The sequence below is a fragment of the Callospermophilus lateralis genome, chromosome 6 (genome assembly GCF_048772815.1).
Source record: "Callospermophilus lateralis isolate mCalLat2 chromosome 6, mCalLat2.hap1, whole genome shotgun sequence".
Taxonomy (NCBI): Eukaryota; Metazoa; Chordata; class Mammalia; order Rodentia; family Sciuridae; genus Callospermophilus; species Callospermophilus lateralis.
Genome location: NC_135310.1, coordinates 42,480,526 through 42,624,704, shown reverse-complemented (window position 1 = coordinate 42,624,704; position 144,179 = coordinate 42,480,526). Strand labels below are relative to the sequence as shown.

General features: G+C 34.4%; 1 protein-coding gene across 1 annotated transcript; it reads left to right on the top strand.

The window, feature by feature from the left end:
- The first annotated feature begins 74,098 nt into the window (after positions 1 to 74,098).
- Positions 74,099 to 135,358, top strand: Clvs2 (clavesin 2). Its single transcript, XM_076859772.1, has 5 exons — positions 74,099 to 74,487; positions 87,866 to 88,040; positions 119,614 to 119,724; positions 128,430 to 128,650; positions 135,271 to 135,358. Exons 1-5 carry the CDS (start codon positions 74,099 to 74,101, stop codon positions 135,356 to 135,358), a joined length of 984 nt encoding a protein of 327 aa, XP_076715887.1.
- The last annotated feature ends 8,821 nt before the right edge of the window (positions 135,359 to 144,179 follow it).

Genomic DNA, 144,179 nt, shown 5'->3' with positions numbered 1-144,179 from the left:
TGTGAAGCCTATCAAAGTTTAGACTTCTTACCCTAAAAGTGGAAATTTGGAAAGGCCCCTGAGACCCAAACATCTAACAGATATCAGCATCTCCTCAGCAACAGCGGGTATGGATCAAATAAATCTCAAATACCTACCATTAGAGTTCCAAGGGTCAGTCAAAACCATACTTTAGCTACTAGAATTTTCAATTTAGAATCCTGTACCCTCCCCTCAGTACCAGAGGTCCATACTCTCCAATTTAATCTCATCCTATACTGGGAGATGGGAAGCTGAGAGATGCTACTACTAGTTTTGGCTCCTGCATAATGGTGGGCAGCTTAAGGAGAAACACAAAGCTGTGGTGTTAACAACTCCCAGCCCTTGGCTCAAAGGTTACAGAGAATCCCCGAAATAAATATAAAGAATAGCACAACATCAGTCCTTGCTAACAGTTTTAACCACATGAGTGGAAACAAGTCCAGTTTTTCTCATTAAGAATTTCCCCCCATATTTCTGCACCATTTTCCTTTAAAAAATATTTTTTTTTTAAAATGCAAACTGCTCTCATAAATTCATCAAGAAGATAGAACACTATAATTAAGTGATTTTTATCCAGAGATGCAATGTTGGTTCAACATATGCCAGTGAATAAATGTAATTTACCACAAAAATAGAATTAAGGACAAAAATCATATGATTTATCTCAGTAGATGCAGAATGACCTTTGGTAAAATGTACACTAATTCATGTTAAATATGTTGGACAGTCACTTTGAAAGCCATTCAGAGCTCCTGCAGAGGCTGGTAACTTCTAGTTGAAGAATAGAGTTGAGTGCTCTAGGCTTCCCCTGCAGTTATCTCTAGGGTACAGAGTCAACTGTAACTTCATAGGTTACTTGAGAGCAGAGAAGGAACAGGGCCTGGGCACCAGAAGAAGGAAAGATTAGCTGATGAGAGGCCTTCAGGAAGTGGATCATGGCAGTAGATCCACCTTGATCTTGGCACAGTAAGACTTCCAACAATTAAGGCAATTGAGAAGATGGTGGAAGAGAAGAGATCACTTTTCTGGTTTCTCTGTGGAGAAAAACCAAGAAAGCAGATAGGCAGCTTCTCAGCAAGTGAGGTACTGGAAATCTTCAGGGACACTATAAGTTCATAGGGTAGAAATTCTACTGCCTCAGATCCATACTGTTAGATGGGTAGACACACAAACAACAAGAAATAACAAGGGAACAAACTGCCCTAAACAAACCAAGATACTCCAATAACAGAATTCATTGATACACAGTGGAAGAAATGGCAAAGAAGGAGTTTAAAATGTACATAATTAAACTGATCTGCCAAGTAAAGGACAGTGTAAAGTGTGAAATCAGAGAGAAAATACAGGAAGTAAAAGATCCCTTCAATAAAGAGAGAAGTTTTTAAGGGGAAAAAGACAAGCAGAAATAATTGAAATAAAGGAATCAATAAATCAAATTAAAAATTCAATTGAAAGCATTACCAACAGACCAGATCATTTGGAATACCAAACCTTAGGCAATGAAGACAAAATATATTATATTGAAAACAAAGTTGACTATGGAGGAAACATATTAGGAGGCCATGAAAAGGAGTACCATTAATATGGGATAACATGAATAGGCCAAATTTAAGATTTATTAGGATAGATGAAGGCTTGAAGATACAAACCAAAGAATACACAGTCTTTTCAATGAAATAATATAGAAAAATTTCCAAAATCTAAAAGAATGAAATATCAAATCCTGGGGGCACCCAAGACCTCAAATATACAAAATTAAAACAGACCCACATTAAGGCACATTATAATGAAAATGACTAACATACAGAATAAGGATAGAATTATAAAACTTCCAGAGAAAAACAACAGATCTCATTTGGAGGATACCAATTCAAGTTTGAGCTGAACTCTCAACCTAGACCCTCAAAGCTAGGAGGTCTTGGAACAATATATAACCAAACTCTAGACTAAAATGGATTCCAGCCCAGAATACTTTACCCAGCAAAATTAAGCTTCAGAATTTATGATAAAATAAAAACCTTCCTTGAAAAACAAAAGTGAAAATAATTTACAACTAGAAAGCCTGCACTACAAAACATACTCAATAAGATATTGCATCAATAAGAAATAAAAAATAAATGTAAAAACCAGCAAAGGGAGTAAGTATACTAAAGGAAACGTGAATCAATGATGAAACCAATTCAAATTAAAAACCAAAAATAAATCAAAATGATGGAATAAAAATCAAATTGCAACAATAAGATTGAAAGTAAATGGCCTAAACTCATCAATCAAAAGATATAAACTGGCAGATTGGATTAAACAAAAAGACCCCAAAATATACTGTCTCCCAGAGACTCACCTCTTAAGCAAAGATATCCACAGATTGAAGGTGAAAAAAATGGGAAAAAAATGTATCAGTCTAGCAGATGTCATAAACAAGCAAGGGATTCTATCCTTATATCAGATAAAGTGAACTTCAAGCCAAAGTTAATTATAAGGGAAAAAGAAGGACCTTTCATATGGCTTAAGGAAATCATACAAGAACAAGACATAACAATTGTAAATATGTATGCCCAAACAATATAACATCTATGTACATTAAATAAACTCTTCTCAATTTGATGAATCAAAGAGACCACAACACAATAATATTGAGTGAGTATAACACACCTCTCTCACCATTGGATAGATCCTGAAAATAAAAACTAAATAAAAAGTTTTAGAACTAAAAAATACAATTAATAATTTAGACTTAACAGACATATATAGAATAATTCCTTTTTGTGTGTGTGTTGTGTTACTGGGAATTGAACTAGGACCTTGTGCATACAAGGCAAGCACTCTACCAACTGAGCTATATCCCCAGACCTTAGAATAATTCATCCATAAATTACTGAATACACTTTCTTCTCAGCAGCACATGGATTCTTTTTTAAAATAGACTCTATTATAGGCCACAAGGCAAGTCTTAGCAAATACAATAGAAAAAAATAGAGATAATACCTTGCATTCTATCAGATCATAATAGAATAAAATAAGAAATCAATGACAAAGTAAAAATAGAATTTACTATAATATTTTGAGACTAAATAATAAGCTATTGAATAATGAATGGATAACAGAAGAAATCAGAGATGAAATAAAATTACTTAGAGGTAATGAGAATAGTGATACAACATATCAAAATCATTGGGTTACCATGAATGTAGTCCTAAGAGGAAAGTTCATTGCCTTGAAGCTCATTTATTAAAAGAATAGAAAGTCAATGAATAAATAATCTAACAATACATCTCAAAGCCATAGAAAAAAGAAGAAATCAACATAAAAAGCAGTAGAAGGCAGGAAATAATTAAAACCAGAGCTGAAATCAATGAAATTGAAATAAAAGAAACAATCCAAAAAATTGACAGAACAAAATATTGGTTTTTTGAAAAAATTAATAAAATTGATAAATCCTTATCCCAACTAACAAAAAGAGAAAATTTAAAACTAAAATTTGCAATGAAAAAAGAAATATCACTGGACACTACTATACAGATGATTATCAAAAATTATTTGAAAATTTATACTCTAATAAAATAGAAATGCTGAAGACACTGGCAAATTTCTAGAGACATATGATCTGCCCATACTGAATCAGAAGGACATAGAAAATTTAAACAGATTAATTTCAAGCAATGAAATTGAAGATGACATCAGAAGCCTACTGAGAAAGAAAAGCCCAGGACCAGACAGATTCTCAGCAGAGTTTTAGTGGACCTGCAAAGATGCACTAACACAAGCCTTCTCAAATTATTCCATGGAAAAGAAGAGGAGGGAACACTTCCAAACTCATTCTATGAAGATAGTATCACCCTGATACCAAAACCATACTAAGACACATCAAGGAAAGAAAACTTCAATATCCTTTATGAACATAGATGCAAAAATTCTTTAAAAATACTGTCAAATTGATTACAAAACATATTAAAAAGATAGTCAAGTGAGGTTCATTCCAGGGATGTAAGGTTGGGTCAACATATGAAAATTAATAAATATAATTCACCATATCAATAGGCTTAAAGAAAAAAATTACATGATTACCTCAATTGATGCAGAAAAAGCATTTGAAAAATTCAGCATCCACTCATGCTCAAAACATAGAAAAACTAGGGATAGAAGAAACATACCTAGATATGCTAAAATTAAGGCCAGTACCATTCTAAATAGAGAAAAATTTAAAGCATTCCTTCTAAAAATTGGAACAAGAGAGGGATGCCATCTTTTACCACTTCTGTTTAACATAGTCCTAGAAATTCTAGTCAGAGCAAAAGAAAGAAATTAAAGGGTACAAGTAGGAAAAGAAGAATTCAAACTATTCCTATCTGCTAATGAAATAATTCCATATTTAGAAAACCCCAAAAGCTCCACAAGAAAACTTCTACAACTCGTAAATGAATTCAGCAAATTAACAGGATATAAAATTAACACCCATAAATCATTCCACTGACGGAGAAATAAGGAAAACTATCCCATTCACAATAGCCACAAAGAAAATTAAATATCTGGGAATCAGTCTAACAAAAAAGGTGAAAGACCTCTACAATGACAACTACAGAACACTAAAGAAAAATATAGAAGACCTTAGAGGATGGAAAGATCTCTCATGCTTTTAGATAGGCAGAATTAATACTGTCAAAATGACCATACTACCAAAAGCACTATACAGATTTAATGCAATTCCTATTAAAATGCCAATGACATTCTTCACAGAAATAGAAGAAACAATCATGAAATTCATTTGGAAAAATAAGAGACCCAGAATAGCCAAAGCAATTCTTAGCAAGAAGAGTGAAGCAGGAGGCATCATAATACCAGAATTTAAATTATATTCCAGAGTTATAGTAACAAAACTTGCATGGTATTGGCACCAAAACAGACATGAAGACCAATGGTACAGAATAGAAGACACAAAGAAAACCCCACATAAATACAGTTATTTCTTACTAGACAAAGTTGCCATAAGCATACATTCAACAAATGGTGCTGGGAAAACTGGAAGTCCATATGTAGCAAAATGATATTAAACCCGTCTTTCTCACCCTGAACAAATCTCAAGCCTACATTGATCAAGGACCTAAGCATTAGACCAGAGACCCTACACCTAACAGAAGAAAAAGCAGGCCCAAATCTCCATGATGTCAGTTTAGGAATCAGTTTCCTCAACAAGACTCTGAAAGTGCAAGAAGTAAAATCAAGTATTAATAAATGGTATTGTATCAAACTAAAAATATTCTTCACAACAAAAGAAACAATCAAGAACATAGAGAGCCTATAGAATGTGAGAAAATGTTTGCCACCTGTACCTCAGATAGAACATTAATCTCCATGATGTATAAACAACTCAAAAAACTTAACACCAAAAAAAAAAAAACAAATAACCCAATCAATAAATGGGGTAAGGAACTGAACAGACATTTCACAGAAGAAAAAAAATATGAATGGTCAACAAATAAATGAAAGAAATATTCAACATCACTAGCAATTAGAGAAATGCAAATCAAAACTACACTGAGATTTCATCTCACTCCAGTCAGAATGGCAATTATCGAAACTAAAGTAACAATATATGTTGGCAAGGATATGGAGTAAAAAGTACACTGATACATTGCTGGTAGGACTGCAAATTGGTGCAACCACTATGTAAAGCAGTAAGGAGATTCCTCAGAAAACTTGGAGTGGAACCCCCATTTGACCCAGTTATCCCACTTCTCGGTTTATACCCAAAAGACTTAAAATTAGTATACTATAGTAACGTGGCCACATCACTGTTCGTAGTAGCTCAATTAAAAATAGTTAAGCTATGGAATCAACCCAGGTGTTCTTCAACAGATGAATAAATAAAGAACATGTGTTACTGTTAGGGCTTAGGCCTGAGTTTAAGCAACTCCATTTTTAAAAACTCCAGTTTAAAATCTGCAGTCTCACTAGGCACACCCACAGATCCCTCCAGTATGGGCTCAAACAAGTTACTTCCCCCTCACTCTGATAAACAGAGTGAAGACCCTGGCAGGCTATGCTCCCCTGATAAGAGGGAAAGACAGAAGATCCGGGTGGAGACCACCAGACCAGATGTTTCTGACCCCAGGGTAAATGATGTCACTGAGAAACCCGGTGGTAGCTGATAAGGATTGAAAGACAGGGTCAAAACCCACCCCCCCAAATTTAGTATAAATAATAGAGCAAATGAACAGAAATTTAGCCAGCTAAAACAAGGACCCACTCAAGCTGGAGAGCCTAATGAGGACCTAACATCCCATCACTTGTCATCACTTGCCTCTGCATGATCCTCACTGCTCTCAAACTCTACCGCCTCCTCTGGACCTTGGTGAGAGCCACAACTCCTCCCTACCACCCCCTCCTCAACGGGTCGTCCACTCCACACCAGGAAGAGCCTGCCTTGGTTCAGGACCTAGTCACCTTGGTCTGTGAGTGTGCATCTGCTGGACTTAAAGCCTAAGGCTTAAGACTTTTGAATTTAGCATGCAGAAGGAATGTCTGTCATTAGCCTATCATGATTAAATGAGTTTTGCAGTGCTAAGAATTAATCTAGAATAGTTTGCTGTAAACTGATTATGACTATTGCAGTGCCTAGCATTAAGGATTGTCATTTTCTTGATTAAGAACCTATAGAGGGCTGGGGATGCGGCTCAAGTGGTAGTGCGCTCGCCTGGCATGCGTGCGGCCAGGGTTCGATCCTCAGCACCACATACAAAGATGTTGTATCCGCCAAAAACTAAAAAAATATTTTAAAAAATTCTCTCTCTCTCTCTCTCTCTCTCTCTCTCTCTCTCTCTCTCTCAGGTTCTTTAAAAAAAAAGAACCTATAGAGTGAAATTATATTGAGTAATTTGAGTGAATAAAGCATTGAAAGGGGGCAGAAGCGCATGAATATTCTTTATTTCTCCCCTTGACTGCATATGTCGAAAATTTTCCCCCTCATATAACATATAAACAATGTACTATTCTTCAATCATTAAGAAGAATGAAATTATGGCATTTGTCAGTAAATGGATGGAACTAGAAGATAGCATGCTAATTGATATAAGCCAATCCCCCAAAACTTAAGGCCAAATGTTCTGTCTTATATGTGGATGCTGACTCCCAGTGGGCAGGGTGGAGTGAGGATCAGAGGTTCACTGGATGGGTGGTGGGAGGAATGGGGGCAAAGAAGGTTGGGAATGAGGAAGATAGTAGAATGAATTGGTCATAACTTTCCTATGTTCATATATGAATACATGACCAGCATAATTTCACACCACATATAACCACAAGAATGGGAAATTATACTCCATGTATGTATGGTATATTAAGATACATTCTACTGTCGTGTACAACTAAAAAGAAGAAATAAATTTAAAAAAATGACGGTAAAAAATGTTGGACAAACTAGGGATAGAAGTAACTTACCTCAATATTTTAAAGGCTATATATGACAAACCCAAGATCAACATTGTACTGAAAAAAACGTAATAGGTGTTCAGTATATGTTCTATTAATTTAAGTTATTCCTATAAATCCAGGGTAAGAGCATTTGTTTCAATATCAGACATTTTCAGGGTGATGAGAGAGAAAGGAAGGCTAGGGAAGTTATGCTTAACCAAGCAATATTACATATAACTAAATTGTTTCAGTACAAGGTCTGTTTGTTGCAAGGATGAGAAATACCACTCACATTTATCCAGAAAATGAATTTTTGAGGGGCATCACAGACACTGTAGCATTTGAAAAATAATTAAGAACAATGGAGCCAGGCATCAGCCAAGACTGAGCTGAACACACACCTTAAATGAGTCCTTCAAAGATGATGCTGTTGCTTACACTTACCACCATGGTTCACATGGCAGCCCCTTAACACACCAGACATCAATCACCAGCCTGTTAGGTTGACCCAAACATTTTTGGAAATCGAATGTGTTTGCTAGTGTTGCTATTCCCTGCCACCAGAATAGACATTTCATGAATCCTGTATCCTTGAATAATTGATATCTGTTCATGGGCTCTGTTGGGTAAATGGATGGGCAGGCCTGGATTACATGTTGGACAAAGGAAGCTGGGAAAAGAGAGAGGTTGCTTTGTTTCTCACTAGGATGAATAAAATATGAATTTCTGCAATATAGAAAAGAATTTGAAGTGATGAGTGGCTTAAAAATGTGCAAGTGCTGACATTCTAAATGTTAAGATAAACTGGCATAAAAAGTATTGATAACACAAGCAGAAAATGAACCTAAGAATATAGTATGATACACAACAATTAACAGGATATGTTGAGAGCTGTGGAGAGAGAGCTCAGAAGTTAACAAAACAAATATAAATGGAAAAGTTCACTGTTCAAAAGAAATAATAGTAATATTTAACATTAACTTAGTTCTTATTATACTTCAAGCACTGTTCTCAATATTTAACTTATGTTAATTGTATTAAATGTTGTAGCAAAGCATCATTATACTCATTTTTAGGTAAATAAATGAAGACATCACATGTTTAGATAAGATACCCAAAGTCACAATTCTAAAAGTATCCTTTGCCTTTTTGTGTGAAGTCACTGTAGGGTCTCCTGACTTTCTTACTTCTCTAGGTCCTTCAGGATGTGACTTCTCCCTACCTATCAGCCACATTTCTTAAAGCCATGGAAAAAAGTAGTATTATCCTAGGATCATTCTTGGGAAATTTTTTATCTGGTTGATCCACAATTAAAACTAAGGTATATTTGAATGTTAAAACATGTTAAAATTTCTGGTAAGCATTCACGCTATGATTCTATTTAGTCCCAGTTAGGAGAGCCTGGTTGTATAGAATAAAAACCCATTAGAAGTAAACTAAAAGAAGGAAACAGTTGGAAGGCTTCAGAGTTGCCTGAGAGACTCACCAGCTGGAAGCACAGGTGAACTTCAGGAGAGCCTGCAGCCCAGAGCTGGACAGTCTGTCTACCCTCTCCACCTCTCTGGGCCACAGGGCCTCTCTTGGCAACTTCTCAAACAGGTCAGCTTCGACTCTATAATTGCTTTCTGTGGACTGTGTTTTTCAGCTTCTCTGGTGCACATAACCAGATGAATCAGGTTTTATATTTCCTTCAACACAACACACAACACTAGAGATATTTCTCAAATAATTTTTTTGGTCACTGAGAAGCAAGGCTGTTTTCTATTTGAGTCCTCAGGTTCATTCTTTAATTTTAGTTAAAAATCATTTTCAATCACAAGAGCTTTGAAATCAATGATTTGCTTGTATTTTACTCTGTATATAAGCACCTTACTGGCTTAGCCCATTTTTTTTTTCCTGCTCTAAGATTCTTATGCCATATTCTGGCTGATGAATGCATTGTGACCTGGAACAAGTTATCTTACCTCTTTTCCAGTCTGTTCATTCTTTCTCTCTCTGTTTCTCTTTCTTCTTCACATATTTTTCCTCTCTTATTTTGAAAACAATTTTTCCTCTCTTATTTTGAAGATAATTTATTTTGAAAACAATTTTCAAATCATTTTCCCTAAGACTTTCCTATAATCCCCTTATCGAGATTTGCAAGGTCTTATCTTAACCATAGCTTTTAAAAGCAAAACTATTGCTTCCATAGTCAAGGAACACTGCATGCATGCCCTGTATTGTGTGTGTGAGGACAAATTTAATTTTGGCCCTTCACTTTCTGTAGTGGTTTCACTATCACCTCAGAGATGAGAAATTTAAACTTTAAGAGTTTAAGTCATACTGGACCAAGGTCTGAGGATTATAAAAATTGATTCCAAAGTACTTGTCTCAGAATCTGTGTCAAATTCTTGTAGATACCTTCAGTGGTGGCACATCTCCATCCTTTTGTTGTTGTTGTTGTTGCAGAATTAGGCTTAATGGAGGTTTCATGAAGTTTTTCCTCACCCCCTAAATGAGAAGATGGAGAGATATTTGATTAGATTGGTATATTATTAATCAAAATATGGACATAAAATTATGAGTTTTGGTCTCAGAATTTGTGAAGACAATGGCAAAAGAATGTTAAAATTATTTTGACTATTGTCAGCCTCCCCACTAGAATCAGGATATATTGTGATCTTCCAAGCTGAAGGACACTCTGAAGGAGAGTTTTTTAATTATATGGAGAAGTTCTTGGTTTGGTTAAAAAAAAAAAAAGATATCACATTATTTCACCATTAGTTCCTGGAGGCTTTTAAGAAGAAATATCTTATTTCAAGATTCATCATTACCATCAGGCCAATTAGTTCATCACATTATTTTCTGTTACTTAGGTAACCCACGAAAAATGAGATAGCACAGTGTACTCATGTAGCAAAAAGTGCATTTAGAACAAAAATAGGGTCGGCTATAATTTTGATGAATGTGTCAAAAAATGTATAAAATATAAAATTAAGATTAAAATATAAGAATAAATATGATATATACATATATATGTATCTCACATCTCTCTTTTTTTTCTCTCTCTCTATATATATAAAGAGAGAGAGAGTGGGGGGGGATGAATCTCAAAACATGTATTTCCTCTACCTTTATTTAGGCTTTGAGTCAATTTCCTATAAATTGCAGTGTTTCTAACAGGGAGAAAAATACATTTTTTCCAGTCATTGCATATAAAATTCACTTATCTCACTGATCAGTTTGCCATTCTTCAGGTGATTTTTTATTTTTACATATTTTTCTGGACTATCAATTCAAATAAAATAAATTAACATTCTCTTCATTCTTGTTCAAAAACACACATACCATCTGTATCTTGAACTGTTCCAGGTACAGTGACCACCTATTGCTCTCCATCTGTCAGATGTATACCATCCATGTCGTCTTGCTACAGATGATTCTATACTTTGAGATAGTGGCAGTATTTTTCTAAATTCCATTTCTGTTAAGTAAAATGTGGAATTTTTATTTTTAAAGAAAACATAAAACTACAAAGCGGGGAAGATTTTTCTAATTTGACTTGGAAGAACATTTTAAAGGAGCATTTCCATTTTTTTTCCTCAGCATCAATGGCATATGCCTTTCCAGGTGAAATGTTTGGACAATGGCATACTCTTGGATGTTTGCTTTTCAGTAAGTTAAACTTCCTATCTGATTGAATCAACTCATGATATTAGTCAATATTATTATAAGAACTATATCTTATAAACCTAGAAAAAGATATTTAAGTAACAAACATTAGCCTTGTTTTTCAAAATTTTAAGAAGCTTTTATCATAACTTTGAGATATAAGTAGAATATGATATTCAGTGATTAGTATTCTGGCAATACATTTTAAAACTCCAAGGCAAAAATTACTAATACTGTTCTGTCATTTTATTGACTCAACTCTTTTATGATTTAATTTTAAAGCATTCCTATTATTTATTGCAAGTTTTATTTGTTCTGAGATTTTTTTGAAGCCAAAAATCTTGCCAAACTCTCTAATTTTCTATAATAATTTTTCTAAAACAATTTTGTTATTTTTCTAAAATCATGGTACTTTTAAACAATAATATATGTTCTTCTTCCAGTCATCACATACTACATTTTTTCTTTGCACTATGTATTGTAAAGGTCTTCAATATGATACTTTACTTGTGTTATGATTTTAATATTTCACCATTAATATATTTGCCAAATGTATTTTGTAGATATACTTTGCTAGGTTAAGTATTTTCCCTTCATGCCTAGTTTACAAGTAGATCTATTTCTTTATTCACTGATAATTTTATAATAAATCTTTATTTCCTGCACATATTAAGAAAATCATATGAATATTCTCATTGCATTTGTAAATATGACATATTACATTGATTTTTCTAATATTAAATGAACCTTGCAATACTAAATTTAATCCAACATAGTCATGATATAGTATCTATTAACAATCTATTATCTATTTATATCTATTCATATTTCATTTTTGTTGAGATTTGCTAATGTTTGTTTTAAGACTTTTGTATCTAACTTCATGAATAAAATTGACATGCAGTTTTATTTCTCAAGTTGTCATTGTGTGCTTTAATTTTGGAGTATTATTATTGTTATTATTATTATTATTCACACCAGGTTTTTCACTCTGGGTCTTGTACATGTTGGGCAAATGCTGTACCACATCCTCACCCCATTTTATTCTAAGTTGCCCAGACTAACTTCAAACTTGTTCTCCTCCTGCCTAATCTTCCTGAGTAGCTGGGAATACAATTGTGTATAATCGTGCCTGACTATAGGCTTTAATATAAAGGTTATGCTAACCTCTAAAAGATGGCTCTTTTTCTGAAAGTGTAACATTTTAATTATATGTTTTCATAGCTATAGTATAAGTATTTTACTTTGGAAGTTTGGGAAAATACTTAAATATTGTTTACATATATTTGAATGTCTACGGCAAGGTTCTTCAATCTTCTTGTGTTAATTTTGGCAATGTTTTTCCCTAAAATGTTGTCCCTTTTGACTAAGTACATTAGTCAACTTTCTATTGCTGTGACAAAAGTACCTGACAAGACCAAATTAGAGTAAGAAAAGTTTATTTTGACTCATAGTTTTAGATATTCACTCCATGGTGGGCTGGGTTCATTGGTCTGGGTCTGAGATGAGCAGAACATCATAGCCAAAGGGCACAGCAGAGGAAAACTGCTAACCTCCTGGGAGCTGGGAAGCAAAAAGACAAAGATGAATGGGTTACAGGGAAGATGAACTTATCCGTGGCAGGTGCCCTCTGACCCACTTCCTCCAGTCACGCCCCATCTCCCTTCAGTTTATCCATTCAATCTAGGATCATTTCATCTCTGAATGTTTCTGAATTAACAGAGGAGTTGTTCAGGGACACCTCATATCCAAACCGTAGCATTAAGTTTTAAAATTTATTGTAAAATATTACTCATAATTGTCTCTTTTTGTCGTTTAAATATGTGTAGAACCTGTTTACCTGTAGATCTCTTTTTTTCTATTGCTAATGTTTAAATTGTGCTTTCAAACTTTTAAAAATCAAATTCACCAGAGTGTTGTCTATAAATTGACATTTGGAATTGTTGATTTCCCCCTACTTTATATTTTTTCTTTTATAATCTATTTTTATTTATCACTTCTTTCCTGTTTTCTTTGATTATATTTTATTGATATATTTTTTAATAACTTGTAAAGTTATCCACTGGCCCACCAGTTACTGGGAGAATGGTTAACATATCCTATTATGACGAAAGTCACTTTTCCTTATATCTTTTTCAATTTATCTTTTATTAATTGTAATTACATTATTGGGAATCAAAGTGTTGAATTATATATATACATATTATTGTTGATTTGCAGTTATTATCATTAGGTATCAGCTCCTTTATTCCTCTAGTAATGCTTTTTGCTAAAAGACCTATGTGTCTAATGATATTTTAGTTATGGTAGGCTTCTTTGGTTAGTAATAGATTTAATCATACACAATGACCAGTTTTGTAGTCTGAAAATTTTGGAATATTGTAAATTATTATGAGTTAGCCTAATATTTGTCTGATATATAATTTTTCATTTTGTATTTTTAATTTTTCTATAACTAAATATTAGTTGTAACTGGTTTTTACTTGTTCTATAACCAGATTGACAATCTTTGTCTTGTGTCTGGAACATTTAATTTGTTTTCATGTGATATCATTAGTGCATTCGTATTCTATCTGGTATATTTATATGGTTATATTTATTTTATATTATTCTGTTTTTCTATTTGTTCCATTTTTTCCTATTATCTTTTCTCTTCTTTCTTACGTTAATTTAATTAATTAGTTCTATTTCTGTATTTTTTCCCTTACATTTTTTTTAAATGCTTAACATTTTAGAAATTATGCTAGATATGTTAATATAAACCCCTAATTTATTAAAATCTAAAGTTAACCAATGTTTAAACCCTTTATAGAAACATACAACAGCTTACATATTTTCATTCATTCATCTCACTGATTTTTATAACATTAATTTTAGGTATTTAAATACTTGATATAAAAAAGTTAATTGTAGATGGATACAATACCTTTTTAAAAATTTATTTATGTGGTGCTGAGGATCGAACCCAGTGCCCCATGCATGTAAGACAAGTACGCTACCGCTGAGCCACAATCCCAGCCCCTAAATACTTGACTTTTAATGTCAGAATTTTTCAATAAAAATTATAAAATAGTTTTTAATAACAGAATTTTATATATAATTTTTAATAACAGAATATTTTATTGTTATTCCATAAATCAATGTTTGAGTAGCTAGACATAGCTATTCAACACATCTTATGATTTTCAATTTCTCTAGCATCGCAAAAATTTATATTTGTATAATATATATATATATATATATATATATATATATATATATATACACTTTATATCAATCTGAAATATATTTTCAGAAATTTCTGTAGTTGATATGTGTTGGCAGGTTTCTTACTTTTGGTTTGATAATGTCTATTTTTTCTTGAAAGATATATTCACTGACTGTAAAACTCCTTGGTTGTATCATTATATTTTTTGTAGATATAATTCCTTTGTTTTCTGATTTGCAAATTTTTGCTTCAAGAAGATGCTATAATTGTTACCATCATTCACTGAAGGTAATTGGCAATCTTACTTCCTTTTAAAAATGTATTTTTTTGTCTTGAATTTTAACAGTCTGGTCATTATGTATTTATATAATGACATATCTACATGTATTTAACTTTACTATGATGGAATTCATTGAGCCTTTTGAATATGAGATTTGACCTGTTTCTACATCCCTACAAAATATCAATCACCCATTCTAATACACACATTCTTACTCTGTCATCACCGTCTCTAAATTTTCCTTCAATATTTTAAATTTTTGTTCTTATTTTTAGGTGATTTGAGTAATTGCTTCAGTTTTTAAAAATTCACTCATTTTTCTTTAGTTTTTTTTCTTTTAAATTTTTAATATATTACAGCAGAATGCATTACAATTCATATTACATATATACAGCACAATTTTTCATATCTCTGGTTGTATACAAAGCATATTCACACCAATTTGTATCTTCATACATGTACTTTGGATAATGATGTCCATCACATTCCACCATCATTTCTAATCCCCTGCCCCTCCCTTCCCATCCTTCTGCCCTATCTAGAGTTCATCTATTCCTTCTGTGCTCCCCCCCACCCCCCACTTTTGTTTGTTAAGCCAGTGAACTAAATTTTCAAATATATTCTCGTATTTATTCTAGAAATTGTTTTCATCTTTCACTTTCCAAATCTGCATGCTCTGTAGTAATTACAATAAAAATCTCCTAAAGATGTCCATATCCTAATTCTTAGAACCTATAAATGTGTTGTTATATGGAAAAAAATGTGTTTGTGGGTGGAAATCAGATTGCTTATCAATAACCATAGTACAGGGAAATCATCCTAGATGACTTGGATGGATGACTTGTAATAAATCAGAAGAATCAGTATCAGTTTGATATCAAAAAACTTCAGGTGGGCATTGCTGGATATGAAGACAGAAGGGGACCACAACCTAAGGAATTCAGCAGTGTCTAGAAGCTGGGTCCCCACATTTAGCCTCTAAAAGAAACATAGTCTGCCAACAGCTGAACTTTACAGCAGTGAGATCATGTCAGCCTTCCTATCTCCAGAACTGTAATGACTTTGTATTTTTTAAATTTCTAAGTTTGTGGGGTTTTTTTTATAGCAGCAAAAATAAATAAATACAATATACTTAGAGTTTTTTTAAATTAATTTGTGTAAATTTTTATTATTGCAGTCTGATGTTCATTGTTTCTGTTGGTATGATATGAATCAAAACTTTTCATAAGTAGTCCAGTTTCTTCTCCTTCTGGGACATTATGATTTGATTTTTCTTTTTTTTATTAGTTTTATTTTATTTTAATTGGTGAACAATAATTGTACAAATTTATAAAGTGTAAGTGATGTTTAGGTATATGTATATATTGTATAATGATCATTGCATAATAATCTGTGTGGTTAAACATTCAAAAAACTCTCTTTTAGCTCTTGCAGAGTGTGCAATACATTTTTTTTTTTTTTGCTATAATTACCTTACTGTGTAAAAGTCCAGGATTTATTCCTCCTAACTGTAATTTTGCACACATTGACCAATGTCTTCCCTGGCTTCTGATAAACCATTGCTCTATCCTCAACTTCTATGAGAAAAATGTTTTTAGAATCCACAGGAGTGAGATTATGTGCTATTCGTTTTTCTGTGCGTGTTATTTCATTTAATAAAATGTCTTCCATGATTATCTATAGTCACAAACAATTCTATCCCTTTGAAAGTCTGATGTGGTCTATTGACATCACCACTGGTAAGATATAAAGAGAAATGATATGTGCTCCTTTTCTGCCTCAAGCTTTAAGAATTGTGCAGTCTGCAATATTCTCTTCCACTTCTGTGGTGGTTGTGGATACATCTGATAGAGTCTGCATCAGTCTGAATTCCTGAGTAATGATAATGGACAAGGTATTACTGCTCATTAATATTAGACATGAAGCATAAATGTAAAATAAACCTTTGTTGTATTAATTATCTGAAATTTCTGTTTTTGCTATGACAACATAAGCTACGTTACTATTATTTAAATAGAAATTACAGGAAGTAAATTCTGTTACACATTTTGAAAAGAAACTTAAAATGTGTGGCACTGGCTTAATGATTATTAGCCAACAGTGAATATGAGAGCCAAGAAGAATGGTAATCCATGTAACCATATAGCTATGGATGTATTGTGAAATTGCTGCCTGAAATATATAAACATATATATTTATATATACATACATATATATATTCTTCTATATATTATTGGACATATATACACATATACATTATAAATATATAATATATATATATAAATTACATAAAATTTTACTTTATATATATTTTATACTGTCATAATAATGAATTATAAACATAATTTTAAGAAATTATGTATATAATTATATATATATAAAATTATAACAAGTTTTTAAAAATTATATATATAAATTATATATATGTATATGATTAGTTATATATGCCAGTAGAATATGTTTTGACATATTCTACATAAATGGAGTAAAATTTCTTATTCTTTGGAGTGTACATGATGTAGAATTACACTGGTGGTATAATCATTTATGCACATATGTGTTGATGTCCAATTCATTCCATTGTTCTTCCCACCTTTGTACACCTTCCCCTTCATTCACTTCCCTCTAACTACACCAAATTACCTCTATTCTTCCCTAACCTCCACCTCCTTATTCTGAATTAGTATCTGCATATCACAGAGAACATTCAGCCTTTGGTTCTTAGGGATTGGATTATTTCACTTAACATGATATACTCCAGCTCAACCCATTTACCAACAAATGACATAACTTTATTTTTCTTTAAGGCTGAGTAATATTCTACCACATTTTCTTTATCCATTCATCTGTTGAACCAACCGCCTAGGTTGGTTCCATTGTTTAGCTATTGTGAATTGAGCTGCTATAAACATTGATGTTCTTGCATCACTTTAGTTTACTGATTTTAAATCCTTTGGATATCAACCATGAGTGGGATAACTGGGTCGAATTGTGGATCCATTCAAAGTTTTCTGAGGAAAATACTGCTTTTTATACTGGTTGCACCAATTTGCAGTCTCACCAACAATGTATGAGTGTACCTTTTCCCCCATATTCTTGGAAACATTTGTTGTTGCTTATATTCTTGATAATTACCAGTCTGACTGGAGTGAGATGAAAACTCAGTATAGTTTTTATTTGTATTCCTCTAATTGCTAGTGATGTTGAACATTTTTTTCATATATTTGTTGATCATTCGTATTTCTTTTTCTGTAAATTGTCTGTTCAGTCTCTTAGCCAATTTGTTGATTGGGTTATTGTTATTATTTTTTTGCTATTATTTTTTAGTTCTTTATATACCCTGGAGATTAATGCTATATCTGAGGTACATGTGGTAAAGATTTTCTCCCATTCTATAGGCTCTCTCTTCATGTTTTTGATTGTTTCCTTTGCTGTGAAGAAGCTTTTTAGTTTGAACCATTCCATTTGTTGATTCCTAATTTTACTTCTTGTGCTTTAGGAGTCTTGTTAAAGAAGTCAGATCCTAGGCCAACATGGTGAAGATTTTGGCCTAATTTTTCTTCTATGAGGCACAGAGTCTCTGTCCTAGCGCATAAGTCCTTGAATTGAGGGGAAAAAAATCACTTTCAATTGAGTTTTGTGTAGGGTGAGAGATACAGGTTTAATTTCATTTTGTTACATATGGAGTTTCAGTTTTCCCAGCACCATTTGTTGAAAAGGCTATCTTTTCTCCAATGATATTTTAGGCACCTTTGTCTAGTATGAGATAACTACATTTATGTGGGTTTGTCTCTGTGTCTTCTATTCTGAACCATTGGTCTATGTGTCTGCTTTGGTGCCAATATCATGCTGTTTGTGTTACTATGGTTCCATAGTATAATTTAAGGTCTGGTATTGTAATTCCTCCTGCTTCACTTTTCTTGCTAAGGATTGCTTTGGCTATTCTGGATCTCTTATTTTACAAAATAAATTTCATGATTGCTTTCTCTATTTCTATAAAAAATGTTGGGATTTAATAGGATTTGCACTACATCTGTATAACACTTTTGTTAGTATGGCCATTTTGACAATGCTAATTCTGACTATCTAAGAGCATTGGAAATCTCCTAAGGTCATCTTCTATTTCTTTCTTTAGTGTTTTGTAGTTTTTATTTTAAAGGTCTTTCACCTCTTTTGTTAAAGGTAATTTGATTTTCAAATATTTAATTTTCTTTGAGGCTATTTTGAAGGGATAATTTTCCTAAATTCTCTTTCAAAGGATTTATCATGATATAAAAGAATGAATTTGTTTTGTGGTTGTTAATTTTATATCCTGCTTTTGCTGAATTGATTTTTGAGTTATGGAAATTTTCTGGTGGAGTTTTTTGAATCTTCTAAATATAAGACCATATCATCAGCAAATAGGGATAGTTTGAGTTCTTCTCTTTCTATTCATATCCTTATAATTTCTTTCATCTGTCTAATTGCTCTGCTAGAGTTTCTAGAACTATGTTGAATAGAAATGGTGAAGGAGGGCATCCTTGACTTGTTCCAGTTTTTAGAGGCAATGTTGTCAATTTTTCTCCATTTAGTATGATGTAGATTTTATAATGTTGAGGTAAGTTTCTCTATCCATGGTTTTACTAGTGTTTTGAGCATTAATGGATGTTGAATTTTGTCAAATGCTTTTTCTGCCTCTATTGAGATGATCATATTATTCTTGTCTTTAAGTCTATTGATGTGATGAATTATGTTTATTGATATCTGTATGTTGAACCCACCTTGCATCCCTGGGATGAATCCCACTTGATCACAGTGCACTATCTTTTAATATGTTTTTGTATGCCATTTGTCAGAATTTTATTAAGAATTTTTGCATTTATGTTCATCAGGGATATTGGTCTGAAGTTTTCTTTCCTTAATGTGTGTTTGTTGGGTTTTGTTATCAGGGTTTTATTAGCTTCATAGAATGAGTTTGGAATGGTTCCCTCCTTTTCTATTTAATGGAATAATTTGAGGAATATTGGTGTTAATTCTACTTTGAAGGTCTTATACAATTCAGCTGAGAATTCATATGGTCTTGGGCTTTTCTTCATTGGTAGGTTTTTGATGGCATCTTCTATTTCAGTGTTTGAAATTTATCTGCTTATATCATATATGTCCTCCTGATTCAGTTTGGGTCGGTCAAGTCTCTAAAACTTTGTTGATACCTTCAAGATTTTCTATTTTATTGCAGATTAAGTGTTCAAAATAGTTTCTGATCATGTTCTGTATTCCAGTAGTGTCTGTCATGATAGTACTTTTTTCATCATGGATTTTTGTAATTTCAGTTTTCTTTCTCTTCATTAGCATGGCTAAAGTTCTATTAATTTTATTTATTTTTTCAAATAACCAACTTTTTGTCTTGTCAATTTTTAAAATTGTTTCTTTTGTTTCAATTTCATTGATTTCAGCTCTGATTTTAGTTATTTCCTGTTTTCTCCTGCTTTTGGTCTTGATTTCTTCTTCTTAGTCTAGGGCTCTGTGATGGAATGCTATGTCATTTATTCATTGAATTGACTTTTTATTCTTTTAATGACAGGGCTGACTGCAATGAACTTTCCTCTTAGCACTGCCTTCATAGTGTCCCAGAGATTTTTGATATATTATATTGCTATTCTCACTTACCTCATCCCTTATTTCTTCCACTATCCATTCATCATTCGATAGCATATTATTTAGTTTCCAGGTGTTAAAGTAGTTTCTATTTTTTATTTTACTGTTGATTTCTAATTTCATCCCATTATAATATGATAGAATGCAGGATATTATATCTATTTTTTTTGTATTTGCTAAGTGTTGCTTTGTGGCACAAGATATGGTCTATTTTAGACAAGGATCCATGTGCTCTTGAGAAGAAAGTGTTTTTGCTTCTTGATGATGAAATATTCTATATATGTCTGTTAAGTATAAATTATTGATTATTTTATTTAGTCCAATATTTTCTTTGTTTAGTTTTTATTCAGAGGATCTATCTAGTAGTGAGAAAGGTGTCTTAAAGGCACCCAATATTATTATTGTGTTGTGATCTATTTGAGTCTTGAAATTGAGAAGGGTTTGATGTATGTAGATGACTCATTGTTTGGGGCATAAATATTTATGATTATGATGCCTTATTGATGTATAACTTCTTAATCAGTATGAAATGTCCTTTGTCACTTCTGATTAATTTTGGCTTGAAGTCCATTTTATCTGATAAATAGATGGAAACCCCTACTTGTTTACATGATCTATGTGAGTGATATGTTTTTTTCCCCATTCTTCTACCTTCAGTCTATAGATGTCTTTGCCTATGAGGTGAGTGTCTTTGAGACAGCATATTGTTGGGTCTTTTTGTTGAATCCAATCTGTCAGCTTATGTCTTTTGATTGATGCATTTAGGCCATTAATTTTCAAGTTTATTATTGAGATATGATTGGTATTCTTGGTCACTTTGGTTCATTTATGGATTTTAATTTGAATTAGACTCTTTGATAAACCATTCCTTTAGTGTAGTTCCTCCCTTTGCTGGTTTTCACGTTTTAAAAATTTCATCTTCATGGAATTTCTTGTTGAGAATGTTCTATGGTGCAGGCAACCTAGTTCCAAACTCTTTTAACTTTAGTTTGTCATAGAAGGTTTTTATTTCATCTTCAAATCTGAAGCTTAATTTTTCTGGGTATATTATTCTTGGCTGGCATCCACTTGCTTTCAGAGTTGATATATATTATCGTAAGACCTCCTAGCTTTAAGGGTCTGGGTTGAGAGATCAGCAGTGATCTGAATTTGTTTCCCGCTAAATGTGACCTGCTGTTTTCCTCTGGCAGCCTTTAAAATTGTTTCCTTATTTTGTATGTTAAGCATTATAATGTGTCTTGGTGTGGATCTGTTGTAATTTTGTATATTTGGGTCCTGTAATCCTCCTGTATTTGAATTTTTCATTTTATTCTGTAGATTTTGGAGATTTTTCTATATTATTTTTTTGAAAAGATTGTGTATTCCTTTGGTTTGTGCATTCCTTTGGTTTGTATCTCCAAGCCTTCCTCTATCCCAATAAATCTTAAATTTGGTTGTTTCATGTTATCCAATAATTCTTGGAATTCATGGTCTCTTAACATGTTTTCTCCATAGTCAACTTTGTTTTCAAGATTATATATTTTATCTTCTTTGCCTGAGGTTCTATCTTCCATGTGATTACTCTGGTGGTGATGTTTCCATTGATTTTTTAATTTGGTTTATTGATTCCTTCACTTCAAGGATTTGTACATGATTTCTTCTCAGAATCTCTCTTTATTGAAGTTATCTTTAACTCCTGAATTTTATCTCTGATTTTACTTCTTACATTGTCCTTTACCTCATGGATCAGTTAAAGTATGTACATTCTATAACCTTTTCTGACATTTCTTCCACTGTGGTGTCATTATATTATATTGTTGAAGCATCTGGGTTTATTTGGGGTGATTTTTCCCTTGTTTTTTAATTAATTAATTATTATTATTTATTTATTTATTTGTGTGTGTGTGTGTGTGTGTGTGTGTGTGTGTGTGTCTACATCTAGCAGTGTGGATCTGAACCAGTACAGTTTCTACCTTATAGACTTATAATGTCCCTGAAGGTTTCCAGTACCTTGCCTTTGAAGGAGACATAGATAATAACAGCAATCAATGAAACAATATACAGGCTTAAACCAAATAGCCCCTACTATAACATCTGTAGTTTGGTGCAATAAGCAGAAATGACATGTTCAGTTATTGCCTACAAGAAAAATAGTAAGTTTGTAAAAGGGTTTACTTTTTTACATGGTAGACAAATAGAGAACAGGAGAGGTGCATCATGTAATTTTATGAGGAAGGAAGAGAGAAGATAGAAGTAAAAATTGTAGGAGCAATGAAGAAGAAATAATTGAGGTTGATTTTTAAGAGAAGAAAAGAAAGAAAATGAATCAAAGGATACATATAAGTGAGAGAAAAACATATATATAGAATATAATTTCTAAAAATTATAAAAAAATAGAATGAAAATGATATAAATAAAAGATTGTCAAACAAAACTGAAATGTAGTATTCAGGCACCCCAGTCCTCAATACACTGATGCATGAAAAATAGTTGGTTTCAAAAATGATAGAAATGTGAGAACAAAAGGAAAAGAAAAGATAAGGGTAAAAAAAAAAAGATCTCTGTAAAAAAATTGAACATTTTTCACCATTGGAGTTCAAAAGTTTCTCAGCTTTTCTTTTCAGTAGTTAGGTGGGGTTGTCAGGGCATAGGGCATATAAAGGTAGGGAGCTGAAGGCTGCAGGAAAGCTGCACACTGAACTGGGGGTATTCTGTAGCTAAGCAGTGTGTGGTACAAGTTGAGGCTCAGCTACATTGGAGTTACAACTTCTCTGCATGGGCCAGATCAAGGCTAGGGACAGAATCTGCAGGCAGGTGTTGCAGGAGCCTGCAAAACTGTTAGTGACGGGCCAGGTCAAGGGCCAGGAAAGCATTGGGAGCCTGGGGATTGGGGAGTCAGAGGGTCCTTTTGGTTGTGGGACTAATGCCAGGACCTGAAAGGACCAGGTGAATGGTAGATAACAGACTGGGGAGAGAGGAAGTTCGGGATCAGGCTAGTGCTGGGACCTGTGAGTGCCAGATGAGGTGGGCTCCAAGAACTGGTGGATGTCAGACCTGCTAGCTGGGTGAGCTGAGGGCAAAATAAATGCCTTGAAATACTTTTAAAGGAAGAAAATGTACCTAATGATCAGAAAATTCTAAGAGATTTAAAAAAAAAAAACAAATATAAGTAGTATCTATGTTTGTTCTTAGGTTATGTTTAATATTGTAATAAATAGATAAGCTTAAAAATAGAATTAACCTGTAGAACAAATTCTTCCGTCTTGTTCTAAGTGTATGTTTCCATTGCTGTTTTTGTTTTAGTTTTTAATATCCCTTTGCTCTCTTAAATTTCAATACAAGTTTTAGGACGATACTTGCATTACTGAGATTCAGAGAGACTTACATTTAGTTAATCATTTTATAGTGGCTAGAGTCCCTTAAGTTTCCCATTTTATGAGGGAAATAGACTTTCTGTCCTGAATATGCCCTTGACTTTGTCCTCTGTTTTCTATTTTCATTGAAGAAAGAAAACTGATGTATAAATTAGCTATAACATAAAAACTCATGAATATACTTGAAAGATTTTAGTTATAAGAAGGGTAAACTAGGTAGTCATTCCAGCATGTTGCTAGAAATGAAAGTCCCTAAACCTAGTTTTAAAAAGAATGAACTATACTGTTTAGATTTTGTTGCCAATTTAAATAAGCTTGAAATGATATCATTTTTGCTTGCCTTTTGATTATTTTCATATTTTATACCCTTCTCCATCCATTCTATTTTAGTATTACATGGAAAAGTTGTTTTCACTGGTGAGTATAATGTGCATTATTATTATTAAGCATATAAAATTGGTGTCTACACAGTGCATCAAGGATTTTTGTCTCATAAGTCATTTATTCTGATGAGGGTCAAGCCGGAAAATTCATGTGAAACATTTCAATGTTAAGGCACAATTCCAATTTGATAGAAAATTCTAGTGTTTAATAAGAGCAAGGTTTGCAATATGAGACATTAGAAAAAATTGATAGTAAATGGCATTCTGAAAAAAGTCTTAAATCTGCCTAAATTATGGGATTAAAGGAACATTCTTTCTGCAATATTTCATTTAGGCCTAGGATGAAATTAAAACCCAAAGCTAATTTAACTTAATTTTATTATCACTAAAAGTATTTTTCAATAAAAAAAGTATGTCTTGTCCCCCTGGGTGTGGTGATGCACACCTGTAATCCCAGCTACTCAGAAGTCTAGGCAGAAGGATCTCAAGCTCAACATCCTTCTCAGTGACTAGACCTCATGTCAAAACAAAATTTAAAAGATGTCTGGGGATGTGGTAGTGTCCTTGCCTACCCTGTATGAGGCCCTGATTTTGATTCCCAGTCCCCCCCAAAAGTTGGTATTTTTCTTCACTCCTTATTTTTAAACTCTAAGTAAATCTTTGTTACTTTTCCCAGGAACCATAAAACTCAAGTCAAAATGTTATCTTTTCATGACCTCTGCAAAATTAATTTTTTTCTCTGCAGATAGGTAAGGAACACCAGTGTGCTTATCAATAAACTTTTTCTTTAAATTTCCTGTTCTCTACATTAAATTTAAAGTGGAGATTAAGCTCTTAGTTAGAAGTTAAGACTAGGTCAACATTCCATTAGGTCAGTCAGTTTCAGACCTCAGTTAAAGAAATAAAATACCAGTGATGGCCATGCCTGCAGGGTAATGATTTATCCAAAGACTATATTCACTCATATGCAATGAAGTTGTTGTGTTATGTTCCTTGATTTGTGATCTTCAGCCTCAGTGTGGGGGGACAAGGAAAATAAGAGTAAATGGTTAAAAAATAGATTGAGGATATTAAATGTCAATGCAGAGAAAACAGAAAAAAATGATCATCAATACAGTCTGAAACACTGTAGAAAATCTATATTTGAATGCTAATACTGTCTCCAAGAGATAAATTAAGCACTTTTAAAACTCTTAACTATTTATTTTCTGGTTGTCTTTATAATCTCTAAATAATATGCCCATATTGATAGTTTTTACTATCTCAGGTTTATGCCTTATATTTGGATTTCTCCCTTTGCTGGCTTATATATACCATTGCATCCATCCTTCCTTATTTATTCATTAAAGAAAAATTCACTGAGGGCATAGAATAAGCCAGGTCATGGGAATACAAGAAATTAATGAGACAGATAAGGTCCCTGTTCTCAACGAACATATGGTCCATTGAGGAGAGAGATCAGCATGTAAAAGAATTAATGTGAAAATTTCAAATGTTAATGAGTGAAATGAAGACAATAAAGCATGATAATGTTAATAAAGAAAAGGAGTTTACAGCAAGGATGTAATTACTTTCTGCTCTGCTGTCCTCTGCATATTCTCTGCCCAATTGTCTTTCAGCTCTCGGTGTGAAAATATGTTGCCCCAATTCTGGGCTCACATCCCAGCAGGAAAATATCCAGTCTCTTTCTTAGTTCTCTGTATTAGGAATAGCAACATCTTCTCTAGAAGCCATTCTTCAGATTACTGTTCTTTTCTCATTCCTCAACTGAATATCGTCAAGGGCAATGAAAATGAAATTACTGGGATTGGCTTAAATAATCAAAATTTGCCCACAAATCAGGAGTTAGGACTGCTATTTCCAGATCACCTGGGGAACAGGTAAGAACCAGAAAACAAACAGGAATAAGGGAAAGAGTGAATTTTGAAAAAGTATCTGCTCCACTTTTTCTTGACTAAGACCAGCAAACTGTCTTCAATAGTGTCTTAAGGAAAATTGTGTGGAGGTAAATTATCTTGGGCCCTGTATGTGTGAAAAGGTCTCATTTTTGCCTTTCAATTATGAATAATTGGTACAGTTATGGACTCATAGAATGAAAAAGTGTTTCCTCAGAACTTAGAAGGGACTGCTGTATGTCTCCCAGGTTTTAATGATGAGAAACTTTGTGTAGAATTTTTGAGTGATAGCATTTCTTAATGTGGCCTTTGTTTTCTGTTCAATGCCATTGAGTCTAGGGTTTTGTGACCTTCTTCCACTCTGGGGTATGTTATTTTATTGCTTAAGTTATTTCCTCCCTTTCTTTTCATTCTCTTCTTTAGAATTTTTATTAATTATAAGTTTGATAGCCTGAATAGTTCTTCTCAGGTTTTCATGCTTTCTTTCTCTTCTCACTTACATTTTCATTTTTTTTTACAATTGTCCAATTTATCATCCAATTCTCAATTTATTTTATAAGTATATAAGCATATATTTAATATGCATTATTTCCTTTATTTACTCTCATTGATCTTTTTTTTTTGTTGTTGTTGTTGTTGTTGCAGCTCATTCTGTTCCAGTTTGGACACAAAATCTCCCCTAGCCAGAACTACATTTTCACTAAAGTCAGCTACTCTTATCATTGACTGTCCATAGATAATGTATTTTCTGCATTTTTGAACTACAATGGGAATTAAGGGAAAGTTTTAATGGCTTTGTTTCTATGCATAGATATTAACTTTCATTAACTAGAATGAAAAGATAAATTTAGGTGGAGTGAAGAAGGATGTCAGAAAGAGACAACACCACTGGATGGTCGAGATGCTGATTCACTGGTGAGAAGCCTGGAGGCCACCATCATGTCTCCCCTTTGCCAAAGGGTTAAGAAGCTCCATTCAGGCTGGACATTTTTCCAGATCCCTTTATCTTTCTTATTCTTATGGCCATTTTACTAATTTTTAATATCTCCAATTGATTCTTGTTCTCTTCTTGCTCAATCTGAGATCTTATGGACTTTCTTTACCCCCCTAAATATTTCTAGTTTATATATACCATTCTTTTCTGACACATCTGCTTATCAGAGTAAAAAAATCATGAAAATTAGTTGATGAATTCATGATGAGGTGTGAATGATTGATAGTCCAAAGAGAGGTCTTGAAAACTCCTTAATCTTTAATTGGCCTAACTGAGAGAGGAGAATGTTTTTGAGAGCCTTTCCAGAGCCTCTTATTTCCTCTAGGCAGACTCTCATTAACTCTGTCCCAGCCACATTAAAACAGTAATCAGCAACTTAACATCTTAATTTCTAAAGAGCCTTATTATAATAAAAGTGATATGTAAATATATTCACTTGCTATAAATCTACATATGCATTATATGGGTAATCATAACTACCCACTGTTTTCTATCAGAAGAGTGAGTTTATCTTACTGTGTTTTTCGATATCTTGGTAAAAATTACAGACAATCTTTACACAGTAAATTTGGTCAGAGAGAAAGAGTTAACAGGGAATCCTATATCTAATATATTCTTCTTCAAAAACATCTGATACCAGCTTGACTCCAAGTTGAAGTCCTTGATAATATTGACTAAAGGAATTTATTAGCTAGAAGATAAATGAAGGTCTTGCATGTGTTGTTAAATTCTAATGACCTAAGAATGCCTTTAGAATCATAAATAAATTGTTCAGTCTATTTATGTAAACAAACTTGTAATACATGTTCATCTGTAGATGCACTGAACAATGTAGGTCAGTCATACAGCTATAATGGAGTTAGGAAACCAGCAAGATATATAAAGTCCACAGACAGTACCATCCAAATAATCTTTTAAAATTGCATTGGCTTCCAGCTGACTCATGATCATAGAAATAAAATATATATCAATGCAAGAAAGAGCTTTAGAAATTGTGTCTCACAATTCAAGGACCTTGCTATGTTGAGTTTAGACAAGCTGCTGAACTTGTCATATCTTTTGCTAACCATTGGTAAAGTCTGGTGCTGGGTAAGACTTGTGTTTTTGAGAGTCTATTTGATGATTTCAGTGTTTGTGATCATGTAATTTATCTACATGTAAACATCTACTTTTTAAAATATCTATTTTTGATGTTTTACTAGTGCATTATAGTTATGCATAATAGAGGAGTTCATTTTGTCATAAGCATACATACATGGAATATAATTAGTTCAATTTTAGTCCCTAGTACTTCATTTTTCCCTTTTCTTCTCCTTCTCCTTCAGTTCCTTTCCTCTACTCCACTGATAACCCTTCATTTTCATTACAATATCTTTAAAAGAAAAAATTTGTTCAGCACACACATTCCATAGTGTATTTGAATGCAAGCACAAAACCGAAATTATTGTACAATTGAAGGAATAAGGATTTGTTTTTGGACTTAGACTTAAATCCCATTTTTTAAATTATCTAATATGTACACTTTTCAATTTACCTCTCTGAATTTCATTTTCTTCATTAGCAAAAACAGAACATGTAAGTAATCTTAATGGGCTATGGCAATTAAATGAGACAATTTATTGATTATAACTTTAGTCTTGTCAAATAGAAGATTCTTAAAAATATGCCATTTCCTCCTTTTCTATTTTCACAGGTTACACTTGTAAATTAATGTTTTCTATAAAACAGTTACACTGTTGTACATGCATGTGTACAAAAATGTACTTAATTATGCAAATTCTGACATGAATATATGACGTGAGTTATTGCGGGTGATTTGGTAACAAAATAGACAGGAAGAGGAGAAAATATACATATATTTAAAATACAAAAATCACTGCTAAGCAATAAAACCAAATATCAAAATTTGAATGTTAAACGAAAATTCAAGTTTTTCTGTTGTAATACAGATGTCACCAAAAATGTATCTTTTTTACCATACTGGGTAATAACTTAGAGGTTCTTGACCACCAAATACACCCCAACCCATTTTGTTTTTTTATTTTGAGTCAGAGTCTCACTAAGTTGACCAGGCCCCTATAACTTGCAACATTCCCTCCTTCAACCTGTGAGTAGCTGGTTTTACAGGTGTGTGCCACTGTGCCTGGCTGAACATGTACTTTGAAAGCGTAGATCTAGGTTTTCATTTTGGAATTATTTTTAACCATATACTCTATCCATTTCCAAACATAACCAATTTATAGTTTCATGCTAATCTCTCCTGGGCAGAGCATTAGCATGAAACTATAAATTACCACACCATGCAGGTTCCTGGGGCACATCATATACACTTATAATATCGCTCATTTTGTGTTCTTTCATTGAATTCAAGAGATTACTCAAGAGTAGTTAACACCTCAATGTTAATCAGTTGTAATATTTGTTGAAAGTACAAAGTTTGAGGAAAAAATGGACATTTTCCTTTGTGGATAGATATCTGACATTATAAATTATTTTAATGCACTGCAAAGCAGGTGTGTTAAAATAATACTTGTATGATTTTCTGAAATGTAGGATTATCTTTTATTTAGGAAAATAATCTTAATTTTCTTCTATAAGTATGTTTAATTTCATTAATCTTGCTAATTGTATGTGTGGGAAGCTTCTAAGCTCTGTATTTCAAAATTCATTTTTTTCTGAAGTCAGGTAACTGTTAGGCATTCCTACAGGATGCCTAGTTGCCAGAATAAGCTAATTGGCAATTTTCATGCATCAGCATTGTACATTCACTCTTCACATTTTTTTTTCTTTTTGTATAAAAACACTGAGTTGACTTTCCCTTAGCAGACCTGTCTCAATTTCTTCTCAGGAACCATTATAACTGCTTACCTGCTGGCAACAACTCTGGTTTTTCACACTGAACATTGCTATTAGCCATTGTTCTTTTCTATTCTGGAATGTTGGCTTACTCTAACAAACTATACCCAAGCCGCTCTTAACTGATTTGCTTCTGTCCCTAAATTTGAGATTTACCTTTGAGATTGTCTGTCCTCCAATTCTATAAGATTTTTCACTGTTCTCAATATACTCTAAATTTCCTTGTCCTGAAAATTCACCAGCCACAGTAGCAATAAAAGCTGTGAGTGGAGATTGAACAGATTTTGAAGTTTCAGAGTAACCCAGGAAAACCAGGACAAGGAAAGCTGGTGTGGTTTGGGCATTTTAAACAAACTTAGGTTGAAAATTTAAAGTCTCAAAAAAATGTAAAGTGCTTAAATACTTAGTGAGTAAATGGTAGATCTGGACAGCACGCCCATGAGAGTGCTCTGTAGTCTCCTCTTGACTTGTCTGTGTTTCTTTTGGACTCTAGATCAGTAAAGGAAAAGAATAACATCACCTGGTTTTATCCCAGGTCCCATGTTATGTTAGCAACAGGCTAAGACTTGATAAACATTGATAAATACATTATTGAATAAAGAATAAAATAATGACATTAAAATCCTTGAACTTGGTCATGTCCTTAGAAGTCAAACAAAGAAAATATGCATCCCCTGTTTGCTAAAAGTGGTGGTATGGAAGTTCTAAGGCAGGGCATATATGACAGGGAACTGTGTGTACATACAAGATGGAAAAACAAGTGGCTTACTTCTGAGTTCAAAGCAGTACTTAACAGATGTAATTTAAGTGCTTATAACTTAGGAGCTTCCTCCTTGCATGAGGCCAAGATGGGACTTCACCTTTAGGGCTAATGATTCCTGTCTACTGGGAAAATGACCCCAGGTGATGCATGTGGAGCAAAGACATGTTTGTGTAGAGAAGGTTGAGGTTTTGATGGATTGTAGACACTAAGCTGCTTCCTGCAATAATGAGAAAGCTTCTCCAGAGTGCAGAGCTGATTCTTGGGGATTTATGTCCCATCAAGAAAAGGTCCTTTCAAAGGCTAGATTTAGACTGCCTTGTTTTGTACAGAATTATGGATTGCACTTGTCTCCTGTGGGTTTTTGAATCACTGATTACAGACGATTTGGATTAGATACTTTAAGACAACAGGGAAGTCCTACAGAACTCATGTCCATGTGGAAGCACAGTGCGGCTGAGACCTCATGGGACACAGTGAGCACGGCCTTGATGGGGCTGCTGATGGACAATTCAGACTTCAGAAGTGATTCCTCCCCCCATTCCCCACTGGTAAGGACTGAACTCTAGAGCTTCATACATGCTCAGCATGCACTCTACTACTGAGGGATACTTCTAGCGCCTCAGAGTGCATTTCAATTGGTTCTTAACAAGACTGAACTCAGTAGGGTACAAGGATAAAATATTGCTATTCACTCTCTAAGATCCATCTCTCCTACTTTTTGTCAGTATTTTGGAGAGAATTAATTCATAGCTTTTTAGTTATTTTCAGATATTGAAATAAAATATAGCCTAAATTAACATTTGAATTTTATCTCCAGTTTTAGAGACTTTTTTTTCCTTTCTTGAGTACAAGTGTAACTCAAGGTTTGAGAACAGAAGTGAGAAAGAGAGAGAGAGAGTGAGAGAGAGAGAGAAAAAAGTGAATCAGGGAGACAGAAAAAGACAGCAATAGAGAAACAGTGACACAGAACTGAAAAGAAGATTCTAGATAAACATGCGAGGTAACTATTTGAAGTTATCACTTACGGGGGTAGAAAATCTCTCTTTTGTATGACAATGGAGTGACATTTATGATATAGCTTAAAAAAATCATCCAGACATTTTTTGTTTAAATCTTAAAAAGATAAGAACTAAAATCCGTCCCTGAGAAGGGATGTCTTGTGGCACAAAATATTTTCACAAGTGAAAATGAGAGTAGGGGGTCTTCATGCTATTCCAAATGTGTGAAATATATGTGTGAAGAAATAAATGACACGCCTTCATCATCTTGAGGAACAACTCAAGAGCTGACAGCCTGAAGTGGGTGGGTAATAGTATGGACTAAGGTTTCCCTGGAGGAAAAGCAGACATGAGAATGAATACTAACATAAGTACATAAAAAATCTGTGTGTATATGGCTAAAATTGGTGTATTGAACTAAATTTAGAGGCCTCCTCAAGAAATAGAAACATCTAAATGTGACCAAAATTTTATTGGTGGTAGTAGTTAAAAAAAAGAAAAAGAAAAAACACTAATATTATGAAACATATCTATTTATTTCTCATCTTGTGATTTTTAAAATAGGAAAGAATGTCTTTTTGCTATTTGCACTAAGGTCTTAGGTACTTTCAAGTTCATCATTGTATTTTTAATGGAATTATACTTTTGTTTTTATTATTTCTCTATATTCTTTAATGGATTTTGCCTTAACTTATATATTGTCTAAAGTTGATGTTCTGCCTCAACTTTCTTTTGGTTAGTTTGTGCAGGATTTGTCCTCTTCCATCATTTTACCTTTGATCTGTGTTGTGCTTTGTGTGTGTGTGTGTGTGTGTGTATACACATACAAAAAGTATCATCTCTCATTAGTAGCATCGAGCCAAATTTCTTTTAAAATTCTAACACAGTAATCTGATTTTTAAAAGATGGATTTAATTTATTTTCATATATTGGAGTTAATGATTATGATTAATGATATGTAATTATTTCAACAACTTACTCTGTGCTTTCTGTTTTTCACATTTTTATTCTTTTATTTTTCTGCTTACCTGCCTTCTCCTAGATTGTTTATTTTTCATTCCTCACTATTTCAGAAATTTCACTCCACTCAATCTTAATTTGGCTCCTTCTATGTGACAGTCACTACTCTGATAAGGCAAGAATGACCAAAGAAGACACATAACCCTCCTTTGTGGAGCTTATATTCTCTGATAGGGAGAAATTTACTAAGTACTGTTACTATAACTAGTACACAAGTTAGTAATAATAGTAGCTACCAATCCTATGAGACTCTTTAATCTCTGGTAATCTCCTTAAGCGTTTTATACTTGAGACCAGCCCCTAGGCATACACTATTAGTACACTCATTTTATCAGTAAAGGGAAATGAGCCACAGAGAGATTAAATAATTTGTCTAACATCATGTAACCAGCAAATAAAAGAATCAGAATGAAACCCAGATTTTTTTTTTGCTCCAGAATCTATGTTCTTCTTAACCACTGGGCTTCATCAGTGCCAGGAGGTAGGGTGTCAGGGAGTCTCAGAGTCACCTACCATGATATTAAAAAATATGGTAATATGGTAAGACAGACCTCACTCAGAAGGTGATGTTTGAGTAACAAATTGAAGGCAGCAAAGAAAAAAGTCATGAAGATAACTGAGGGAAAAAAAATTCCAAGTAGAAATAAATCCTAAACCCAATCGTGGCTGCCATAAATAAGGAGTCGCTGTGCTTGTGGGCAGCAAGGGTTTGATGATGACAGTAATCAAACAAGAAGCTATGTCCTGCAGAGCCTTGAGGTTACAGGAAGAGCTTCTGTTTTATTAGAAACACAGCCACTTTCATTCATTTTCACATTATACACCTGCAGAGTAGAATTTTTCCAAAGACTATATGACCCACAAAACCTAAATGTGCACAGGGAAAGTTTGCCAACCTCTGTTCTACTCCAAAAATGTTTGTTGAGCAAATGAATAAGACTACTCAATATTGGCACTTTATTGTACTTAGTTTTATTATTATATACAATGTAAAGTAAATATAAAGTATATTACATAATATATGTTGTACTATGTATTTCATGTATAGAAAACATGTTATATGTACAAAATGGTCATATATAGATAGAATACATATTATGTGTATATTAAATATATATTAAAAGTATGTAATATGCTATGAATGTAAAATTGTATAACTATTATAATATATAACTAATATAGCTATATGTAACTACAGCTCTATGTAATGGATACTCTGTGTGTGTGTGTATGTGTGTGTGCATCCACTACTTTTAGTCTCTTTTCTAATTACTGAATCCTAAAACAGAAACTTTACCTTATAGTTTTACTCTTTTCTCAATTTAGCCTGGTGCTGAAGTACTCAATTAATACTTGGAATTGACATAAAATTGTTTAATCTACATTAATTCCTCTTTCCTTTTAAATTTTTTTTATTTGCTCTTTTTAGTTATACATGACAGTAGAATCCATTTGGACATAATTATTCAAGCATGAAATATATCTTGTTCTAATTCAGACCCAGTTCCTCTCCTTCCCCTTCCCTCTCAAGCTCCATTCTCCCTATTGGTCTGTCTGCCATTTACCTGCGATTATTTTCTTAATCAATTTCTTGTGGATGTGTACGATGGTGAGTCTGTGAAATTTTCCAGACTGTTTTTATTTCTTCATTTATTTTTTATTGGTTCTCTTTAGTTGCACATGACAATTGACAGTAGTTAGTCAGTAGTCTTTACCTAAAAATAAAGGACAAAATGGACAATGGTGATAGGTATAAGACTAAACCACTAGGTTCATGTCAGTCAAAAATGTATTAATTCATATAAACTGGATGGAGTTGGAGATTGTCATGTTAAGTGAGAAAAGCCAGGCTCAGAGAGTCAAGCACTGCCTGTTTTCTACAATAAGGGTGTGGAATGTAGGGAAAACAACATGAAAGTACATGAAAGACTATTAGTGGAAAGGAAAGGAGCAGGGTAGTGGGGAAGGACTGGGAAAGGGAGATAAATGGGGGGTGCGAATGGTCCAAGTGCTATATGCATATATGAATATGCCATGATGAAATCCATTATTTTGTTTAATTAATATGCACTAATTTAAAAGAAGTAGCAGAATTCTTGCAGATCACCATTTGTGAGAGTGATATATTTAGTAACTACCACCCTGCAAATTGTGGTTTAAGCGTCCATCTTTTTTCATAGACTTGGAGTATCAGTCAGATGGACACTAGGTCATCCAATAAACCAGAACAGATTTAAGGTGATACAATAAAAGCTGAATGTTTCATGTCCCCTGGTGGAGGACTTTTGTGAATTTATGAGCCGATTCATTTATACGACTTGTGAAGTCACTGGATAAATGACACTGATACAAATAGTGTCTTCTGTGTGATATTGGAGATTTAAAAATTCTGTTTGTTGTCAGATAGTGTTTATAGTACTTTAAAATTTCCACAGAGCCAGTGACAAATTGCAATTGAAGAGATAGCTAGCCCTAATATAAGTGGACTATAGGTTTTTGCTTTCAGAACACATCATTGAAGCCATTTTTTCCATCTAAATACACATTACTGCCCTTCACTTGTAGATTTAGCTTCCTCCAAGTAATTTTTACTTTCCTACCTACATTTTCTTCTTAAACAAGAGTTACACTACTTTAAGCAGCATCAATAAAAGCAGTTTAGGACTGAAGTGTTTCAAGCTATATTGGCCTTATTACCTTTTAATCCATCAATGTTCATAGCTTTTAGAATTGACCCAAACTCCTATGAAAAGAAGTACACAAATCTAAAACAAAACGTTCTGATTCAATAGTATATTGAGGTGGCTATGCCCTTTCTGTAACTATTGGTTCCTAATAAGTCACTTGAAGAAATTTATTAGCCATTTGGACATAGTGGCACATGCCTGTAATCCCAGTGGCTCAGGAGGCTGAGGCAGGAGGATTTCAAGTTCAAAGCCTGCCTTAGCAATTTAGCAAAGACCTAAGTAACTTAGCAAGACCCTGTCTCAAAATAAAATATAAAAAGGGCTGGGTATGTGGCTCAGGCTCAGTGGTTAAGTGCCCGTGGGTTCAATCCCCAGTACATATACAAAAAAGTTTATTAACCTGTGAGACTGCTTAATCAGAATTCACAGAGGACCATGTACTTATCTTGCATGAAAATAGGTATTCCTACAATACACTACTTACTTATATTTGCATCACTTATTTTATTCCATAGCATATATACCTGTTTTATAGATTTCTATATAAGTATCCAATTCAGGAGCCCAAGGTTATAATAGGTTGATGAGTTAAGAATTAATGTAGATTACACTTTGTCTACTAGACTGAACTTCTATTGCCCCATCTCTTATTGTGAGTTAGCTTCTACATATCAGAGAAAACATTTGACCTTTATTTTGTTTTGGCATTGGCTTATTTCACTTAGCTTGATAGGCTCCATATTCATTTATTTACTGGCAAATGTCATAAAGTCTTTCCTCTTTATTGCTGAGTAATATTCCATTATGTATACAAGCTGTGTTTTCTTTATCCATTTTTTTTCTGTTGAAGGGCACCTAGGTTGACTCCATAACTTAGTTATTTTGAATTGTGATGCTATGAACATTGATATGGCAGTGTCCCTGTAGTATGTTGATTTAAAATCCTTTGCATATGTACCAGGGATAGGATAACTGAGTTAAATGGTAGAAAAGAGCTTAGTTTTTTGAGGAATCCTCATACTATTTTCCAGAGTAGTTGACAAATTTGTAGCTTCACGAACAATATGTGTTTTTAGCCTTTTCCCCATATCTTTGCCAACATTTAGTGTTAACTATACTCTTGATAAGTTCCATTCTGACAGGAGTGAGATGAAATGTCTATATAGTTTTAATTTGCATTTCTTTAATTGCTAAATATGTTGAACATTTTTTTCATATATTTGTTGAATATTTGTATACCTTCTTTTGAGAAGGGTCTGTTTAGCTCCTTTGCCGATTTATTGATTTTTTTTTTTTTTTTTTTTTTTAGTGTTAAGTTTTTTGAGTTCTTTGTAGATCCTGGATTTTAATGCCCTATCTGAGATGCAGATGGCAAAGATGTTCTACCATTCTGTAGGCTCTCTCTTCATGCTCTTGATTGTTTTCTTTGCTGTGAAAAAAAATTTTCTAATTTGATGCCATCCCATTTATTAATGAGAAAAGGAAAGACAGTGGAATGAAGCAGACATAACTTGACTCAATTTTTACAACATCAAGAACAATATTTTTCTCAGGCATCAAATTTTAAAATTGTAGAAAAATTGGGGATGAAGTAAAGGGGTGGAAATTGAAAAGGGATTTGAACTAATCTCATTACTGGAAATAAGAAAATATATATATATATTTTTTCTGGGAAAGGAGTTGTATTCTTTCCTTCTGGGATCAAGGTGAGATTTATTTGTTTTTGTCTTAGAAAATGAGAAACAAAAATTACTTCCCTTGTTAAGTCTAAGGATAGGTGAAGAAAGAAATTCTGAGTTTCTACACTGAAAGAAGGAGAGGAAATGGATACTTACTGAGAACTGAGTGTGTGTGATGCTCTTAAAGAAGTTTTATACACATCATCACATTTCATCATAAAAATAATCCTGCAGATCAGAGAACTGAGCACCAGAGACATTAACATTTTTTAGTTTATCCCACAGGCTTTGATTTACAGGTATTAGAATATGTGATTCAAACTTGTACCAAAAGGATTCACATAGTAAAAATTCAAAAACTGAAGGTGGACTGCATCATCAATTCAATGAATCATATATGTTGTTTAAAACTCATTTTCTGGGCTGGGGATGTGGCTCAAGTGGTAGCATGCTCGCCTAGCATGAGTGAGGCACTGGGTTCGATTCTCAGCACCACATAAAAATAAAAAAATAAAAGATATTGTGTCCACCTAAAACTAAAAAATAAATATAAAAACTCAATTTCTTTTTAATGAATTTTTCAGACTTTTCTAGAATCCCCTAATAATAAAATTTTCCTTAATTTTATCTTACAGCTGATTAAAAGGATGGGTTAACCTTTAGAGCAGTCTGACAGCATCCTTGAGCAAGTAGTCAAGTCACTTCCCTTCAGAGTCACAGACTGAATGGAGTAGGGTGAATAAATGAGAAAAATTGAGATGGTAAAATAGGAAATTCCAGAAGCTTCTTCACTCCAAGTTGACACTGACTCAACATTCAGACACCTTATGTGAGAGATTCGGAAACCAGTTTTATTCGTCACCCTTTCATTGCTGTAAGTAAACACAATACCTGACAAGGACAACTTACAGGAGGCTCACAGTTCCTGAGGTTTGGTCCATTGTGGGTCAACTCTGTTGCTGTGGACACAGGTGAGACAGAACATCATGGCAGAAGAGCTTAGTAGAAGAGTGCTGCTCCATCCAGGATGGCTTAGAAAGCAGAGAGAAAGGGAAAGGGGCCGCAGAGAAGATGAATCTTTCCAGGGCATGTGTCCAATGACATATATTCTCTAGCCCCACCCCACCTGTCTGCAGTTACCACCCAATCAGTCCATTCAAGCTATGATGGATCGAACAAATCACAGTTTTCATAATCCAATCATTTGACCTCCAAACATTCATGCATTAACATGGGGACTTTTGGGGGATACCTCATACACAAACCATAATGCCAGTTAAAAGACTCCTGCACTCCAGGTAACTATAGAAACATTTATACTGAAACATGTAGAAACAGCATGCTACTCCTTCACGGTAGTTTCTCAAATCCTAGCACAGTGTAGTGCAATTGGGAGGAAACACTAACCCCATTTTCAATGAAGAGGAAAACTCTGGAGTATATTTCTAAAGTTCAGACTTTTGTGGAGACTCTCTGAGGTGGCAATCTGCGAGACTGTTTCTGTCTTGTCTGTATCTCAGAACTCACAAGAAACAGAACTAGGTTTAAGGCTGCTGAGAGCAAAGGTAATAACTTGAACTGGTGTGTATTAACTTATTATAGCCTGTATTAGTCAGATTTCTGTTACTGCGATAAAATACCTAAAAAAATAAACTTAGAGGCTAAAATATTTATTTTGGCTTATGGTTCCAGAGGTTCAGTCCATAGTTACTGGTGCAATTATTTCTGTGACTGATGAGGCAGGACATCATGGTAGCAGGCATCTAATGGCATAGAAGCAGGGATGGGGGGAGAGTCTGAAGTCCCAATATACACCCAAAGGCATGTTATCATTGACCTACTTTCTCCAACTAGGCCCCACCTTGTAAAGGTTTTTCCACCCCCCAAAAGCACCACCAGCTGGGACCCCAAACCTCCAACACATGAGACTTTCGGGATATTCCAGATCCAAATTATAACATTTCACTCTTGGTCTCCAAGTATTCATGCTAATCTTGCAATGAAAAATCCATCAGTCCACTAGCAAGAGTTTCCATAGTCTTCACAGTTCCACCATTGCTAAAAAGTCCAAGTCCAAAGTCTCCTCTGAGACTCAAGGAACCTCAGCAGTGAGCCCTTGTAAAACTGAAAAAGAAAGCTATATACTCCCAACACACAATGGTAATACAGGCACAGAATAGACATTCCCATTCCAAAGGGAAGAGTGGGGGCATAGAAAGGAAATATGGGACCAAAGAAATACTGAAACCTAGCAGAACAAACATTAAATATTGTAGCTTTGCACCACACAATAGCATGATGTAAGCTCCAAAGGTCTTTAGCAACTCTGACCAGCTTCAGCCCACATACTCACCCTCTTGGGCTGACTCAGCTCACTGTTTTGTTTTGTTTGTTTGTTTGTTGTTATAGACAAGTTCCTGGCATCTCTGAGTTAATGGGGTCTCCATTGCAATTGTTTCTTCTCTTTCACAGCTTCATTTATTGTTCTCTCAGGGGCTAATCATAGGGATTCTGACCCTGTTACACACTGCTTGGCCTCCAAGGCCTTTATTTGAAGTCTGGGTGGAAGCCTTTGTGATTCCACAACTTCTCATTCTGCATGCCTACAAAACGAGGGACAATGTCAAGGTCTACTTACTCCTAATTCTCTCAGTGTCCATACCTACTTGGAACAAAACTGCAGCAGCCTTTGAGTGCCTGGGCAGCTGAACATAGTAAAACCACTACTGGGGAAACAATTTCCTCAGCAGCACTATGCAAACAAGGCACTCAGGGACTGTCATCTCAAGATAAATCTTTTAAATAAGTTTGTACTTTCATATCCTTGAGACTAATGTGTATGTGGTCTGTTAATTCCTGAGATGCCCTTAAGGTAACTTTTCTATTGTCCCATTCCAATGTACTTGGCTCTTTTTCAATGGTACTAATCTCTTCAGCAATATACTTTCTTTCTTTTTTTTCTTTTCTTTTTTTTTCAGCAATCCACTTTCCTTACTCCAACTTTTACATGTGCTTATTTTATGGCAAACAGCAAAATTTTCAAGTTTTTATGTTTTGCTTTCCACTTGTGACTCTTACTATAAATTTGCATAGCAGAAGCCACTAATACCCATGCCACTGCCTGAATGCTAGGCTGCATTGAAACTTCCTCTGCCAGGTTTATTATCCCAGCACCTTTAAATTCAACTTCACATAAAGTCTCAGGGCATGCATAAAATGTAGATAAATCCTTTGCTGTAATGTCATATGTGACCTCTAGTCCAATTTCTAGTTCTCATTTTCATCTGAATCCTCATGAGCACAGCCTGTACTGTCTACGTTCCTATCAACATTCTAGTTTTCTGATGTCATAACAGAATGAGTTTAGTTCTGCATATAGTATTCTAGAGATTACTGGACTGCTTCTCTAAAAATTTTCTAATTCATCTTGCAATCCAGTTTCAAAGGTTTCTGAACCACATTGTCATGTATAATCTCAGCAATGACCCCACTTCTTGGTAATATTATGTGGTTAGTCCGTTTTCCATTGCTGTGGACAAAATACCAGATGAATTAAACTTAAAGGGGGAAAGATTTATTTTGACTCACTGTTTCAGAGATTCCATTTCTTGTTTGGCTGGCACCATTGTTTCTGGGCTTGTGGTGATACTGACCATGTTGGTATCAGGAGCTTGGGTCAGAAGTATTTTACCTACCTAAGAGCACTGAGAGGACTCCACACACTCAGGTTACCTGAAGGCCACAGTAGAGATATCTAGGACATAATAAGAAAAATAGAATGACCTGCTGCTCCTCCAAAGGACCCGTGATTTAGCAGACAGAAAGTAATATAGCTTGGTTACCATTCTTTTGAAAGGAAGTGGGAGAGTAAAGTATTCATCCAAAGTTCTAGCTTTACAAGTGGCTTCCAAAGAACTGATAAATATCCCAACTATTAAGAGCACTGATGGGACCTGGAATACTTTATAAGGCTGACAGCTGCTGAGAGATAAAAAGATAAGCAGTTTAGCTTATGGCAGCTACAAAGAAACTGCAATACAATTGACAGACACCAGAAAGAGCAAGGTTTTATGAACTCCTGAAAAAAGAACTGAGTAAACCCTCCTATTTTTCAAGAAGTATTAAAAGAAAAGATTTGAGAGGCATCTAGACTGTGTTGGCCAGTTAATTTATGAAGTTTCTTTCTTTCTTTTTTCTTTTTTTTCACAAATGCATGGATTCCAATGCAAATTTACAAGATGCATGAAAAAAGGGACATGTGGAAATCAGGGAACAAAATGAATGTCCAGAAACTTACCCTAAAGAAACTGAGGGATATAAGTTACCTGGAAAATATTCAAAACAACTGTCTTGGTGTTTAACAATTTCAGGAACATGATGCAAAAACAAAATGAGAAAATAAAGAGATAAACAATATTGAAAAGAGTCACAATTTTGAGAAATATAATAATAGAATTTAAAGATTTACTACAGGGTTTAGCAGCTGACTCGATTATGCAGAAGAAAAAAAAGATCATAAAACTCAAAGACATGTCATTGAGAAGCAGTCAGAGAAGCAAAATGAAAAGAAATAATAATAATAATAATAAAAAAAACTAGAAAGGACTTATATAATACCAGGAAGCAGACCAATATATGCATTATGGGAGTGAAAGAAAGAAAGAAAGGCTCAGATAGATTCTTTAAAGAACTAATGACCAAAGACTTCCCAACTATGAGAAAAGAAATGGATATCTAGATCAAAGACTCTAACTAAGATAAATCCAAAGAACTTTGCCCCAAAATGCATTAAAATAAATTTGTCCAAAGTCAAAAAGAATTTTAAAAGCAGCAAGAGAAAAACACACCATTTGTAAATAAACCTCCATAAGACTATCAGTAGCCTTCTTGCCAGAAAATATGCAGGGCAAAAAGGAGCAGGATGACATATTCAAGGTGCTGAACAAGAACAAAAATATTGTCAACCAAGGAGACTATATCTGGCAAAACTGTCCTTCAAAAATAAAGTAGAAGTGACACCAGCAATATGGCCAACTATCATTCATCCTCCCTACGAAATTAGGCAAAAGCAATGGCAAACAATACATTGACAGAGTGATTACAGGACAGTGTGGAAATACAAAGTGTCAGCAACCCTGTGAAGCACAGAAACTTAGGTGACTGCAAGAGATGGGAATAAAGCACCTTGCCTCTGTTATCCTGTTGCTTCAGTTCAAATGGATTATTTAGAACAAGGAGGGATCTACCCTGAAGGGGAAAGGTAAGAAGGAGACCCCTAGAAAATCTTTATTAGTGCCAAAATAACTGCAGTCTTCACTTTTGGAGAATCCTGAAGCACTTTTCAGGTTCTGAGACCAGTCTAGAGAGCTGCTTGGAAATCACATGCACTACTCAAGAGAAGAGCCTGTGTTGTACTCCATACTCCTATGATTCCAAACTGATACTATGCTACACCAAAACAAAATCAGAGTCACTTATAGAATTGGTCCTGAGATGGGTACCAGTAGTCACTACTTCTCTCCATTCTGCTGTCCCTCTCTGCCATGATAACACCATATTCATACACAATAGTGCCCCATCCTCCAACTGAGCCGCTGCTGTGTAGTGGCCTTGGAGACACTCCATCTCCTCTACTATAAATGCTACTAAACCACTCACCCTGGCTGAGTGGAATAGCCATGACCTCAGAACTTGAGCCCACTCAGCACCCTGCCCCACTGAGTAACAAGAAGTTCTGTCTGAAGCTATACCAGATCCAGTGGGCGGAAATGTACCTTCAAAGAACCTGAATCAGGTAGAGTGACCCACATGGAGAGAAATGGAGGTATAGCTAGGGGAGTAGCTGCAAGAAACATTCCCAGTCTCTTTGAGACCAGGTGCTCCCAAACAGCAAGTAAGACTTGCTGCTTCAGTGCCTCAAACAACCCAGGGACTCAGCCTAGAGGAATTGAAACTTTGGTATAGGGGAGCAGCCTCAACCTCTGCGGCACCTGGTCTCCCAGGACAGCATAGCCTAAACTAATCTCTATCACCCTGTTCTCTGGGTTAAATAGCTGCACTGCCTCACCTTCCTGGATCTAGAAAAGCTCTCCTGAGTTTGAGGTGGTGAAGTACCCTAAAATTCTGGGAAGTGAAGCCAACATTGTACTGCTCCTCATTTATTGGATCCCTAGCCACAATTGTACCGCACTATTCCCAAGTCCTTGCTGCCACTGCACCCCTCTCTGCTCAGAGAGCCTGGGCCTACCACACTAGGGTTTGGAGTCACCACTACAGTAACCTCTCTTCTGATAGCTGAATTGCCACTCTGTTGGGTTGGCTCTGAAACCCAGAGAGATACTATGCTCTGATCCTCAGAGCCTGATTTTTTTAATACTCATTTTTCCTTGGAGCTGTGTTAGTAGTGCAGCCTGATCTCCAAGATCAGAGTCGTGTCCCTCCTCCTATAGCCAGATCTAATGGGCAGTGCCTCAGAGTCATATGATCTTTAGGTTTGAGGGAGAGCTACATCCAGTCCAGCCTAAGGAAGTCCATCTGTGTTCACATCACAGGTTTCACAGTCATTTAACAAGACATTGAACTCCAGCTCCATAGACACTCTGAGTACCTCTGTGTTGGAACAGTGCTGCCCATCTCAGACCCCAAATGAGCATGGATCCCTCATCTAAATCCTCCCACTGTGGGAAAATGAAAACAGAAGGACTCCTCAAGCTCCCTCTACCAAGAACCTGAACTATCTACCTGCTACTGCTGTGTCCCCAAACCCCTGCCATTCAGGTGGTGTAGGTGACTGAGACCTCTGCAGTCACCACTGATGTGGATTACAGCTGAAGAAGATGTGTGGGGACTTTAATTAAATCCATCACATTCAAAGTAATTATTAACTGGTCAGTACTTATTAATGCCATTTTGTTTACAATTTTCTGGTTGTTTTTATATCATTTATTCTGTTCTTCCTTTCTTGTTGTTTACTTTTGTAGTTTGGTGATTTTCTATAGTGATGAGCTTTGATGCCTTTATATCATTTGGTTTTTCTGCTTCAGGTTTTTGCTTTGTGGCTTCTATGGAGGCTTACACAAAACTTCCTATACTTATAAAAGACCATTTTAAACTTATAACAATTTGCCTTCAGTTGCACACAACTACTTCAGACTTTTACCCTCCCTGCAAAATGAATATTTTTGTTGCCACAGTTTTTATCTCTTATATTGTGTATTCTTAAACAACTTGTAGCTATGGTTATTTCTATTTTAATTATAGTATAGATTTGAAAAAAAATGTATACATCACTATTATTGTAATGGTATACTCTGAATTTGATTATAATTTTACCTCTGTCAATGTGTTTTATACTCATGTGTTTCTTTAATAGCAATTATTTCCATTTTGTTTTTAGTTGAAGCAGTTCACTCTTCTAAGCATTTCTTGTCTAGCAATAATGAATTTTTTTAGCTTTTGCTTGTTTGGGAAAGACTTACTTCTCCTTCATTTTTAAGGACAGCTTTTTTTGGTATATTATTTTTGGGTAACAAGATTTTTTTTTCCTGTATTACTTGGATGGAATGTATCATTCCATCATCTCCTGGCCTGCAGATTATTGCTAAGAAATATGTTGATAGTTTTTAGTAAAGATTTCCTTTTCTTTTCTTCCTTCTTTTCCAATTTTTTCTTTGTCCTTGACTTTAACATTTTGATTATAATATCCACTGGTGAGGGATTCCTTGGATTGAGCCTATTTGGTGACCTTTGAGCTTTATAGATCTGGATGTTTACATATCTTCCAAAACTTGAGAAATTTTCCACAATTCATGAAATAGCAAAATAGTTGTAAAAAGGCAACCTGAGTAATGGGAAAAAATATTTGCAAATTATATGTTCTATCAGGGGTTAATATATATGGAATTCCTACAACTCAATATCAAAACAAACTAACAAAGAAAAATAAACAAAAACCTCAAAATAGTAATTCAATTGAAAAATGAGCAAAAGACTTTTGCCAAAGAAGACATACAAATGTCCAACAGGTACATGAAAAGATGCTCAATAGTGATCATCTGGAAATGCAAATTGAAACACAATAAGATATTGCCTCATACTTCTTCATATTGACATTGTTCAAATACAAGAACAATAACATCCTCAACAACAATAAAAACAAAAAAATAATAAGTGTTGATAATTGTCTTAATCAGCTTTTTTTTTAAATCATTGTGACCAAAGGACCTGATAAGAACAATTAGAGGAGTAGAAGTTTATTTGGTGCTCATGATTTCAGAGATCTCAGTTCGTAGACAGTGAACACCAAAGCTGTGGGCTTGAGGTAAGACAGAACAGCATGGTGGAAGAATGTGGCCGAGGAAAGCAACTCAGAACATGGCACCAGGACGCCGTGAGAGAGATCTCTGCTCACCAGGGACAAAACATAAACCCATAAAGCATGCCCCTAGAGGCCCACTTGCTTCAGCCAGAAGCTACCTGCCTACAATTACTACCTAGTTAATCCATTCAAGTGGATCAATACACTGATTAGGTTAAGGCTCTCATAATTCTAATCATTTAACCTTTAAGTTTCCTTGTATTCCATAAGAACTTTTTTGGAGGGGAGTCCTCATAACTAAGTCATAATCATAATGAGGTGAAAATATTGGATTTCCACTATTTGTGGGAATGTAAAATGGCACAGCCACTAGGGAAACAGTATGGAGTTTCCTCAAAATGTTAAAAATAGAACTACTATATGATACAGCAATCCCACTTCTGGACATTTATGCAAAATAATTGAAAATAGGTTCTTGAAGAATATTTGTACTCTCAACATTATTCACAATGACTAAGAGGTAGAAACAATCTAAATGTTAATCAGTGGATGAAAGACATTATGCTAAGGGAAATGAGACAATCAATAGAAGATAATGCTCTGTGATTCTGCTCATATAAGGTCTCTGAAGTAGTCAAGTTCACAGAAACATAAGGAAGGATGATGCACCACTATCCCAAGGAGATATCTATATTCCCATGTTCATTGCAGCACTACTCACAATATCAAATCTGTGGAAACACCCTAATGTCCATCAGTAAATGAATGGATAAAGAAAACATGGTAAACATATATACAATGCAATATTGTTCAGTCATCTAAAAGAAGGAAATGCTATTATTTGTGAAACATGAATGAGCCTAGAAGACAATGATAAGTGAAATAAGCCAGATGCAGTAAGAGAAATACTGCATGTCCTAACTTACACATGGAATCTAAAAATGTCAGATTCATAGAAACAAGAGTAGAAGGGTGGTTACTAGTATTTGGAGGTTGGAAATGAGGGAAATGGAAAGATAATGGTTAAAGGGTACATGTTTTCTGTTATCACATTATCACATTAGTAAGCTATAGACCCCTAATATACAGCCTAGGGATAATAGTTAAATAATAATATTAATACACAAGGTTAAGTATGTGAGGTGATGCATATGTTAATTTTCTTGATTGTAGAAATCAATCATCATGTTTTACACATTACATATAAACAATTTTGATTTGCTAATTATAATGCAATAGAGCTGAATGGTGACTTCCAGGGACTGAGAGGAGCAGAAAGGGAGAGTTGTTGAATGGGTGTAGTTTCCGTCACACAGATGAAAACATTCTAGAGAGTTGATGAATGACCATGTGCATACACTTAACAATACTGAACTATATACATAAAAATTAAGTGAGTAGATTTTATGTTATGTGCTGTTAATTACAATTTAAAATTTTTGAAACTGAGTTCTTTCAGGAATGAAGAAGGGAGGTCGGATGGATTCTCAGTGAGTAAACAACAATGGTATTACACTTTATTTGAATAGGATTTTTGCCTCTCAGGGAATCAAGATTGAATTTCAGTATCAGAAGCTTAAAGTGTTGGTCTTTGATCAACCTGTTTTAATTTAAAGTAGGAAGAGAAATTACTTTATAATGGGAATGTATGTTATATTGGACATGATATCAGAAACTGCTACTTTGTGGGTGCATACTATATATCAAATATTTTGTTAAAAAATATTTAAATTTGTAACTTCATTTAACCTTTGAAGAAATCTTTTTAAAGTAGGTAGAATTATCTCCATTTACCAATATGAAAATAAAGGTTCAGATAATTTAGGAAGTTTATTCAAACTAAGTGAGGGATGGAAGAAGAATTCTAACCCAAGCAGTATAATTGTATAATCTACTCCCTTAAAACATTCAAAAAAAGGCCAGAGCTTTCTAACATAAGAAAACCTGCTTTAGAGTTAGCTTGCTTTAAAATATTGACAAAATCATTTGCAACATCTTGTGTAATATCTTGTAGGTAAAGAGAAGAATAAGAATCATCAGTAAGGATAATATATTGTCCCGCCTCATGTGGTTCCAAATTGTATTCATTTCCCCTTCTCTGTTCAAGTCAGGTATAATTCTGACTTAATCACATAGAGATGTGAATTCTTTTTTTTTTAGTTCAGTTTAGTTATACATGACAGACAATAAAATATACTACTATATAATTATAAAAGCATAAATATAATTTGTTCTATTTTCCCCCAATATTCTCCCTTCTCTTCCCTTCCTCCTACCCTCTGTTTTGTTCCCTCTGATTTATGGTTATTTCTGCTATATTTATAGTTTTTTTTTAAATTAGTGTTTTGTGGATATACATGTTGGTGAGATTCACTGTGGTATATTCAGATTTGTACACAGGAAAGTTAGGTCAGATTCATTCCACTGTCTTCCCTGTCCTACCCCTCCTCTCTTCCTCTCATTCTCCTTTGTCTACTCTTCTGATCTGACTTCTATTCTTTTTTTTACACTCTCCCCTTATTTTGCATTAACTTCTGAATATCAGAGAAAACATTCAGCCATAACTTTTGGGGACTGGCTTATTTCACTTAGCATAATATCCTCCATTCTCATTCATTTATCAGCAAATGCCATAAAGTCATTCTTCTCTATAGCTGAATAATACTACATTGTGCATATATACCAGATTTTCTTTATGCTTTTATCTGTTGAGGGGCATCTAGGTTGTTTCTATAACTTAACTATTGTGAATTATACTGCTATAAATGTTGATATGGCTCGTCACTGTAGTATGCAGATTTTAAATCCTTTGGAAATATACTGAGAGTGGGATACCTTGATCATATGGTGGTTTCACTTCTAGTTTTTGAGGAATCTTCATATTGCTTTCCAGAGTGGTTATACTAATTTGCAGTCCTACTAACCATGTATGGTGTACCATTTTCTCCACATTCTTGCCAGCATTTATTGATATTTGTGTGAATTCTGTTGATGTGAGTTAATGGAGAAACCGTAAGAAACTAAATGTTTGCACTTTTTCAAATTCTGTCTACTTTGATAGAGACTGAATACAATTAAATTCTCAAAGCAATGGTCATAAATCATTCAAGGTAGTTAGTTACTCTCTACAGAAATCTTGCTCTGTCTCTTTAGAACTTGGACAAATTGCCTTAGTGGACCCGTATCAGCAGATTCTCCAGAGGACATTTAGTATTTTGTGCTGTGGTTTTTGTGTCACCATGCATGGACACAAGCCTAATCCTTCCTATTTCTAACTTTACTTTGTTAGGAAAAGAATTCCTTCCCTTCACAGGTGACGCACCAAGCACAGTCACAATTACCTTGTATTGCATACATAAGGAAATTATAATCACTTCCTGTTTTATCCTTCCTCTATGTTGCCATATAAGGTTCCCCGAGTAAAGCAGTCATTTAACATTTCAATTAATAAGATTGAGCTCTACAGTTTATTCCTCAATGAAATATTAAATTTCTTCACATGCTTGGTTTTATTCTTGTATTATTTTAAAAAGTATTATGTAAGTTTTATAAAAAATAAATTTAGCATGTGCCAAGCACATACTAGATAGAATTCAAGAATAATACATTCAAGTGGCTGTTTTCAATCATTTCTCCTTCTAATAGATCTTCTCCCTCAAATTCTGAAAAGGCATTTTACTTTTTGTTTTATGTGCATATTTTTTCTTTTGACTATGGCCTTGTTTGGTTAACACATGGGAGAATGTAAGTAATCTGTAAAGAATATGTTTTATGTATTGAAAGGGGATGACTTGAAGTGGAATCTCTAGGTCTGAAGCTAAAGAGTTGTAGCCCTGGATTCCTCCAGTATCACTCTCTTGTCAGCACCAGAAAGAAACATTTACTTGAATAATTTGCCATCTGTGCTGCCAAGTGATGGTTTAAAAATTATTTTTATTTTCTTTAACTCTTTTACTATGAGGATTTTTGAATATACACAAAATTAGAGAGAATAGCAAAGTTCCAGATATCTATAACTCAGCTTCAACAATTGATAATATTTTCTCAACTGCTTTTTTTTTTTTTTGGTACCAGGGATTGAACCCTCAGAGTGTTTAATCACTGAGCCACATCCACAGCCCTTTTCATTTTTTAAATTTTGAGACAGGTTCTCGCTAAGTTGCTCAGGGCCTCACTAAGTTACTGATGCTAGCTTTGAACTTGAGATCCTCCTGCATCAGTCTCCTTAGCCACTGGGATTACAGGTGTGTTTCACCATGTTTGGCCCCAACTACTTTTTAACTTCCCACCATCCTCACTTTTGTCATAAAATGTTTTAAAGTAAATCCCAGACAACATGTTATTTTAGCTGTAAATAACATTGCTTACATAGAGCTCTCATTAAAGGTTGGAAATTTTGCAAGGAAAATATTCAAAAAATATGACAGTAAGTTATCCCTCTGGATGTGTTCATGTAATAAAGCAGAAAGGAGCCATTGGCCAGCTTCTGATATTTTTGAGTTGTAAAACTTGATTCAGAGATGTATTAGTAGTGGGAATTTGTTCTTCTATCTTGACTTTTTTTCCTCAGCTCTATTTCTAAAGTGTGAATTAAAAAATGCCATTTCCTCAGAGAAAAATACTGACTTATTGTAAGAGTGAATTTACAAATTCACTTTGTAAATTTCAAAACCAAATATTAAAGTATATTTTATAAAGCCTTGAACATTGAAGCACCAAATTAATACATGTAAAATGAAAAAGATATACATAAAAATGAATTGAAGACATCACCTCTATGAGGTTGTATGAAAAGTATAAAATCTGAATCCCTTTAACAAATATTTTGCTTAGTTAACATTGAGTAGACAGCTATTTAGAAATAGTATTTGAATGTATAGTGTATATAAAGTGTACTTTATGACTATTTCACATTTTACTCTTTTGTCAATAAAATAGCCATATAATTGACAAATATTTTCATGCTTATGTGACTGCTTTATTCTTATGCAGTAAGAATAAGAAAAATGTGTTTTGCACATTAATACTTACCTTGAAAAATGTCATGTTCTAAGATCTAGTTTTTCAGCAGTGTGTTTAGGGCATATTGCTGCCTAACATGGTCACTAAATGGATCTTCTATCATAGACTCCTATTGATCATTGGTTTTTCATAATGACCATGGAGATTGCTTGCAAAAAAAAAATATTTTTCTCTAGGTGACAAAAAGCAAGATTGCTTTAAATTGGTTAAATTAAACTCTCAGTTGAATTTGACAGAAAACTATTAAATTTTGTTTCTTTAGAGGGTTTGTATTTTAGGGATACGGGGGATATAAAGAAGAAAAAGCCATGAATGCTACCCTTTCAAATCTTGCATACACTTCCATAAAGAACACATGTTTGTATTCTTGATAATCACCATTCTGACTAGAGAGAGATAAAATTTTAGAGTAGTTTTGATTTGCATTTCTCTAATTCCCAAAATGATGAACATTTTTTTATGGTTAATGATCAGTATTTCTTCTTCTATGAGTGCCTGTTCAGTTGTTCAGTTCCTTAGCCCATTTATTGATGGAGTTACTTGTATTTTTGGTGTTAACTTTTTTGAGTTCTTTATATATCCTGGAGATTAGTGCTCTACATGAGATGTGTGTAGTAAAGATTTTCTCCTATTCTGTAGGCTCACTCTTCTCATTACTGGTTGCTTCCTTTGCTGAGAAGAAGTGTTTTAGTTTGAATCCATCCCACTTATTGATTATTGGTTTTACTTCTTACACTTTAGGAGTCTTATTAAGGAAGCCATGTCCTAAGCAACATGATGAAGATTTGGACCTACTTTTTTTTTTTATATTAGGCACAGTGTCTCTGTTCTAGTGTCTAAATATTTTATCCACTTTGAGTTGATTTTTGAGCAGGGTGAGAGACAGAGGTTTAATTTCATTTGGCTACATATGTATTTCCAGTTTTACCAGCACTACTTTGTTGAAGAGGTCATCTTTTATCCAATGTATATTTTTGGCACCTTTGTCTAGTATGAGATATCTATATTTATGTGGATTTGTCTCTGTGTCTTCTATTCTGTACCGTTGGTCTATATGTCTATTTTGGTGCTAATATCATACCCTTTTAGTGTTATCAAGAATACAAGCAATGATAAGTGTTGACGAGGATGTGGGGAAAAGGTACACTTATATATATTGCTGGTGGGACTGCAACCACTTGGTGCAACCACTATAGAAAGCAACATTAAGATTCTTCAGAAACCTTGGAATGGAACCACCATTTGACCCATCTATCCCACTCCTGTTTTATACCCAAAGGACATAAGATTAACATAGTACAGTGATACAGGCACATCCATGTTTATAGTAGCTCAATTCACCATAGCTAAACTATGGAACTAAACTAGATGCCCTTCAACAGATGAATGGATAAAGAAAATGTGGTATATATACACAATGTAATATTACTCAGCCATAAAGAAAATGAAATTATGGCATTTACAGGTAAATGGATGGAGTTGGAGAATTTCATACTAAGCAAAATAAGCCAATCCCCAAAAACCAAAGGCCAAATGTTTTCTCTGAGAAGCAGATGCTCATAATGGGGAGGGGAGGGTAGTGAAGAATGAAGGAATTTTGGATTGGGCAGAGGGGAGTGAAGGGAGGGGAGGAGATGTGGGGGTGAGATGGATGGTGGAATGAGATGGACATTATTACCCTATATACATGTATGATTATACTACTGATATGACTCTGCAACATGTACAGCCAGAGATATGAGAAGTTGTGCTCCATTCGTGTACAATGTGTAAAAATGCATTCTACTCTCATGTACAACCAATTGGAACAAATTCAAAAATAAAAGAAAAAGAAAAACATGCAAAAAAGAATGTCTGTTTAGAATAACCTAAGTGCTTTAAAAGAGGTATAAATAAGTGAAGACAGGGAGAAGCAATTAAAAGCCTACTATCATTCACTGCTGAATTAGATAGTTTTATCTGGAAAAAAATAACATAGAACTATGTAAACTTTTTAGTCACATTAGAGCTGCTGCTCTCATGTATTGTATGTGGTTTACTGAATTCATACACCCAAAGAGATTTCTCAGGCACTCCGGAGTCGCTCTTGTCTCATTACACCGCGATGCTCAGTTGTCTGTACAAACAATAAAAGGTTTACAACATCTGATAAAAACGGAGCTGATCAGATTTAAGGCCCTCACTCTTGTCATTCTAGTGTCATATAACAAAGTGTGTAGGAGGTAGGAGCTGAGAATTTGCTTTTTCTGTTTTAAAAACGTTGGCGAGTCTTTGAGTGTATCACAGTGTCAACTGGAGGACATGCTGTGAATTCCCATTGCTGTTCAGGAAGAATGAGGTGTGCGCTGACACCCACTCCTTTAAAAGCTCATACTTTATGCTGTTTTCCCCAAGGAATGTACAATGCCTGGCTGTAGAGGGAGAAGGGCCTCTTCTGCCCCTCCCCCAGTTTTTTTTTTTGCCTTAATTTCATTTCTTCCATAGAGAAGCCCTGGATCTCTCAGCCAGCAGTGCACTGAGGTCTCTCTCTAGTCCCTTCTTCAGGCCAGCCGGCTGCTGAGTGGATGGAGAGAGGATGCACACAGGCTAGTGTCCACTGTTTCCTTGGCCACACATTATTTGAGACTCACCCTTAGCTTTTCTGAATTCTAGTATAACACTTACGTGACCTTCAGAGCATCTTTCTCCCAAGTTGTCCTTGTAACTTCATTCTCCAAGATAGTGAGGGGAAGATCATTCTCATTATACAGATAGAATCAATTGATTTCCATTCAATGTGAGTCATGTTTGCTTTAATTGGTACACAATCAATGTCCATGCTCCTAAGACAATCAGTATGTTCTTTTGATGAACTGCTTTTAATTTTGCTCTGGCAGTTTGTGGATTCTTAAAGGTGATATTACCTTGTTCATATAAAACTAGAAATTCTAGTTTTATATTCATGTGGCAGTGTTCTGACATTAAATCATACTCATTTGAAGAAGTATAATACTAACATTTTGAATGCTACATTCTTGCTTCTGTATTGCTCTAATCAAAGAAAGTAATGCATGAAAAGATACTAATAAAATACACAGAGTGAGGGGAAAAGGCCATTCAATTGGTAAGTTAATTTCTATGTAAGGTTGAATCATGGTGGGTAGAATTAAATTACTAAAAGTAGATTTAAGAGTGGGTTTTGAGGCACCACTTATGGTTGAGACAAATTGTTTTCTACTTCAATTGTATTTAAGAATAAAATTTTCCATTCAAGGGCATAATCACAAAAACAAACCAATTTATCAGGAAAGTATGAAAGATATTAAGTAAAACACTGATAGCTTATAATAGATATATATTATAAACTACAAGTATAGCTTATAATATATATAATATTATATATATATATAATATATCTTACTTCCTACTTTTGTGTGTGTGTGTGTGTGTGTGTGTGTGTGTGTGTGACTTTCATTTTAGACAACTGAATGGAAGTAACTGTATTATTAGTTAAATTATCTGGGAAACATTTGTACTTTACATCAACTTTATGTACAATCAATATTTTTATCAGAGTAGAGGATTTTAAATTTGAGAGAAATATTAAATTCACTTTTCAGAATAGCACTGTTTCACAAGTGAAGAAAAGTGGTTAAGAGATATTGGATAACCAGAGCTAATAAAAGAGCAAGTAAAAAAAATAAAAAGAAACCTAATACCTAGTCTCTTACCTCCTAATAATGCAATTTCTAGCATATAATTCATAAAGCTATTTCTCATGTGTTTTAAATTAATTATACAATAGTATTTCATTTAATATATTTACTGGAGCTTTTGCATTCTTTAAGAAACCTGGTGTATTCTCTGACAAGTAAACCAAATGATGTTACTCATCAATTCACTACTTATCACATTCTTACTAGACAAAGTCTTAACTTTACAGAACTTTTGCACACTATGGAACAAGGTTAAAAAAACGAAAAAGCAGGCAATTATATGAGAGCATAATCAGCGATAAGATATGAAAATTGTGGTGCAGTGTTTTGATCACAGTAGCTTGGATCAAACTTGGATAGGGCCAGATAAGTCATGTAATGGGTTGACTTCAAGTTGATATCTGAATTCTTAGTAGTTGTTACCACAGTGAAGGAGCACAGAAGTGTGTTTCAGTATTAGGGAGCAAAGTATGTGACAGAGTATGCAAAGGCTGAGAAGCAAAAGGAGGTGGTAGTACTTTTGTTTTCAAGGATGTGGTATGAGATTTATCTCACTGAATCTGAGTTTATAAAAGCTGGGTGAATAACGAGATGTGAATAAAGAAGTTATCAGGCATCAATTAATATTTAGGCTTAAAACTAAGATAAATGGTGATGTGTGAAAGGCTCTTACATAGGAAGTATAATTTTTACTCTGATTGGATGTCAGGCACCAGTATATCTGGGGTGATCATCTTACTGTGGAACTTTCTTACTTCACATTATGCATTAAGGCAGATTCTAGTCTCCTTAAAAAGATTACAAGAATCTGCCTCTGTTTTGTCCATCCTAACAGCAAGTAAGAGCTACCCGAGAACAGAATGTTTCATGCTAACACGATTGTTCTTTAAAAATAGTGTTTTTGCCTGGGACACTTCTCTACTTCCTTTGTCCAGTCAGTACCTCCTCATACTTTAGTCTTCAGCCTAGTTGTCACTTGTGCCAGAAGACTGTCCCTGAGGTCACCCTGTCTTACTGTGAGCTGGTTATTGTCTACTATATATCTTTTTTTGAGGGGGTGGGTGCGAACCAGGGATTGAACCCAGTGCACCTCGCCACTGAGCCACACTCTCAGCCCTATTTTGTATTTTATTTAGAGACAGAGTTGCTTAGCACCTTGCTGTTGCTGAGGTTGGCTTTGAACTTTCAATCCTCCTGTCTCAGCCTCCAGAGCTGCTAGGATTGCAGGTGTGTGCCACCCCACCCAGCATCTACTACATATCTTAACTGATTTTGCCACCATCATAGCATGTGCATCCTATAGCATGATTGCATTAAAATGTTTGTATTTTTTTAAAAAAATTATTCATGAATAATATAAGTGTACACAACATTTTTTTAAATAAGACTAACAAAACAAACACTGATGAAAAGAGAAGTTGTGATAACAAGCTTACTTATTTTTCTTCCTACTGGCTATGAACTCTGCTCAGCAAATGCTTATTGAATAAATCATGAATTGGAATGGTATAAACTGGGGCAGTGAGACCAATAGGAGGTGGTTACAGAGGTGATGAAAGGCCTCTCACCAAGGTAATGACAGTGCAGTTAGATAAAGATAGAAGGATTAAGAGCTATGAAGAAGATAAAGGAGAAGAATTACCTGGAAATGATATCAATGGAAGATATTGGTTGGTCTGCCAGTTTCTGGCTTGAACAATGGATTGATGACAGTTTCAGGGACTAAAGTAGGAGCCCAGAGATTATGTAGGATCAAGATAAATACTGATATTTGATACAGGATTTATTTTGGGGAATGTTGTCTCTAGAGGTAGAAACAATCTCAAGACTATAGGAACTTTGCAAGGTAATTGCACTAGAAATATGTGAGTCTTTGGCAAGGCTGTGGCAGGGGAAGTGTAGAGAGTTCCAGAAAAGAGCAATGTGGAAGAACACAAATAATTTAGGATTGGGAGAATAATAATGAATCTACAAATGTGCAGTGAGATAATAATAATGGTTAACATTTATTGTGGCCTTACTATATCCTATAGACCTTTAAGACCACAATAATTCCAAGCCAAGTCATTTAATGTCATTTAATCAATTTGGCAATATAGTGAATTCTATTATATCATTATATCTCATATTCTCTTTAATATTTTATAGCATTCAAATTACTATATGCTTATACAAAATTCATAAAAAATAAAAATACATAATTTATAAGGGAATTATACTAAGTAATCTGGTATCCAGAACAATTTTTGGTAAACTCTAGTGCATATTCCTCTAACTTTTTCTATTATATATTATATATAATATATATATAAAACAATAGAATTACCAATAGTATGTATATGTGTCTGTATGTTTGTGTGTGTATATGTGTGTGTATATTAATAATTCTTTAAAAAAAAACTAGTGAATTTTGTGCATTTAACTTTTTTCCAGATGATTTAAATCTGATTTATTCTAAAATAACTAACTGATAGTCCATTGTATGTATCCAGTAAGTAATGTGGCATTGACTAAACTCTATAGTAAAGAAAATTAAACTTACAGGTAAAATCAGGCTTGGAGTAAAATTATTGAGGAGGAGTAGCAACTATTAAGAGATAGAAATTTGACTTGAACGAGAAAAAGAAAATAAATGTCATGTCATAGAAGCCTAAAGATGAGAGAATGATGTAAAAAAGCTAGAGAGATTAATAGTGCAAATGCTATGGTAATTAAAGAAGAATTTGCAAGAACTTGTTAACAGCAAACATCTATGTGTGAGTATAATTTTTATCACATGGCTGAGAATGTATTAGGAGATGGTCACTTAAAACAGCATTTTCAAAATGATTGGAGGGGAGGAGAGGAAAGCAGCAGAGTGGTAGTTAGGTTTATGGGGCTGAAGAAGCCTACAATCAATATCACTTTTTATAGACAATAGATTTTAAGATCTAAGCCATTCTGATAACCTGTCAAAATATTTTCATTTGGTTTGCAATTGCATGAGTTAGAAGCATCAGAGAGGATGAGTGATTTTGTTATTAAAGACAAAAACCATACCAAAAATGTACCACATACTCCAACCTATTTATAAGTTACCATAGTATGTGTACAACCAAAGCGACTCTCATTTCTTCTTTTTTCTTAAAAGATTTTTACAAAACAGTTAAATCTCAGAAATAGATATTAAGAAGGTTATAAGAAAAATTGTTGCTATAGTTCTGAAAAATAAAATGTGACACCTTGGTATTGGATATAGCTTGTCACCAAAAGGTCCAGATATTAGAAGGTGAGTTGGTCCCCAGTATAGCGATGTTGTGGTAGCAGAACCATTATGAGGTAGGGGCTAATGGAAGATGTTTGCTTTCTTCTGCATCTGGCCGTATCTTTTTCTGTTTCTCTGCTTTGTTGTGAAGTAGCCAAGGGGGCCCTAAACAAATGTCAACACCATGTGGTTTGGACTCTCTAGCCACCAAAATCATAAGCCAAGTCAGTCTCTTCTCTATATAAATTAGCCAGTGTCATGTATATTGTCACAACAACACAAAATCAACTAAGATAGTACCAAATCAATTCATGTCCCATTTCATCTCTATACCTTCATTTCACCTCTATAGTTACAGGTATGATTTGCAGAATCTGGTCTGTGCAAGATTTAAAATTCTTTTTAAAAGTTTTGCCATTTTCATGTAAATAAGATGACATCTTAAAGTAGTATAATACTGGTCAATTATTTGGCAGTATAAAAATGTTAATTTGGAAACAGTTTAAAAATATGCTTTTATATAAGTTGAAAAATGAACTTCACAAGGTGACTTAAACCTCAACTGCTAAGTGAACTTTCATGTAAATCAGAAAGTCTGGGCATTACAGTCAAAGATAAAGCACATAGCTAAAACTTTTGCTCCAACTGTTATTTCCAATTTCATGCCATTTTCCAGTTCTCATGGTATCTAATACAATATTTTTTTATTTAATATTTCCAGGTAGATCCTCTTAAGCAGAAGCACCTGTATTCCTTGTAAATTTTTCCGTTCATTTGTTTAGAGATTTCATGCTGAGTTTCTTAACAATATAAGTTGGGACACTGGGCCAGTGAGGTGGAATGAGGATGACATTATTCTGGAGGCACATCATCAGATATTAATCTCACTCCTACTCCACGAGCTAAGCCTCAATCACCCAATATTTTAAATCCTGGTCACATTGAGATCATTCTGCCAACAGAACATAGCTAACCATTTCTTATAAAGGTGGAGTGTGTGGTTTTGCACAGAGAGCGCTTCAGTAGTTCTCACTGTTCAGAGAAATAGTTTAATGAAAATATGCAATTATTTTTAGATGATTGCTTTTGATTCCTTTTTTAAACATTGCAGTGCTAATGATTGTACCCAGGATCTCAAATGCAAAAGTGCTCTACCACTAAACTACATCTCTAACCCTTCCTTTAAAAAATACTCTCAATTACACTTTGATTTACTGATCAATTTGTAAACATACCTACCTTATGATTGTCTGAAAGATCCATTATTTTTTTTTGGAGAAATACTAGTTGACATCTGATAATCATATCATACCAAATCAAATATAGACATCTATAGCAATTCCTTTGAGACAGACTTGCCTCAAGTACTGGGGAGTTAGTGATGGACTGGATACAGTCCTTTTCTTGAAGAAGCCCAAGAATCTCCTCTGGATGCAGAACAGGCCCAGTCATGCTTGCTATTTTCAGTTCATTTAAGCCACAGGACATTTTGGCTTGAATTATACTCAGAGACACAGATTACTGAAACCTTCATCCAGTTTCTCTGAACTTTCAACTCCTTATAGTCTTGAGACAGGAAAATGTTCCCAAGTCTCTAACCTATCCTCAAAATTCAGGGCAATTACAGCGGATAAGTCAGATAAGTCAAATGACTGCTTCCCATGTTGAGGACACACTGACTGTGCAAGATTTAAAATTATTTTTAAAAGTTTTGCCATTTTCATGTAAATAAGATGACATCTTAAAGTAGTATAATACTGGTCATCGTTAATTGGAGTTCCTATGCAAAGTCCCTCTCAAGTTCACTCCTTATCTTCCCCACAGTGACCATCCTGTAGTTCTGTAGACACTTCACTGCAGACAGTTGATCACCTGACATGACAGGCTCAGAGACCACCACCAAGCAACTGCTGCAGCCAGCTCCTTTCCTTATTTCATCCTTGCTTTGATTTCTAGTATTGATCAAATAGGCTGTGTTCTTCACAATTAAAGGTTACTGTTCTTTCCTTAAGTAACCAATAGACTCTTCAGCTAGTCTTGTCAGATAAACATAATATGTCCAGTTAGAATTTAAATATAAATTTAAAAAATTAATATAAAATATATCTATAATGTTGCTTGGGACATATTTATACTAATTTAAAAAATGTTTTTATTTATCTGAAATTAAAATGTATCTGAGCATCTTTTCTTTCCTAAATCCTGCAATGTTAATTTTAAATGGCATTAGGGAGCCCAGCCTCGAGGTAACTACTGAGTTTTGACCACTGGATATTAATCAAGCTCTATCAAGTTTGTAGCTTCCACTGCTGAGAAGCCAGACTACATCTTTGACTAACTGCATTCTAAGTTTGGGGGCAAAGACTAATGGGTTGCACTGGGAGAATGCATATATGGTAATTCTAGGGGACAGTAAATAGACTTAGTTGCATGAAACAGGGGATATGGTGAAGATTTGATTGGAAAGATTTCCTCAGTTGTTTTTATATTTGAGGAATTTCCACAGCTTTATAAAGTCATTATTCTTTGATAAATTTTGAAATTGTGACACCAATATTTTATTTTTTAATTCTCCAATTAATATAAATCAAATTCTTTTGCTATCCCTATTTAACTTGGATTTCAGCACACTTGTAGTTATCTTTAGTGTCCCTTTTTGTACCTTCTCAAGGATTATAGGATCAGAAGATAGAAATAAGAATGATTTTCAGCAATTGGTGTTCTAGCAATAAACAATTTGAAAACTGATTGGAGAAAATTGCCATTATACTAATGGTTCAATGATGTTATTTTCTTATTATGTTTTGCTTCATTGGGAGAGCTGTACCAATTTTTCCCATAGTAGTTAAATAGGCATATACCGCATCATTGCTGAGGTGTGAGGATGTATCTGTACTAACCATGCCTTTTAACCTTTTAATTAAGCAGTGAGAAAGTGGGTAGCTAGCTAGTCAGCCAAGCTGATGCCTTTTAACCTTTTAACCTAAGCAGTGAGTAAGTGGGTAGCTAGTCATTCAACCAAGTTGATAGTGCCTTTAGAAGGCAGAGTAAACTGGTTTGTGTGCAATGCTTGGTTTTCAAGCTGGTGGTCAACACCAGCCTTTCCATAGTTTCTTGAAATATGAATATACACATGCACAACTATTCAAAGTATATTCTATCTAAAATTATAATTTTAGTAGACTCAGGAACCATGTTGGATAAAGTAAGAAAATACTTGGCTTCTGGACTCCATTTACTTATATGCAGGAGGATGCAAATTTGAGGTATAGTATCAGGGGAGACACATGCTTTTGAGTAAGAACCTGGTAGCCATAGTTTCTGAACCCCAAGTTGCATGTCCAAGTAAGCAGGGTGCATCCTCTAGTTCTCAGACTAGTGAGAAAACATTCAGATGTCAGAGGGCTTATGGGCAGTTTCTGATAAATAGTCTTCTGCATATCACTGCTGCCTAGTTTCAAATAAGAAGTAATGCTCTAGCCATAGAGAGAGCAACCAGAATGAGCAGAACAAAAGAACAGATTGATAGTTAGTCTCTAAGGGTCTGAGGCAGGCTTTCTAGCTCCTTTCTTTGGATTGGTCTCTGAAGGTCAGATAAGGGATTTCTAAGGAGCTGATTTTAACAAGAATGCAAATGCTGGGGCTAAGGCCATTTTCTGTCACATCATGTTCCAGGGAGTTTGGCAGCTAAAGTAACTGAAGCTCTAGGGTCTTCAGTACAGCAGTAACACATGAGCATATAGATTTGGTCCACAATTGGTCCATCCATACTGGTCCACATAATCTCAGATTTGAAACTAGAGAGAGTAATAGCATGGGCAGGAAATTTTAATTAATGTTAAGGGTCACAAACTGGTAGTCCAGCTGATGTTTTGATGTCTTATGCAGTGTGAAAAGAAATCAGGATGTCTGGAGGGTGAGTCTGCCACAGTTACCAGCATGCTCTTTGGCCTTATGTGGCCTGCTTCACATTTTAAGAGTCCCTGCTGAGTTCCTAATAACATTTGATTTTCAGACCTTTGGTTTATACCTTACTTTTGCTTTTTGATTGATTAAGGAAGCAGAGAAAGGCAGTCCTTCCATCGCAGCCAACATTGGATTCTGCTAGGAAGAGCTGGGTCAATCAGAGGCAGGGAAAATAAGGTAGCTGCTGACACTGCTAAAGAGAAAACTGTCATCAAAAGTACTGTTATCAAAGGCGTGATTATTCAGACATAAAAACTAGCAAAGCTTCACATCAATTGATGAAACCAAGACTTGTAGCTCTTAATTACAAGGAGCCAACAGACACTTTGTGAGTGATCAATTGTAATACAGCACATGTAATTTGTCTGACCAGAATTTACAGTTCTGAAGTTTAGAAATCATTTACCTTTACACATATAACTGACAGTAGGAGTCCAGATTACATTCTTATAAGTCACTCTTTCATTTTATAATTTACTTTTTTTTTTGAGTGGAACAATACTAAATAAAAAAAGCTTTCCAAAGATTGCATAAAATCTATAGGCCTATCTTCTATCTTCTCTGCATGCTCATATATGTTATTGGTATCCTCGTATATGTTATTACCTAAAATGGTTGAGAAAACACATTTCAGATGATTGAAGAACACTAAATTACTCCTAAAGAGATTCTATAAGGATACCTTTTGGTTACAACATCAACTTGAAAAGCCACAGTGTCACTGGTGGAAGCCATTATCTAAAGGAGTTGGTTTGAATTTATGTATTTGTGCCCATCTTAAACCAGAAAACATGACCATTATAATATAATCCCCCCCATATGAGGATTTTGGAAAATACGATTCTGATAGTTCAGGTAATTTACCTGTAGTATTCCATGATGGCAAGCTAAACATGATGCAGAGAGGGAGGACTTACATCATAACTGATTCTCAATAAATATTTGATGAAAGAGCAGATAAGTTGGTAAAGATGAAACTTCACACAAGATTTTATTCAATATTTATGAAATGACATGTGAAGTTTCAGTCCATGAATTACTAGATTTTTAATGTGCTGTTTGTATCACCTAAGAATGCTATCCTAATAGTTTTTATATATCCAGTTGGACAGACTCAAGGTTTCTCCTACTAGGTAATCCTCTCTAGTAAGTCAGAAGATAAACTATTTGGGAAAGGCACATAAATATCTGCACAATAGCCGGGAAGAAAGTGAACCAATAGAAATCTAGCAGAAGAATTTTCAAAGGATGATTTTACTGAAGAATAAAAAAATCATATGGACATGGAACACATTAAATCAAATGTCAAAAACAACTCTTCTCAAAAATCTAAAATGCTTCACTTGAACAATATATGGGCAATTTCCATTTAAAAAAAATTATCTGTAGCTAGAACACACTAGAATGCAATTTTTAAACTTAATCAGTTTTTAATTTTTCTTTCATTTTCCCCCACCCCCTTGGTTGCCTGTATGAATAGTTTAGTGTAGGCTAGGCATTAGAGCTATGAGACACAGCAAACGGACATATGGCTCCTATGTGCTTGTGTAGGAAATTTACTTCTAATGCTTATCAAGTTTAGCTAATTATGTTCAACTAAAACAAACCTAGGTTTCGTTAGATGATTATTAACAGATATAATGCACAAATAAGATTGCCAATATTTTTGAGATCAAAATCACTCCCTAAGAAAATGAAAAAAGATTTAAGTTTGAATGGTGGGCATGAAAATAAGTTAACCGAAATGACATGCCTCAAAACAAAAGCAATGAGGCAGAACTGAATTCGTTCTTATCTGCTGACGAGATATCACTAACAGGGTGACATTTAGTCACAGTTATGTTTACTGCCATTGACAAGGCTGGCTATAACTGCATTCATCTGAGAAATGACAGCTCTGGAAAATTCAGCAATATAGCAGTTTTCCACGTGTTTATTTGCTCAAATATCTTCACTCTGGACAGACTCACTTTAGGGGGTTTAGTGTTACTTATACCAATCTGCTGCCCAAGGAGTGAGTGCTTGGTTGCTGATTGTGGTAAAACTTAGAGGGAATGTTTTTCCTTGCTGGGGTGCTTGTTGTTTTACCTGTATAACTAGGGGTGTTAGAACTATTGACACATGCAATGAAGTGACCTAGGTAAATTATAACCTCTTATGAAAACCTTTATTAAAAGTAGAGTGTCATGCTGCAAAATAAAATAATAAAAAATTGGGTTAATATAGATTTATGAAATGAAATATTATTAAAATATTTGAATGTAATATATATTATAATCTTTAAATAAAACTTGCCATGTTAATAAGGTTTAATATGGTCACCTTTTTTGATAACATTTACTTCTTAGAAAGAAAGGCGAGCAATACAATTTCCACTGCAGCTAACAGCCTATCTGTGAAGCATTCATATCACAAGGGGAATAACTGGATCAATTTGCTATTTCTGGGTACTTTGAAGGTGTGATGTTATTGCTAACAATACTAAGATGAAGCAAGAGTTTGCCAACTACATCTGGAACACCTATTATATGCAATGCTTTAAAAGGCATTATAAAATGAGGGCAATACCCTTGTTTTGATTTTTATCTTTAGTAGGAGGTAGATATGAAAAAAATGAGTAAACATCAAGAGAAAAAGAATTTTTTCTATTAACTACAACAGTCACAATAGAGATTATAAATTATTATGAAACTGAAGATTGCCAAGTTTTAATTTTAATGTTCTTAATACTCCTTTGTGTTTGGGAGGTTGCTTGCTAGTGAGAAACCTAATTGCAGAAAGATGACTCTACAGTTTTTGGTGCATTTATATAGATTAAGAGCACTGGTCTTTTGAGGTCTGAGGTTAAGTAGCGCTTAGAGGAAGGATGTGGTATTCCTATAAAAGGTAACATGAAGGATCCTTGCATTGATTTTAATGCTCTGACTACTGACAGTATCAAGTCAACATCTTGATTGTGACGCTATTATAGGTCTGTAAGATGCTGCCACTGAGGGAACATTGGCTAATTATACATGGAATGTTTCTTCATTATTTTATAAAATTAAAAATATGGATCTACAATTATCTTAAAATAAAAAGCTAAAGAAAAGTTCCAATTTTAAATTTTAACCAAATTAAATGTTAAAACTAAAAGTTTTTCTTATAGTTTTAGAATTAACTATAACTTGTCTGTAAGTGATAACTTGCAGGTAATGAAATAAATGACCATTAGAGAAATAATGAAGGAAATATCTAGAAATATATTTTAATGCTTAAATCAAAATTTTGTGGGCTTTCTGTTGTTTTGTTGTTGTTATGAACATGTGAGCTACTAGTAGTGAGTATAATGCAGACATTATTTCTTCTGGCAAAACAGTTTGTGTATATCTTTTAATTACATATAAGGATGTAGATGTAAACATAAAATTATGATCTCTGACATTAAAAAATGTCTATCAGCAATAAAATATGGAAATGTGTTTAAATTATTCCAAAGTATATTAAGAAATAAATTCAGTTTAAGTATTTTGGAGATCAACCTTTCTGCTGAGGATATTTAGAAGTGACAATAAATAAAAGAAAACCCAACCAGAAGCTATCAGAAAGCCAAGAAGACAGAATCAGAGGAAGGTTGGAGGAGGTAAATCCAGAATTGGGGACTACTTTTTCCTAGAGGTATTTTATGATTGGAAAAGAGCAGCTTACAGTTTGAGAAGCTGACCACCACTTTTAACATCTTTGAAGATCTATGGGATAGGTGTAGAAATAAAGTGGTCCATTAAGGGACAGTATTTGAAATAAAGTATATTAGAAGTATATTATATTATCTTCATTCATTCTGATTGTTATAACAAACAAAACATAAACTGGTTGACTCATAAACAACAAAATTTTATTTCTCACAGTTCTGTAGCCTGGATTGTCTAAGGTCAAGGCTCTAGGAAATTCAGTGGCTGGTGAGGGCCTGTTCCTGGTTCACAGATGGCCATCTTCTTGCAGTAATTACATATGACTGAAGGCATAAACATGCCCTCAGAGGTATTTTTTACAAGGGAAATAATCCCATTCATGAAGGCTTTGCCTTCATGTCCTAAATACCTACCTGCCAAAAGCCGTAACCCAAATACTATCACATTAAGAACAAAGTTTTAATGTATGACCTTTAGGGAGACATAAACAGTCCCCTGCAAGAAATATATTTACCCTCAATGAGACTGCAGTTCAATTCTAAATAATCTCATTATTGAAAGTGGGTTAAATTGATCAGGAAATCTAGTGCCCAATTGTCCATGGATGGTAGTGTTCCCAAATGACTGATAAAATCCAATATAAAAACTCTTTGGAGGTAGATAAAATCATCCAAGGTTTCAATTTATGCCTATAAATAGTTTTGCAAAAGCAAGGACAAATGAAATAATAGTCACATACCACATGATATTTCAGTCAGTAATGGGCTTCATATATGACTGCAGTTCCATAATCTTATAATGGAGCTCAAAAATTCCTATCACTGGGTGATGTTGTATCCATTGTAATATCACAATCCTATGTAATTCGGGGTGATGATGATATAAACAAATCTACTCTACTGCCATTCATACAAAGGCAAAGCACATACAGTTACATACTATGCACTCAATAATGATAATAAAAAGCCATGTGACTATTTCCTATATTTAATACACTATACTTAAGTCTATATTTTGGTGTGTTGTCATCTTTTTATATATCTGTATCTATCTATCTACACACATACACACACACACACACACACACACACACGCACAAGTTAACTGTAAAACAACCTTGACAAGTCTTTCAGAAGGGTTTCCAGAAAAGGACATTGTTATCCTAAGAGATGGTGGCTCCATACATGTTATGTCCCTCAAAGGCTTTCCAGTGGAATGAGATTTAAATGTGAAAGACAACGATATTGATGGTGTTGATTCTGTGTAGGCCCTGGTTAATGTGTTTACTTGTGTCTTATTTTTTTTTACAAAATTTTTAAAATGTAAAACAATAAATTAAGCAGAAAGGGGCTCAAAGAATATGATTACAAACAAAAGATTCTATATAACGGTAAAATTTGTGTTTTAAGCTAAGTGTTATTGCAAAAAAGTAAAAAAAAAAAAAAATTGAAAATTAAAAGGTTTTCAAAAGACCCACCCATCACATCTTTTAGTTTGGCAAACTTCATTCATGGTAAGTGCTTTATGCAGACATAAGGCTTTTTATCTTATATAACCATATTACTGATTTTTATGTAACTTTTTACTGTTTGATACAAAAATATATGCCATTATGTTATAATTGGCTGTGCTGTGCAGTAATAGGATGTACAGGTGAGTAGCCTAGGAGTAATAGGCTATTCCAGATAACTTACCTGTGTAGTAGTCTGTACCATCTAGGTTTGTTTATAATGTTTGCACAATAATGAATAAGCTAACAAAACATTTCTCAGAAAGTATCCGTGCCAGTAAATGACACATCGTTGCAATAAAAAATATCTAGACACTCAAGGAGATAATATAATGCTCATGAAAAGCAGAAGCAATAGATAAAACAATAAACAATACAGTAGATACATTGGGAACCCAAATGTTGGTATAAATAAGGACTTGAAAATCACTATATTTTTATGAAGATAATAAAAAACTAAGATTAACAATATAATTGACATGTCTCTACATATCCAGTTGAAATACTAAAATAAGAAAAATATAATTAAAATTAAGAATGTAATGAAATGACAGCAAAGAGGTAGAACACAGATTAGAAAAGGCTGAAAAGAGATTCAATAAACTGAAAGCACATTAGATATAAAATATTGAAAATAAAAGAAAAAAAATGATGGAAAATGCAAATGCTCTGTAAAATGTGCAGAGAACACAGTAAGGAGATATAAATTCTATGTGACTGAAATTCCAGAAGCAGAGGAGAAAGAAAATGAAACAGAATTAATATTTGATGATATTATGACTTAGATCATTCCAAAACAAATAAAAGTCATTAGAATAGGGGCTAGTATTCATAGTATACGACCCAACCAGAATTTTAAAAATGTATAAATTAATACAAGAATAAAGGAATAGTAAGAGGAAAGTAAGAAAAAAATTAATGAAGACTTCTGGAAAATAGAGGAGAAGATAAACTCAGGTAGAGAAAGACAGAGATTACTTTCAAAGGAACAATGAAAAGACTGACAGTTTGCAGCAGAAATAAGGAAAACCAAAAAAATGGAATAAAATATTTAAAGTGTTAAAAGAAAATAGCTGCTAATCTATAAAATCTCTGTTTAAACTTGGCAAACATGTTCTTTGAGAGTGAAAGTAAAACAAAGTGAATCTCAGCAAACAAAACAAAAAATTTATAACTCTAAGATCTGGACTGAAGTACAAATTAAAAAGTGTTCTTCAAATAAATGAATAACAATTCTATATGAAAACTCAGAGATATAAGAAGGAATAAGGATCAATGTACTATATAAATATGTGGGTAAATCTAGAGCAATTATCTCAAGCTTAAGGGCAAAATAGAATTACTCAACGGTCTGGTCTGGACAGAAAATGTTGTTAGTTCCTACATCTTTGTAAGGATTTCTGATTCAATAAGTCAACCATGAGAATTTGCATTTCTAACAAGATAAAAATGTTATTGGTACTGGTGGCTTGTGGCCCATGCTTAGAGAACCACTGAAGATTATAGGACATATAAAATGATGTAGAGTTTAAAATTTATATTGAATTAAAATCCACATATCTATGGTGATTTATTTTATGAAAATGATTGCCCATCTTTCCAGCTGAAAAACAAAAGGTTGGTCTTTTTAATAAGTAACCTCCATAAATATACTAAGTGAATTCTATATTCATAGAGAAAAATAAACTTGATGCATTTCTCACATTGTGCAGAAAAGACAGTTCTAGATTTTTTGCAATTCTATATGTAAAAGGAAAAACCATAAGTCTTCTCAAAGGTGTACTGAAGGATATCAGAGTAACTATAGAGATTTTTAAACAGGAACCCCCCAAAGCACCATTCATAGAGGAAAATTTGAACTTCATTAAAATTTACAATTCTGTTAAACAAAAGACACAGTCAAGAGAGTGAAAAGGCAAGTCAAAGACTGGGAAAGTCATTTGCAACATATGCCACTGACAAAGATAGATACAGAATCTACAAAAAACATACACACAACAACAAATACTTCCTATAAGACAATAACAAAATAATAACCCCCTTTAAATATGAGCAAAAGCTTTGAAATGACACTTCCCACAAAAGGTATAAAAGTGCCTCTCCAAAACACAAAAACTTGTTCAACCTCATACTTATGGTGGAAACAAATAGATACTAAAACCATAATGTAATATCCTTAATTGAAATCAGATGGATAAATTTAAAATATATATTTCTATGTAGATGGACACACTACCTTTATTTTATTTATTTATTTTTATGTGGTGCTGAGGATAGAACCCAGTGCCTCACACATGCTAGGCATGCACTTTACCACTGAGCCACAACCCCAGCCCTAAATTTTTAAATTATAGATAGTAATGCAAAATAATGACAATGTGGTACAGTGAAAACTCAGAATCTGCTATGGGGGTGGGAGAGTGAAATAGTACAGCCATTTGGAAAATAGCCTAGCATTGTTTACTAAATTTAAAGATGCTTATGCCACATGATCCAGCAATTTTCATTCCTAAGTCTTTGTGCACTAAGATGCATGTAATACTGTTCATACATCATGAATAATAACAGCCCAAATTTATAAATCTCAAATCTTCATCTGAGGAAAAATATATTCTAGTATGTGCATAAATTGCATAGCATGCATCATCACTAAATAAGAATTAACTAACTACAAGTAGCAACATGGATTAATCTCACGTTTTACTGAAGGAAAAAGGCCAATCAAAAATTACATACAAATATTGATTTATGTACAAAAATGGGAAAAACTACACTGGTTACTTAGCTTATAAAATTTAAATAAAAACAAGAATTAATTTCAAAAGGAAGATAATGTGACTTCACTTATTGGAAAGACATGGCCAATAGTTAGGAAGAGATAGCAATGGGAGCTTTCTCTTTCTTGCCAAGGTTCTATTCCCTACCATGGATAAATATTTAAACAAGTGTTTACTTTAGAATATGTAATTGAACTGTGCACCTTTTCATTGTGCCTCTTTCTATACAATAAATGCAATAAAATATTTTAAAACACCAACTACTTACTCTATCCATTTTAAATTCAGCAGACTTTTCTTTCCACTTGCTTGAAAACACCTGAAGTTCTTGATTTAATTATTTTCCAATAATGCTTTAATTAATCCTTTTGTTTAGTTAATTTATTCTCATATTCTAGTTCTTACATTACTTTGCATTCATTTAGCAAGGTAAATTAATATTTAATGGGAATCAAATGCACTGATGTCCTCTGGATAAATACCTTGTTTAATTCATAGATGACTTTGTGTTTATTTTGGTTCCAGAACTAATTTCAAAAGTACTAGTAGAGAAAAGATAATAGTATAATATTGGAAAAAGAGATTAATAGTTTGCAAATGTCATAAAAAGTTTTTTTTATATCTACCTAACTGCTCTATTCTAAAAATCCCATTGCAGGACAGAAACTATTATATATTTATATATTAAAATAAACTTATTTGAAACAATTCTATTGTTAGCAAGTTATAATAAACATATTGTTACTAAATGCAGTTACATCATATCATGGACCAACAAATTTAATTTATCTTGTAAATTCCTCTAAAAAATATAGTCTAATTGTTCCATATCAGAAAACAAATTTAAGCAATAGTTTTTAAATACAGTGAAGGATCTGAGTTTTAATCTTACATACAAGCTGTAGTTTCATGGATGCTTGTAGAATATGTCAAACTCCTGGGTCAGAGATAAAGGACTTTCTCACTCAGGTGCTGCAGGCAATAACAGCATCAACGTTTTGTGCACTGGCCTCTCAGCTCCAGTTCCACAAGGCTAAGAGAAGAGAATCATGTGATTCACTTGTACACATAATGGTGGTGTTACAGTGGAGTAATTCTAAGTTCAGGGATTCAAATAAACCTGCTTGCCTTTTGCTCAGTAGGAAAACATCCCTCTTCAAATGCTATAAATAAACTCTCTCTTCATTCTGGATGGAGGTACTATTATCTCTGTCTTTCAAGGCTCTTCCAAGGCTATTCATTATGCAGATATTCTTGAAAAGATAATCTGGAAAAAAGGAAACTTAGTAGACAGACCTGCAGAAACAAAATGGAGAATTGTCTCTCATTATTGGTGATAGCTAAAACCTCTTCATAGAGTTGATATAAGATAGAAATTTTCTTTTTAACATATTGGCCAAAATGATTCTTCAAACTTTTTTGAAATGAGAACCAGATTATTTTATGGTTCATGTTGCATTCAGAATGCTTATGAGGGTCATAATCATATAAAGTCCTAGAAGGAGAAAATATAATATAATATAATATATATATATATATATATATATATATATATATATATATATATATAATCTTCGATACCACTTCCAATCCATATTCTCTCTCTTTATATATATATATATATATATATATATATATATATATATATATAAACTTTATATATATATATATATATTTAATTAGCACCACTACATGTGGGGCATTATTTTATATATATATATATATATATATATATATATATATATATATATATACATACTTTGAATCCACGCATTCTGTATTTTTGGATTCAACAAACTAAGGACAAGGAATAAAAATATTTGGAGAAAAATTCCACTTGAACTGGACATGTACAGAAATTTTTCCTTGTCATGATTCCCAGAAAACATTGTCTAAAATCTATTTACATATCTTTACATTGTTTAAGGTGTTCCAAGAGACCTAGAGGTGATTTAAAATATATAGGAGATTGAACTTAGATTATGTGCAGATAGTAGCCCATTTTATATAAGGGACTTGAGCATTTGTAGATTTTGTTAGCCCAGGGGCTCCTGGAACCAATCTGGGATAGATTCTCAGAGACACCTATATAGTGTGTCTGTGTGTTTGTGTGTGTGCAAATGCATGTATATATAATGTACACACATATCTATATGGTTTATTTTTCACCACTACTTAAAACATAAATTCTGCTGGGCATGGTGGCACATGCCTGTAATCCCAGTGACTGTAAAGGATGAGGCAGGAGATCACAAGTTGGAGAACAGCCTCAGCAAATTACCAAGGTTTCAAACAACATAGTGTCTAAAAATTAAAATAAATAAATAAATAAAATAAAAAGGACTGGGGATATGATTCAGTGGTAAAATGTCCCTGGATTCACTCCCTGGTTCAAAAACAAAACAAAACAAAACAAAACTCAACCAACTACAAATTCCTTATGAGTAATGAGCATGTTAGTATACCTGTGTAATTTATTCTCTTATTCTGATCCCTACATCACTTTGCATGAGTTTAATTAATGAATTGGTATGTCTGCCATACAAGTTTTTTTTTTCTTTTTGTCTATAGCATCTTCAGGAAAATAGCAATAAAACATGTATGTCTGTAATTTGAAGGTTCTAATAGTTAACAAATAATGCAATTTTTAAAAAATCTTCAATACTACTTCCAATCCATATACTCTAGAATAATGCCCCACATGTAGAGGTGCTAATTAAATATTTTTGCATGGAGCTAACTTAAACTCATGATCCCATCCTACTATTTGCAAAACCAGAGTTAGGCTTAGTGACAGTATATATACTGTACTTTGAAAATAAAAAATATTTCTTTTTCTCAAACTCATTTACACAGCCACCTTACACACAAAGACTCTTCATTTAGGGTGATTCTGATATACAGATGCATAAAACTGAGGGAAAGATTATGGATCTAGAAATATTTGCCTTCATGAGATCAGAAATGAGTTAAATGCCTATGTTTTCCTTCGTTGACAATAGTGTTATTATTTTTTTTTTTCTGGTCCCGGTTCTCATTTTCATCTTCTTCAATAGGAATTTGGCAGAGAAGAGTTTATGGTTGAAAAACTTTATGTAAGTTCTCCAGAGGTTTAATCATCAACACAATGAGTTGAAACCGCTCTGATCTTCTTTACTAAATTAAACGTCTCTGTTTACAACGCATGCAGAAAGTACAAAATGTTTCTGTACTCCTTCCTCATCAAAATTACCTCCTAGAGGAACTAGAAAATGTGTGTCAATGTGGATTACCATCTACAGGAGCTACTCGCCCTGACACTCTGGGGTCTTGCACACAAAGGATGAAAGAGGGGCGTGGGGAGGCTGGAAGGCGTCCCTACCTCGCCTCGCCAGGCAAAACCCGCCCCAGCAGTCTGCTGGGGAGTGAGGACCTGGAGCAAGATAAACTTGGGGCTTGGGATATTTGAATGCCACAAAAATTGCCATCCTTCCCAAAGAGGCAGGGAGAGAAGAGCTGAGTGCGTGCGCGAGCTGAGTGCTTACGTCGCAGCGAGATCTGTGCTGGGATAATTAGAGAGGAGTTGAGCTGAGCTGGGTCCTCTTTTAGCAGCAGCAGCCGGAGCCGCAGCAGCAACCCGGAGGGGTGCACCGGACTCTGGTCACTCGGAGCGCGCAGGGAGAGGCGGCTGCCGCGCCCACCGCCCCGGCGGCTCTGGGTGCACAAAGGCAGCGGCCGTCTGCGTGGCCTTTTCCATCCAGGCGTTCGGGTCCCCTCCCTCCGTTCTCTCCGGCGAAAATGGCAGGGCCGGGTGGGGACCTGGGACAGCGGTGGCCCTAGCTCTGCTGTCCCCACCCCTCCTGCTGAGAGGGAGCGGGTTGCCCTCAGAGGATGCAGCCCCAGCTACTCCCGAGTGAGTCTTCGGCCCGGGTCCCCGCTTCCGCCCCTCTTCTCTGTTCGTTCCCTACCGCCGAGAGGAGTTGATGCTGCTGTCGCCCCCGCTGCCGCCACCGCCGCCGAAGCCTGGGCTGATGGATGCCAGGGAGTGCCGCATTGCTTAGCGTCCCCGCCTCCGGGTTTGCTGGTAGGAGCCAGCTGCTCTTTCTTCTTTCTTGCTTTGGGGTTTATAGAAAAGATAGAGACATTTTTATTTCATTCTCCACAACTCCCTTCACCACCCCCCTGTTTTTGACATGCACCTTCCCAGAGAGATACCTTCCCTCCCCACCCCATCCCCGCGGCAAGTCCTTTAAAATAAAGGGAGAGAGGAGGGCAGAAGTTGGGGGTGGGGTGGGGTGGGGTGGGGGGAGCCCACGCTGGTGCCAACGCCACCAAAATCTCTCCTGGTGCCTCATGAGATCGCGGTGTATACCTAAGAGGGGCAGAGGGAAGGTGCACTATCTGCAGTGTTCCCTAATTGGATCATCATGATAATAAAAAAATAAAATCCCACAAAGATGTCTTTTAAAAATAGCATCTTTGAATAAGCAGAGGGGAAAATAAGCTCCTTTCCCACACCCTCTTTCTCTCTTTTTCTTTCTGGCAAAGACACTCTCTCCCCGCCCTGGATCTCAGCGCTGAAGAACCACCTTATTATTAATCAGAATTCCCATCGTTATCCCTGGCAGGCGCATCCTTCAGTAGGAACTGCAGAAACATCACAGTGCCGGGGGCTGAGATGTGCGTGGGGGTTGTTTTTATTACATCTTGGAAGACAAGAAAAGAGGACCGCACCATGACCAGAACCCCTCGTGCTAGGTGGGATTAGGGGTGTTTCATTCAGAGAGAGAGAAAGGACTAGAAGGAGCAGAGAGCAGGGCCCTCCAGAAGTCCACGTTTCTTTAAAGAAGAGGGAACTAAACAGGGCGTTGTTTTTAGGGGTTTGGGGGAAAGTTTATATCCTCCACAGTAAAGCTGTTAGAAAGCAAGTGCAACAGGGTACTTGATTAATCACGAAGATCAATTCTTTCCTGTAAAGGAGAAGCAGGCAGCAGCGAGGTCTGGGGCCAGAGTGTGGAAGTGGCAAAGGCCAGGTTTGTTGTGGGACAGTCAACAAGAGCTTCAGAGCAAAGGCTCTGGAACGACAGAACAATGACTCATTTACAAGCTGGTCTCTCCCCTGAGACCCTGGAGAAAGCTCGCCTGGAACTGAATGAGAACCCAGACACGCTGCACCAGGACATCCAGGAGGTGAGGGATATGGTCATCACTAGACCGGACATTGGCTTCCTGCGCACTGACGATGCTTTCATCTTACGCTTCTTGCGGGCAAGGAAGTTTCATCACTTTGAGGCCTTCCGCCTCTTAGCCCAATACTTTGAGTACCGTCAGCAGAACCTGGACATGTTCAAAAGCTTCAAGGCCACTGACCCTGGCATCAAGCAGGCGCTGAAAGATGGCTTCCCTGGGGGCTTGGCCAATCTGGACCACTATGGCAGGAAGATTCTAGTCCTTTTTGCTGCCAACTGGGATCAGAGCAGGTAAATCTTAAATCCAAACTTGCGCATGAGCCTGTTTTCCTCCCATTTTCCAGAATTTATTTTGCATAGTGGTGTCATATTTTTGCAGGTTTGATGTTTTTGTTTATTGGGCTAGGAGAAAAGAGAAACTGGGACTAAGAAATGAGTTTTTGGTGTACACCCTGGGAAGAGAGAAGGCCTTTTATTTTTACTTTTAAAACTCTTAGTTCACTAACACCCAGTTTTCTATTGCAGCTTTAAGTGTTTCCTGAACCATCTTATTACACAGAAATCTAAATCACTAAACTTCTAAATAAAGCAAACAAAATTTTCACCTCCTGAATAAATTTACTGGTCTGGGAAAATGAGTAATTATAGGAGACAACTTTTCCTCCTTCCTCATAAAGGAATTCTTAAACTTGAGACAATCAACATCATAATTGTCATCAATACCCTCTCTCTTTAGTATTCTTTATTTCTTATTTTCTAAGAATAGCCCAGTGCTCAAGCAAGAGCAGGTAGTTTTATTGCTTAGGAACTTTTCTGCTTGGCGATGTGTAGATAAAGGTGTAATATGATGTGTGTCACTTCAGTGAAAAGGAAGAGTTGCACCCTTTGTCGCTGAGCATGCCTAGCGACACTGAAAATAAAGGCTGACTGGTGTGCTTGTTCTACACCTGTCACTAATCTGAAGAATATGTTTCCTGTCTGATGTAATTTTTCATCTTTTAGAAAGAAGTGGAAAATGTTGGGATGTATCAGGTGGTAGGCTCTTTGAGCTCATTGGCTGTTTAGTAGAGGAGAAAAATATTTGCACTTCATCTACACTATTATGGGGAAAAAGCAACAGCACTTTTACTTCTTCAATCAGGTTTCATTTCCCAGGCTGTAAGATACAAGAAATTATAAAAGCCTCTTGGATAAGGTAGTTTCAATTAACTTCAAAGTTAAATAAGTGTATTTCATGGAAATTGGAAATGCTCCCAAGCTAAATATCATAAGAAGATGGCTGTTAAAACGTTGGTGTATTTTAGTTTAGTGAATAATGACTTTGGGTACATCTGGTTAATTTAAACTACATCTGGAGCAACAGTAATGAGTTTTACAATTAGTGAGAGATTTTATAGAACTTATGGATTTCTGGATAGGCTTCTGAATTTCTTGGGATATTAGAACATAATAAATAAAACTGATTTTAACAGTTTTCCCATTTGATTGGTTACTTTCCCCTATACTTCCAAGTTGAGAGGTACTCTTATTTTTTAAAGTGAATATGGAGATAAAATACTACCTGAAGAATCATACATTTAAGAAACTCATAGATAAAATTAGCCATTGAAGGACATGGAGCTTTCTTTACTTTGGCTAGACCTTACTACACCTTTTATCATGTGGAAAACATCAAAGGACTATGAAATTCTATCCAACAACTGTAAGTTTTCTTTAGGAAGTGTTTTTTTTCCTTCATCTAAATACATTATGAAGTCATGCAAATGATGATTGCATAGCAAAACTGAAAACTTTGAGAAAGAACCTAATATTCCACTTTACAGTTCATTTAGAACTTTATTAAGCTTTAGTGATATGATGGCTATGGAAATTTTATATTTAAATACATCTGAATGTTTGTTACAAATATCCCTAGAGAGGCAGATTTTATTCAAAGACACATATACATACATCAGAACTATTTCATCTATTTTATAAGTTAACTAACATTCATAATGATTTATTAGGATGATTAAGATGAAAGTCACTTATAGTTCTCTTCTATATGGGAAGATTATTCTGGATATACTTAAGGAACTGTTTCAGTTGTCTATCTCTTGCATTTCTATAAAGGACATGTTCTAACTAAACAAACCTTTTCTCTTTGGAAATCTACAATAGGAGGGATATTGATAGACATGTAGAACATTTTTATTAAATTTCCACAAAAATATAAATATGAAAATACTATGAATTTAAATTAAAATGTGAGAAGTTATGTCCTATAGAAACACCCTGACGGGACCTATAGATTAATAGTTGTGAATTCTAACTCTGTGATTGGAAAGGAACAGGTATAAACAAGAAGTTGTAGTATACCAAGAAACTGTAATACATCTAAATCACATGCAAGTGATTTAGAGCTTGTCTAAATTTTAGTTGTTTCTACCTTCTGTTTTGTTTGTTTGTTTTTAATAAATTCCTCCCCCTTCCTACTTGTTCCCCATACCAAGCCCACTTTTACCAAATGACAGGATTCCTGGATGGGCAGTTCTGCCATTTTGGCAGCCTCTGTAAATCTTTATCTTTAGAGTATGTGCACAAGAACTGTGTTGATCCCTACCCTGAAATTAGAGGAACAACTGCATCTCTGGTAGTGCCAGAGTCCTACGATCCCTTCTCAGTATGAATCCTCATTTTCCACCCTTTCTCAAGGCTTCTTTGACTTGCCTCCTACAGAAGCTGCGGCCACCTTTTCTACATGCTTACTTAACCATGGCTGTTAGGTTAGGTAACAGATTTCCTTACATCTTACTCTCCCCTGCTGTGTAAGTTAAGTGCTGTGTTCCTTGTCCTCATCCTGCCAGTTCAAAACCACCTGCATCTCTCAAGAAAACTGTACAGCTGAACATAATTTTGAGCACATGCCTTGAGTTGAATACTTAAAAAAATAGTATTATATAGGAAAATTTCAGAAATGAAATATAAGAAAAATTATTATTTGGAAAAAAGGTAATTTCCAACTTCCTAAATACAAAGAAAAAATAAGATTTCATGAATTTTGAAGAAAATATTTGCAAAACCCCCAAAAGTATTAATTTGTGTAACAAAAGACATTTCTTATATTTATAATGACACTTGAGCTACAACAGGTGCTCAATAAATATTTGAGGTAAATTAAGAGTTATGCAGTTTTTTAAAACAAATTCTAAGTAAAAATTTCTCTGTTACATGCTTTTTGCTATATTAAATTTGTAGGGCAATTTTTTTATGTGCCTGAAGACACTGAAAACAGTAAATATAAAATAGTGTCTCTTTCTACTATAACACAGTGCAAGATAGTTTTAGATTCTATGAATAATTGGACTCTTTCCAAAATCTTTATGAGATATAAAGTCATAAGAAAGGCTAAGGTAAAATAAAAATATTTACAGTATCCCCACCTTCTGACAAATCTGAAAAAAAAAAAGAAGAAGAAATAGTGAAATGTCAAAATGTGTTGTGGTCTGTGGTCTTCTAAAAAGAAATAAAACAGGCTCAGATGATTTGTAACATTCATTGAGCATTCTTTACCTTGGAAGAAATTCATACGATTTTATTTCCTTTCAGGTTGTCTAACATAATATCTGAAAACAAAAGCAAACACAACAAAATTATAATTTGATGGTTACGTTGCATCATTAGTATTCAGGGACTCTCAGTGCATCACATGTCATATTTCCTTCCCAAATGACAGTGCCCTACTTAGGGCTCAGCAGATACCTCCAAGATGTCCACTTGATTTCATCAACAGAGTGTGAAGATAATGGACCATGAAGCTAGAATATATAGCACCACTTGAGAAAAGGAAGTTTGGAGTGAAAGGAGATGGCAGTCTAGGCCCCAAGGCATAAGAGCAGATAACTGAGAAGTAGAAATCCACTGGCACATAATTACTGGGAATATTCATGAGTGAAATTGGGTTACCTGAAACCTACAGATGACATGCAGCCTGAGAGTTGGCCTGTAAATGATAGGTTAGCTGCCAGTGGTATTTTACTTCTATAGACCTCATTAGACATATAAAGTAGTTCTCTATATTTTAGTAGAAGAAACAACCATTTTTCTGGGATTTGGTTAATAGTTATTAGAAAATAATTAAATATAGCTAGAATTAAAGTGATTATTAATATAGTGGCAATTCAGAAAGCACAGACCACCTTGCACTATCTTTGGTTTTCATAATGGACATTGATTATCACAGTATTGAAACTCAGGAAGGGGCTTAAAACTCGCTGGCCAGACATTGCTGTGATCCTCTAACTCATCCTGGAATTTGTCTAGAAAACATTTCCTTGTCTGTTTTTGCCTAGTATGCAGTGTTTCATAAAAAAAAAAGAAAATATGTAACTGACAGGTATTTGAGGTTTCAGTTTGAATTATGATCATGCTCTCATATCTTTCAATAGTGTGGTCAATGTTCAAAATGATGATTTTGATAATAATGGCTTACCACTTAAAAAATAACCATAGACAATGCAGATTTGCTTTAATGTCAACTACAAAGATTTTATTTTCTCTGGAAGTATGCTAAAATGAATACAATTCAATGAGATTAAAATGAAAAGAAATGGATTAAAACAGTCAAGGGTAATAAACAAGATAGGGAGAATTACTCACAGTTGGTAGTCTTTAAAACAATTTTAAAAAGAAGAGACTTTATTGTTTGGCTTGATTTTTCAAGATTTCTTGTCTCAGTTTGTTAAAGTATTAAACCATTTCTCAACTATAAAGTCATTGTCACACTTAGTGGCAGGATCAGGAATCCTTATGTTCAAAATCCTTGAGGAATTGTTGCATTGTGTGATGGGTAGATTTCCATTAGGCTAAAGTAGAAGTTACAGGTGTACATTCCACAGGATCCCAACAGAATTTGTGGTAGGGAGGCTCCCTGAACAAATTCTCTAGAAACTGCCACTTATTCCAAACTCTTCTCTTAGTACAGACCATGGGAAAATGGGAGAGGTTAAAAAAAAAAAAAAGACAGTTGTCCTGAGAAGTGTTAGAGGAATATTGTGAAAAAAAATAGAATAGTCTCTAAAAACTGGGGCAATTAGGGCTGAGGCTGTAGCTCAGTGGCAGAGCACTTGCCTAGCATGTGTGAGGCACTGGGTTTGATCCTTAGCACCATACACAAATAAAATAAAGGCATTATGTCTATCTACAACTACAAAAAAAATTTTTAAAAATGGGGCAACTATGCAGTAATTAGTGAAATAATCCCGAAATAACTGCAAACACTGGAGGGCCAAACTTCAGTATAGCATTGATTAGGTCTATTTTAAATCCGACTATTTCCATGTTTCAAATGTGCAACTTTAAACAAGGTTGAAGAAGAGCAAGGTATTTTGGGCTACCTAAATGCCCCAAAAGGAGGCCTCTAAAGAAATATTTAAAGATATTTTAAAAACTGGGCCAACAATTTGTATATTAACAAGTTATTCTTACTAAGTTAATGTATTTCCCCCCTTTTGAGAAAAGACAGAGCTCTTCTAACTTAACCCAGGGGTGCGTATATTTTAATAGTGATTAAAATAAGCAGTGTTATGAAACAAAAGATACTCCTGTAGTTTGGATCATCATGACATCAAATAACAGGAATAAATTAATATTTATTTCATTTGAATTGATTGAAAATAAACTTTAGTTGAATATTTGCCCTATACTTAGAAATTTAGCAGGTATTATAGAGATACAACACAAACTTTGTACTGTTAAGAGACATATAATCTCCTTGGGAAGAAAAAATATGAAAATCTATTTTTTTACCAGGGAGATTGCATATACTTTAAGAGGATACTGTTGATCAGCACTGGAAGTTCTCAGCATAGGTGAAGCTATGGGCTTCTCAGTTACGCAGGGACTCATCACCTGTGTGGTTTTCTGAATCTAACTTTTTATTGTTCCTTTTCATTCATTCACTTATTCATTCACATATTCAAAAAAAACTTAGAAGCTTGTATTATAGCAGTTGAGTACTTGCCTTATGATCGTGCAGCTAGTAAGTGAATCTGTCACTTTCTTTTGGGTAAAGAGAGTTATCAACATAAATCAAGGGAAAGACAGTTAAATGTGATTATATAAAAATTGAGCTCTGATAACTACAAAAAAGAAAACCAATCTATGGTTTCAATTTTTTATATATATATATATATACTAGGGATTGAACACAGGAGTGCTTAACCACTGAGCCACATCCCTATCCCTTTTCTTATTTAGAGACAGGGTCTTGCTAAGTTGCTTAAGGGCCTTGCCAAGTTGCTGAGGATGCCTTTGAACTTGTGATTCTCCTGCTACAGCCTCCTGAGTCGCTGGTATTACAGGTGTATGCCACTGTACCTGGCTGCTTTAAAAAATCTTGATTAAACAGAAGAATATAGATAACTAAGTTAAGGTGTAGGAATATATTTTCTGAAGGCAAAGACTTTACTAACAGACACTTGCATAGAGTATCTGTCCCTGAAAAGAAAGGTTGATGACTTATTTATTCCAGTAAAATTCAATCCAATGTTAAGTGTTTTTTTTGTAGCAATAGTTGTATAATTATTTTTTTTCAGAGTGACATTTTATCTGCAGATGTCTCATTTCCAGTGCTTCTCTTGTTCTTATTCACATATGTTCCCACAGCAGTAAAATTAAAGCAAGGCTCAGACAGGTAATCTTTTGTGCTCAGTAAAAGAAGCCAGGCAGATGAAAATCTCAGAGTTTCTATTTCATCTGAGGTTTGTAGACTTAGCTGCTTTGCTTCCCATTCTGACTCCTGTGAATGTCTTTGTGCTTCCCTTCACCAGAGTCCCAACAGGGGGCTGGCTGGAGAGTGCCCAGCACAGTGCCACTGTGCCACTGTGCCACCTTGATATCGATTTCCTGATCACCTATCTTCTGACTCACATATTATGCCACTAAGAAATGAAAAAGCAGAGCAGCTATTCACCAAACTGTTCCAGATATGAGGCACAATGGGGAGTGGACAGAAACCTGGTTTACATGGAGTCAGAAAGACATGGCTTGTAATCTAGGCTCCCTATTTCTTAGTGATTTTGGGCAAACTATATAAATTCTCTGAGACCCTATGTACTCATCTGTTTAATAATAGGAAGAAAGCCAGCCCAGGGACTTTGGTGATTATTTTGATATTAAGACAATACGTTTAAAATTGCTTTGGAAATCTTAAGCTATTACCCCATAGAGGTACTATCATTACAACACAGTAGTATAAAACACCTAGATAGGTTCCTCAGCTTTGGCACTAACCACACCCTGAGGTATTAATAAAGGTTAATTCTTCTTTGTCTCTCCCCCAAGCAGCTTTCCAACAAGACATGCTTTAGACTTTAGAAAATGTTGTTTAATGAAGAGTGAAGGGCTGGGCAGGCTTAATGAAGAATTTAATAATGGCTGATTGACTTAGTGACAAAGGGAAGTTGCTGGCTGTTGTGCTATTGTATGTGATGCTAGGATGCCAGTTTTCCCTGTTATGCTGAAAAGGCTGGAGAGTAGAAGGACATGACCTGCTTGTGATTTCAGTTGATTTTTGCTCTGACTATAAGATGTGTTGAGAGAGAAGGTGCTGTGAATGCCAGGAGGGAAGCATAGACCAAGAAGCCACCAAAAATTGCATGGTCAGAAACAGGAGAAGAAGCTGCTCTAATGTGCTTGAGTAAGTTTTCAAAGTACTTTCTGCATTCACTTTAAGCAATAACTTCTTTTATTAGCCAGGGCTCCTGGCTGCAGGTTGTGTACTTCTACTCAGTACTGCTGCATGGCAAGGTCTTGTCTGCCCTCAGTCCAAGAAGGTGTTTTGCTTTGCCCTTTGGGTGGACAGAAAAGCCATACATGAATGATATAACTAAAAATAATGATGCCAAATAGGGCACTTTGATATTCTTTGTGGGAGGAAGTAAAGCAGTGTGGCCTTTACCCTTGGAAAATTGATCATAGCACATATTCTTGTGTACCTATAGTATTCTGGGTACACTATTGGGCAATGAGGAGAGAGAGTAGTATTAAACAGTAGAACTCAGTTTTTAGGCTAAGCTTACATGTCTGCAGCCATAGACTGAGAAAGAAAGGGTCCCCATCAGATGGAGAGAATCTCACAGAAGAGACCATGCCAGAGGTAGGCCCAGAGAAAGGTAGAACTTAGGGAAAATGAAAAGGAAAGGTGTCCTTAACAGATTGAAATGAAGGAATAGTTGAGAAGTATACCAGTTTGCTGGGGGATAGACGTCACAAGACCTTGAAGTCTAGAGGGAATCTGCATGGATGTGCAAGGTAAGAAGTATAATTATTAAGGGAATGGTGAGGTTTTGGAAGAGCCATGGGGGAGCAGTGTTATGTGCAGCATGATTAATATCACAGTAGGGTGTTGGCAAGATAAAGGGGAGAAAAACAAAAGAGAAATGCCATTATATTAGGCAATGAACCTGAGACTACTGGCAAAGAAGAGTTGGAAGCCAAAGACATATGAAATAAAAAGAAAAGTAGTTGGAACTTGGTGAAAATACACAGAAGGAGAAGGGAATGGGGATATCCAAGAATCATTCTTCATTAATTGATCATTGCAAATAATCTCAGAGGGGAAGTGAGTAGTGAAAGTACTGAGATAAGTATCATTGATATGAAATATCTCAGGTAACATTTACTATGGTGCTGATGTTTAAGTGGCAACTGGAAGGATGAGTGTGTTGCTTAAGAGTGACACTGTCTCTGGGCATACAGGTGAGACATTTACTTGTGTATTGGCCAGTGGGAAAAGTGCATGATTCAGGAACTCTATGAGGTACTACCTGGTGACAGGAGGAAACCAAGGTCTATTTCTGCATTTGGATGATTTAAGAAAGAGTGGAACCAGTGATGGAAGACATAGAGTATCCAGAAAGTAGGAGGAAAAAAATTGTAGTGTCATGGAACCAAATAGAAGAGTCTCAACAGCAATGATTATAGCAAACATACTCATTGGCTATATTATATGCCAAGTGATGATAAAAACTTTACATATATTATTTTATTTAATTTTTATTCTCTCAAGTCTGCAAAGTTAAGAATACATGGTTCAAAAGTACAAAAGCAACTGTAGAATATGAGGTGATAAAATTATATAATTATAGAAATCATAGAACTTAACATTCAAAGTATTTTCTATGTGATAGGCAGTGGACTGTATTTCACATTTTGTTCTAGGAGGTAACAACTACCATTTCCATTTTGAAAAGAGGAAATGGAGGCTTAGCAAGGTTCAGTAACTTCTTCAAGGTGCACAGACAACCTGAGATTAGAAAAATAGGCAAGTATTTAATTTTCACTCTGTATTTGGGATAGTGGTAAGTTGTATATTAAAAAGACTTTGATTAAGTTAAACAAACAGATTTTACTTTATATTTTGCATATATCTTTTCAGACTGGTTTTATAGCTATAAAATTTCAAGAGGGATTAGGTGTTTTCCTGAGTATACAGTGAGTAAATAGGAGCTCTGGTGTCAAAGTACTCTCCATATGTTTTTAACATATTATGGTTACTTTGATTTCATTCAGGGACAGTGGTCTACATAGTCAGATGTCAGTTGTAAAATTCCTTGCTTGTGTTATGATTTCTTCTTACTATGAGCTATGCATCCTTTTCTCTACAATTTCAAGTTTTAGCTAATGTTATTTGGGGGAGCACAATCAGGAGTCAAGAGCTGCAACAATGTGCTAGTTTTGTTTTTCGCGTGTGTGTGTGTGTGTGTGTGTGTGTGTGTGTGTTTAAGAGGATTTCTTCCAACACACAAGGGAAGAATAGCAATGATGAAACTCATATATATATAATTTAGGTATAAATACCAAACATGAATATGTAACATATTTCATTATAGTAACTTCTAATTTCCAAATTATAACAGTTAAAATAATTTAAAGAGGAGAGCAATTGTAGGATTCCTGAAGAAATAAATTCATAGATTCTACATTTCTTTGGAAGGTATTTTACAGACTTTGGCAAGAGCCTGTGAAATCATGTTCTTCTAAGGAGTAGCCTGCTGAGCTGCTAATGGTAATAATATGACATGTTTGACAACAGAGGACAGGAGTAAGTCAAGAGTGGTGTTGGCCTGCCCTTTGGATATGTTAGCTAAGATGTTTTTACTTTCTCAAGCTTATAAATTCAAATGATTTTTATGAAGATCACTTAGATTTCTTGGAACAAGTTATTAAATTAAAAAACTTGGTTAGATTTTCTCTTGAAAACTTTGCAAACTTGATTTTCTTCCATGTGATCTTGAAATTTTCCTTATTTTACTTCTTTTAGGATGATTATATATCTATATATAGCATACATATATAACTTATAATATTATATATAACTCAAAAATTTATAACCCATTTATATGTATAATTTATAATATACAATTTTTGTAATTTATATATTTTATCTATATACAAAAATATATTTTTACTTTAAATATATTTTACTTAGAATATACTTATGTATTTATATAAATAAATTTATATATATATATATAATATATTTTTAAATAAAAATATATTTATTTATATAGATAAATTATATAATTATTTTAATCCTTGATTTTGATATAGTTTCAAAGAACTGTACTTCAAGTGTATTCCTTAAACAAACTGCCTCTTGTTTTTAGAATTACTTGTACCATGACTTACCTTTACTAGATACAAATGCATCATCCTTCCAAAACTGATTTAAGATTCATATTTTATTTTATGGTATTTTGATATTAATGTAATTTTATATTCTTAAGGGTAATAGAAGAATAAATGAGTCTCATAATGAGGAAACATCCTAAATTAGACTTTTCTGATTTTTAATTTTCTTTAGCATGATATTATTATTTTATTACCTTTATTTTATTTGTTTATTTATTTATTTATTTTTATGTGATGCTGGGGATTGAACCCAGTGCCTCATGCATGCTAGGCAAGTGCTCTACAACTGAGCCACAACCCTGGCCCAGCATGATATTAGTTTGAATTTCAGAAAGTAAAATGATTTTGAGGGGATGCATATTTTAACCTAATTTCTAATTTTAGATTTTAAAATCTAATTTTAACTTAAAACTTTCTATTTCAACTTATCCATCTTTGTAGGTTTATAGGCTTTAGGTTATAACACATGCAGGCCATTATGTCCACAATGAAGGTAGGCCAGCCATCAAGTGACATTAAAGGCATTAAGTCATACGCTTTTCACTAATAACAAATAAATAATAGAGCTCTACAAAAAGTTTCATTATATTATGTATTCAAGAAATAGTTTTGGATTCCATATCTCTAGGCCTGTAATACCTGGACTCATTCTAGATGGTTAAAAATAATCTCTTGATTATTGTCTTTTAAAATAGTAATTAATAGTCTATTCTAAAAATCATAGTTAACTTTTTAAGGAAAATGTTCTTCAGTTCTCATTATACCCTACCTAGTGCACTATATCTAGGGCTACCATTACAACCCAAAGTAAGTTAGGTATGTATGCCAACTTTCACTGAATACCTCCTGTATACCTAGCATTGTGCAGATTATTTCATCAGAATTATCTGTATGATTCTTTGCCTTCCAACTCCTACCTCCCACCCTGTGAGATAGGCATAGCTACCACTATACTTTCAAATAAGGGAACTGGTCCTTAGAATTTTAAATTAATGGTACATCAAGGGCCATGCAGCTAATGACAGGCAGGGCAGAGATGCCATATAGAAGTCTTCTGACATCATGCCCTATTGGTTAATGCTAGAATCTTAAAGATTCTGTTCCTAACAGATAGTTTTACAGACTGGAAAATGAATGGATGAGAAATTATCTAAAGTTCCAATGTTCTTTTTTTATTCCTTTCCAAACTATCATACTTTCTCATTCACCTCCAGATATTTTTAGAAGGAAAAATAGAACTACTCTCTCTTCAATACCTCCATCTCATACTGTCTCCTTGGTGAGTATATCACTTCCACTAAATACAGGTGATTTCTATTCCTGATCCCCTTCCACCCCATCCCACTTATTCCCCAAGGTGCAGATCTCTCTCTGTATGCTTTTCCTGAACATCTTCACCTGAATGTCTCAGGAGAAAAATTCTTAAAATATAGATTATATAAAAAATCAAAATTATTACCATTGTCCATAAATTTTCTGACTCCTTTTAAAATTTGGGGATTTCTTAATGATTGTATTATTAGAATAATTATCTGATATCTCTCTTAGCTTTGACTGTAGTAACCACTTTATTTCCTTGATCTTTCAGCTTGTACTTTTGATTCTAGAACTTTTTGCTTTGAGCTCTCTTCTGAGCTTAGTATCTATTTTTCCAGATGCTTTCTTAATGTATCTTTCTGGATATATTACATGTTTATCAAATGCAACAGTTTCTGTTCAAAACTCTGTATTTCCAGACATCCCCAACAATACTCTCTATTTGTATTATTGATTTTGATTAATGATTTGATATTTACTGAGTCTCTGAAGCTAGAATCTGTGTGTCATTCTTTAATCTTTCCTCAATTTTACTCTCCACATCTATTTAAATATCAAATTATTATTTTTACCACTAAAAACCTATCAAATTTGGCTTCTTATTTTTGTTCTTACTTCTGCTGTCTTCATTCAATCAGTTTCTTAGTCTACAACTAGTCTCCTTGTTCCCCAGTCTAGTCCTATTTTGCAGGAATAAGTGCACTTATTGGGCTTCTAGAATGTGTCTGATACTGTCTTAAGGAGCAAGGTAGGAAAAAATAAAGATCCAACTCTAAATTCGGATGACTTGCACTTATTAAAGAGGTAAATTTCCATGATTTTCTGATTCTCTGCCTTTGTGTGCCTTCCCTATCTGTCCCTCTCATCTTCTCTTCTTTCTTTTATCTTTATGATGCAAACTCAACACAAGTAATTAAGTCTGCTGATACTTTTATCCATAGTGATCTCATACACTTTTCTTGTTGATGAAATTCCTTCAGATCTCATTCTTGAATTTTTCAAATATAGTTGTCTCTTGGTATCCAATGGGAGTTCATAATCCGCTTGAATCAAATGTATGAAATATGATATGTCAAGAACTTTATGTAATGTTTTGAACAACTAGTAAAAAAATATCTCTTGATAACTTACAATGTAAATAGTTGCTATACTGTATTTCTTAAGAAAGTCAGTATGAGTTCAGTACAGACATAGTGTCTTTTTTTTTTTTTTTTCTTCAAATTCTATCCTCAACACACAGAATCTAGAGTTGCAGATCCCTAGAATATGGAGGGCTGACTATATAAGAAGTGTAAGAATTACCCACAGCATTCTTAAGCTGTTCCAAACTATGATGCCTACTTTTGGGGATAGCCGAAATGAGATATTAGAAACTCATAGGAAGGCCTAGCTGCAAATTAAATGACTACAAAGTATGAAAAAAAAAACTGTAGTATTTTCAAAACCATTGCTACTTGTTTAAATAGAATATATGTTAAATACTAATATGTCCCCAGAGCCTACATAAAGTAAACTTCTTAAAAGAAGCTTTTTAGGCAAAATAATTTCCTTGAGATTTTTTTTTTCTTGAGATTTTTTGAGGTATTTTAAAGGAACTCTTTAGTGTGGTAAAAAAAAGCTTTCCACAGATTCTACAAGAGTTGTCAGATCTAATTGAGTACTTTTCTGTTACTGATAGGTACACACTGGTGGATATTCTGCGTGCCATCTTACTTTCTTTAGAAGCCATGATTGAAGATCCTGAGCTTCAAGTCAACGGGTTTGTTTTGATCATAGACTGGAGTAACTTCACCTTCAAGCAAGCCTCTAAACTTACGCCAAGCATGCTGCGATTAGCTATTGAAGGTCTTCAGGTAGGAGATGCCAGTTACTGTGCCATGTTTGACTTCTCTTATTCAATGACTTCAAATGCAAAATAGCTTACAGGATAATAAAAACAAAAAGCATAGCTTTTTTCTTAGTACAAACATTAAAATACTAACTGAATAAAAGGATTTTAAAAGATGAGCGGTAGGATGCTAGTCTTTTAGAAGACTTCATTATGTCTAAACATATAGGTGAGGGACTGAGATTTTTATCTCGATAATCAAGACATGTAACTTTTTAAAATTTGAATTATTAGATAGTGGGACTTGGTTTTTATTTCTTTTTCCTTTTCTGTGTTTATTGGTTAATTAACTAAATGCATCTTTTATTATTCCATATAATCTAATGAATCGGGGAAGGATCCGCAAAGTTGGTCAAAAGTTGGCCTAAAGTTGGTCAACATTATTTTTGTTTATTTTGTTTCAAAAGCACACAAATTATCATTTTGAATTATTTCTTTAGACCTATTTTTTTTCCTTTTTTAGGTGGGAGGAGTTGTTACATGGAATGTATTATTATGGTGCATCTTCTAGGGAATGATTATTGACTTGGAGATAATAAAAAAGGAAGTGGATCATAATTTACTGTCATAACCTTGCTGTTGTCAAGTTTTTGACTTTTAGGATGTCATTTGGCTCAATCTCTAATATATGCTACTTTGTGTATAATATTTATGGAATTTATTTTAATCTTCTAGAAAGATTTGCAAGTTCACTTGAGTAGTATTATTCCATGTTTATTCTCTTTGCTTTTAACTCATTCTTGAAATTTGTGAGTTAACAGTTATTTCTTCTAATTTTCATCACTGATACTATCTCTTATTTCAAATTAATGAATTATATATGCATTATTCATCATGTCAAAGTGTTAGGCATTTTTGTGTTGAATAAGTCCAAATAATCCAGATCTTCACTCCATAGTAATTTCTGACTGTGTCTCTGGCACATAAATTGATGACTGCTGAACCCCTAACAATGGGCCACTGCTGCAGGTGGCAGGACATCTTAACCAAATTGAATTCACAGTTTGAGTTCTGCCTCCAGACTGAATAAGACACACTGATCTTTCTTTTCAATGTAAGTTTTTCCCACTGCAAGTTTCCTGACTGGCTCTTGGTGAGTCTGCCTTTCCCCTTTCTTATCTTAAAAAACACCTTTTTTTTTTTTTTTTTTTTTTTAAACTCCACAGAGACAGTTAACAAGGGCTGAGAGAGGGCGCAGAATAAAGCATGTTTGGCAATATGTAAGTCATGTAGAATGAGACCTAATTCTGCTATTTCTCAGTAATGAATAAATTGTTCTTCAGTTTGTAAAAGAAATTGGTTCTCATCAGCTGTGTTATTCATTATAGTTTGTATCTGAAATGTCCCCCAAATGTTCTTGTGTTGAAGGCTTGACCAAGCCTAAACAGCAATGTTCAGAGGTAGGCCTCCGGGGAGGTGACTGGACTGTGAGAGCTCTGACCTCATTCATTGAGAGCTGAATGAACTACTGAGAGGTGAAGAAACTGAAGGAGATGGAACCCAGATAGATAAAGTAGGTCACTGGGGCTATGTTCTGGAAGGGTATATTGCCCCTGACACCTCTGTCTCCCTCTCTTTGCTTTTGGACTGCCATGAGCTCTGCAGCTTTCCTCAATCATGCCCTTCTGCCATGATGTTCTGTCCCAACTCAGGACTGAAGCAATGGAGGTGGCTGGCTAACCATGTGCTGAAATCTCTGAAACCATGAGCCAAAATAAAATTTTCCTCCTCTAAGTTGTTTATAGCAGGTATTTTGGTCACAGGAATGAGAAACTAACAGTAACTTAACATATTTGGTAACCTGCCTAATTGTTATCCTTATTTAACCTATGTTTGCATTAGCAACAGCCTATCCTTCAGCTGTGAGAACAGACTGGAGAACTCATTATACCCAAGAAGGTTTTAAAAGCACCTCAAAGATAGATCTAATATTCTGCTATTTTGTAACTTGCCCACTTATAGACTTACTTAATGGTGTGTGATACGTCATTGCTGAAGAACAAACTGATGACTCAGAGATGCTTGGGAACTTCTCATTAGCCGGGGCTACTGTCAGAGTTGCTTTAAGTGTGAGCACAGGAGAAGCTGCAGTCAGATTAAACCTCAGTGCTTGTATCTACATACAAGGAGGGAAATGATACTCTTCCTTTGTGGACCTCTGCTGCACATAGGGACCTGCCTTCTCTCTTTTCCCTGTAAATATTTTGGTCTTCTTTTCCTTTCTTCCAGAGTGGAGTGAATGAACAGGTCTAATTCCTCTTGATCACCAGTCCAGAGGCAACTTAAAAAGGGAGCTTTCCCAGGAAATAAATTTTATATGTTAATGACTTTTAACTCAAATTTTCTACAGTTCAAATTGATTGTCTAATTCTGTATTATCTATGCCTGTATTCATGCCTATATAACTATTCCTAAAAGCAATGGTAATTCTGAATCCTAGATTGTAGGATTGCTCAAAATGTTCCATTATGACATGTTTGATCTCATACATAGTCTCATACTGAATTAACATTGTCAAGCTTTTAAAATCAAGTCCCTATTTCATTTCGCATTTTCTGTGTGAGAAATATTGTATGTAGCTGGATGTTTCATCCAGGACATTAATAAGCAGTTTTCAAGGAATCTTCATCAAAAAATAATTAAAGATACATATACAATTTTATTTTGCTTAACAGCTTCTATCACCAAGACCACCAACACCACAAAAATAGTAAATGTTTTCCAGTTAATTCAAGGCAATTTAGAAAGGATTAATGTTATATCATAATTCTTCCATAATGTTATTTTTATATAGGTAAACATAAAACATATTTTAGAGAGTTGAACCAAAAGTAAGAAAGGCTACAAGTAGATCTAGCATCAGGGCAGTTATTTTAATGATTAATTTTAATGAGATGTTACTGTTTTGAAGAGATTCTGACTTCCTTTTGAGTTGACTATACAATCTAACAATGCACCAATCTCCTTTTCAAACCTCAGTCAAAGAGTATTTTGAGTGGCCTGGCTAAAGATAGCACCTGAGGCACTGTATAAGGATACTTAGACCATTACTGCAGGTCCACATGTGACCAAAGGGCAAGTCAAGTGAGAGAGAATATGGAATAGTGGAATGCACTGAGGAGTCAGGCACATCTGAATTTGGATGGCATCCTGCCACATATCAAGTAGTTTTACAAATTACTTAATTGATTTGAATGTGTATGTTTATTCGTCTAAAAATTTAAGTGTTATAATATTGGAAATGATATATCTTGCACTTAACAGGTGATTGAAGTCAATGTGGTTTAGCTCATTTTTCAGGTGGCATATTTATCTGGATATGTGCTTCTTATCTAACAATTCAGTGATGAATTATTATTGATTGATTTTCGGAATCTGAATATATTTTTTCTTTTGATGTAATTTTTCCCTGTGACTTCTCTGTGTTTAAATAACATGTAGATATTTTCATGCTAGATGCCAAATAACATATGTTTTCATACTGGAAGCTGAAAGAAAGAACAATATTATTTTACCTGTTGAAATTTAATGTTTGCTTTATGGGAGAGAAGTTCTTAAATCAACTAGAAAGGTGGTGGTTGGAGAGGTGTCCTTGGAATTAAGAATTGAGCAAAAGTTTGCTAAGGAGACAAGGATAGAGGGTATTTTAGGTAGGGAAAATTTGGGAAAATACATTGGACAAATGCAGAATGTGTTTGGAAGTGCATAATGAATCTGTTTTGATGTGGCTGGGATAAGGCATGAATTAAGAATTAACCAGAAATGACCCTGAAAAAGCAGTCTGGGAACCAGTTGCATGGGATGGAAGACTGAATGCTTTATGTAGTTTGACTTGTGCTCTCCAGACATAGGGAGGTTTGGAAAAGGAAAGTGTTCTGGTCTCTTTTTTGCTGTGGAAAGATATTTTGTATAGAAGAATGAACTTTGATTGAAGTAAGGATAGATTAGATCTAGAGAATCCTCCAAATAGCCTTGAGTTAATTATATCAATCCCATTTTATAAGACAGGAAATGGAACCACAGAGAGTTTAAGATGCGTTGCCAAATTTTCTCAGCTGATATTAATACTCAGGTCTAGGTTTTTTGACTCTGGAGACCAATATCATTCGTTAATCATGCTGCTTCTGTTGATTCCTAGTATATTCCTAAGAAAAAGAATGTGCATATTTATCTCAAATCCTCACATATTAATGTGAATGGAATTTCCTTATTGGAATAGATAGTGCAGTGTTAACTAAAGAAGTTACACATGACTAGCCTGTGGCTTTGCACTTTGTTCACTCCGAGGAGCAGAACCATTGTCTTTTTCCCAGTGAGCAGACTCCTTGAGTGATCACCAGTCTTCCAGTTCTCTGGGATAGAGCATGAAGGTGAAGGGAAGGCCATTTTTTCGCTGGTAACCATAGAGACCTTTTATAAAAACAACTGCAGATTGATAAGCCATTCAAATTTTGGTCCAAGGCAATTTTGTATGTTTTCTCTGTGCAGAATCTCCAAATATTTTCAAAATAAGAAAAACATCAACTGTCTTTAATATAATATAATGTCATTTCTTTATGGGCAAGGGGCAACATTAGATATTCTTGTGGGAAGAAACTCTTCAAGCTTCATTGGAGAGAAAAGAGAAAATTGTCTCACTATTTATGAGCAGCTAATTGATTGGTGTAGTCATAGAAACAGGATGTTTCTTAGAAAATCAATATAAGATTAAGTGAATGTGACTTGTAGACTGTAAGGTGTCTGCCTGGGAAGCCAATTAAAATATGAAATGTTTGAAAATACCTGGCACAGCTTAGACTCTGAATTTACAATGAAAGGGTGTACTTTTAATATTTTTGGTTTCTGTTCCTCTTTTTTTTAAAATTACAAAATATTGGAAACTTCTTTAAAAATGCACAACACAAACTGGTCCATGAATCTAGAATCTCCCAATTTGTAAATTAAAAAAAAAAAAAAAAACAAAAAACCTTATCCTAACCCTGCTAACCCTACCTGTACTGTTCGTTGCTCTTTAGGTATATTTATTGGTTATTCCCCTAGTGTTATCCTGCTGTCTCTGCTTTTGTTTTCACGATTTCACAGCAATCCCCAAACTCCATCTGCTGAAAAGTATGTAATACAGTCAAGATGTGGCTTGCTGGCAAAAGGGTTTGACGGTAACAAGGGTTTAAACTGCTACATAAACCTTGGACATAGGGCCATTGTAAAGTGCCTAATACAGGGCCAGATAGTTCAAGAGCACTTAATAAGTCAAACTTGTGAAACAATAAAGAATATGTAATCAATTCACTGGCCTTTTCATTTGACTCAAGGGCCCAGCATTACCAGCAGCCAACAATCTGTTAGCTCCGAGAGCTCTGATCATTCATGTGAAAGGCAAAAAGTGCTGCCTCTACAAATTCTGGCTCAGGCTCTTTGGGAGCCTGGTTCCACCTAGGGAAATGTGCCAGAAACAGAGGACATGCTAATGACTTGGAACATCACTGTTCAAGGCTAGCGAATGAGGAGCTCCTTTACTTCAGTTCAGACTTATCTTATTCAGTTTTTGAAATCCTACTTGTAATTTTTGGCAGATTTGAAAGTGCATGTGGGTGTGGGTGTGTAAGGTGGTTAAGGAAGAATAAGAGATTTGGTGTGATAATGACTAAATTAGAAATTCGTAATAAAACAAAAGGAGTCTGTGCTTTACAACAGTGTTCTTTGTATTGGTTGTTAACCCACCAATAGTTTTCAGATGTAGAATGCTTTGAACAATAGTAGAAATCTCTTGCTTGCAAGCTACCTTTTAAACTTAGGGCTGTACAGATAGGAGGGTGTTGAAACCATGACTGTCTCTTGGAAAATGAACACATGGATTCGTGACCTGTATTCATTCAGACAGCCTGGAGTTGGGATCATTCATTTCCACGTTTTGTGGGGAAAGGAATAACCACCATAATGAGAAACAGTGTCAAGGGCAGTATGTGGGAAAATAAAAAATTTTAAAAAAGCAGTTTTTCTCTTCACATGCATAAGTGTCTGAGCGAAGTATGCTTCCTTTCAGTTGTTACTTACCTAAAGCAAAATAAATGAAAGACCTAAATTTTCTGTAATTTCATGGTGTGAGAATGTGTTTTGGCTGAGAAATGTAATCCTCAGAAGTAGGATGTTTTAAGTCTTTCTTAAAATCTGACAGTAGGTATCTAAATCTTATATATCATTTTCAGCAAGCAGTTCAGGGGTCATGTAACCTTTGATAATGGGCTAGATTAATTTTGTACATATAGACGTATTTTTATATGTATATTCTCTGTATTGTTATTAGTGCATATTAATTATACAAAATAATGTGTTCCGTTTTGCCATATTCATACATGCATATAATATATTTTGATCATTTCCATCTCCACTGTGTCCTACCCTCCCCCCTCCTCCTGATTCCCCAAACTCTATATATTTTTTCTTGCATTTAAATAGCTGTTCATTTCCTTTGATTAGCACCTAAATGTGTTAAAATTGTCTAGTTATAAGAAGTAGGTGTTAAACTTAAAAAATGAAGAGATGAGTACTCTAGAATTATTGAACACATTTTTACTGAATTAAAGAGTATTAGAAATTATCAATAAAATTTAATACTTCTACCCTTTCCACTACTGACAAAGAGGCTTTTATCATTTGGTTTCAAATAGTCAAATAATTGAAGTCACAAAAGAGAAAGAAGTAAATAACACTTTTCTAGTCTGAGCCATTGAGATAATGATGAATGAATAGAAAGTAATTATCCATAATGAAAAATTGAAGGACCAGTATGAGTCATTTTACATTTCATTTTATTGGGTATGTTTAGACATGTCCTGAAATAGAGAACAAAAAAGATGAGTGAGTACAGATTCTCTCACGCTTTTTAGCAGCAATGTAAATACATCTTGATGTATCCTTCTCTCTCAGCAGAACCTAATTTTTTTCCAGTGTCTTCAAATCAAAGTTGCAAACTATGAACATCCAATTATGCTTTTAAAAAATTAGTTTAGGACCCAAGTGGCATCAGGTTTAACTAGAGGTATTAAAATTGGCATGTTTATCATTCAAATACTTAGTTCCTCTTCCCAAGTGTTATCTCATGAATGTTTAATTAACATCTTTGGAAATATCAATTAGAGTAGATATTTTTTTTATTGTATTTTAAATTTTTGGTGCCATAATGCTAGCATCTTGAGAGTAAGTGATGTTATTGTCTCATCTGTGAATAGTACTCCTGTTGTTGTATTCTTTTAAGATTGTTCTGGAAATTAAAATAGTTTTTTACCCTTCATTGTAACTACTCTGAGGAAAGTTTTTCAGTGGGCTTAGATTTTTTCTTTCTGCAATTGTGTAAATCATAATAAACTCATAAGAAGAATGCCTCTTTGAATTTTTTCACTGAGATACTATTTGATGTACAATTAATAACAGTGTTTCTATGGCCTAAATTGAATTTCATTTTAAATCCTATAATCAATTGGAATGTTAAAATATGGATAAGTGTGAGATAGGTACTTAATATAATAATAACTGCTGTAAGACACAAACCAAAATGTGTACATTGGCTCTGCCATCTCTCATATGAAGTCTGGTGGGCATTTTTGATCAGCAGATGGGGCCATTCCTTGTGATTCTTGTCCCATATTCCTTCCTCATTTTTGCCCTGTCATCTTCTCCATATAGTTTCCAAGTTTTCTTGGCTCCATTCTATTCCTTTGCCTTGAAAGGGGGGAAAAAAACATGGAGGATCCTACATCATAGATTTCTATAGGCTAGACCTGGAATTGTACACGTTGCATTGCATTGGCTAGAACTCAAACAAGCAACTTTCATTATGACAAGGAAAGCTAAGAAATGGAGATTATTTATGATTCCAGAAAGAAGAAACATTGGTGGACACCTTTTAGAGTGCTGATTTCTTAAAATAACTTTGATACGTCTTCAATCAGCTATTTAAGAAGTATTTTGCTTTTGTTCTATGAAAGGAAGAGGTGATAATTAGACACCGTTTCAAGGAACTTGAATTCCTACATTCAAGTACAAAGGAATAAATATACCTTTCCTACAATGCATTCTTCATACTCACTGCTAATATGTACCCTATCAGGTTTACATAAGTGAGGGAACAGTCAATTTCTATATACCTATGTTAGTATAGCTATATCTCTGTAACAGCCATGATTTAATGAACTCAACTCTGCAAATTACTCTGACTCCCCTATGATGAGTATTTTCAAACATCTTGAATGTAAAAGTAAAAAAAAAAAAAAAAAAGACAAGCCATTCATCTAAATTCTTCAGACTATTTCTATGACAGGTGTGTTACTTTAGATTCTACAGAGGACCAGAACCAATTTGGTATATATTTATTGAGAGACAGATGCTGATAAGTCCCAGGCAAGACCTACATTTAGCCAACTTGATGCTAGGAGAGATGGTAGTAAAATTTTAGTTTAAGTCTGAAGGACTGAGAAGCAAAAGAACTTGCCATGTAATTTACTCATTTTACCATTTCAATTATTAATCTTTTCAGGAGACAGCAGAATAATATTTAACTATACATCTGGGCACCATTGGGCCAAATCAAGATGACACATTAACTATCACAACAGCTATAGTTATATTGTTATTGCTTTACCTTTAAGTTAAAAACCATCAGAATTTTGGATTTAATGTCATAAAATTAGAATGAGACATTTTTAAAATGAGGTGGCCTAACTTCAGAAACCTCTAGAAAAGAATATTTGCTACCACTATACAGTTCATGTCTCACTTTATAACATGGATACCTTCTGAGAAATGTGTCATTAGGTGATTTTTTTATTTTTTGAACATCGGTGAGTGTACTTACATAAACCTTGATGGCATAGCCCACTACACACTTAGGCTGTATTATTTATTATCTTATGCTACCACTGATGCATGTGGTCCATTATTAATCAAAATCATGTTGTGCAGTGCGAGGCTATATGAGACAAGTTTCACACTTGGGTCTTGTGTGAACTTAGAAAACAGAGTCACTGTCAAATTTTATAATATATAATCTATTGGGTTCACCATATTATCAATGCTTATCAAGTGCTATAAGAAACAGTTGGAATTTTACTTATTGTTTAGCTGCATAGTGAAAATGTATAAAAGTCAATTTTTATTAATCAGTCAGAAATTAATAAATAAAAGGAAGAATTACATTATTATTAACTAGGTTTTAAATCACATCATGTACTGTAAGCAATTTAGTTTCCTCTTGAAAGTATTCTAGGAGTGCTTTATGTTATGATTTTTTTCTCTTCTTTTATTAGAGCTGTCATTCTTGACATTTTAAAAATTTCACCCTTAAGCTTTATTAGCTGTTTCTTGGGTATCTTTTCCTGAGTCTTTGACATACTAAATCTTAAGGGTTTTTGTTGTTGTTTTTGCATTCTTTAATCTAAAAGAATGCAGGGGAGGTAAGATTGCAGAGTATTTGAATTATCTACAATGTGTTTATTCTGTTTTCATATGTGTTTGATAGTGTTACTAAATATAGAAATATGAGTCCAGAATAATCTTTTCTTAGTACTTTGAGATCATTATTTCATAGTTGTTAGACATCCATTATTTCTGACAACAAGACTGGTTTCAAAAAAACTCTTGCTACTTTGTAGGAACCTACCATTTCTCTGTAAAAGGTTTTAGGATCTTCATGTTTGTCATTTACAAGCATGCATCTGGGATTGGATCATGTTATGTAGTCACCCCAGGGGTTTCATATTTGTGTTTATAATCCTCTGTACTACATAACATATTGATTCTGATTTATAAATAACATATATTTTGTTAAAATTTTAATTTTAATTTTCAATATTTTTTTAGTTGTGAATGGATTCATCGACTTTATTTTATTTATTTATTTTTATGTGGTGCTAAAGATTGAACCCAGTGCCTCACACATGCTAGGCAAGCACTCTCCCACTGAGCCACACCCCAGCCTTTAATTTTTCTTTTAAGATCATTGTAGATCTAGGTACAGCTGGAAGAAATCATACCAAAAAAATCCTGTGCAAGAATCCTTTGCTGGTAACAAAAAACATTGTACAATATCACCAACAGGATGTTACTATTGATATAGCAGGGACAAGAGTCCTGACTTCCTCTTCAGTCTTTTCTGGCACCATATTGAAGAAGGTGAGATGCTTCACTGCAGCCTGGTGCAACTTGTAACTTTAGACTCCTGTCTCAGCTTTTTGCTGGTATAGGTAGGGACAAGACCATAAATAAATAAATAAATAAACAAATAAATAAATAAACAAATATATATATCTCACCTATAGAATTTGGCTAGGGTAGACCTACTGCCTAAAAACTTTGTGTGCTGCTAGTATGTACCTTTCCTGGTCCTTTTGTTATCAGAGTAAATTTTTGTTAAGGCGTTGCATGTAAGCTCTAAATTTGAGATATATGAGGCAAAATCAAACCCAGGGGACTTACCATCATGTCTATCTTTGGGTATTAAGGTCCGTGGCTAGTTTGTTTTATATAATGATGTGGTCTTTTAGTTATAATTATTTGGAGTAATGGGGAAAATATGACTATCACATTTTCCTGGAAGCAAAAGTCAGAACAACATATATTTTTTTATCTTCCAAAATTTTATTAAAATATCTGATTTACTAATGTTACTGTCTCTCATTTGGTTTTTAGTGATGTTGTAAACTGATTAAAATTTAAATTGTTAACTGTCATTTATATTTGTGGAAGACTTGTGTTTGATCTATTTTTTTTTTTTGATTTTTTTTTTGGTCATTATCTAGTTATGATCACATTATCTTATTATGATCATAAGACAATAGAAACGAAGGTCAAGAGTCACTGTTTTCAATTTAGCAAAAGGGTCTATGAGACCTTAATTCTTCTCTCGGGTAAATAGTTGTATGATGATAATGATGATGAGGAGGAGGACCTTCTTTTATATAAATCTCTAGAGAGTTTTTTTTTTCCCCTGGGGTGCAATGTGTAATAAATTTATTTTCAAAATTCCAAGGATTGCACCTATAATTCTTGACTAATAAATATGGGCAGACCTGGGCTGGGGCTGTAGCTCAGTGGCAGAGTGCTTGCCTAGCAGGAGTGAGGCACTGGGTTCAATCCTTAGCACCACATAAAAATAAACAAATAAACTAAAGCATGCTGTTCATATGCAACTAAAAATAAATAAATAAACAAATAAATAAGAATTAAATATGGGCAGACCTGACCTGACTCTAACACTTGAAAAACTGTATTTAGTTACAACTAAGTAGTGACTCAGGTGGATAGGAAACTTTATCACCTAATTTCAAAAAAGGAATCAGAAAGATGCCGCTGTTCAGCTCATTACCTCTCCTAAGATGGCTTAGGAGAGATTTCGTTCCACATAGCACAATGATGGGTTTTTGCAGGATTGGAAAGCAGACTACATTTCGTAGTAGCTGAGGTCTGGAGTCTCAGCATGGAGCAGAAGATCAGCAGCACAGTAGGGATACTGACATGCTGCTAAATGGTGAAATAGATTGTTAGTTCAGGGATGTAAAAGCACTTGTCTGTAAATAATAGAGAACTGTGTTCTAGTTTATGAATATTCATAACTCAAGGGAGAGTTAAAGTGACTTCATTGCTGACCAGAGACCCACCAGGAGGCCCCCAGCTGACCTGAGCAGCACTGTGGATAGCTCCCAGGAATTGATCTATGGTTTGTTCTTTTCTGCCTTCCAGTCCTGGTTTTCTCTAGCCACCAAAGCCTTTATAGTAGGTGCTTGAACTCTTAGAACAGGTTGAGGTCACTGTAGAAATAGGGGTTTTCTCCATTATCCTCGAGTCATAACAGCTGTGTGTTTGAGTCCAGGCAAGAATTGGTTGAATTTGGTCCAATAGCCATCAATAGCACTATTTAAAAAATATTTTATGAAAATTTTGAATAAGATAGCCACAGGTGAGTTAAAAAGATGAAATAATGGAAAGGAATAAATCTTATAAAGACACTCATACTTTTACAATATATTGTTTCTGTTTGTTGTATCTTTGCAATATTAAAATTAATAAATGAAAAAATAAGTATTACAGAGAGGAATTGGTTAAGGGTTCAGAGGATAGGTTAATGGTGTATGGATTAAAATGTTAGAAAACTTCATAAAAGAGTTGGAAATTGAGTTAAATCTTCAAAGATGACAGGACTTCAGTAGGTGGAGGGACAAGAGGGGAAATGGCATGGGGTCAATGGCATGTAGAGGTGAAATGTGTATCTTGCATTGTGGAAATAATGAAAAACCCAAGCAATCTTATGTGAAAGCTTTGTCTAAAAAAGGCAAGCAAGATAAATTTAAGAAATCGACTAGCAAGTTGGAGAAAAATGGGTGTGATTTTGATTTTAAGTCATATTTTATGAAAAATGGAATATTGATGAGTATTTTGAATATAAAAAGTCATGGAAGGAAGATAATAAAAACAATTAATATGGCACCATTCACTGCATCATACTTTCATTATTTTAGTCCTCATTGAGTGAGATATTTTAAAGAAAGAAAATCTAAGAAGTTTGAAAACTTGAATCACAATCCACCTTAGACATTAATCTGCATTAGTGCCAGTCAAGTGATCATGAAAGAAGCAGAAGGATACATTTTGTTCATGTCCTCTCCCATCCACATTTTAATCTGTCCTCATTTAAATCTCTGTCATGATTCAGGGTGGCTTTCTCAGTGGCAGGGCCAGTAGCCCGCAGCTGCCTCTCTGAATGGTCCCTCCTCTACATGGTGATCACAGTGGCTCTCTAAAGCATGCTCTTTCTCACCAGACATGATCCCCAAACCTATATGTTTGTTCACTTGGTACCCTCTGCATAGATAAGAAATAAGGGCTGTACCATGCTGTGTATGCCCAGAGCTCATGTGGCTTCACTGATGAAATAAACTAGAGACTTTGGCAAGACAATGGTTTGGGACCTAATTTAGAATTCTGTTTAAAGAGAAGTAAGTTATTATGCATGCTAACATCTCTTGTGGAAAAGATTTGCTTGAAAAGGTTTATATTTGGATTTGCTCAACATCTAATGATAAATTGCATTCATCATATTAACGTGCTGTGCATTTTCAGAGAAGTGCATCAATAATATAATACTTCATAGGACATTTAATAAAAGCTTTTGTTTTTATTCTGAAATCTGATCAACTATAGGTAAATTATAAATAGCTAATTTTAAACTTTAAATTTTTAGGGGTTAGAGATTCACAATTGGACACAGTTTTCTGTAGACTTTCTAGAATAATAACTAAGTGCATATGGCTACAAAACTGAGTACTGAGATATCAGAAAGTTATGCATACTCTTCCTCATCCAATAGTAATGCTGTTTCTTGGCATTATATGTGATTCTGTATGGAATTGTTGGCTGTGCTCTACAGATCTAAATCAGTTTTAGCAGAACTGCAACACAGACGCACGTGCTGTGCTATGTCAGATTCTGTATTAAAAAGCTTCCTGTAGACTTGTCTGGAATCTTAAGATCTGAGTGTCTGAAGGGAACTTAGAAGTCACACAGACCATCTTTTGTAACAATCACTCCCATCATAACCTTAAGAGATGGCTCTGCAGTTTCTGTTTGTGCTTGGAGAATACCAGGGCATTGCTTCACAAAGTAACCCTTTCCACTCTAAGAGTTTGGCTAAAGGATCTCCTGTAAATTAGTTAAAACCTTCTTGTGACTCTTTCACCATTGGTCTTGGTACCAGCTCTTGAACAGAAGATTAATGCCACACTACTTAATGCAGCATCTTGTATACACAATTGAAATAACATAGAAAGTCCATTTTTTTGAATGATTGAAGCTATCCAGTATTTCTTAGTTTTGTAATTTTTTCCCTAAATAATTATGACCCATTCTTCTATCCCTTTTTCTCATGATATAGTTTCTAACATATATAATTCTGAATGCCTTCTTCAAAATTCACCTTTTATTGGTTAATCCCCAATGAGATACACTAAATATGTCCTCATGAAATTCATACGTTCAAATGCTGTTCTTCAATATAATGATGATTTTTGGAAATGGGGCTTTTTGGAGAAAATTGGGTAATAAGGGGGAAGCCCTTATGATGAGATTAAACATTTTAATGCATAGATACACAAAGCTTTCTTCCCTCCCCCACTCTCATGGGAAACAAATCAGGAAAAACCTTAGCATGTTGGCACCATAATCTTGACTTCCTAGCCCCCATATCCATGAGAAATAAATGTTATTTAAGTCCTTCAATCTATGATATTCTTGTCATAGTAGCTCAAACTGTCTAAGACATTGAAATAGAAAAATAATCACTCCACATATGTTTTGATCATTGTGGCCAATATTTAAAAAAAAAGATTAGTAGTAGATGGACACAATATCTTTATTTTTATTTGATTATTTTTATGTGGTTCTGAGGATTGAACCCAAGGCCTCATGTGTGCACCGCAAGCACTCTACTACTGAGCTATAACCCCAGCCCCGTGTGGCCAATATTTACCACTATTAGAAAAGTTTATCACTGAATAGCCAGTTACTATGTTAATTTGAAACGTAAAATGTTTTCTAAAAGTGCAAACAACCTACCAAAGTGGCAAGAAGAAAAAGGCAATTATATCTTAGGGACAGGACAAAGAAAAGGTACCCATATAAGGCTCTAGAAGGATTTTGAAAGAAAGGAAATACCTTGTTGGAAACATTATGTGCTGAGGGAGAATTAGGATGAGCAGCAGAATGATTATGTACATGGTGCATTTGGATATTAACAAGTAGATTTATTTGGTTGTATCTTAGAATTTTTGAAAAAACAAAGTAGGAAAAAGAATTGCAAAATTTAGCTGAGACCAAATAGTAGAAGGTCATTCCTGCTTTTCACTATGAGAGTACTGAGAACATTAAAACATTAAATTTGAATTTTTCATATAGAGGTAAGTTTTTGAATTGATAGAAAAGTGTATTTTAATACATAAGTATCGTGCTCCTATGATAAAATGTGGGCCAAACAGAAAATCTGGCCTCAGTTGCAAAATGCTATTGGTTCACTTTGAACATGTCATCATCAGTATTTCTTTTCTTTTTTTTTATAGTGAAAGATTTTTTAATTTGTCTTTTTTTTTTAGAAATACATGACAGTAGAGTGTATTTTGACATAGTATACATACATGGACTGTAACTTATTCTAATTAAAATCCCAATCTAGTGGATGTATACAATAGTGAGATTCACTGTGGCATCACTGATATTTCTAATAAATAATGCCTGATGATGGAATTCATAGGTAGCAAGGAGCCTGTGCATTAAAACAGATTGATGAAGCATTTTTTGTCAAAGGCACTGTCTAACCAGTTTTCATTAATCACTCTAATGTTGAGGATTACTGCTAGACCTGAAGAAGGATTGCTTTCAGTTAGTGAAATGTTCATAACCTCTGAACACTGTACGTTTAGCAAGCCACACAGAGTACTGAAAAACCTGTGCAAATGCCCACTGTCAAAAAAGGAGGTACATCCACAATACTGGGGCCCTAATTAAAATAAGATATATTCCATGCATGTATAATTTTAATAAAATCAACTCTTACTGTCATGTGTAGCTAAAAAGAACAAATAAAAAATAAAAATGAAGTATAGTTTATCACCATCACAGTGTGGTCTTGTAATATTAGTGTCTCTTTGTATATAATTTTTCTTATTTCTATGAAATAGACTTTTAAATAGGCTGTTAATAAAAATGTGTGAATTTACTTCTTGTTCAATTCTTTCTGTGTCTGATCTTTGATCTCATCTCTTGCCCTTTGGAGATATTAAAAGAGACAGATAAGTGATTGTGCTCTTTAATTTACTGTGTAATGTTTAATCTTTGGTGGAGTCCCAGTTATCCAACAACCTTATCTAATGTTGTTTTAATGTCCTCAGTACTCTCATAGTGAAAAGCAGGAATGAGTCATCTTGAAGTCAACCATTTTATCATCTAAAACTGCACATTATTTGGAAATTATTTTTATGATGATATTTTTCCTCAATTTCTGTGACAATTTGTGTAAATATTTTTCCTCAATTTCTGTGACAATTTGTGTAAATATTTTTCCTCAATTTCTGTTACAATTCATTTTTTAAAAAAATATTTCTTTCTCATTTTTAATGAAGTTTAAAGAATAGGAGAGACAAATATGTGTGCTGTCTTTTTAAGTTAAAAAATATCTACTTTTAAATAACTGGCATATCATTGTAAGCCACCAAAAGCTTTCTGGTCAAACAGAGAATATAAATATTGTATTTCAGCTAGATGGAGAAATTTATGAATGACAGGATAGTATTTTTTAATTAGTAGGAAAAATGATGAGGTTCAACAAATATTCCCTAAATTAATATATCATCAATAAAACATCTCATTTTCACAAAATTAGACAAATGTTAAAGATGGTGCCAGTTATAGATTAGTGGATGAAGTAGCATCACTGCTATGAGTATGTGACATACAATCTTAGTATTGTTCTTAGCTCTGATATAATATTCAAATTTTAACCTCTTTTCCACTTATCAATGAGTGAAACAAAACAATCAAATAGAGTAAGAAGTTGATTTGAAACTATGGTAAAGCCCATGCTTACAATGGCTAACAACTTCTTGATTAGGTAGGAATTTAAGGTTTCTGTACCTACGTTTCCTTGGGAATAAAATTAAGATCGTGCAATGACAGGTTTGTACAAGAGGTTATGTAAATGAAAAACACCAAAGACTTGCTTATTGCCTATTATTTCTAAATATATGTCAGAGATTTTGGTTAATTAGTCATTGCTTAGTTGTGTTTTTTCTACTAATTTGTCTCAATCTTTATATATATATATTATATATATATATAATATATATATATGACTCATGATTCTGGTTGATGTTTTTCCTGTTGGCATATTAATCTTTTATTATTTTAAGAGACATTTCAAACTCATATTCTCTGGTTCATAAAACTGAACGATTTAAAATGACAAGCTAATTTGTCAGCTTTTACTGGGAAGGAATCATTTCTTTAAAAATCAACTTTTAGCAGGATGCAGTGGCACACACCTGTAGTTCTAGCAGCTCCGAAGGCTGAGGCAAAAGGATGGTGAGTTTAAAGCCAGCCTCAGCAACTTAGAGAGGCCCTAAGCACTTAAGTTAGTGAGACCCTGTGTCAAAAATAAAATATCAAAGGGCTGGGGATGTGGCTCAGTAGTTAAGCACCATTTGGTCTAATACCTGATACTCCCCTTACACACAAAAAAATCAACTTTTATCTATCTTCTCTAACAGCATATTTAGAAAATATTTTTATTTTAGATACTTAAAAAGTAAATTTTGTTATTATTCTTTGTCAAATTTATATAGCAGCAATAACATTAGATAATTTAGCATGCAAAACTAATAAAAAGTCAATGGAACAGAATGAAAAAAGAATTAAATCCTACACAAACCCCAAAACCCTATGTAAACACTCAACAATTTTAATCGATATCAAGGTTGTTATTATGGTAAGTTAAAAAAAACAGTCTGAAGGCACCACAATGCACCATCTATGTACATCAAATTCTCAAAAGAATAAAATCATGGAGATAGAGAACAAATTAGTGGTTATCAGGAGCTAGGAATTAGGATCAGATGCATTGGATAGGATACTAAGGGTTTCCATGAACAGTCCTTTTGTTGAATCAACATTTCTTTGGTTATTATTAGAAATACTAATAGTGATTAATTGTACACATTTATGGGTCTCACTGTGATACTTTTATGGATACATATTTCCTACTTTGATCTTGTCTACCTTCCTTCTACTACCTTTGGCTTCCCATTTTTAGCCCTTAGCCTTTCCCTGGTTCCCTTCCTCTCCCTTATAGTTTCTCTTCTATTTTTTGTTTGTTTGCTCATATGAGAGAGAAAACATGATGTATTTGTCTTTCTGTATTTGGCTTATTTAGCTTAACATGATGGCCTCTGGTTCCCTGACAGAACACTGCAGTATATATTTTAAATATGGTGGTGGTTACACTGAGCTACACCGATGATAAATTTATGTAGAAGTAAATATATATTAATAAATGAGTGTTTGCATGACTGTGGTTGTGTCTCAGTGGTAGAACGCTTACCTAGCATATGTGAGACATTGGGTTCCATTTTGAGCACCACATATAAATAAATGAATAAAATAAAGGTCCACTAACATCTAAAACATTTTTTTAAATGAGTCTTTGCAAACCTGGTGACATAAAAATAGGCCCCGAAGATTCTATCAAGGTTGATTTCCTAGGTTTGGTCCTGTACTCTAGTAAATCATTTCATTTAGGGGAGCTGGAGAATCACACACTTGAATTTTTGCAACTTCCTGGTGAGTCTTTAATTACGTTAAGTAGTTTGTGAAAAAGTGCCATGAGTCAACAAATAGATACAGTTACCTTATAAATGGTTAAAAAAAGCAGAAATCTGATGGAATCAGCATTCTTTTGGTAGTATTATGCTAATATATATTAAGCACAATAAATAATTGTTGAATGAGGAAAAACATTCTTATTATTTCTTTTGAAGAATACCATAGGATTACATTTAGAAAACAATTTTATTTTGCATTATTAACAAAAGTATGTCATTTTGTTGGTGTTTTGTTGTTTCTGGTCAACAACATAGATTCCAGAAACAATATTAGATAAAAGTAAAATTTTTCAAACTATTTGTTAGAATTTACATGTAAAGGGGTTTTTAATGACCCTTTAAATGTGGGTATTCTTTTAGAATATACATAATCCTTAAAATGAAACTTTCTACTGGGTACACCCATATGCACATGAACATGAGAATATGTAAGACCCATGTTTAAGGGCTGGGAAATTGATGTTAGAAAAAAAATATATCAAGATTTGAACCATTGACAAACTACATGAAGGAAATAGGGTAGACTGTTGAAGATGGAGAAAGGTGTTTGTGTTTTGTCCTATAAATTTTTAGAATTCACCAAAATTGTAACTCACAATTGAGCCATACTGTCTTTTCTATTTTTTTATTTGTTATAATTGGTTATACATGACAGCAGAATGCATTTCAAGTCATTGTACACAAACGGAGTACTACTTTTCACTTCTCTGGTTGTACTCATTGTAGAGTTGCACCATTCATGCAATCATACATGTCCCTAGGGTAATGATGTTTGTCTTATTCCACCATCCTTCCTACCTCCCTTCCTGCTCTCCACTCCACCCTCTCCTTTGCGCAATTCAAAGTTCTTCCATTCTTCCCATGCCCACCCCCTCCATTATGGATCAGCATCCACTAATCAGATAAAACATTCGACCTTTGTTTTTTGGGATTGGCTTACTTCACTTACTATGATATTCTTCAACTTCATCCATTTACCTGAAAATGCCATAATTTTATTCTCTTTTAATGCTGAGTAATATTTCATTGTCATACTGTCTTTTCTAAAAAGTAGAGAGTGTGTTTTATAAACTGACACAGATCTAAATAACAGCCGGTATAAGTCACATAGTTCCATGTTTAAAATGACATATTTTGCCTCAGTGTCAGATTTTCATGTTATGGAAAATAGGTTATTGAATAAGCTTTGTTACTAGTTTCAAAATTGTTGTGTTCAATTAGGAATCAAGGGTAGGTGGAAAGGTGAGGAATATCAATCTTTTTACTTCTGCTCTTTAATTTCAAGGAAGATAAGTTAGGTAGATTTCTTCTTTTATTTTAACATTAATTGTACAAATCAATGTTTTTCAATGTTAACATTTCCATAAATGCATATATTGCTCAGTGATCACATCCACTAAAGAGATACTTTTAAGCACCCAAATGCACACCCATATACCCAGCCACATGAATCCTACTCTGGCCACATGAATTTCCTGGTGGTTTAATTAAAATGTTCTTAAATTAAACAAAATTGATAAGTATCTATAAAATTTTGTACTAATGCAAGAAAAGCACAGTAAAATCTTTGAAGCTTTGATTTGGGAGTTTTTTTCTTTTTGTATGTAGAGGTACATTCATTAAGTATTTCTAGATTTTGAAAAGGAAGTATTGATCCAAAGATAAACCCTGGCTTCCTTCTTGTGGTAAAACTAACTGATAAGAGAAAGTAAATATTGGAAGATTAGGTAAACTTGAGGTGTCCTCCTACCTGCCCCCAGGCTTACAGGAGATGTTTAGAGACTGAATGGGAGATCCTCATAGAAGTGCCAGTTGGAGGGGCTGTCCAAAGCCCGAGCTTCTGTTGTTCATGTGTGCTTCTTTGAGGAACATGTGCTAGAACATCTTTAGATCCTCTCAAGCTATCTTTATAATCCACTGCTTCACAATCCATATGGACACCACACAGTTCTAGAAGGAGGTGGTACAGCTAAAAATGTTCTGGCAAGTGATTGGAAATCATCACTCTGGCTTCAGTAACCTGTTCTCTCCAACTCCTTACTCTACCCAGTTCCATATTGGTCAAGAGCATAAATTAGGGAGAAAAATGTGTATTATTATTATTATTATTTTAAAATATACAGATTATTATAGCACTTTATCATGTCTTCACATGTGTTCATGACACTTTTAAATGTTTGCTGTTTTTGATTTCTGTGTATTTGCCATAGCCTGTGCTATCACAGTTTGGGATAGCTTCATATATATGGCCTACTGACCATTGAAATTTAGCACATCACATTTCCCCTCAAATATGACCCTTTTCATATTTCAGTTTCTAGTACAATTAGTGATTTCTCCACTAATTGAGAATAAAATGGCCTTTCTCTATTATGTTTCCTCTGTCTCTAATCATTTGTCAAGTCATACAGCTGCGATATTCTCATGTTTTAACATGTACCTTGTTTTCTTTTTATAGTTAACATCTTAATACTACTAAGATTTAGGCTCTTCTTATCTGCATGGTATTAATGCTTTGGCCTCACATCTCCAAATTTACTCTCTACTTGAAATGTAAAGTATATAATTTTTAAAATCTTCATCAACTATCAGGTCAAAACATAAAATCACATTTTTTTTCCAAGAAATTTGATTCAGAGACATCTAAGACACTCCTATTCAACTTGTATATTCATCAGTTCCCATGTCTCATTTCAACCCTGATCCATCTCTAACCCTCACTGTCTCATCTCTGCTGCCCAATGGTGGGTGGTCATGGCAAGGAGTTAATAATCCATTAATGAATGTCCTAGCTGGTATATGAATGTCTATCTCATATGTTATTTGGTCATTTTTTAAAAAGACTATGCTAAAACTATAGTTATTTTTTTAATTTGAAACTAAATAACTCCACACAGTTTGTACTAAAATATAAATATTAAAATACAGCTTCTATTCCAGACTACATACTCCTGCTAAATAAATGTTTCTATAGCACAACTCCAACATGCCAGTCTTCTCATGATTTCCAATGTTAAGATACACCACAAAGGTTTTTGCCAATTTGCATTGTCCAAGTAGTTTCAAAACTATGCGTATTATTATTATTATAATACTTTCTCCACCACATTGCCACAACGTCCTCACAGTTACTTTTATCTCAAGACAAACAGCCTGGTGACCAAGCGCTAATGGTGGCCTGGTCCTTCCTGACATGGTTCCTATTGCTCTTCTCCTGGGACACTCTGCTACCAGATTCTTAGCAACAGCCCCAGATCCTTTCCAAACTCTACCTATTCAGTGAATTTGTTCCTTATCCTTCCATCTTTTTGATATCATTCTTTTCTCTCTTTTAAACTTAAAACCTTGTAAAAATCTTTCCTTGTTTTATGTTATGATTGCCTTTATGAATATAAATTCCTTTAAGATAAGGATTCTTCATCTACATTCCCTTTACCTTTCCCAGCCTTGAGTAACTTTTATAAATATTTGTTAAAATTACTTGATAATTAATTGGCTTCTCGGCTCCAGTGATAAATCACTGTTTACCAAAGTAAAACCAATACAAACAACTAATGTGCAACATGCGTACTCATCATATCACTGAATGGGCAAGAAGCTCTCTCTTCCTGAGCAGAACAGGTGTGGTGTTCTCACAGGCTGCTTTTTCTGTCAGAGAAGGTTGAAAACAGATTGGAGCAAATCAGCCCCGAAGCCTCAACACAAAGACACAGGCTTTCTGTGCTTATTTTGAACAAGTATCAACAAAAATGTAATATTTTACTAATATACATATGTCTAAGTATATATACAAGCACACATGTATGTAGTACTTGGTCATTTCAGAACATGCGAAAAATATGAAATGTACAGGGTAAACTAAAAGTCATTTATTATTCCATTACAGAGTTAATTAGGTTTATCTTTTAATGTATTTTCCAAGTCTTTTTGTCTTATATTCCTTTTTATAATAAGTGATTTTTTTCCCCCAATTTATTAACCTAATGTTATGTTTTGGTTATTTTTTTTTTTCGGACTAGGAATTCTTGCCATTTTAATGGCTCTTTAACATTCTATATTAATAATAAATTATTCATATACCCATTGAAGTAGGTTTAAATTGATCCAACTTTTTAATTACAAAACATAAAAATGAAGCAAACATTCTGGTACATAAAATTTTGTCCCAATTAATGTTAATTTTCTTTTAATTAATATCTAGAAGGAACATCATAGAGCCTAAGGAGAAGGTTTTGAAGTTTCTTTCAGGAATATCTTATGACTGATATTTTTTTCAGCAGAATATAACAGATCCTGTTATGCCAAACCTTTACAGCATTGTCTCACTATTAGACACAATCCTGGCCAAGTCCTCACTTGATGAAGGTACTTAACTCCTCACTGGAGTCGCCACGTAAGGACTCTCTCCTGATTCTCTCTGTAATTTGCTCTTTTCTGTTCTGCTCTTGCAGAAATTCTGCTGGTTACCTCTCCTTTGGCAATGTAGATATGGGACATCAGCCCTTGTACATAGATATGTGTTATCTAAAGCAGATAAAAGTTGAGGGAGAGATAGAATTCATTAATTAATGTCCTAGCCGAAGTAATAGTGAGGCCTTCCTCAGCACAGACTGCAAGCCTCTATGCAGACCACAGAAAATTACCCCTTTCTATTTTGGTTAGTAATGGAACCATTATGTCATACCTTTGCTATGTACTCAATTTTAATAGAAGAACCAAGTTAGGAACATGATGATGTCACCTTTTTTTGTCTGGTAGGAGTTTTTACTCTGGGTTCTCTCCTGCTGTTACACTAGATTGAAATTGGCACTTCATGGATTGTGAGGAGGTGTGAGGAGCTTTCTGTCATGTTCTCCAGCTGTCTCACTGCCCCATTGTGTCAGGCACACACACCAGCAATGACTGTCCTAAATAAGCCTGTGTCTTTGTGTTGAGGCTGCAGGGCTGTGATTTGCTCCAATCTGTGTTTTCAACCTTCTCTGACAGAAAAAGCAGCCTGTGAGAATACCACACCTGTTCTGCTCAGGAAAAAGAGAGCTTCTTGCCCATTCAGTGATATGATGAGTACGCATGTTGCACATTCGTTGTTTGTATTTGTTTACTTTGGTAAACAGTGATTTATCACTGGAGCCTAGAAGCCAAGAGACTTAAAGATTATTTCAGTACTTCCATTTAAAACACAGAGCAACACTGTGATTTTTCTCCTGTGAAATCGATCTATATCAACTATTTCCATGTGTTAATTTAGTGGTGAAAGAGAAAATAAGGTTATTATTTACAGATTTGAACAAACCAACTATACTAAGAGTTTTTTTTTCAGATTTTAAGAAAAAAATTAAAAATTATAGTCAGCATTAGAATTATAATAATGATAAGAACATCATTTATTTTAATGTGGGCAGGTGACAATCCTGTGCTCTTATTCAGGGCATACAGCTTCATAAACGAGCATCACTGAACAACACTGTGATCTGAGTGGCCTAAGAAGATACCTCCTTGTCATCTTGAGTGAAAGTTGAAAATTTTTTTCCTGCCCAAATAATAAATTGTGACTATAAGATTACCAAAGCAATGCAATCAAAAACACTTTTGCTTTCAAAATGTGTCCTTGAGACATCTCTTTCTGCCCCAGGACCCAGCTGTCACAGCTTAAAGGACATGATTCTTTAAAACCTCTGTCTCTCTCTCTTTATTTTTTTTCATTCTTGAAATACAGAATTTTATTTAGAAACCGTTTAAAAGTAGGAAAAAACCCTGTCAAGAAAGACCAGGTGAAAATGGGTTCCTGACAAAATGGAATTTTAGGGCAACAAAAGTCTAAAAGGCCACAAAAGAGAAATAGCACCACTGTCGTTTGAACAATGGCTAGTTACTTGCATTTTTTGGCATTGTTAATCAATGAGTCTGGTTTTTAAACCTCTGTCTCTTATCGTAAATTTACTAGTAGGTATTAAGAAGATATGTCCCTCCATTAAATCCTTCTATGATTTATTTTATGTCACCAATAGAGGAGACTATCAGTCAACATTATTAGACTCAAATATTATTTCTAACTAACTTCACAAAAATAAGACACTCTCAGACAAAATTTAAAAAGAGCAAAGCTACCACATCTTTATAATGGGAACAAAATTTCATAAAAGGAGAATGACAGCAAAAGAATGATTTTCTAAGGGTTATAGCACCATGAAGTCTTCTTTAGACAAATATTAACCTATAGAGGATGGGGAAATGGCTTTTTAAATAGAAATATCAGATATGTGCATGCCTTTAAGCAGAACATATTCTGTTGATTACCTGTAAGAGAAACACACATTCACACCCTTGTATTTATGATGGACAGTCTCAGCCATACTTGGTGTTTTGCCAAGGATCTTAAAACAGACAGACATTGTAAAGCACATAAGTGTACACCTACAAAATCAGTTTTCAAATTTAGAACTAGAACCTAAATGCTATCTATATTTTAGTGCATATTGGAATTTAGGAATTAACATTGGGGAGGGCCGAATCATTTCAAAATACATTGATATTTCAAAAATTAAAATTTGGAAAACAGTTTTACCTACAAAATCACATATTAATGTGATATGAATGTATCATTTCATTCACTTTTTTTTTGTAGTAGAGATGGAACCCAGGAGTGCTTAACAGCTTAACATCTGTGGGGAGCACAGTGCACTGTTTTTTGTTTTTTTTTTTCTTTTAAGACAGGGTCACCTTAAGTTGCTTATGGCTTTCTTAAATTGCTGAGACCAGCTTTGAACTTGCCATCCTTTGGAAGGCCTAAGCCTTCCAAACCCCTGGGATAACAGGTGTACACCTTCACACCTGGCTCCTTTCAGTCACTTTTAAACAATACATCATGGTAAATTTGTACTCCTTTCTCCAAAGATTTGTTAAAATTAAGATACTGTTTTCTGAAGATTGATGGAAATATAAATATGTGATTTACCTGTATGTTGTTTCGGTGATTAATTATCAAGTATAAAGCCTTGCTAAGTGTTTATTTTGAAATACAATGTCATATGTCTTTGGAGACTGACTTATTTTCCTGTAAAAAGATTGACTATTCACCTTTTTAAGCAATTAAATTTTTTCACTTTTTTTTCTGATGAAAAACTCCCAAGTATTAAATAAACTGGTTGTAAAAAAATGTTATTTAGTAGCTTTCTTCTCTATGTACCAAAGCAATTATTTTCTTTTTGGTAAAAAAAAATTGCTTTTACACAATTCTTTGCATCTCCCCAAGTTTCTTTTTTGTACATCTACCTGGATCGTATGAGATTTTAATGAGCAATTAGAAGTTAACAGGATAGAGGTGAAGTGTCCTCTTGCATGCATATGATTTTAATTTAAACTCTTATCTCTGTGTGATATGAGGGGTAAGATTTTTTGTTTTTAATATGTTATTTGCATTCATTTGAATATGGTTCATTACCACTTATAAGATGGGCACAGAAAAAGACATTCCAATTAGCTAGTAATTAAACAGTTTCCTGGCTGGATCTTCTTGATTTGGCAGAAGACACTATTTGGATTGTTTGGGTAAAAATTTTTGTTCTGTCATGAAAGCAAGTTAATGACTTGCCTGGATCTATCTGTCCACTCAAATTGAGACCAAATACTCAGAATCACAGATATAATCCCTTTCTTTTCAGTTCCACATGCCAGTGGTGGGGGAATGGAGCAGGGATTTAGAACAAGAACAAACCTGACTTTCTTCAGGAATCGAGAAGTAGATAAATAAGATATATACACAAATAGTTAATTCAAAATTCTAAAAGATGAATATAAGATATACAAATATTTTATCTATCTAGAAAAGCTATCCCCAAAAGACATATTAAGGAAAACACAGTGTGGTCAGCAGACCAGTCTCAGTATATTTAAACACAGCTGAAAAGGACTAATGATGATGCTATCCAGATACCAGTTGCATCAGCTGCTGCTGTAATCACTTTTAATCTCTATACTAAGATGCACTTTCAGAGATAGTGATGCTGTATATGTTTTATCTCTATGAGCTATTATAAATAAATAACTATTATCACAATTAAGACTGCTATATAGAGTTTCATGCCATCTATATTAAAACTTAACTGAAAAAATTGAAAGCATGCACTGAGATACTTAGAATCTACTTCCTGTCTCTGATGGTAAGGACATCAACGACTTTTTTATTATGCTTTTTTGTAGTTAACATTTCTACAAAAGAGTTGATTTATGTTTACACTGCAAGAGTCATGAAGGAGTAATGCTATATATTTCTATTCTAGTATAACCTTACAGATAGAGCTACAGACTTAAAGTTTAATTTCTAGGTGATGATTGCTACAATTTATCATTACATGTGCTTTACTATGGATTGTTAGTAGTTGGAAGTAGCAGAGTAGTTTGAAGTGCTTCAAAAAAGTATAAGAAAGGAAGAAAAAGAAAAGAACATACATAGAATCTTGATAGATTTAACTTTGAATGCATGAGTTACACATATAATTTCCTCCTATGTTCATATTAAGAACACTTCTTAACATGACTGCTTTGTTTAGGAATCCTAGACAATCTTATTGTGAAATAAGACTAGAGTTATAGGTTTAATTCTCATGGAAAAGTCCACTTTGCTATCATTTGTTATTATAAACTGTACCTGGATTGTACCAGAAATTGTTGAGCATTTTTGTTCCCAAATCTGATACAATATGTAATAATATTATTGTAACACATGATTTTTATATTCATCAAACTTAACCCTTACATTTGAATAATGTGGTAGTAGTTCAGATTCTCCAATTTTTGTTCAATTGATAGATTTTTGAAGCAAATATTTTTGCTATAGATAAATGAATAATTCACTGGTATCTACTCAGTACTGTACACAAGTTTGAGAATCACTGAGCTAAGACTCTTGGCTTAATAGATTTTATAGCTAGTGTTCATTCAGTTTTGTTCTGGGGATCAAATGCTCATTCAGGAATATATTTTAAAAGCATATTAATTAGTTCTGCTTCAGGCAATGCAGTAAGCTAAAAATTCTTTTAGATCTTCCTGACAATCTACAGGAAAAACGGGAGAGTAGGTGGAGTGTGGACAGCCCAGGAGGCAAGGGCCAGTGCAGGGAACCCAGCTTTAGAGGATAGTGGTTGCTTGGGATGTGGGCACTCAGGAGTAGGGATATTGGTGTGTGTGTGTGTGTGTGTGGAGAGAGAGAGAGAGAGAGAGAGAGAGAGAGAGAGAGAGAGAGAGAGAGAGAAATATATTTATCCCAATTTCAGTGTCTGTAGTACCCATGAAGAAAAAATAGATAATTTGCTTTGATTGACCCTCATTTTAGGATTGTTTGAATTAAAAGTTCATCCTTGGAGAAACTCACATACCGCCTGCTGGGTACTTCTAAATCTCATCTTCTGCCACAGAAGGGTATTTGTTGGAGATTATTGTCAACACAGGCTTGGAGGAATGCTGACTTACTTTAGAATCTCGGTGGGCTCTTCCTCCATTCATCTAATCATTCAGGCAAGATAACCTATGCATCTAGCGCAAAATTTCTGCTCAAGGAAAAAGAAAAAAAGTAAACGGGAATGGGCGAGCTAGCCAATGCTTTTGGAAGGTAGAAATTCTGTTGAGGTTTTTCTCACTAATTGCGGGGCACTTTTTCTGTCACTGTCTCCAGTGCAGAGTGGTATGTCTCACGGAGTCAATGATCAGAGTGGTGTATGCTGTTATTTTGTACTATACAGAGCTGTTTAGGACTGGACAACTGCCCATTAAGCCACATTATAAAATTACCTCCATGAACATTTCCACATTTGCAAAATGGGATTGACAGTGAATATGGTAGGCTTGTATCTGTGAGGAGTTCTCATTAAGTAACATATACTGTTATTAGCATTCCTATTCAATTTTTTCCTTGTAGGTAAGGAAATTGTGGCTCAGAGAAGACATTTTCTTAAATAGTAAATATCAGAATCAATTCTATTCAGCTAAATTCATCTAACTCTGTGCTGGGATACACACATGCATTTACAAGATGCTGGGAATGTAGCAATGAATCAGGTACTGTGGGGTCAGTAGAGTACACAAAACAGTCATCTCTCTGGATAATTCCAAAACCAGGTAGATGTATTAAAGGTCATAATTGTTCAAAACCTTGTTGGAAGAGCTAGAGCAATGGGAGAGGAGGACTGCTCCTGAGCTCTTGGTTTTGAGGTCACATTCCTCCAGAACTCCAGTGGGATTTAGAGGTTTATGAGCTACTATACCCACCTTTGCTGCTGTTGTCCCAAAGCCTTTTGCTTCTTAGTGGCATCTATAAAGTGGAAGGTGGGCAGGTCCAGCTCTGGAATTCTGCTAACAATCTCCCAAGAGCTTCTTAGCACCAAGAGGATGGCTGTTGCTCCTTGAGCATTTGAATCTTCCTCAAACATGTCATTGGAGGAACTCTTTCTGTCAGAATTCCACTGTGATATTCATGTTTGACCTTCCAGTCCCTTAATTTCTGGGTTGTATAGCAGGACATGGATTCCAACTAAGCATGAGTAGAACATATAGAACACACAGCCTCTGCACTCAAAGAGCCCATATCTGTATGGGACAGAACAACTCCCGCAAGCTATAAATGGTGACCACAGGCATGAAGTAGATGCAGGGAAGTGACATGTGATGGAGATGATGACTGTTCTTTGTACTCTACTGACCCAGTAGTGCCTGATTTATTTTTATATTCCCATATATCATGCTTGGATCACATTGGCATGATGCAGGAAGCAAATATGAAGCTCCACAGAAGCAGGATGGTAAATATTGTAAGACCTGGAACATGATTAAAAAAAATGGGGGAAGATCACAGTGGGGCAAGAAGGAATCAATGATGTCATTTTTGTTTTGAACTTTGATGCTTGAGAGGTGGATTAAGTCAGAATTTTGTAATAGATCTACTTAATTGCAAAGTCAGAGCTTTCCCTGTTCTTTCACTCAGCCCTAGCTGTGATTTGGTACTGATCGAGTCACTGTATATGGAAAAATGTGTACAAGAAAGCCCTTGACTTTGTGTGTAAGTTACATGTTTTCTCAACATTTGAGAATCACTGAGCTGGGACTTGGTTTAATAACCTTGATAGTTGGTATTCATTCATTTGTTTAGGGGACCAAATGTTCATTCAAGAGTGTATTTTAAAACATATTAAGCAGTTTGGCTTCAGGATATGCAGTGGGCTAAAAATTCTCAGAGGTCTTCCTGTCATGAAGAAGCAGTGTTGGTTATATAGCAACAAGATATTTCCAGATGTATTATTGAACTCTCAGAACATGAGAAAAGTCCTCTGGGCCAAGGATCACATGAAAATCTATAGGAAAAACAGGAGAGTAGATGAAGCGTGGGCAGGTAAGAAGGCAAGCACAGTACTGGGGAGTGGGATGCTCATTAGCAGGATGTAGGCTTGGAAACCTTGAAGACGAGGACAGGACATGAGAGTTCACATTCCTCTAGGTGCTTTTCCTTTGAGAAGAGGTTTTGAGAGAAAGCCTTGGGTGGACAGGAAAAGTTAAAAGAAATCACTAGGTCTTTCTTTTATCTAGGTGGAAAACGAATAATATCCATAAAACTAATGATGGTGATCAGTCTCCCCTGGTTATCTGAGGCCATAATAGCCTCAGAATTGCCTGAAATTTTCTATATTATACAGTCAGAGAAATTACAGGATGAGAAACTAAATTATAACCATATAGGTTGCTAATGTCTTGTGTATAGTAGGAGATAAAACGGATCTTGTCTGGAGAAAGGATTCCTTAAGCCAGCTGCAACAGGACACCTGATAATTAATATTAGCCACTGTGAGTCCTCCATCAATAGGATATCTTGAAAACAGTCACTAGAGACAGCAAATAATTCAGACTCTCAAGGATTCCAAAATAATATAACATGTTCAAAATGTTTGTTATAAAAGTGTTACTTATGATGAAAGTAATAAAAATGAGCAAAGACAAATACTAGCAAATTAGTCATATGAGAATCTATTTTATATTTATGAGATTGGCAATAATTGAAAGATAGACTATAGCAGATATTATATGGGGAACAACTGGAACTATCTTATAATACTATGGAAAGGAGAGATATAAATTGATAGAATTTCTTACTGATTTTGTAAAGCTGAAATATACACACACTATGACTCATTTAAATAGATCATTTAAATTAAAAATACCCATATTTTTGCCAGTTATTATAATCCCACTTTGAGACAGTTCTGGTGGTTTAGTGTTTTTTGAGAAGACTTTTGCAGTCAGTTCAGTGTGGAAGTTGGACTGGTAGCCACATCTAAGTGCACTGATGTGGCATCTTTAGCACAGCTACTTGCAGTATCAAAGGTTGCAGTTGATGTGCCCTAGGAATTGCCTTCACATTGTGCAGGAGGTAGGGACATACCCTTTAGTTATAAGTAGGAAGAAAATACCTCTGTTCATCACTTCAGATTCAAATGGACATTGTGTCATTTCTTGCTGAAGGAGGCTGGCTTTAGCAGAGACCCATTATCCCCCAGTGATATCAGCTCAGAAGGTTTTTACTTTCATTTAATCTAATGAAATATATCCTCAGATTTTCTACAGTATAACTCTAGGCTTTTGTTTTGCTTAAGCGTGATTTCTTTTATGTAGCTGAAATAAAGAAAGGACAATTTTTATAATAAAGTTTATATATAGTAAGAGAAAAAATGATAAAATGATTTTTGATAACTGATAGCATGTATATTATAAATGACTACATTTAAATTTAATAAAGCATTTTAATTTAAATAAATTTCATTATAAATAATTTAGGTAAAATATTTATATAACATACATTCATTATTTGACATATCTCTCATACTTTTTATTTATGTTTCTGGGACTATAATGACAGCAGTTAGTGGTGAAATTTTTTTCAACAACTTATTCTTGAGAAGGGTTTTGCTTTCTTATATAGTGGTTCATTTTCAGCACAAGAGTTACAATGTGGAAAGACTCTTCCTTCTTCTTAGCTGCACAGATGATCTCATTTTAGCATGTGGAATAATAAATTTGACCTTTCCTAAACCTCTGCAGTATGTTAAAGCATGTCTTGACTTTGTTTCCTCCATGTTGCTCTAGGATAGTTTCCCAGCACGATTTGGAGGAATTCATTTTGTCAATCAACCCTGGTACATCCATGCCCTGTACACTGTGATCCGGCCTTTCCTGAAGGAGAAGACTCGGAAAAGGGTAGGTTGTTTTCTTTGTTTATAAATATGCCCTATGTAATGAGTTGTGATACACAGCTGTGTGTATGATATTGGCCATGGTAAAATGGGTTTCTAGGTTGTCATATAAATAGTTAGCATAGAAAGCACCTTAAAATTCTTATAGACCTTGTAATTCTCAACGCTGCATTTGTGAATGAAACATTTAAAAACAAGCTTTCCTACTTTCTTATACTATAAGAGGACATATTAGTACATTGATTACACATGAAAGCCTCAGTGTAGAATTCAAAAGAATTTTTGCCAAGTAACTACATTAATATTGCTGTACTTAATTTCAGGTGAGGTCTACAGAGAAATTAAAATAGTATTTGCTGGTAAATGGGTGGTTGTTATTTTATAATATGCACTGAAATAAATATAATAAATTTTTCAATATCTGATATAATTTTGTAATAATTATCATGATCAATCACACATTTTGAAAAGAATGATAATGTTTAGACATTTTAATATTTCTTTAAATTACATGTTACTTGCTTGAAGATTTAGTTTTATCTAACATGAGATAATCAAAGCACATAACAACAAAATCATTTTTTCTAAGACTAAGATAATAATTTACTTAAAGCATTTAGAACACTGCACAGTATATAATACATACTAATATGTTTATCATTATTATTAAATATAGATTTTAAAATGCCTTTTAGTACATGTTATTTCATTCAATTTTTGGAACAGCTTTGAATATGTACATTTTAAAAACATTGGCCAACTATTTATTTATTTTTCCAAATCATGTGTACATTGTATAATATTCAAATCAGAAGAAGCATACATATCTCTTAAAATATTTATTATTTTTTTGTAGTGAAAATATTCAAAATCACTTCTTCTGGCTGTTTTGAAATACAAAACTCATTATTCCTATTTATTGGCACCCTTCTGTAACTGATTTTTCTTATCAAACTATCAAACTCATAAACCAACTTTCCTCCATCTTTATCTTCCCAGCCTCTGGTAACTACTATTCTACTCTCAACTCTGAAAAGTTAATTTAGTAAACTGTATCTTCTACTGCAGAGCTAAAGAAAAGAAGGTTTGGGATGGATAAGTAAGGGTCTTACTCATCTACACTTATTGTAGAGCTAATAAGAAAACCCAAATACCCAACTCCATATTTAGATCTATTCCTACCTCTTTGTGCTGTATCCATTTCCCAAATGATTAGTTGCACAGGAAAATATACTTACTTCTAGACCAATTATGAGAAGGTAAGTCTCCCTGTTTGTCAAATGACCGAGAAGGTGCTTCAGGTATTTCAGTGTTGCAGAGCCCTCATTTTGAGTGTGAATGTGCAGTAATTATGGGTTCATATCAAAAATTAGTGAACAGAGAGTTACTGTGTATGAATTTGTTGAAAACATTTCAATTATAATTTACATTAAGAATTGTTTCTACCACCAAGAATCAAATTATTGGTATTTTAAAATTCAGAAAGTATGTTGAAGTGCCTCACAAATGCTCTTTCAAGGTTGTTTTATGAAAGAGTGATCCGGTTATCCAAAGCACCTGCTGGGGCTTTTAGTACAAAGTATTCTAGTCAGTACTTACGTAGTGTTCACTCTGTGCCACATGCTGTTCTCAACTTTACATGTTAACTCATTTATTCTTTGAAACAATGTTTTAGGGTAAAAATTGTTATTTTTCTCATTTCATAGATAGGAAAACGAGGCATAGAAGATTAAGCAATTTGCTCTGAATCACAGCTAGTAGGTAGCAGAATTGGATATATGGGGAATAGTTACAGGCAGAGTGGATTGTGAGGGTAAGCACATGTCTAGTTGTCTAATGCATTTGGCAAATAACAAGAGGACCAGAAAAGTTAGAGCAGAATTAACTGTGAGGGATGGTGGTACAGGATGGATAGGAAGGACTGTGGTGCACCAGATCATATATGGCCACGTTGCCCATTGCACCAGGTCATATATGGCCATGTAGCCCATTACAAGGATCTGGACTTTCAGAGTGAAATGGGAAATACTTCAAGGGCTTTGACTACAGGGGTGACTTTTTCTGACATGATTTTAACATTGTCTTGCTATATTAAAAGGAAAAAATAAAAATCACTAAAGAAGTTCAAGTTTAGAAAACTAGGAAAGCAACATGTTTTGTGATTGAATTTGACAATTTTAGCAATGCCTAGAAGACTACATTGCTGGTACTATTCTGGATGGAAATGAGGTATCCAGAATTTGCCATTTTAATTAAAATTATATAACTTGGAAATTTTCATATAAAAATAATTATAGGTTAAATGCCTTTAATTTGTACTTATAAAGTCCATGCATAATGCAAATCTATTATTACATTTCTTAATGGAATTACAAATGACTCAGCATTACAATATTACTTAACACCTCACACTTGAGTTGCTATAAATCTGTGTTCTGAAAAAGTAGTGAAAGAAAACCTAAAGAAGAATTGTGAATCTCAGGTATGTAAAAAACATCTAGTTCTTCATTTTATCAAATTAAATAAAATCTGAGTTTGATCCTCCAATATGGTGGGCTGATAATAATATTAATCTTTGGTGTTATAAGTTCCTTTTCAAATTCGAGACCAGGATCTGGAGTCTTTCACACCAAACTTCTCCTCCATTATAACCACTTCCGACATCCCCACTGATCAAGCCAATATTTGTTTCTGGAACTAAGATTTCCTTCTGCTCTTAAATTGTCTGTTAAAGAGGTATATCCAAGTTCAAGTTGGAAACCAAGGGCTCAGCTTCAACCCTCAACTAGCACTCTTCACTCAGCCATAGCTATGGCCTTGTTACTTTCCAAGAGTTGACAGGAAGCAGGTTTTCTCAATAGTTGGCACAAATTTCTATTTCTTCCTCAATATGGTGAACCCCTTTTTCTGTTGCTTGTTGATTCTCAAAAGTTTTTCACCCTCTTCCTTTCTATTCCAAATCACTTAGCACAATCTCTTTAATGGCATAGTGTAGGAAATCAAAATAGTCCTGAAAGTATTATTCAATTTAATTCTTAAAATTGGCAAAGAAGTGAACAGGACCAGATTTCTTGTTTGAAATGGAAAAAAAATAGCATAAGAAAAAAGAAACAGTAAAATAAAGTTTGTTACTACACAAAATTTTTCAAAGAAAAAGAAAGAAAGAAAGAAAGAAAAAAAGAAGTCTAAGGGCAAAAATTTCCCAGTTAGGCAATTGCAGTGCATCCTTTTTGCTGAATCCAGATGAGCTAGTCACATTTAACCTTCTTCCATAAACTCAGGTAAATTCAAAAAGAGCATCTTCATATGATATGCATTTTTCAACAATTTTTGGATTTGTAGAAACAATGGTATTGTTTCTCTATAAATCTTCAAAGTAGCATCTTCATAATGTAAATAAATCATATCATACATAGAAGATGCTATAAAAACATGGTGTAGAAAAAGTGGATAATCCTTTCCAGGTTGGGCAAGGCTATAATATTAAATAGTCGATTTTCAAACAAAGATGAGGTTGTGGAACAATAAGCTGTGGCAACATTTGCAGGCAGAAATCTCCAGGCAGAACAAAGATCCATTGCAAATGCCCTGAGGCACTGTGTCCCTATGGGGAGTGAGAATTAGATGTTTTCAGAGAAATTGTTCTTACAGAGTCTTACAGCATTTACTCAGAGAAAGAAGTCAGTGGGAATTGTGAGTGGAATGATATTGTCCTACTTATATTTTCATATGGTCTCTGCCATCTTCAGAATGGAAAGAAGTTGGATAAGTAGAAGCAGGAGAATTGATCAGGAAGCTAATGCAGTAATACAATTTACAAGATGATAGTAATTCGAGTCATTGTTATAGGGATGGACTTGGTAACAGTGATTGTATTCAGGGCACATTTTGAAAACAGCACCAAAAAGATTAGCTGACAGATAATAAGAGGAGTAAAGGATGAATCAAAGGCTTTGGTTTGAGAAGCTCTAAAAGGATAATCATACCATTAACTGATATTGAAAATAGGGAGAAGATCTGGGAGGAAGTTTGAGTTCAATTTTGGAATTGTTCAATTTGAGGACACCATTAAACATTTAAATGAGGATATCAAGTAGAGTGGAAATTCAGATATGGAGTTCAAGGAAGAGTTCTGGATTCCAGACGTCTTTTTAGTATATTGACAATATTGTAAAGCCGCTGGCTGAAAGAAATGGATTGAATAAGAACACCAAAGAGGGAGCATGGTTTAAAAAGAGAATAGCTCCAAGAACTGAGACCTGGAACTCTCCAATGTTAAAATTTTGGAAGAGTAAGAAAAGTCTAGCAAGGTAGGAGACAATCAAAGGACACTGGAAGGAAATGTTTTAGCCAAGAGATCTTATTAAGGAAGTCAGTTCCTAAGCTGACATGGAAGAGATTTGGGCCTACTTTTTCCTCTATCAGTCGCAGGGTCTCTGTTCTAGTGACTCAGTTCTTGATTCACTTTGAGTTAAGTTTGTGCAGGGTGAGAAGGGTTTAATTTCATTTTGTTACATATGGATTTTCAGTTTTCCTAGCACCATTTGTTGAAGAGTCTATCTTTTCGCCAACGTATGTCAATGACACTGTTTTCTAGTATGAAACAACTATATTTATGTGGGTTTGTCTCTGAGTCTTCTATTTTGTACCATTGGTCTATGTATCTGTTTTGGTGCCAATACCATCCATTTTTTGTTACTGTGGCTCTATGTGTAGTATAATTTAAGGTCTGGTATTGTGATACCTCCTGTTTCACTTTTCTTGCTAAGGAAAACTTTGGCTATTCTGGGTCTCTTATTTTTCCAAATGAATTTCATGATTACTTTTTCTAGTTCTGCAAAGAATGTCACTGAGATTTTAAAAGGAATTGCTTTAAATCTGTGTAACGCTTTTGGTAGTACAGACATTTGACAATATAAATTCTGCCAATCCAAGGACATGGGCGATTTTTCCATCTTCTAAGGCATTCTTCAGTTTCTTTCTTTATTTTTCTGTAGTTTTCATTATAGATGTTTTTCTCCTCTTTTGTTAAATTGATTTCCCAAATATTTTTTGAGGCTATTGTGAATGGAGTAGTTTTCCTAATTTCTCTTTCAGTGGATTTATCACTGATGTATAGGAATGCAATTGATTTATGGGTATTAATTTTATATTCTGCTAACTTGTTGAATTCATTTATTAGTTCCTGAAGTTTTCTGGTGGAATTTTTTGGATCTTCTAAATATAGAATCATGTCATTAGCAAATAGTTATAGTTTGAGTTATTCTTTTCCTATTCGTATCCCTTTAATTTCTTTCTTCTGTCTAATTGCTCTGGTTAGAGTCTCAAGGATGATGTTGCATAAAAGTAGTGAAAGAGGGCATCTTTGTCTTGTTTCCGTTTTTAGAGGGCATGTTTTTGATTCTTCTCCATTTAGAATGATGTTGGCCTTGGGTTTAGCATAGATACCTTTTACAAAGTTGTGATATATTCCTACTATCCCTAGTTTTTCTAGTGTTTTAAGCTTGAAGGAGTGCTATATTTTGTCAAATGCTTTCTCAGCATCTATTGAGATGATTATATGATTCTGACTCACAATGCCCACGAATTAAAATCAAGAATCAATAAATGGGATGAATCAAACAAAACGGTTCTTTACAGCAAAGAAAACAATCAATGACATAAAGAGAGAGCCTACAGAATGAGAGAAAATCTGAACCACATGAACTTCAGATAGAGCATTGAACTCCAGGATATAAAGAGAACTCAAAAAACTTAACACACACACACACACACACACACACACACACACACACACCAAATAACCCAGTCAATAAATTAGCTAAGGAACTAACAGACACTTCAACAGAAGAAGAAATACAATTGATCAACAAATATATCAAAAGTGTTCAACATCTCTAGCAATTAAAGAAAAACAAATCAAAACTACACTGAGATTTTATCTCACTGTAGTCAGAATGGCAATTATTAAGAATACAAGTGATAATAAATGTTGGTAAGAATGCGGGGGAAAAGGTACATTCATACATTGCTGGTGGGACTGCAAATTGTTGTAACTACTATAGAAAGCAATATGTAGGTTCCTCAGAAAACTTGGAATGAAAACACAATTTAACCCAGTTATCCCACTCCTTGATTTATACCTAAAGGGCTTAAAATAAGCATGTACAGTGACTCAGCCACATCAATGTTTATAGCAGCTCAATTCACAATAGCTAAACAATGAAACCAACCTAGATGCCCTTCAACAGATGAATGGATAAAGAAAATGTGGTATATGTACACAATGGGATATTACTCAGCCTTAAAAGAAAAATGAAATTATGGCATTTGGTGGTAAATGAATGGAGCTAGATAATATTATTCCAAGTGAAATAAGCCAAACCCAAAAAACCAAAGGTCAAATATTTTCTCTGATATGCATATTCTAATTCACAATAAGGAAATGGGGCTAGGGAAGCATAGAGAAACTTTGGATTAGACGGAGAAGAGTAAAGAGAGGACATGGGGTATGAAGGTTGGAAGGACAGTGGGATGAATCAGACATTATTACCGTATGTGCATATATGATTATATCCCAGGTGTGGTTCTACATCATGTACAATCAGAAGGATGAAAAGTTATATTCCATTTGTGTATGATGTGTCAGAATGCATTCTACGGTCATCTATAACTACTTAGACTTGAGGACCGAATGCTGTATTTAGCAATTAGTAGGATCTTGACAGAAGCTATATTCATACAGTGGTAAGGGACAAAACTTGTTTGGATTGGATTTAGGAAAAATTGGAAGAGAGTATTTGGGCAATGAACAGACAACTCCTTTGGAGTGTTCTGCAACATAGGGAAGGAGAGATGTAGTGTAACAACTGCAGATGCGTACAGAGCCAAGAGAGGTTTTACATGACTGCATGGGGTATAGTGGAGTTAGCTTGTTTTTCTTTCAGATGGGAAAGATCCAGTAGAGAGAAAATTTGTGATGTGTGAGAGAGAAACAGATAAGATACTTGGGAGAAGTATAGCTGAGTAGGGGATGGATTATGGATTTTAGTGCGCATGTGGAGAGTTTGGCCTTGGTGGGTTTTATCCCCCACATTGTACCAGCAGTGAAGACAGAGTACATGGACACAGATGCTGGTGGTTGGATCTCCTCTGGTTGGCCTATTTTCTCAGTGAAAGTGTAAGCAAGGGCAAAGCTGAGAGGGTTTCTGAGGGAGGAGATAGCAGAATATTAGGGAAGAGAAAGGAAGTCAGTGTACTAGGATTATTTTACTGTTCTAAGGATTTTTTTTTTTAATTATTTTAACGTAATTCTTGCATGACTTGAAGGAAGAAATGCACTTGATTAAAAAAATCTTACAAACCTAATAAAATAACAGTTTCAGGTGATTTCTTGGGAAAGTTCTTTTCATTTCTGTTAAGAGGAACCTGGGGAGGGGGCAGAGAGAAAGAATATTATTTTCCTGGAAATAAATATTGTCTCTTGTGCTCAAAGACTGGAACAGGAAGGTGTGAAGTTTGCAATTAACTCGGTGTTATCTGGGCAGATGGTACCTTCCACCACTGTAGACCCCCAGCATCGTGTATTATAGCTGCTGCTTGCTTTTCTTGCTTTGGCTAGTGACCTGCTGTTTTCTGTTTTACTCTTTCATAATTCATTTTATATGCTTGCTAACTGTTGATTCCCATCCCTCTGATTTTATTTAATGTTGTAGACTAATCTTTCTTTGTTGTCCTATGTATTTACTTCTGCGGATTCTAAAATTACAAAAAGCAAATACTAATGTGCTACCCTGTTTATCTTGAACCTGAAATATGAAACTATTATGTAAATTATCAACTATCATTCTTAAATATTACATAAATTTATATGAATGACAATAATGCTATACCAGAGAAGTTAAAATGAAAAAAGAAAGGGGTAGCACATCACAGAGAAATAAATCTTCAATATGTGACTTGATAAGTCTTCCATTTAATAAATGAGCACTTTGTAGACAATAATACCAATAATTAATGTTTATATACAATGCTGCATTTTCAACCCATTGTTGGGCTTTCTGTTTGGACAATAAATATGGAAATCTCTAGAAGAGGGGATGCTGGCAGCGTTGCAGAACATACATCCCTTGGGACAAGAACCTCACTCAGCCTTTCATTATGAGGATACTAATCTACTTCTTTTATTTACAGCACCTTCTTTGCATTATAAAGCAGTAATTTGGTGGTTACAGTATTCTTGTTTTTATTGATGATAAAGAGAAAGCCATACTGGCGACAGCTTCTGGGCTTAATAACTCAGACTCTGTAATTGATGAGTCCCTCATGAGCAGGGTCTGTTCTAACAGCATTCATTGTGCAAATCACCAGGCGTGCACAGCCAATATCAGGAATGTGTGCAGATCAGTACAGACATCTTATTCTGCCCGTGCCCTGGACTATGAAGCAGAAAACCTTATTTGTGGTTTTAGCTCTTTAGGCATTCATTATCTGATCTTCCAGAAACTACCTAACAGTCCTGAACCTCAGGATTTTATATGAAATATTAGAACAGTAGTAGCAGCCTTACCTGTTTCAAAGAGGAGATGAGAGGTTTAAATATTTTAAAAGACATGGGAGAGTCTTATATCTTCCTTTCCCATCTTCTCTTCTTTCCCAGAGCATTTGGAATGGTATTTAATTTTCTATCACCCTTTTCTTGCTCCTTAGATATTTCTGCATGGTAACAATCTGAACAGTCTACACCAACTAATTCATCCTGAGATCCTGCCCTCTGAGTTTGGAGGAATGCTGCCCCCTTATGACATGGGAACATGGGCAAGAACACTGCTAGACCATGAGTATGACGATGACAGTGAGTACAATGTGGACTCCTACAGCATGCCTGTGAAGGAAGTAGAAAAGGAGCTCTCCCCAAAGTCCATGAAGAGGTATGTGGGAGGTGACTGGAAGGTGATCTGGGGCTGGGTTGGGGAGGCATCCTAAGTCTATCTCCAAGTTTTATACAATTTTCCTATATGTATATATTTCTTTGGTAATTTTAAAACCTTTCATGTCCCCATGATTGGATGTTCAATAATTTTAAGTCAAAGACAAATTCTTTTTTTTTTCAGTGAGAACATTTAATATTGACTCTCTTGAATTTTAAGTCAAAGATTAAAGTCTTTTGTTTTTAGTGAGAACATTTAATATTTATTCTGTTAGCAGTTTTCAAATATAAAGCACATTACTATTAACTAAGTCCCCGTACTATACAGTAGATCTCTAGAACTTATTCTTCCACTCTAACTAAAAATTTGTCCTCTTTGATCAATGCCTCACTGTTTATCCTATGATCCCTTCCTAACTGCTGGCAACCACATTCTGCTCTGTAAAGGGATGAGTTGAGGTATCTTAGATTCCCCCCTATAAGTGAGATCATATAGAATTTGTCCACCACAAATTCATGCAATTATTATCTGTCGGTTTAAAAAAGGTCAAGTCATTCAAGGTAACCTCAACTTAATGTTTTTTTTCAGATTCATAGACAAATCTAGCAGGACTCTTAGAAATCACCAAATCCAGTAGTTTTCAAATGATACCCTGAGGAATCCAGGCTTTTGATGGGGTGCCTCAGGCCAGCAGGGGGTGTGGGGAGAGTACCCATTTCCCCTGTAGTGCTAGCAACTTTCCTGAGCTAATATATTGGACTTATAAGATTTCCTTTGAAGAAAAGCATCACACAGAGACTCACAGATGTACATGTAGACAGACATGTGCATGCACACACATACACACATACACACACTTCAATTCAGACACTAGGTTCAAAGTTTATGCTACATTTTCAGTATCTTTGCCAAGTCTTTGTCTAATGGTCTAATATTTCCTGTGCAGAGCATTCTATTTCTTTACAGGTTTGATCTTTATAAAGTTCACTGTTGAATCACTTGCTTTGAATCATGGTACTTTTATGTCTGCTTTCTTTCAATCAGTGGATGAGGGAGTCAAAGACGCACAAATGCACACATATGCATAACTGGTTCTGAGTTTGCATCCTGTGGCAAAAAAAAAAAAAAGACATCTAAGTTATGCATGTAACAAATCAACTCAGGAGGCTGAGATAGGAGGATGGCAAATTCAGGGCCAACCTAGACAATTTAGTGAAATCCTGTCACACACACACACAAAAATTAAATTAATTTAAATTAAAAGGGTGGGGATATAGTGCAGTTGTAGTATGCCCCTGTGCTCAGTGTCTCCATCCACCGCCACCACACACACAAATGCCTAATGTTTAGGCTTCTCCATACTACACCAGCTCAGAGTAAAATACAACAATGGTAACAAATATTATTTCTCTGACTCACTTCCCACCCACAGAAATAATGGAAATTGCAGCTCCAGCAAGACTTTTTTTCACTAGTTCAAGTAGGACTCAATGACATATCACTTGTCATGCCAAATCATGTCCTGTGTACTTTTTGATGGAAGTCTGCTTTGGTAGCATGCCTGGTCCTTAAGGCCAGTCTCTTTCATGATGTTGCTGTTGTGTGTGTATGTGAGAACTTTCCCTCTGCAGACCTTGAAGAAAATGGAAAGGTTAGAAACTTCACCTGCTATAATTTCCCCACTAGTTAAAAAACTTATATTTAAACCAACCCTTCACTTCTCAACTTTCTTCTCTTAGAATAGCACTTCCTGATTTCAGAGCTATACTCTCCTAATCTAAAAAGTTTATTGATGGGATCTCAAAGGATTCTGTTAAGAGTGTACAAAATCTTGGGGGGCATATGTATCAATGAATATGTATACACATGAGCATTTTATTTTTCTGGGGAAAAACATAAGCTTTATCAAATTCTCAAAGAACTTTCATAAGCAAAAATTCTTAAAAGTAATTATCTGTGAATAGCTCCCTTCTAATAAAAGTAATTATAATAATAATCATTGTTATACTCTATCATTCACTCTGTACTTACCGTAAGTGAGACTTACATATTTTTCACATTAATTTACTTAATCCTCATAGCAATCCTGTTACTCAGATATTTTATCCTCAATGTAACATATTCTATATTTAGCAGAGCAGGGCTCGAACCTATGAGGTATACTGTCTTTCTTCTTGATGACATAAAGCTTTTCTACCCCTTCATGACAGCATGGCACCAGCTCCCTCTCTTTGGAACTGAGCTATATAATGATTTAGAGACAGGTGTCATGGATGCCCCCTACCTTTCTCCTTTCCCAGTTAATAAAGTCCTTTTCCTTTGTCCATTTGTCCTGTGATGCACACTGTTGTGGACCATTGCGTGAGCCTGCTTCTCTCTTTATCCCACAATAGCACCCACGCCTACACTCTGCTCACCTGCACCCCTCCCTCCCAACCTTTCCTAGCTGCTCTTTTAGGCCCCCATTTACTACCCACATGGCAATTTAAAAATCTTTTAAAAAGGTAATTAAGATCCTTTCATATTTCTGACTTAAATTTTAAATGTCTGCTTATTATGTGATGAATAAAATCAACTTCATATTGTGGCTAACAGTGCTCTGTGATCTGCCCCTGCCTTCCTTTCTTCTCTCGTCTAGCAAACCTAAATTTCCTACCTTTCAGATCCCTAGGCTCCTATCTCTTCCTTCAGCCTCTTCAGCTTATTCCTATTAGGGAGTTTTGCCCTTGTCACTGCTGCCTGAAATGCTCTTTTCCTGCATCCTCAAATGGCTGGTCCCAGTCAGAGGTCACTTCCTCCAGTCTTTGGTCTTTCTCTGATACCTGGTCTTGGTTATCTGTATTTGCATCCAATTCTAATTACAATCTATTAATTTCCTGCATTTATTTTATTGTATTTTTTGCAGCATTAGGTTTGTGAAATAACTGATTTTATCTAATTTGATATCCAGTCCCCCAGTGTAAGCTTAATGGAGTCATGGTGGCTTTGTCTATCCTATTTTCTTTGGATAGGACTCCCCAGTGCCTGGAGGAAGAGTTGCTTATAGCAAATGCTCACTAAATTCCAGTCAGCTAAAGGAAGGAGTACTTCTGTCTGTCAGTGGTTATATTTAAGTTCAGTGTTCAAACTGAATAGGTGACATCTGACCCTAGTGTCACCACAGGCCTTGAGGTTCCAGAATTCTAGCTCCCACTGTGGGTTTCCTTGGCATCTTCTGTTGCTTTCACTGTTTCTCAGGTGGCCACAGCACACTATCAACTCTTAATGTCCTTTGTGAAACTGGGAAGTCCCTTTTTTATCAAGTCATCTCCTAATTCTGTTTCTATATTTAGATTTTTTTCCCCCAAAACATCCTTTTAATTGATTAGCACCATCTTGTTAGAATTGGCTTAGTTTATCCACCTTCTGAAGTTACTCTGGATCCTGATTCTCTTCTCCAAGTAATTAGGCCATTTTTTCCCCTGCAGACTTGGCTTACAGCACATTCATTGCCCCAATCCTGTGTCTTCCTTCTCACAGGTGCTGATTAGACTTTTAGATGTCCTTCAGTGTAGGTTTTATAATCCTGTTGGCAAAATCCTGAAGAATGGCATTATGAAAGTTGTTTCATTTGATTTTCTTGTTCTTTGTGTCAGGACTTGCAGTTCTCCGTCAAGGATAGGAGGGGATTGACTCTGAGTTTCCCTCTAACTCCCCTTGTCCTTTTGCCTTTTCAGTTTTATATTATCCTTAGGTTGAGAAGGAATAAATAATTATATTACCAAAGGTTGTTTGTAATTATTCCTTTGGGTGTATTTATTCAGACACATAAAAAGACGAACTTGTCCTCCTGTGCACATTTGCAGAAGAAGAGAACAATTATGTGAAAAGATACCAAGTTCTCTAGATTTTTGAGTGTTTTAGATCTAGGAAGTCTGTTTTACCTTGTGTACCCAATGCTTGGGGTAGTGCCTGGCATAGAACAGTTGCAGTGAGTACTTATATTCATATGGTCATGTGATAGGAGCTTCTGATTTTATTGAATGGTATCAAACATTTATTATTACTACATGCCAAAACTTTTTCTATTGACTTGTATATGGGGACTCGTCTCTTGAAGCAGCTAATAAAGTAGTCCTGTCCCCATTTTATTAAAGAGAACAGAACACAGGAAAGGTATATGCCTTCCATATGCTGCCTAAGTACAGAGAAGCAATGTTAATTTAAGTACTTGGGCAACAGTGTTCCATTAGCCATTTCCTTAAGGACTATTGTAAAAATTTGTGCTGGGCTTATGCATTATTGTGTCGGGTCCTCACTATACTTATTTAATGTAAAGGATCTTTTCCCCATTTTGCAAACAAGAGAACAAAATTCTTAGGATGTTTAAATTGTCTTCCTGTGATCACAGAGCTAGGAAGTTGTTACAATTGAAATTTACCTTTCTCCAAATTCTAACCTCTTAAACATTTTGGTATAGCACAATATTGTGGATGCACAATGAATGAATAAATGAGTATTTGACAACCAAATTTAAATTATTGGATATTTATTCATTGAAAGGACAGTATGGGCTGTGTGGGGACTCCTGAGATATTATAAGTCAATGGTAGGCAGCTCTCTTACTGCAGCTAGAATAAACCTATTCATTAACTGATACCACAAAAACTATCTTCCTCTTCCATATGAAAAAAAGTAAAAATAAAAACAAATCTAGTTTGAATAACAGTATACATGGGGCAACTAAATACCAGAAAAATATTTTAATTGCAAACCATTACTGTGTGGCTTTATTCCCTCTTGCTGAGGAATTGTTCTACTTTAGAAGCAGCATTCATTAACCAACAATTTTGTTATCTGGAAGTCATGAAGAAAGCAAGGTAGGAACTTAAGTTCAAGTGTGATATAATTTAAAATATTTTGTTAAAATTGCCATAACTTTTAATAATATTTTTTAGAAGCCACGATGCATATAGACTTAAAGAATGTGTATATGTGTGTGTGACTTTCTTTATCTGTTGTAACAGAATATGATGGCAGCTGCAAATACTTATCTTGTCTGCATTATGCAGTCTGAATAGCTTTGACATTTATTTATTGATATAACCGATATGAATCTCAACCTTTTAATACATATAACTTAAGGGGATTTTTTAAATCTGTTTACTATAAATGCTTTCTTCATTATCCTCATTACTCTTCATTTTGAATACCTAACACTGAAGTTCTTTTAGTATGGAAATGATGTATTAAAGTTGAGATCTTACTGTTCACGAAACCCTGTAATGTGCTGTCCTCTCTGTGTTCCTTCTCCTCCTCATCCTTTCTCCTCCTGTCTCATTTTTTCTCTTGAAAACACAAAGACACAAAACTTCAGTCATTTTTCTTTCTGAGACAAATATCTATCTAAAGCCTACTTAATATTCAGATTAAATGCAGAAAATAAGTTAGAAAACAAAACAAACCTTTTTTTTTTTAAATTATTCCTTTCACCTTTATTTTCATTCCCACTTTTGAAGCAAATTTAGGTTTACTTAGATGAAGGAGATAATTTGTCAGTTAATTCTATAATTTTTCTTTTTTTGATAATTAGTTCCATTGCTGTTCATTTTCATTAGCATGTGTGCTTGTATTTTAGCTTATAGTCTCTCTTTTGGAAAGTTAATGAGGTCTGCTAAGAGGCATATTGCCACAGCAGAAGCCAATTGGCTGGTATGCAGCAGCAGGGGAGAATTCATTACAGAGGAGCATTTTAAAAGGCAGCTGCCTCCTTAATGCTGTGGCTATTAAGATTGCAGCATCCTGCCACAACTGTAGCATGTTTCACTGATTTTCCTCCTTCCTGCTTTCATGTTGTTTCCTAATGATGAATCAGAATATAATTCCCACCTGCTATCAAAGGCAGGTATAAGGAAGTTTTCAAATTATGTGGTTTCTTAATTATAGTGTGTTGCTTCCTCAACAAGAGTATGTGTGTGTGTGTGTGTGTGTGTGTGTGTGTGTGTATATACATATATATATATTTTTTAAAATCCTTAACCATTTTTTTTAAAAGCTTTAAGAGTAAATCTGATTTTAGTGAATATTCTATTGGGAACTGTAACAAAAACAACATTTGAATTCTGATTTTTTTGTTGATATAATCGTTAATGTAAAAATGATGGTTAAGGAAAACACATTCACATTGAATTTGTTTCATAGGTATTTTGAAGGCAGGAATCAAGCCTCCTATCATTTCTATCCAATTTTTAATAACAATCATTTCACTGTAGTGTTTTATCGTTCCATTTGAATATATAAGAAAGCATCTGCCCTACACTAGAAATTCTCGATGTCTCAAAAAAGAAACTTGTTCAGTGGTGAAGAGGAGAACGGAGGCCTATTATTATCTATTTAGAATCCTTTTCTTCTCACTACTCTACTGAGAGGCCAGAGGGAACTGTTTTCTCACTCTGATACCAAACACCACCATCAGTGTTTCTCTAAATTTGCAACATCCACAATTCATAAATTCCTTGATGTAGGGGAGGATAATCTACATCCACAGGAGAAGCAATGGCAAAGAAAAGACAGAGAAGAGAATGTCATCAGGTAATTATTTGGTACCAATCACTGACCCTGGCTTTCTTTATCCTTTGCAGATCCCAATCAGTAGTGGACCCCACTGTACTAAAGCGCATGGATAAAAACGAGGAAGAAAACATGCAACCTTTGCTTTCTCTGGACTAGTAACTTCTCCACGCCCACTCCACGGATTAGAAATGGAAGGTACTAGTTTTCAGCAACAGGGCTAGCATTGTGGAGGAATTACCAGCTGGAAATCTATTTATTCATGTTAATGTAGCATAATATATAATAAGGCATCAGGCTTTCTCATTTGCCTGAACCATGGGTGCCCTGGGCTGGATTAAAAAAAAAAAAAGTCAATAATTTATTCTGTAAGTGCCAAGTTCTTTGTAAATACAATGTAATCTTCATGTCAAGTTTGTAAATTTTGGTAGCGATTTACTTTGGGAAAGATTGACTCAAAAATTGAAGCCAGTGATCTGAGCTATAACAAAAAGCAGAAAAGACACATGAAGTATCAAAGGTAATTTAAATGTAGCCCTGTTTCCTATGAAGCCATATTTCTGCTCTCATAGTGAATAGTTTCCTTGTTTGTCTCTGAAACTCAATATTCAAGTATACTTTGGGCACAAGAAACTATAGAAATTATTGTAATTAATGTATTCCTATTTAGTGATATTCACTTCAGACAGAATGTGTCCTAGGACTATCACTGGCTTTGCAATCTGGAGACAGAGAATGACAGATGAGCTGGTGAACTAAACACTTGAACTCTTTAATGTTCATTCCTGGAGTCTTGCAAAAAGATGTCTCCCCACTTAAAATGTGGAATTTTGAACTGCTGTCTTCACCACGTGTCCTTTAGTCAAGACCCCCTCATTCCCCAATGTGATGTACTTTAAAAATGTTTCCCTTCAAAACTCTTTGGCCAAGAAAATGAAAACCCATATGTGATTAGCATTTTGACATCTAATTTGGAAAACAAAATTTGCCACTTACAAATAAGTGGCTAATTTCTAATTGTTGTGCACTTGTTGAAATATATATATATATTCACACATACAACATATATATTTTTACTGAGCTCTAATAAATCCTTGATGTGACAGGCTTATAAAATAAATCATGCATATTAATGATGTTAGAGATGTTGCAGATAATTAATTGCCTGGGATACTAACTCTGGAAAATCACCTTCACTGAAGTTAATGAAAATGAGAAATAGTGAAACACACTTTAATGTACCTATATAAGGGACATACAATATACTTTATAATATATTTTGAATATGTGCCAGTTTTCTGAAATATGTTTTTCCTTCAAACAATAGGTCTCAACATTATGTAGGTGAACAAAAAGTAAATTATTTTTTCTCGGTTTTAGTTGTCACAGAGTTCTTGTATGTCTGCTTTTTTCCCCAAAAATGATTGAAAGAATATGCTGCAACCAGGTTATAATGAAAGCATGTGAGGGCATCTGAGCATATGATCGTTTAAATCTGTTTTTACAATCTGTATATTATTTAAAATTTTATTTTCTGAAAGTTTTATGATATAGCAAATTTAAGATCTTATTTTAAATCTCAAACTCCAGCATGAAACAGCAAGATTTTTATCACCCTTTCAGCATGATCACGATGAATTTTGAGACTGAGAATTTACCATTGATGTGTTCTTTTGAAAGACAAATATCTGCAATAACTGGGAAACCAACATAAGTAAAGGCATGTAATGAATGACCTTTACATACTTCTAGCCAAAAGCTTCAAAAACTCCCATTATGATTCTACTAAGAATCTTAAAATCAAACCAGTACAACATTCTGCAACATACCAAGACTGTCTGACATTAATAAAAATACATAAATTAACATGAATAAAAGACACATTAGGAATGGCAGCTTCCTATCAAGAGCAAAAGAATAAGGACTGTCAAGAACTCTACCCACCCTTGTTACAGAGATTAGAATGATCAGGGGATTAAAAGCTACAGCAATTTTCTAAGAACACAACCCTTTGTAATTATGTTTTTGTTTACCTGACATACATGCTATAGTTCTGGCTTTGTGTACTACATAAACATGTGGTAGGCAGTATGATCTATTGGAATCCAATAGAAATCACAGAAGTACAGAAGGGCAATCAACTGTTCTTTCTTACGAATTTCTCTGAATGTGCACCCTTTATTGCCAGTTTTCAGAATTCTACCAGCTTCAGATGTCAACCAGCACAGTCAGCTTCTTTCCCCTGTCATATAGTCAGTGTCATATATAAAAATAACTAGTATCATTTGTACTCTCTCCCTACCCCACATTGGAAATTTTGCATTGGCATTGCCATGTGTGTGCCTGATCTTGCTCAAATGAGCAATTGAAAGTTGGCTAGATTGTGTAAAAATAGTTAAAAATGAATGAACAAATTGCAGCAATGATGCCTTTTGAAATTGCTATATCTAGTTCAGTCAGTGAGTAAACTCATTTCCCAGCAGTTCTGAAGCTGCTTAGTCAAGGGATTTTCGTTCAACTTTAAAACATTTCCCCTCAGCATCATCTAACTAGTGCTATTTAGGCAATTTTTTCTCCTCATGTGATTTTTTTTTTTTTTTACATCATGTAGCTATCTACTGTTATATAACCTAGTAAATAAACATCCCTATATTTTTTCACCTTAATTGCAATAGTACCCCATTGACACATCTACACTAGTCTCCTAGTAGTTTTGCCTCTCTACTTTGAGAGCCATAATTCACTCTTTCAATCATCTTGTTACTTGAAAATTGTGGACTTTAAAGAGTTATCACACTGATTTGAATAGTACAGTAGTCCATTTAATTTTTCTTCTTCTTCTTTTTTTTTTTTTTTTTTTTTTTGTGGTGCTGGGGATCAAAGCCAGTGCCTTGATCACATTAGGCAAGCACTAAAGTCAACAACTCAGCTACCGGCCCACACTCCATCATGTACTTCTCTCAGCTAGACTACACCATCTTTGATTTCTAATTTCTTTCTTCTTCTTCTTTTTTTTTTTTTGCACTGGGATTGATCTCAGGGGCGCTTGAGCCACATCCTCAGCCCTATTTGTATTTTTTATTTAGAAACAGGGTTTCACTGAGTTGTGTAGCAACTTGCATATGCTGAGGCTGGATTTGAACTCATGATCCTCCTGTCTCAGCCTCCCGAGCTGCTGGGATTACAGGCAGCTGTGTACCACTGCATTTTTCTGCCCATAGTTTCAGGGAAGCTGCTTCCAAAACTAATTTAAAAATAAATAATTCTTGTTATCATGCCATCAGTGATATTTGCCTATGTTTTGACTACTATGTTAAAAAGTAAGAGGTTATCATGAAGATATATTTTTAAGAACTATGAAGAAGTGCCTCTTTAAAAATAAGATAAAGCAGTGACACTGGTGTGTACATTCTATTTGTATGCTCTTTCAAAAAGTCAATATCTACACCGATATTATAAGGTAAAACAGATAAGAATGATATTTGAGGACCTGCTTAGAATATCCTCTTACAGTATTAAGTCTGTTGTGTAAGTTCAATAGAGTAACTTTAACCCATGCTATTTACAAAACTAGTACTATGCTAAAATAACACAAAGTATTAAATAGAGTTTTCAAAGCAAGGTTTTGAAGTGGGCATGCATGATTTCTTTCATTTTAATAGTAGTTTGCATAAGTGTAGGCAGAGGCATTTCCTAAGTCTTTTTCTATAAGATGCTTGTTTGCTTCACAGTACTAAAATTCACACATTCATGAAGAGGAAACCCAAGCAAGTAGATTCTCTGTAATATTGGTAACTAGGTCACATTGTTAAATCAACATTGAAAGTTTATGCAGTATTCCTGAGGGAACAGAATTTACTCTATTGCATTAAGATAATGGAGAGTTGTTTTTAGACTATGGGAACAAATTTATGACTCTTCACAAAAAGAAACCTTTAGAGCCATGACAATGTGTCTTCAGGCACAGGATTCTTGTGCTTCTACAAACAGTCTAAAGGTTTCTGGATGTATCTGTGGACCTTTAAAGAAGTTGTACCAGGAAAAACCTGGTGAGAGGCTATACACCCTTCTGTTGTTTTATTTAAAGGTCTACCTTCTCTGGTTGGCTGATAATGTCTCTTTGCTTCTTTTTAACTTATTTATTTATTTTTGAATTGTTTTGTGCATCTATCAACATTTACATAAAAATTTGCTATTAGCCATGGAGGTATTCCAGAAAGAGTCTCAACACATAAAATCAAATGAGCCAAGTTTGTATGATATCTGAACTTTCATATATGAAAGATTGAAATCAGTAGGCTCATAGGCATATATTCTATTTAGACCTCTTCTACAGATGCAGAGCCTAAAACACAGTAGTGCTTTTTTAATTTGTGAGGGCATTCATTACATCGTGCAAGAAGAGAAAGATATATAAATGTATCAGAACAAAAGAAGAGGATTGGCTGAATATCCAGGATGAATATAATCTTCAGTAATGGAAAATATTTATTTGTCTTATTTTGTCTCTGTTGAAAAAACAGCTTCTCACATGCTATGGGAACTATTTGGTACTGTTTACTACTTGAAAACAGTAAATAAGTAGAATAGAAAAAAAAAAAACTTGACTTTCCAACATTATCAGATCAAAATCTTTAAAACTTAGAGAATATTGTCTTTCTTCACAAGTTCAAGTTTTAATTATATAACTATATTGAGGTTAACCTCACATAAAAGTAATTCTACAAGGTCTGTTCTGTGTAAATAGGAGAATGAATTCCCCAATACTGTTGGAAAAATATAAAATAGCAATTCTGTGTATTGAAATACTCATATAAGGCTCTGAGTTCACAGAAAAAGGAGTATGAATGGTAATGTTATAAAAAAATTATAAACCAAATACTTATAGGTACAAAAAGGCACTTTTAAAGCAAATACTAGAAAATGTCAACAATTTACATGGTATTTGGTCAGTATTTGATTTAGCTTCAAATATCATTGTAAATATTTCTGTCCTTAATAATATAATTACATCAATACTGTCAGAATTACTATTGGTGTAAAAGAGATCAACCTAGATTAAAATTGAACTAAATTTTAACAAAACTTTTAAGCATGAACCAATTTCTAACCATTTTGAAAAATTGCCATGAACTACAATTGTTATGCATGTCACAGAGATTCAAAGCGTTTGTCTTGTTTCTGATGTGTTTTTTTCAGGTTTCATGTTTGTTTTTAAAATATATAAAATCTCAAAAGTCAATTTTTTTTAATGTTCAATGGTTCCAGGAAAAAAAATTTTTAGGAGAAAGTTATACAAGCTTCTGAAGAATATTAAGCACACTATTTATTATTGGGCTCAAATGATATAACTATTTATTACTATACACTATTTATGTACTACTATACACTGTTTACTATTTGATCTTTTAAGGAAATTCTTTATTCCAATAGACTATTGTATATAATGTAATATAATTTTGGAATAAGTATACATTTCAGTTTTAAAAATACATTTATTTTGCATATGGTGTATGTTAAATTTGGAGGTACTAGATCTATAAACTGGAGATTTATAATACAGCATCTAAATATTGACAGTATTTTTATTTTAACAGAAATAGCTGGCTATTTAGGTTGGGATACTTCAAGTTTTCCATTATTTGTGTTGGGTTTAGGAGGAAAAACATAATGTGTTATGCATTTTTTCCTTTAAAAAATATTCAGTATTCTATAACTTCTAGACAAATTTTCAAAAGATCATTTGAATGAAGAAGTCAACCTTTAAGTTGTATATAACAGAGGACTGATCATTAAATAAAAATGTAAGGTTTTAATATCCCTTCATAAAACTATTAGATTAGATGAGAGACTAAATTCAGAAGTTTGAATTGAAAAAAAGAAGAATAAAGAAAGAGAGAAAGTAGAGTAAAAAAAAAAAAAAAGAAAATCCACGTCTGTTTTTTTAAAAAAAATCTGCTAAAAATAATTACAGGTTAAAAATATTAAGTAAAATAAAACCATTCAGTCTGATTTAAGAAAGAATGCTTACTGAGTCAGTACAACTTTACATCTTTAGTGACTTTCTGTTATTTACCTGTGGATGAAAATTCACCTAATGAAGTAAAAGACTCCTTGACACTTGAATTTACTTAAAAACTTCTGTAGTGGACCATGGCACTGTTTGGCCCAACCACAGAGGATTTTCCTGTACACAGCTGCTCCTTTCTAAAGCCATGCTAGGAAGAGACCAGTTTCGAGCAGGGACTGGGGAAGTATCCCAAGTGAGACCACACCCAGGGTAATCAGAAAATGCAAGAAAAAAGTCAGAGATGCATTTTGACCTTTTGTTACCTCGTTCTTTAGGAGGAACAATGGAAAATATTTATAATTATAATACAGAAATCTATTTAAGAAGGTCAGGGGTTTCTGATATCATGTGTTCAATGTTTGGCCAATGGAAAGAGACACGAGGAAGTGCTAGTCAGGGCTCAGGTGTGGAGGGTTTTCCCATAGCAACATTATACTCAAATGCTTTATGTCTGAGCACCACTTCTTCCCCTAAAAATAAAAAGTAGTATGCTCTCTTCCTTTTTTTTTTTTCCTAATCACTATTACAAAAGTATCAGTCAGAACCACACATACTTTGTTTGCTGCCTTTAAAAAAATTTTCGTATCATTTGAATATAAACACAATTTACTTAGCTTCATATAATTGAAATATTTGCATGCTGGTTTATAAATTATAACCTAAAAATTTTTAAAAATAGTATAAGCATAACATTTTAGTGCTCGAACATTATTCCATATTCTTTGTATCTGGGATTCATGGAGAAGGCGGTCAATATCTTTTCTTTTGCTGTCATATGCCCTTTTCTTTGATGTGTAAAGACATCTTGGTTTTGAAATTTACAAAACCACTTTCATCCTGAGCCTGCTTTCCTTTACTCTTCCCTCTTACCAAGTATTGACTCCAACATTACAGTTTCTAGAGCTAATCTTTTGAAACATCCCCCCTCAAAATCACATCCACCCATTTCACCCACACTGTCGCTCTCTTTCAAAATACACCCACACTGACAACTCTTCTAACCATCATCAGTACACTGGGCCAAGATTTTCCTTTCTTCTGCCCTTAGCTGCTAGAGTCAATTATCAAAACATTAGCTAACATAAGCCTTCTAAAATGTAAGCACTCATTATACTCTTCTCAAACCCCTTTGAAAGAGCAAAACCTGAAGTCCTTACAAATGTGTATGAGGAGAGTGGATATGAAGTCATTAAGCACCAGTGTAACAGAGTAGCATATTTTCTGATTGGGCTGGCATTTTTACCTATAGGAGGCAAAAGAAGTGTTAAATACTTTTATATTTTGTTACTAAAGACCTCTCTCTCCTGACTGTGACTTTTCTTACACCATCTCTTAAGAATAGCTCCTTTATTATTCTTAAGAAGCGCTCAAGATTATGGCTAATCTTGGTGTTCAATGAGCCTGCCAAATGCATCTCTGTTTCAAGACTTTCACTCTTCTATAGTCTTTATATTTCTCCCAGATATCTACATAGCTCATTCCCTCATCTCCTTCAATTATCTCCTTCTTAGTGAGATCTCTCTCTTCTCATTTAAAATGAAAGAGCCCTATAGTTGTTCATATTCTCCTTTTGTGCTCTATTCATTCTCCATAGTATTAATCACCTGATACACCACATAGCTCATTCACTTATCTTACTTAACATCTCTGTCCTATAGAATATGAACCTTACAAGGGCAGGGATTTTTGTCAGTCTGTTTACTCATGCATTACCAGTGCCTTGAATAGTGCCTGGAACGTAGTAGCAAATCCAAAAAAGATTTCATCAAAATTTTAATTGGTTTTTTCAAGTTACACTATACAGTAACCAATAACATGCACTTAAGGGGAACTTTTGTAGTTTTTTTTTTTTTTAATTTTAAAAAAATCTATTCCTCTTTCAAAGGGAAAACCTGCCTCTGAAAATGATGAAATCATGAACCAGAAATTATATCTTCCTCTCTAAATCTGATCTCTATCCCAGGGCCTAACTTCTACATTTTTTTTTCAGCTTTATCTTTCAAAATGACTCTAAAGTCATTGGGCCCTATACCCATCATGCACATAGCTTATATTTATTCTTTGAGACCAGAATCTTCATGTAGAACATCATTTTGAGTTCAAAACCATACTGAATTGCTCTTTGTTGAATATTCCAGTTCATTTCAAATTTAAAACTTGCCATGAGTTAAAGACCATGATTCCTCCAATATTAGAAGCTAGTTTAAAAACTATGCTGTATAGTTACTTTACTGTAAAGGAGAAAACAAGGATGTGGAAAAGGAGAAGGAGGAAGAGAAGGAACGGAAATTAGGATCATTCCCTTCGAGTCATAATTACAAGATGAATAGGAAATTATTTTGGTGTTTTAAAGATCTACCCATGATCTAGAAATATATATGTTGGAGCCATTTAGTCTATAAATCCTTTTAATTTATATTTTATATTTATATTTCACATATATTTTTATTTTGAAAATCTATAGTTCTGATGTACAATAACAGGCATTGTTTATCCTTATAATATTCTAACTGGCTTTCCAACTTTCTTCTCCTCTTTAATTCTAGATATACTTTTTAGAATTTTACAGTCTTATTTGTTATTCTCACCTATCTCCATAGTTTTATTTCCTACCACTTGTTCTGTATTCTCCATATTTATACTAATTAAATATCCTAGATACTGATTTTTGGATGAGGGGTTTCAGATTTTCATCCTTCACTGTTTATCTTTTTGTTCTTACCAACCCTTATATTTCTTTTACTCACCTACATGTTTGTGCCTTTCCCTCAATGTGATAGCTCAGACCTTCAGTTTTCATCTCCTACCAGGCCTTCTGTGAAAAAGACACTGAAAATAAAGACTTGGCAGGTGGTCCTGATGAAGGAAGCTCAACCTGAAGATTAAGGATAGATGTTTGAAAAAGTTTTC

What these genes read in the sequence shown, in the direction of transcription:
- Clvs2 (XM_076859772.1), top strand. Translation starts at nt 74,099, where the DNA reads ATGACTCATTTACAAGCTGGTCTCTCCCCTGAGACCCTGGAGAAAGCT. An exon ending in TAGCTATTGAAGGTCTTCAG is followed by an intron (nt 88,041 to 119,613) that starts GTAGGAGATGCC and finishes ATGTTGCTCTAG; the next exon opens with GATAGTTTCCCAGCACGATT. An exon ending in AGGAGAAGACTCGGAAAAGG is followed by an intron (nt 119,725 to 128,429) that starts GTAGGTTGTTTT and finishes CTTGCTCCTTAG; the next exon opens with ATATTTCTGCATGGTAACAA.